Source organism: Perna viridis, chromosome 10 (assembly GCF_037379345.1).
Source record: "Perna viridis isolate PV_CMFRI_1.1 ecotype Kerala chromosome 10, ASM3737934v1, whole genome shotgun sequence".
NCBI classification, from domain to species: Eukaryota; Metazoa; Mollusca; class Bivalvia; order Mytilida; family Mytilidae; genus Perna; species Perna viridis.
Genome location: NC_142454.1, coordinates 41,730,623 through 41,844,689, shown reverse-complemented (window position 1 = coordinate 41,844,689; position 114,067 = coordinate 41,730,623). Strand labels below are relative to the sequence as shown.

Sequence of the window (114,067 nt, the reverse complement as noted above, 5' to 3'; positions counted from 1 at the left end):
AAAGAAAAACTTATTTTTTAATATGGCGGGAATAGCAGAGTAGTTCCGATTGGCCAATTGAGCTGGCACAGAGATTTAGGACAAAACTGAAAAGATTTTTCGATGAAATGAATAACCGAAAATTTCTCAAAATAAATAAAATGAACATCATTAATAAATAGATCAGTTACATATTTTATAATGGTTACAATTAAAGCAATCAACTTGTTATGCCCATACTCAATGAGTTGGCAGTACAGGTATATTGGAATCCGTCCATCCGTAGGAATTTCCTAATAATCTCCCCAATTGATGGATTTATTTCAAATTCGGTCATGTGTGACTTTATGTAGATGGGGCATACATTGTAAATGATTTATGGTGCTTTCCGATATCATCTTTCTCTTTTCTGGGACTTTGCCATTATTTTTACTATATGGAATGATAGAAAAAAATTTTCGTTACAAAATTATCCTCTCTAAATGGATGGATTGATTTCAAATTTGGTTTATTGCTTCATGTAGATGGGTCACACGTTAACAACTCTGCTCCAATATCAACTTCCTGTACGAGTGCCGGGTGTATACATAGAACGTCAACGCGTGCTACTTCATGTTTCTTTTTGTTTTGTTTTGTTTTGGATTTTTTTTTTTTTTTTTTTTTGGGGGGGGGGGTACCCTGACCGAAGGTCATGTGAGCTATTGCCATCACTTGGCGTCTGTCGTCGTCGTTAACATTTTTTTCAAAACTTCCGTCTCCGCCTACACTACTTGACCAGTTGAAACCAAACTTAGTATAAGTGTAGAACTGATGTGGGGATTTTTATCCGTCTGTAATATAGCCGCTGTTACTAAACGTAGAACATGAGGGCCGAACAGTAGTTTTTTCTAGTTTTTCGCATATATCTCCAAAACCTTTGGGTTTAGCCAATTTCTGACACGGTAAAAGTGTTCAGCATGGTGAAATGTATCTGTGGTAAAATTACCATTTTAGTCTGTTAATTGCCCTTTTCCGAGATTTTTTTTTCTGGTATGCAAACTGAGAATTCCTAGTAAATAGGTTGGTTAAAAGTACTCAGTTACACGATGCAAAACTAGAAACCTCCCTCAGAAGGCCTCAATTATATATGGGAAATGAATCATGAAGTTACCCCAGTGTTAACAGCTTTATAGGATAATTTTTAAAATACTTTCGGTATATATTTGTTTCGTTAAAATACATTGTTGAATTAAAAAAGTTTCCCAGACTTGAAAAGCACCATATTTACTTACGTAGGTGGTGACTGACCACGGGGTAGTAAAATGCAGATATTGTGGTTGAGATCTCAATTATATCCTATTTTTTAGGTGAAATGGAAATAGCTTTGTAAGCTTAATTGATGGGGATCTTGGAGCGGCAAGGGTCCCAGAGATGCAGTTTTTATACACACTGGCGTGTTGATATGCCCTAGCACTCATCACATTTGCCCAGCTATAGGACAATTAGCTCCACTGTTTTGTGGGTACCTATTTATGGGAAAGTCTTCGGGGAAGCACAGAGAATAAATTCAGTATGGGACCTGTAAAATTCGCTCTCCTGTGTTTCTAGAAGAGGTTTTAATACCAGCTAAGTGAGAAGTACTGTAACCCGAACAAATCTTAAGTGCTTAAATTGGAGGTTGGCGCACTTACACTAAAACACACGCATTTATACCATTATGAGACTTGGAATATTTAATTTATTCACGGACCTTATCAATTTACAGCACATTTCAGACTTGAAAAATTAACATGTGCATTCATACTTTTCATAACAATTTTCAGTTATATTTTTAAATTGCGATATGTATCGGTTTAAACAAAAATTTAGTTTACCTGAGTGACAGCTAATATTTCGTTCTATTTTAGGAGAAGAAATTGAAGTAAAAGCATTTATAAAGTAATAAAATTAATTTCCTTTGAAGTCCAGATGTCGGCGCATTACATTTGTTCCACAAACCATATTTCTTTTGCGCCAATTACAAGTGAATTTGAAATAATATAGCAAATTACACTTTTTTATATTAATATTTCACTTGTGCCTCTTCTTTTCTCCAGACCCCGAGCAGGTCCGGGTGTCAAAAGAATAGGCTCGCAGCTTGTAAAAGGTGATTAAATAGTGCTGAGAACCCTGGCCGGTGGATTGGGCGCTCTGTCCACAGAACAACTGGGTTATGTGCCCCAGATGATGGAAAGGGGTACCCCTGTCATGTTACATGCAGGGATCGTCAATCCATAATACGGAAAATTGACCACAAACCATAATGGTGCTACTTGTTGTGGAGAAGATACCACGTTTCCTCGCACGTTAAATACCCATCTGTGGTATTCTATCGGATCGAGTAGGAACCACTGGGCTTCGCCACAGGAGACTAAATTACCCGACCCTATCCATCTCTCCCTATTTCCAGTGGCAACCGTAATGTGTTGACCCCAATATTCTTGTGTCCCATCCCATTTTTCATTTCATCATTTCATGTTCATTTTGTCATCCATTTCATGTTCATCGCCTGAATATACCGTAGCTGAAATATTGCTGCTCGTGCGTTAAACCCCAGCAATCAATTAACGAATCAATCTTTTCTCCAGCATTATCAATTACCGCTGCTCATCACGGGTAGTTGAAGGTTGGAATTGAAGCAGTATATGTCATTCCATGTTAAAATGGTTACAACACTTAAATTGACTGTATTCACAGCGGAACAGTCTATTAAGATAACTTTAAATCGCCATAAAGCCTCTACACATACGTAAATGGATACGGTAAATAATCCCATGTAAAAACATGTAGTATAGCATACATATCACATGTTGTTTGATATTTAATTTAAGATTGTGGTGTTTGAAATATTTTATAAAGCTTCAATTTAAGTGTAGAATTTTTCCTTATCATTTTACCGAAGGTTGAATGAGAAATTAACAAAAGCTACAAGAGACTGGTTTGTATGTTAATACAGCGTCTAAATAAATAAAACCTTGCTGTCTAAATAAGACCTTAGGCTAGCTGTCTAAATAAATAATCCAAAAACCTAGCTGTCTAAATAAATAATCCAAAAACCTAGCTGTCAATCTAAAACCTAGCTGTCAATCCAAAAACCTAGCTGTCTAAATAAAACCCAGCTGTCTAAATAAGACCTAGCTGTCTAAATAAATAATCCAAAAACCTAGCTGTCTTAATAAATAATCCAAAAACCTAGCTGTCTAAATAAGTAATCCAAAAACCTAGCTGTCTAAATAAGACACTTTTAAAATCCTTTTAAATGAATTTTGAACTTTGGTAAGCCGATCACTTATTTCAGACGAATTAATGTACAAAGGGGGTTCAGTTTAGACGGGTTCCACTGTTATAGTTGATGCGATGTGTACAATTCGTCCGAGTTGAGCCAAATCGTTCAATACACAATGACAACCTAGCTGTCTAAATAAATAATCCAAAAACCTAGCTGTCTTAATAAATAATCCAAAAACCTAGCTGCCTAAATAAGTAATCCAAAAACCTAGCTGTCTAAATAAGACACTTTTAAAATCCTTTTAAATGAATTTTGAACTTTGGTAAGCCGATCACTTATTTCAGACGAATTAATGTACAAAGGGGGTTCAGTTTAGACGGGTTCCACTGTTATAGTTGATGCGATGTGTACAATTCGTCCGAGTTGAGCCAAATCGTTCAATACACAATGACAACCTAGCTGTCTAAATAAATAATCCAAAAACCTAGCTGTCTAAATAAATAATCCAAAAACCTAGCTGTCTAAATAAATAATCCAAAAACCTAGCTGTCAATCCAAAAACCTAGCTGTCTAAATAAATAATCCAAACACCAAGCTGTCTAAATAAATAATCCAATCACCTAGCTGTCTAAATAAAACCTAGCTGTCTAAATAAGACACTTTTAAAATCCTTTTATCAAATAAATGAATTTTGAACTTTGGTAAGCCGATCACTTATTTCAGACGAATTAATGTACGAAGGGGGTTCAGTTAAAAAAGCTAAAAAATGATAAACACATTTTAATGTACGCACAAATAAAAACGTTATTTTCATAAATTTGACAATTGGATGAGTAAGCCCCCGTGTGCCCCCTTTGATTCCGCCTATGGTCAAAGTTCACCAAAGCGTGGTTGTATGTAATCATACTTTATTCAGTGTAATGTGACAATATCTGACGACCTTGTCATAGATTATTTTTTTACAAGCATGTGTACACATGCACATCTATATAACTTATAGACCGTGTTACTGATTTTGTGCAATTTAAATTTAAAATTCAGCTGCTCGAGATCAAAAGCGAAGTTTGATATTAGGGAAAATGCAACCAGCTGCGTAGGTGTTACCACTAGTGCATGAAAGTGAAAAGAAATGAATGAAAAAAGTGTGCTTTGTAGCCTGTCGATAGAAGAATATATTTTTAACAGTACTTTCGGTACTTTATAAGTAGTACTCAAGCTAAGAATCATGCAAATTTTGTAATATGTGATACACCGCTAAAAAGTTACACTTTTTCTTTTTTTTTTTTTTTTTGTTTTGTTATTAAGTTGCTTTATAATCTATATGATGAAATGTATAATCATTCAAACCAACCTGTCTGATCTTAAGAGACAATTCACAACGAAAATACAATGGTTTCTGCTGTATTTTACTATTATGTACAGAGTCATCTCCCTTTATTTTGAATTCTAAGTACATTCTATGTAATTCATATCTCTCATGAACAGGGTTTATGAAAAACTACATGTCAATTTCTCTTTAAATTACTATAACGATCAAAAATACAAATATTTAGACTTCCAACCATGAATCACATTTTGCATGATTCTTAGCTAGAGTACTAAAACATCTAAGTACATGTGTACATGTATCTACTTTTCCATTCCAGATTTTATGAGGCATGCATTTATGATAAACAAAATTAATTTAAAATTTGTTTATTACGATAATAGGTATGGTGAATATGCCAAAGAGACAACAACCCCACCGGGATGAAAACTGTCAGCCCAAGGCCACCCATTGGTCTTCAACAAGGAGACATGACACAAAAATATAATTTTTAAACGTTTATATTTATAAAAAAAACTATAGTTTGTTCAGATACGAGTATATCAAACGTTTTCTCATCAGGTTAGCGCTAAATAAAAATGATTTATTTGCGTTACCACGTCGACCTAATTAATATGCATTAATGAACACCGGAAGTAACACCAACTTACCATATATGGAAATGCTACGTCATTGGTTCTCAATCTCCATTTGGGTGCATCGAAAATGTATACACGTCACGTGCCCGGAAAAAGCAAATCTTCAAAAATAGCTTGTATGCAGAGTGGGACAATGATCTGTGTATGACCGCGAAAGTAAGTAGACTAAAGTTCTTCTCGTTTTCTGTCAGCTTTTCATTTTCGTTAGGCATACATACCCCTGTGGCGAAAACTCAACTACGTACCGCACTATTTTTAGGACTTGAACAGGAAGGCACTAAAAATAGTAGTGACACTCTGTGTATTGTTCTCTCTTTGCCTCTGGGTTATATCAATTAACATGTGGGCGGCATCTTTTTTCTTTACATGGTTCGGCGCCTCGTGACACAGGTGTCGACGCAGGTGTATGACTTCGATAATTGAAATATTATTGCATTTCTTTCGTCTTACAGCCCCGTGCAGGTCCGTGTGTCAAAAGAATAGGCTTGTAGCAGCGCTAAGCGTGTCGTAAAAGGTGTCTAAATAGTGCTCAGAAACCTAGCCGGAGGCTAGGCGCTCTGCCCACAGAGCAACTGGGATGTGTGCCCCAGGTGGTGGAATGGGGTACCCCTGGCGTGTTACATGCAGGGGTTGTCAGGCTATAATACGGAAAACCTGACTGCAGACCATAGTGGTGCACCGTGTTGGAAAAGATGCCACGTTCCTCGCACGTTAAAGAACCCTGCTGTGGTATTCGATAGGAGTAGGAACCTTTGCGCTCCGCCACAGGAGGCGAAATTGCCCAACCCTACCAACCCCTCCCTTTTATCTTGTGGCAATCAAAATTAGTCGACCCCATTATCCTTGGGTCCCATCCCTTTTTTCATTTCATCATCATCATTTCATGTTCATTATTATCGTCCCTTTCATGTTCATTGCCTGAATATAGCTGAAATGTTGCTGCTCGGGCGTTAAACACCAACAATCCAAATCTTTTGTTTTACGAATTTTTTAAATAAAACAATTTACATGGAGAATTTGACACAATACACAAGTTATAGCGGGCGACCCTAGGTGAGTTTAAGGGAGCTTTTCTGGTAAGATCAATATTTTTTTATAGGTCAGTTAAAATATTTAATTTAACAAAAAAAAACATTTAGAACATGAGGAAGCTTCAGCACGAAACCTTTATGGGTTCTCAAATAAAATCAATAAAAAATAAACATGTTCGTATCATCCTATGCTTGCGGAGTACTGGTACACTTGTCAGGGGTAACGTTCCGTAAAAAAGGGGTGAAATCAATATTTTCTTTGAAGGTCGAGATCGGAGCAGTTTAAATCTTTAAATGTGAATTTAATCTACTTTATGTAAAACGTTAAATCGAGCATGACAGAACGTGATGAAATATTTCCATGTAATCTTCGAAAAGAAGTGGTGTCGTCTCTCTATGGATTCTAGTCTTCTTCATACATGTGATAGTTAAATATTTTTGTCATTGTTTATCATTTTTTTTTCTCGAAGTTGTTTAAAATGATACAACTGTAAGTATATATTCGCTGGCAATCCAAAACTTTCAATATTTTCACTCTCAGTTGTAAAATCATAAAAAAAAATTGCACAAGCCCCTCGCATTTCAACCACTCGATCTATGAAGTGACCAAATGTCTGTTTAAAATTCGTTTGGCTCGGGTCATCGTCAATTTTGAATCAATTCAAAAATGTATCTTCAATTAAATGACGTAAGCGACTACAAGGGGTGTTTTATGATATATATTAGGTGTAATAAATCAGATAAACCAAAAATTGAAAAAAAAAATTGTGTAATGTCTCCTTGAATTGCCAATTAAATTGCAAATATGAAATCATAATTCAAACAAAAAATAAACCTGTGCACTAAACAGAGAAACCTGCCTTAACCGAACCCTGAATAATCTGAAAACCTGTCTAAACTGGACGCTTAAAGTTTAAGTGTAGTATATGTAAATGAACCTTGGTAAATCGAACACTTATTTCACTATATATTAATATTAATGTCCTAAAGGTTAAGACAGGTTTTACTGTAAGTTCATTGAAAGTCAAAGTTCAACCAGTGGTAGTTTTTTCTTATTTGTTCGGAGTATTTAGTCTGACTTAAGTCGGGTTACATTTTTATTGCATGCATGTACTTCTTTTTTTAATCACCACGTCTCTACATTTCGAAAAAAATTCTAATTTTCATTGGAATGGAAGAAATGGACCTTTAGCGAAGTTAACTGCGCCTTCATTGTTTATGTCCAATGCATTTCATTAAAAATATCGAAATGGCAAATCTAGCCTTCATCTATTAAAATTACACCGTCAAAGTGATCGGATTTCGTTGACCATGTCTCATCAACTGCCTGATTCTTAGAGATTGCTACATAATTCTATATAAAAATGCAATTTGTGGTGCGTCATTGCATCAATCAATTAATCACACACTGTTTTTTATCTACCATTCCGCTAGCTAATTAAGTAAACACTACCGCGAGTGAAATACATGTATGAATGTTACATCTAGTACTTAGTATTTCACTCTGAAGTAATGATAAAATACTATCACCTTTTCTAAAGAGTAATCAAGCGAACCATGATTCTAGTGGAAACCAAAAGAATGTAATATAGAGACAAAGACCAGACATGGAAAAACAAACACAAAAAAGAACATAAAATAACTAAAATAATACGTACAAAGTTACAAAAAATAAATGAGTAACTTGGACTCCACCAGAAAATTGGAGCATGGACCAGGTGCAACGATAGGGTAACCGTCCTCTGCTTTTCTAGAAACACCCGCCGAGTTGCGCATAAAAGTCAAGTCCGGGCAGACGAAAGAGGAAAAGAAAACTATGACGCGTTGAATAAATCAGTTTTCATGATGCATATGAATACATCGTAACGATCCACGAGTTCATGATGTACTTCCGTAGTGATGGCTTCAATCTGGTAGCAACATAACCCTGTTGCAGAATCCTTATTGTAAAATGTCAAGGTCTTATTCTAGTTTTAAAATGGCAGACGTATTGCCAACATCTACTTCCAGTTGCATAAGCTCCATATCTTCGAATATGGTTGGTTTTGAGGATAAGTAAGTCCTTTTGAATGCGAATCACTATCATTTATAACAGTAACAATATTTTCGTAATTCTTCATGTTCTTTTTCGATACACTTCGGAGCATCTCCATATTTATTTACTCTACTTATAGAACTTTCGTCTACGTTAAATGTATTAGTGTCAACGCTGTTAGTGATTGTTACCTCAAATAATCCACGTCCGGGTAAAGTATAAAGTGTTATCTGGTATGTTATGTCACTAATTTTAGTACCGTCGGACATATCGGCGTTACGGCCGTCTGCATCTTTAGATTTTTTAAATTGTAATAAGTTTCTTTCTGGTAAAAGCATTTGTGCATGCAATACTTTATCTAACTTCAATTTAGCACATAAGTTTCTATGTGGTTCTGTGAGGTCATTTAAAGCTTTAACAACATGATTTGCCACGGCATTAACTTCCGTGTCTTCCGCGGCTAATATCTGCCAGTTTAGGCATGCGCACCAATGCTTTTCGATTCTTGCATGCTCACATGTTCGAGACTTTGGAATATTTTTGAATAAACTGATCCCTCGTTTCTTAATATCCCCTGACCCAGGCCCACTATAGTTAAGTATATCCTTAAATGTTGAGTATATATCAAATGGTGTCGTTAGTCGGTCTGCATTTGATAATAAATTATCATAAGCATCTCTGTATTTCGATTGAAACCATTTCGGGAAAGCAAATCCGAAGAACGGAAGTCTTTCCTCCTGCTTTCCTTGTAATGTCGATCTTAATTTGCTGAATCTTGCTCCATGATCACTCATTAAAATTACAAGTGTATTTCGTAAGTAATTTCTTTCGTTCAAAAATCGTAATGTATCGTAAAGATCCTCGTCAGCTAATTCTGCTAAACTATTATCCGCATGACTAAGTTCATTATGAAAACCGAATGCAAATTTCGGACTTTTGTCATACATAGTGTAAAAATCGCGTAACCAGTTCATGAATACAGTCGATCTCCTTTTACTTCCAAGGCATAACCTCTTATTCTTTTTCTCGTATTCTCCATGGGATGTAATATGAAAGGTCCTCATATAGTGATCAGTAGGAGTTTCATTGAACCCCACCATACGATAAGTAAAAGTTCCCATTTGTGGACTGTCTTCTGCCCAAGCTGTAACGTAACCTTGCCTTTGAAAATCTTTCCATACAAGTGGATAAACATCAACGAATTCTTTCTTAGTTAACCGTTTTAATGTGGGCGGAAGTTCCAGCTCTGTTTTCCCTGTAAATATTGGAATGAGAGCTTGTGGAGTTCCGTCCCCTACAATGTTGTAGCCGTTTAAAATTGTACCTCCTAAAGTCTTTGTGAAATATTCATAGCTCTTTTTTAATTTTCGAATATATGTCATATGTGAAATTGAGTCGAATCCTAATATCAAAACATCTAAACCTAAACCGGAAGTGAAACTTTGAGGTTTCTCGTGAAACTGTTTAACAAAACGGATACCCGCATGCGTATTATCATACGTTTTACCGTCATTGGCCTTGCATTTAGCTTTGAAAAAATCCCATTTTAACGTCAATGGAATTGAATCAGTCAATTTGACAGTTTCTTTGTCTGTGTTTCTAAAATCATTTATTCGGTCATAATACGTAATATCACATGAAATAATACCATGTCTTTTTATAGCTTCCGGTGTAATATATACTGATCCATTTGAAATAGTTACCCAGTCTGGGTCATCCGCGCATGTTATAGGTTCCACAGAATGAAAGTATTTCAAAAAGTCCTTTTCAAAGGGATTTAGTTTGGGTTGAACACAGCCTTGGGGTTCTTTGTATTTTGTCCCATTTTTTACAGCCCCACGATGTATTCTTAGGTATATTTTCGTCGGATCGTAAGTGTCAAACGACTTGTATATCGAGCTTAGGATATAAAGTCCTGTAAATATCAAACTGCCCACCACCACCACTCGACGCAATGCTCGTGGCGATCTACAAAATATGATGGAATTCAAATTATGTTTGTTACTTTTTATCTGTTTCTTAAGCATCTACCATTTTATTTAGCGAGTGGGGGACTGGTATTTTTCCTATTACTTAATAAAGCAGATTTTCAAATAAAGAATCGATGTATTGATTTCGATTGCTGCTGAAATATAAATAAAAATGTTGCATTACGCGAAAAAAATATTCCGACATCAAATCCGGGCCCCCACCCCAGGTCAAAAATGGTCGGTGCCTTATAATTAATATACAACTAATTAATAATAAAATTTGATTTGTAACAAGACTTTAGATGATTGGTTGTTTTTAATGCAAACTAGATTAGAATTTACTTTGTTGAAGGAAGTAGACCAAGGGTAAGGGACTCTTAAAAATCATTGGAACTTTTGTATGCAGCATTTCACATCAATTTTATGTAAGCATCTAATTAACTTGGATTGATTTTATTCTGCTTTAAACAAAAGCTTGAGGGGTTTTGGTGAAATATGATACAAACATATAACTGATTTCAAGATTTATGTCCCTTGCTCTAGGTATACCTCCTTAATGTTTTTTTTATACTATGAGGGAATGTGTCTTTTCGGTCGACAGAGGACATGAGGAGGAATGTTTTGATTCTAATGAATCATATATATAATTGAGAGCCGCCCCTTGGTGTCTGTTGTCGACCGACAATACTCTCACAAAAGTTCTTTACTTAAACAATAAAAAATGAAAGAAAAAATAAAACTATTATGACTATCCAAGACAACTAGAATTCCGCCTCCTTTCACTGGACAAATTTAATTTTGGAACAACTTAACTTCGTTCACTCAACTTAAAACAACAAGTTTTTAGACGTCCAGTATACAAAGATACATTTACTATATGTAAATTTGTTTAAATATAATAGAAATTCAACTGCTGTTTTTGTGAACAAAATATTGGTCTTTATACAGAATTTCAACTTCCGGTATATAATTAATTGCACGTGCTTCAAAAATAAAACCATTTTTGTATAGGCAGAGTTGTAATTTGAATTGTATAGATCATCCTTACTGAAAATGCTGAGATTTATCTGAAGTGAATGTTTCATACGGATTTAGTGGTCTAATTCGAATATTTATTTATTTAATTACAAGTGTGGACACATGCGCATATTGTCTGAGGATTCATATGGAATAAAACACATATGGTCTGAGAATAACATGTGGACATGGTTCCCGAACCGTGTCTCTTCACGTTCTTATTTGCAGACCTATGAACCATGATACATGCATATTGTGTTAAAATTTCGGAGATCGATTTCTGTATTCAAAATAAGAAAAAAATCTTGTAAATGAAAACGCTATTGATTTTGGTAGAAATTTGTTGGCAGTCGAGATCAAAGTTTTCCAAAAACTTTTTTTTCTGTAAAAATCAAGTTTCTGGGGGATAAGACCTTGCGAGCACAACTACCATCTCAAAATTTTCATTCACTTTTACTCAAATTATTGTCAAAACATCAGAAAAAACACTTGTTTCTGGCCCGTAATTTCTAACTTGTTCAAGCCATAGCCTCAGAAATTGATTCAAGTTTTTCTATGGTGACATAGTACATGTATCTTGCGGTATAATTTTAAAAAGGTCTAATTATACTCTCTGTGCAAGTTTTGTCTGGTCATCAGGAAAATGCTTGTTTTTTTGTCCTTTCTTGCTAAATCGTTCAAGTCTTAACCCCCAAAATCAGTCCTAGCCTTATATATATAATATACTTTATAAGTTTACATCTGCCTGAAACGGAACTTGGATACATGACAGATAAATGAAAACACTATTGATTTTGGTAGAAATTTGTTTGCAGTCAAGGTCACAGTTTTCCAAAAACTTTTTTTCTGTAAAAAGTTATTGGACGATAAGACCTTGCAAGCACAACTAACATCTCGAACTATTTTTCGTTAGAAGAAATGAGGTCGTGAAAAGTTCACATCTGATTAAAAATGTCACAGGGAAATATTTTTTTCTCTAACATGGGTACGCAACTCGGCTTGTGCACCCTGGTGCAGTTCAATTTATTCGAGTTATATTCATATGAAATGCCTATTTACCTTTTTGGCATCTAATTCCACAACGGTCTGGGATAACACCCAACATCTGTACCAACTATGTCTTTGTGGTTTTAAACTTTGTTATAATTTTATAAACTTCAACCAACTAATATTCATGCTACCACACAAAAACAAATGTTTACAGACGACGACATGACTGACGACAACAGGGCCATACCATTAAACCATTAAATTGGTGGCCACATAAAACATCCGTATAATAAATAAAAAGCTTAACGGAGCGCAGCATGATACGACCACAGTGGTCAAAACCTGAGCAGTTGAGGCAAGTGGGAACACAATATTAGTTTTTTACACACTTACATGTAAGCATACCAACTAATATTCATGCTATCACACAAAAAAAACCCAAATGTTTACAGACGACATGACTGACGACAACAGGGTCATACCATTAAATTGTCGACCACATAAACATCTGTATAATAAAAGCTTTGCGGAGCGCAGCACAATACGACCAAAGTGGTCAAAACCTGAACAGTTGAGGCAAGTGGGAACACAATATTAGTTTTTTACGCACTTAAGCATGATGACTTACAATTCATTATGTACACAACTGTTTTGGGCACTATATTGCACAAAATTTTCAAAATCAGACCAACATTTTCTTTTTCCTTCCTTGGGGGTCTCGTTTGACCCCTTATAACTTGAAAACCATGTAAATTGATACAACCTCATTTCTACTTCCTAAACCATTTCTCTACTTATTATGCTTAAGCTCAAAATGTTGATGTTGAAAATCAAAATATTACCATTTCCAATGGAGAAATGTCTTAAACCAACCATTACAGAGGGAAAGTCTTGAGTGATACACATACATGTACATATATATAGAAAAATGAAAAATAATCAACAGGTTTGCCAAGTAACGATTTTTTTCATGTTTTTACATGTATTTAATAAGTGTTTTGATTTCAAAAGCCAGTAAACTCTTCATATACTTTTGTACATATATAAAACATACTTTATTTAACAAAACTAAAACAAGAACTCAGGTACATTGTACTATGTTGTGTAGCTTCGTCTTCTGAGGAATCATGCCTCACGGCTGTTTGTTCCTGGAATTTTAATTAGATACAAAAAAGTCATATGTACCCGGATAAGGTTCATAAAATATTTACACACAATTACATGTACATAAAGTGATAGTTTCTATATTAATCCGAAATTAAACAAAAAATGGTAAGTGAAGTATTATAAAAGATTTTATATGGTAAACATGATGAAAAAGAGTGATGAACTTACATGTACATTGTACTTTAATGTGTACATAACCTCTATATGTATAATGTACAGGGCAACTTCAGACTTCATGTTACAGTAAATGGGCAGCCAATGGGATTATTCCAACTTAAAAGATGTGTTTTGCAACAAATCGTCGAAAGTACCTACAGTTGAAGTTCATATAAATGATATATATGTACGTGTATGGTACATAAAATCCTAATAGACCCTTTTGTGCTAACTGTGCATGGGATAGTCAATGAACATGCGTGGGGCATGCGGAATATACACTTCCGCGAGGAAAATTCTTTTGTTCTACCCAAGCCCTACATCGCGGAAGTGAATATTGAGCATATTCATCAACTTAACACAAAAGGGTCTATCATGACGTATCCAAAGATATGTGAAAAGAAAGTTTTTCTTCCAGCAGAATATGAAGAAATATGGACCATATTAACTTGTGTTCTTAATAAAATGCAATTTGAAGAACCTGCCTACCTCCGGGTCTGCTTTGTGAGCATTTTTCCATTTAGGTACATCATTACCTTTCGACAAATATGGCCTAAATTTCGCTACTAATTTTCCTCTGACTACAGACAAACCTGTGCATCTTATATTAATATTTAAAAATCAATACAAAAGCAGTTTAAGCATTTTGAAACGGGTGAATGCGCGCTTTTTAAACATTTTAATGAAGGATCTCGAGCGATCGTAAATATACTATAAAAAACAACGGATATGGTATATCGCAGCAAATTCACCACGTATTATGTAGGCAACGAACACTTTTTCCTGAGGAAAGTGGGGGTGGGGGACTGGGATTTTTTGTCTGATACATTTTTGTGAGACATTTTTTTTGCTCTAGCGCAAAATCATTATTTATATTTCAGCAGCAACCGAAATCATTTTTTTTTTATTTGAAAATAATATTAAGTAATTGGGAAAATATAGAATCATTTTTTTTCTGTGGATGAGTAAAATACGAAATTTCTCCAAAATTTGAAACCATTATATTTTTTTTTCAAAAAGATCTCAGGCCCCTCACTAAAAAATGACCGGTGCCTTTAATCCAAAACACTCTATACAGTAAGCACCTTCAGAGGTCACCATATGGTCTTCAACAAGTGTAAACACGCAAGGAAATACTTTATACAGGTCTTATTTTCTATATTTGGATTATCTCTATATAAGGAAAATGGATGTTGTGAATATGTCAAAGAGACTGCAACCCCACCGGGATGACAAAAATGTCACCCCAAGGCCACCAATGGGTATTCAGTGAACGATGAGGTAACCATCATGTTCTCACGTAACTGTAAATTGCAAAATGTTAAGGGATTGCACACTTTATTTTAAGAATTAAACAACCATTCAGGGGAGTATCTAGACACTTTGAAAAGGGGTGCCAGCGGGGATTCCTCAGAAAAAAGTGGGGTGTGGTGCCTTGACATTATTTACCATTTTTTGTCAATTTTACACATGAAATGACGAATATTCCAATGAAAAGGAGAATTGCTAACCCCCTGTCCCTGACCCTTGTCTGAATATAGCTGAAATATTGCTGCTCGGACGTTAAACCCCAACAAACAAACAAAACCCCCTGACCCCTCCCCCCCCCCATTTGGTTCCACCACTGTAATTTGATTTATATGGGGATGGCTAACACATCCTTTGTTTTTCGAAAATATATGCCCTGTCTTTTTTCTTCGGCAAATTTTATGTTAATTATATGAACAATGAAGTATTAGGACAGTAAGAGATCTATCCCTTTTATTCCCTACGGTCTGCCCTGCTTTTTTTGTTTTTTGTTAAAAAAATTTGGACCCTGCCTTTTTATTCCAAATTTCATCATAGCCTGCAGGTTCACTAAGTAGGATAATCGATGTTACATGGTACTAACACGTTTTTGCGACTAAAGTATTTTTTTTTATTTTATTTTTGCCAGTGGCGGATCGAAAGCATGTTCACCCCCTAAATCAAATTAGGAAATTATTTTTTTAAGCATGAAATCTTGATTATTAGCATATTCTACTCCCCCCGATCGAATGGAATTTAATTCTATTAACGCCCCTCCTCAACTTGAAATCCGGATCCCTCCTAGCTAGCAACTATTACTTACTATAATAGTACACTTGCAATATCTCTACTTCTGCAATGATACATTAGCACAACTAATGATTACATGTATGTATACGTTTGGGCAACTGGCAAAAAAAAAAAAACAAAGGGCAAGGTACACTAAGGGATGTTTACTCGACTGAGTTTCTTAGCGTGACAATATAATAATCATTACTAATCTGCATTTTTGTTATGGACCGACACTACCATATTCGAATTCATAGTTAGTTCTTGTTGAGTAATTACAAGCCAAATGTAGTAAAAAAACTCAAGTTTTTGCTAAAATAGTTATAATGTGGAACAAATTTGATTATTTTTTTTCTAATTCGTGTTGCCTGCATCAACGTAGATCCATCGAACCTTCATGATCTCTGATGAAATAGACAGCAATGCTTCAGAAAATCAAGATATTACATGGGTCTACATTCAATTTGACGCAGACATTTATAATTCATATAGAATGAATAACTCGCTTCCTGCTTTTGTAAAATTAAGAAAACGAGCTATTTTGACCAATAATTATGACTTAAATATGCAGTACAGATAAGTTATAAATGTAGGCGACCTATCTTTTTTTATAGGAATCATATTTTTTCATTTGCTCAGAAACTGCACATGGAAATACAAGTAAGAATATATTTCATGATACTTATTGTGTATTCATGTCTTGCTGTGATTTATATTTTACCTAATATACCTTTCACAACTGGCATGTACATACAAAAGTGTATGTTATCCCTGCTCTTTTTGTCATTAAGGATACATGCCATTGGAAAACAACAGACAGTAAAAATGGTAGGTGTCAGCAAATTAATATGTTGGATAATTAAGTTAGTAAATAATAAAATTCTAAACCACTTATATAGCAGTTCTTTATTTAATAGTGTTATGTATTGACTAGTAAAGTCAGTCACAAGACATCAATTAAAAAATGTCTATTTGAAATTGTTTTTTTTTGTAAACACCTTGTTCATTTTTTTGTTGTATTTTAAAGCAATAAAAAATATCAAAAGAATAAATTGTCTGGAAAGAATTTTTCCAACCCCTTAGAATCTAGATAATGAATACATGTACATGCCACTGGAGGTATTGTATCTGTCAATTTATGATATTTCAAAGAATTTTTTTTTCATATTTTAGAAAATTATTTGATAATCTCCTTCCACAGTCAGTGTTAAGATGTTGCGAACAAACTTTGGAAATTCCTTGACAGTCCATTTGGTTCCATCTATTTAAGACAGGAAATGTGTTCTTTATATCATATACATGTATATCGTTATAAACACAGTGGTATGTGTGTCTTGGTGTATGCATGCATGTATCTCAATTTACATGTTAGTTTATGTTATTATAATAGAGGATTTATTTACTGGTGGCTGTATTTTTCATATGGATTTTTTTTAAAAAAGGTTCCAGTATTGGACAAAACTAAGAACAATTAGCAATATACAATGTATTTCATGTTATTCAAGACAGCTATGCACTGCATAGTGATGGTTCTACATTACAAGAATATTTTCCTTGTGTATAGTGAGCCAAAGTGTACAAAAAGCTATATTTTATACAGGAAACATTATTTTCTGAAAAAAGAATATTTTTTTAAAAATGCAATGTTGATATTAAAAAAACTTTCAAATTCAATTGACAACAATATTAGAAAATATAAAAAAGAAATTTTATTATAAGAAAATTAATTTACCACAAGAAATTGATTTTTTTTATATATATAAAAATGAATTTCTAATGTCAAAAACTAAAATTTTAAGAAATGAATTCTCAATATTAAAAAAAATAATATCTTTTTCAATATTACAAATTTAGTTTTTATATTCAAGAATCAATATCTAATACGAAAATGAATTCATTGTAATAAAAATGAATTTCTAATTCCATAGACTTGTTTTTAATTACAGGTTAATGCTAATACTCGGCGGGTGTTTCTAGAAAAGCAGAGGACGCTTACCCTACCGGTGCACCTAGTCCATGCTCCCAGTTTTTAGTGGAGTCCGAGTTGCTCATTTACTTTTGTTACTTTGTATGTATGATTTTAGTTACTTTATGTTCTTTGTTGTGTATGTCTGTTTTCCATGTCTGGTCTTTGTCCCTGGATTACATTCTTTTGATTACCGCTATAACCTTGGTTCCCTTGATTACTCTTTCTGATATTAAAAAATAAAAAGTTAATATTAAAATGTATTTTTTGTCCACTTTGGCTTACAAGTAATTCTGGTACAGATGAGTGCAAGACATTGTTTAGACATATTTAATTGAATATATGGGTTGAAACTAACTGTTGGGAACTTCAAAATACTTCCATACCGGGTTACTTCCCTTGCTCGATGCGTAATTTAGAAAAAGATGACAGAATAGCATTTCACACCAGATTATGACTGCAAATTCTGTGAAGTAGTCTCAGATTTCGAATACTTTAGCATGTTGAAATTTCTAAGCTGATCAGAATTGGACAGTGAAGATATCTTATTTTTGCCGGCAACCGACAAAAATTTCTGACAAAGGGGTATGTGACTTGGACAGAATCATTCCTGCTGATTAAGTTCGCTGATTTGAATGGATAAATATGTAGATAAATGATCAAAGATTTGAACGTTTATTTTTTGTACCGATGGTAATGGAAATGGTCACATGAAGCGAGTTTCCATCAGAAATCGTGCCACTAAAACATCGCCATTCTGACCACGATTTGTCACGTGACTCTGGCAAATGAAAACGACGCCATTGTCGACTTTGCTGTTCGGCTTTTAAGTCACATAGTAATATCACAAAGGGAAAGAGTGTATGTAGTAGTGTGAATAGGTGGAATGAACCCGTCCGATAGATTAATAACAATCAACAACCAAAAAAAAAAACATGCAGGTAGAACTCTGAAATGGTAGAGTTTTTTTTTTTTTTTTAACAAAATGCCCATCCAACACTGTGATAAATGCTCACTAAATTGTTACACCCAATTCCCCATTTGATACCATGCACCTTTTGACCTCTAAATTGATTTGGATCAAAAACTAAAATAGGGGGTGCACAATGGGAATATGAAATAAAGATTCTGCGAAAAAATCATTTCCTTTCAGTGGTGTAGGAGGAGTAACGAATAAGAGATGGGCTCCCACTGTGTAACAGAAGGGATACAAACCCACTTTGCAATTGAGGTATAACGGTTCAGATATTGGCACTGTGTTAATTTACATGTACTCATAAGGCCGACCAGTTTAAACACACTAGCATCTTTTTAAGAGCAACTCTGAGAATACTAGAAACGTTATAGAATCACATTCATTTCCGTTGTTCTAATCAAAATTTGCAGATGCAAATAATCATACTGTAACCTAAGAAAAAGAATTTCCCTAGTGTCGAGTAATATATGATGATCGATGTACTGTTTTTTTTTGACACTGAATCGCAGTTAGAACCTACCTTAATCGCATGATTGTAAGGCAATTAGTATACCAAACATACTCAAAAGAATTACATTGCATAAGTAACATTCCCCATGATTTCTCCTAGAAAAATGTTAATTGTATATATCGATCTGCTGCATGTCTGATCAAGGTAGCCTTAGTCATATTCAGCGGAACGGCACAAACTCAGGAATTAATACAATGAATATGTAAATACAGATGGCACATGTATTAGTCTGAAACGTAGTAAGAAATTGTGGAGAGTTAAAAATATTTATCTAGGCCTGGGTTTCATGAAATAATCTTAACTTGAACATTTCCTCAAATCCCTGATTGTTAGGGTATTACAATTGGATTTATAGGGTGTGGAAAAAGGTGGGGGGGGGTGAAATATGACATAAGAAGGCAGGAATGAAATGTTCAAGAAATGTAAATGCAGAACAAGCCATAAGAAAGAATGGAAAGGTAATATCTGTTATTGTCCTAATTATCTTTGCTTATACTGAAAAAAAAAGTAATTCGCAAAATAAAAAAGTCAGGATCTGCATTTTCTCAAAATAAAAAGACAGGATAGAAAATTCGACACTAGCCTTCCCCCATAAAAATCAAATGGTCGCTCCCTACTTCTAGGCACAATTTACACGTGGCTCGATCTCTCTGAAGAACAGTCAGGAAATATCTTCACTGACAGAACCGTTGTTCTGTCTTGATGAAAATCACACAGGAGGTGATTCATACATATCAAAAACTCACAGAATTCAGTTTTATTTCTTGTTTAGAAACAGTTATTGATCACATAACCAGTCTTAGTTTTCTTTTGGTCGTTGGGCTTTTTTGACAAAAATTATATAGATTGTACATGAAGTTGGCACTTTGCAAGAGTTATCGTTCTTGATTTGCTTTTGATTTGGTTGATTTTAGTGGGAGATGAATGTACGTTTTTCTCAAAAGTGCAGATCTGAATGAGGAAATGATTATTGTAATGTAAAAATATAGTATATTTAGACTGAAAAACTGTTGTTTGGGGTTTTTTTTACACCATGAATTAAATTATCATTGGCACTGTCTGAACTTTATGTGGTCTGGTACTTACAGTTAATGACAGGGTCTTACTCACAATGTCAGACAATTCTTCCCAGAATAATGATAGTTCTACCCTTAATTAATAGAAAAATAGCTGATAATAATACATGTCAAGTTTAGAGCAATGATCAGGGTCTGTTAATTTTAAATAGCTAAAACAAACTAATATCATTTTTGCATATAGGCCAAATAAGAAAATAAAATTATAATACATGTAGATTATCATCACCTCTCAACCTGACAATTTTCACCCTCCCTAAAATGTTTTATTTGGATTTTTTGTTGATGAAATTCTTACCAAATGACAGCAATTTTCACTAAAATTGATATTAAAAAAATAATAAATCGCCCACCCAAACTAAAATCTGAATAAAACTGGATGAGAAACTGAAAATGTTTTTATTATGGTCTAAACAGTAACCGGAAATATTTAGCTGGTACAACATATACATGATTTCTTATTTAGATGCTTCTACCTTTTAAATTCATATTTCAATTTGTTTTTCAAAATCACCTTAACAATATCCTAACAAAGTCTATGGATAGAGGGAATAGGGGGAATGGGGGAATCGAGGCAATAGATGGAATGAATTACGTTAATACTAGATTTACTACCAAATCTACAAAAATCATTGACATATCAGAGATTGTTAATACGGAGTTAATTCATTCAACAAAGGCCCGACAAACTAGAACCCATCTTGGCAGGGACTGATACAGAAACCAAACTGGTGCCCCTCCTTTTAAAGCGTCTGGATCCGCTCGTTAGAAGGGCGGGGCTTCCGATCAAGAAATATAAAAAAGGGTTCCAGATTCTAGCGGAAATCAATAGAATTTCTGCTTTTCTAGAAACACCCGCCGAGTTGCTCATAAAAAGTTGAGTCCGGGGTAAACGAAATAGGAAAGGAAAACTATGACACGTTGAATAAATCAGTTTTCATGGTGCAGATGGATACACTGTAACGATCCAGGAGTTTGTGATGACGACCATAACACTTTGTAGTTATGACTTCAATTTTGTAGCAACATAACCCTGTTCCAGCGTTTGAATGAATATTCAAATTGAGAATTATCGTATTTTTCAAGTAGATCATATCTATAACACGGAATAATATTTTCTGTTATCTTGAAAATCTTATAGCACTACACAGGCAAAATTATTTCACATGATTTTCACCTGAGCAAATAAACTAAGTGACAGTTCACGTGAAATTCGGGTGAATGGAGCCTTTATGTGAAATTCACACGAAATGTTCACATAAAATTCTTGTTTAGTGAATTTAACATGAAAATCATGTTAATTTCATGTGAATTTCACATGAATTTCACGTGAAGCTCGATTAACATGAATTTCACGTGAAAAATATTTGCCTGTGTATGTATTTTCATTGAGCAAATGGTGTTAGAAAAGATGTAAAAAAATATTTAAAATGAATTTTTAGCATAAAATTAGACATGGTTGAATTACAAACATTAATTTTTAAGTCTCTTTCATAGGGGGCACAGATGACGGGAAATGCTATAGAAAAATGCAATGGGAACGAATTTTAGTTCTTTAAATATTACAAAAAGGTTTGATGAACCCCAGTTTTCATTTTGAAATATTATAGAATGTTAGACAAGTGTTCTTTATACAAATTATTCCGAAATCATATACACCAGTTATCGGAACACAATCCAGCATAGCCCAAATGATTCAGAACCCTTTCACTCTCGGTCAATTTAACGACTGGATTATTTGAGTTCAGTCGAGCAGTTCATTGTTACAAATGAGTTTTATGCTGTTTTCACGGTTTTAACCTATCCTTATACATGTATTAAAAAATACAAAATCGAAAGAAATGATTTATGCATGACTTTAATACATCATGTGCGGCAAAAACATTCCCCATTTTTAAGCTCCTGGAATAATTTTAAATAATATGTACTTGGGGTCGGGAACCCATCAAACAAACGATGATTTTTTTTTCAGTTTACATATACTATATTTTTCATAACAATAATCATTTTAGCATTCAGATCTGCACTTCAGAGAAAGCCATACACTCATCTCCAGCTAAAATCATCCAAATCAAAGCAAATCAAGAACGATAACTCTTGCAAAGTACCAACTTCATGTACAATCTATATAATTTTTGTAACAAAAGCACAACGACCAAAAGAAAACTAAGACTGGTTGTGTGATTAATAACTGTTTCTGAACAAGAAATAAAACATATTTCGGCGGGTTTTTGATATGCATGAATCACCTCCTGTCTGATTTTTAGAAAGAGTATTACTTAAAAATTGATCTCGTATCGCTCCTGGTGTTCCTTTATGGAAGGGGATATTCGCCATAAATATGTTCATGCGTTTCTTTTAACTTTGTTACTTTGCAAAAGTCACAAGTTAAAAGTCAAAAACTTAATTTCACGGGTTCAAAAATTGTGCCGAAAGCTCTATGGGGGATAAGTTCAAGAAATGTTTCTTTCGAACTACACGAAAGTTAAAGAGAGCATAGTGTTGCATGAAAAAAGCACCACATCTGCGTTTGTTAGCCAACGTTCCGAAACAAACGAAGATACATCGAGCACGGACATTGGATAAGCTCAATTTCTGTATTCTTTCTTGTCATTGATTCAATCACTGGTTAACTGAGCTCAGTTAGCATCCCCTTTCGGAACTCTCTTATCTTAAGTAGTTTAAATGAGGGCGTTCATACCAAAGACTTTCAAATTTACAGTCACTATTTCTTTTCAACAGTTGAACACGTGTCGTATATATATGGAAGGGATTTACCACTACATACAGTACATGCAGAGTCTGAATAATTTGCGACTTCTACAAGTAGTAGTTTAGCACAATATAAATCTGGCACGATACGGCTTGTTCAATTTTTATCAGAACTACTTGCTTGACCAAACGCTCTCATCATTGTAGCCAAATAATGTATTGATTCAACTACCTCCACCGGGTTCTCACCCATTTAAAAGGACATAATCAGTTGTGTATTTTTCAAGGGTAAAGCATTTTGAAGTGTAGCTTTCTATGACAGAATTGGTTTGACATTATATACTTTACAATTCCTTTAAAAATTGAATTTAACATAATCACATACAAACAAATGAAACAAAACTGAATGTCAAATATTTATTGATATCGGTCACGTTGTGGTAAATTAATGTGGTACGGATCCCGGTCAATTTACATATACATGTAATATAAGAAAGACTTGAAAAATGCAAGTTGCCTCTTTCCCTTCTTTAGGAAAGTCCATAGAATATTTTATTTTTTTAGATCGCTGTTTGTAATACAGTATCCCAGTGTTGTCCTATTCCTAAATCCAGGAGTTATACGTTAAAACGACTGGGATTGAGTATCATCTCCTTGTCATGCACATAGAACGCGCACAATGAGGATAGGAATAAACACTGCTCATTAACATGTACTTGGTGTGCACATAAAACACGCCTTACCGGCTACAATGAGGCTACATATAAGCACTGATTTTCATCTCTCTAAGTTGTACATTAATGCGTATCACCGGCTATAAAAAGGATAGGTATATGCACAGTGTATCATCTCTCTAGTTTGCATATAAACTTGTCTCACCTATTACAATGAGGCTAGGTAAAAGCACAGTGTGACATTTCTCTAGTTTGCATATATAAACTTGTCTCACCTATTACAATGAGGCTAGGTAAAAGCACAGTGTGACATCTCTCTAGTTCGCATATAAACTTGTCTCACCGGCTACAATGAGGCTAGGTATAAGCACCGTGTATCATCTTCCTAGTATTCACATCCAAGTGTTTCACCGACTACAATGAGGATATCTATAAGCACAGTGTGTTATCTTTTTAGTATTCACATAAACGTGTCTCACCGGCTACAGTTAGGATATGTATAAGCACAGTGTGTCATCTCCCTAGTTCGCATATAAACTTGTCTCACCGGCTACAATGAGGCTAGGTAAAAGCACAGTGTGACATCTCTCTAGTTCGCATATAAACTTGTCTCACCGTCTACAATGAGGCTAGGTAAAAGCACAGTGTGACATCTCTCTAGTTCGCATATAAACTTGTCTCACCGGCTACAATGAGGCTAGGTATAAACACAGTGTGACATCTCTCTAGTTTGCATATAAACTTGTCTCACCTATTACAATGAGGCTAGGTAAAATCACAGTGTATCATCTCTCTAGTTTGCATATATAAACTTGTCTCACCTATTACAATGAGGCTAGGTAAAACACAGTGTGACATCTCTCTAGTTCGCATATAAACTTGTCTCACCGGCTACAATGAGGCTAGGTATAAACACAGTGTGACATCTCTCTAGTTTGCATATAAACTTGTCTCACCTATTACAATGAGGCTAGGTAAAAGCACAGTGTATCATCTCTCTAGTTTGCATATATAAACTTGTCTCACCTATTACAATGAGGCTAGGTAAAACACAGTGTGACATCTCTCTAGTTCGCATATAAACTTGTCTCACCTATTACAATGAGGCTAGGTAAAAGCACAGTGTGACATCTCTCTAGTTCGCATATAAACTTATCTCACCGGCTACAATGAGGCTAGGTATAAGCACAGTGTGTCTTGTTTATTCCCGTTGGTTGGACATTAGTGATATTAAAATGTAATGGTCATGTCATTTGTATACAAATAGACCCATCCTTTGCTGAAGATCATATTACTGATTTTAATTGTGATTTTGCTTACATTTTTTTTCAGATCATGAATGTTCATAAATCTTTGAAATGGGGAGAATGTAAGGTCTGTTAATTCATGAACTTCTGCATAGCTGCCAAAGGATTATATCAGGATCATTATCCTCACTGTAATGTTAGAATGTTAGGGTCATTATTTAACTGATAATGTTGAAAATCTTGGTAAAGCTTCAGTTAGTCAGGTCATCATACCTTATCCTGGTAACATATCATGTCGTCAGAGCAATGGGGTGATGAGCTAAATTTCCTGGTGTGACCTGCTGAATCTTATGAACTATTGACAAGTCATAATCAATGGTTGCTTACACTTCCAATGGCAATGTAAAAATTGATATATCCTGCTACATAGTTACTTAAAGCTAGAAAAAAAAACATGTTATAATAATTAAGCCACAAAAGCACACCATGTAAATATAACATGTTTTTTTTTCTAGCTCTAAGTAACTATGTAGCAGAATATATCAATTTTTATCATTTGACATTCATTTGACATTCGATTAACATTACATTCAATTTCATTAACGTTCAATTTCGATTTAAAAAAAAGTAATTTCATAGTTCATAGACTTGGCAGTCGGGGCCGGTTTGACATAAAACTAATATTCGCACTGACTGTTTGCCCCCTTAACCCGAAGTGTATCAAACAGCCACTATATAGGGGTTGTAGTACTCGAATAGGGCAACAATTGACATCCAATTAATACTCAATTCCTTTAGATTGAAGTCGCTCACCGGGGCTCAAAGTTGGCGGTCGGGGCGATTTTGACACACAACTTTCATATTTATATTTGCAACGACTTTTACCTCCCTTAACCCAAAGTTTACCAAACAGCCACTATATAGGGGTTGTAGTGCTCGAATGGGGCAACAATCGACAGCCAATCGATACTCGATTTCTAGAGACTGAAGTTTCTCACTTGGGCTCAAAATTGTATTGTTAGACAAAATCAGAAGTGCGGGGACAATTACAAAATCCCCAAAACAGACATACACAACACAAACAACATACAGTAACAAACTTATACCACACAAAAAAAAACTCAAAATATAAATGAGTGACCCAGACTCTACCAAAACCAAGTATGGGCCAGGTGCATTGGTTGGGTAATCATCCTCCGCTTTTCATGAAACGCCAACTGATTCATTCGTGATGTCACATCGGATAATGAACGAAAGAGGAAAACCATGACGAAGTATGTCGAAGGAAACGGGGGTGTCCTCATGGGTGAGATGGTGACGCAATATTTGCCGACAAGTTTGTGATGACGATCATTTGGAGGAATAATCAAAGTCTTGTGCAACATAACCTTGTTTTAACAGCTTCACTCTAAGAAGCTATGCGCAGTAAACAAAGTCCATGTATTTACGACAAACTCTGGAATAGTGTATCAACTGTGAAATGTATAGGCCGTACATAATTGTTTATCTTTACAAATGGAACAAGAACTAATTTAAAATTTGTGAGGGGACATGACTATGAAATAATGCTTTATGTATTATCTCACAAAAATGGCTTAATACTTTATCTCTTTTTCAGAGAGTCGCAATCAAAGTGGTTTGCCAAACGCGGTATCAATTGGCACATAAGTGTGGGAAGTTTTAAAGTGAATGGAGAATTGTCAAGTCACACTATTATCCATCGCTTTGACAATGCTACACAAGATGCCATTACTTCCAATGTCATTCTACTTGATACCTTAAGAAGACTTCAAAAGATAAATCCAAACTTAAAAAAGGCGTACATAAGATCTGGTAATGCCGAATGTTTCCATAGCTATCCATCAATATTTGGAATCAAGGGCATTAATAAAGAAAATCCACTTACAGTTAAAAGAGTTGATTTTGTAGACCCTCAAGGAGGAAAGTCAATTTGTCACTGATGATAAAGTTGTTTCAACACCTCAGGGGCAACCCACCACCTCACCAATGACATTTACGCTTCTTAAGAAAGTTTGGGCTTTGAAGACCAAAAGGGAAATTAAAAGATTCTCAAAAAAACAAAAGCAATTCATGCAACAGAAATTTGACATGGATGAAAGATGTCTCGAATGAAATGAGAACTGTTAGAGATAAAACTGGAGCAAGAATATTCTCAATAGAAGATTTCCTATCCGCTTCACAGATTGCAAGCCATTTTAGCCTTTTTGTGTTTGTTAAAGATAAAACGATGTGTGGAAACAATACCTGAAGAGGCTGCTGAATTTGAACGCCAATTTGATGAAATCAGTATGTTAGCAAAACAAAAACAATAGTTTTAATGTAGTAAGGGCCATTTCAACTGGGTCGGTAGGCAATGCCCAAAACATCTATATTTATTGTTGGCCTGATAAGAAAAATTTTCGTCACACTTTTCTCTGACCCGATCAATTAGAAATTTTGTTTTCCTTTTATCAGCAATGAAGCGCATCCTGGTAGAAAATTAATGATATGGAAAAATGTGTACTAGACGAAATAACACCAACTCCTTTCTTATATTTAAAATTTTAAATTTAGAGTTTCCGTCTGAATTCATAAAATTCATAATGCTCTGAATGCAAGAGTACCCAACTATAAAAGCTAAAGTATAGTACATGGTATAATTTTAGCTTGTATCTTTTACTTCAATAGAAAATCGAAGGATGTGGTTTGAGTGTGTAAGTGATATTCAGCTAGTAAGCTATGAATTAATGTATAATACTGTATCAGGGTAGATCTCAGGTAATAAGTAGCTGTCTTTGTAAGAATCATGCAAAATCTGAAAAATGTGATACACCCCAAAAAAGGCTACATATTTTTATTTTTGTAATTAAGTTATGAAATGTGTAATTATTCATTCAAATCTATCTGCTCTTAAGAGATAATCAACATTAAAAATGCAATAGATTCAATTGTATTTGAGTGTCATTTACAGAGTTATCTCCCTTAAGTTTGAATTCTACAGTGCATACTATACAATTTTTATCTCCTATGAGCACGGATTATACGAAAAACCAAATGTTAATTTCTGTTTACTGAAGCACTTGAAACAAAATACCAAAAATAAAAATATGTAGGCTTTCCAACCATGTATCACATTTTGCATGATTCTTAGCTAGAGTGCTACATAAATATAATCATACTGACGTAGAGCCAAAACAATACAAGACCAGTACAATTTCATTAGATGAAACATTGTAATTCACCCTGGAGACCAAATTCAAGACCAAGATGAAAAGTCAAAAGGTAAGGCCATACCGTACACCACTCAATAATCTCTAATTGTCTATTACAAGTCAAATACCATATTTGACAAGAAAAAAAGAAACTGATACAATGATATCTACATTGCATGGAACCTTATTATTCTTTATTTGGTTAAGTCATCAAAGGTCAATTGTGCTGATAAACATGAGACGACATTAATAGCAGTAGCGGATCTAGAGAGGGTTTTGTGGGTCAAAATGAGCCCCCCCCCTTTTCGTTGGAAAATTTGTATTTTTCTGCAAAAATGGACAAAAATTGGTATGTAACCCCCCTTTAATCATGAACCCTGACAGGATTAGCCCCCTTAATAATTTTTTGGATCCAACTCTGAAGAGTTATTTCAACTTAAAAATGTTAATTCATATATGAAAAATAATCCTGATAAGTCATACAGGACAAAACATTGGAATTTAAAAAAATATTGGTCACGTATCATAAAACGTTATTTGACCTGGAGATCAAAGGTCAAGGTCAAAAAGGAGTTCATGCAACACACGTGTAGTGCATCTTTCTACATACAAAATGCAACTGATATCGTATACCTCATGAGTGGGAAAATGTTGGACTAACAAACATTTTTTGAGGATCAAATTATTGAATATTTTTTTAAATTTTCAAGCGAAAATATGCCATTTTCACGTTGCATTATTTTTAAAATCGAATGAAGCTTACCCATTTTATTTTTTGCAAATCAATCAATGGGACCATACTTATTCATAATACACCTTACCCACAATTAACACCTGTCCGGATATTTCTGTGTGAGAATTTAAAATTGCCCCACTTTGACGACTTTTTTCAATTTACAAAAAACAAGGGGTATTGGAGTTGCCATAGCAACGCTTCAAAGAATTTAAAAAAAATATTTTTCTCAATTCCTTAGAAGAGATATGTTAAAAAGGTGGAACTACAGTTTAAATGACTTTAAGGTCTATCTTGTATGACTGAAAAGATATTTAAAACAGCCTTTTTCAAAGGATTTAAGTAGAATTTTGGCCCGTAGCTACGGAAATGTACTATGTTACCATTGAAATCATCTAAAACAAATAAACTATCAAGCATTTTAGCACGTTAATTGTATACTTTTGTTTAAGATATCACAGTTTAAACAGCATTTATATATATATATATATATATCCAACGCCATTTAAAAAATGGTAATCTAACATAAATTATACGAATTGTGTTTTTTTACGGAAATTTTAGTGGGTATGAGGTACCATTCTTTAGCGTAATTGAAAGATGCGTACAAACTACAAGTTACAGTGCTAAAAAATGCATTTCACGAATTAACATTTAAACAATATTCGATTAACAAAGAAAGAAAATACAGAGAACAAATGAGCAAGTAACAAAGTTAAAAGAAACGCGTGAACATATTTATGGCGGATATCCTCCTTCCATATTCCCTTGCCTATATTTTTTTTGTTTGTTTGTTGTTGTTGTTTTTATTTTCCTGTTTTATTTTTTTTTAATTTATTGTTGCCAGTACCGATGCTTCTACGCTGTGTGCTAAAAATAACGAATCGATGACAGTGCAGTCTGATGAATTAGAAAATGCAAGACATTACACTTCCCTGTATTTTATCGTTTAACAAAGAGGGCTGGGTTAAATTACAAATTTATATGTCACTTATTACATTATAGGCGAATTTTGTATTCCATCCATGGCAATGACAAAAAGAGAGATGTTGAGTATTTTTACATGGAAGCAACCATTAACTTAATAATAATAATAATAATAATAATAATAATAATAATCTTTTGGAAACAGAAATGTTATCATTATCTTAACTCTTATCACTACTTTTATCATAATCTGACGACTAAGCAAAACTAGACTTTTGAACATGAAATATGATATAAATTATAGCTTCTAGTAAACCCATGGATAGACAAAACACAGAATCTCCTTATGACAATTACTCTACCAACCTTTTGCGAAGCATTATAGAACGATTGTATCTGAAAATCTCGTATCGAAGTCCTTTTTAAACCCTGCTGATTCGGTGCATCATCACACATAAGTTAATACATCGGAATTCATTGACACACTGATTGCAAATTGGTGTTTTTTTCTTTCTTTTTTAAATATTCTTTCTCGTTCGAGTTTTATTACTACATTTCAGGTGTTCTCAACCGAGACTGTAATAGTATCATTAAATATGGATTACATGTATAACTAGCGTCACACACACAGTCTGTGCAAATATAGCATGGACTTATAATTATGTGTATTGCGTAGATTTATTTACGAAACAAGAAATACATTAATTACTTATACTTGCTAGTTACGAAAGATCATTAGTAATTTCAGATTATATAAAAAGTCATATGGACATGTATATAAAAATCATATAGTCATGAATGACACTTGTGTAAATCTTCCCAGTTGGGTCTAAAGACTAAAGACAATGGATGTCACTTTGTCATCTGGAGACCCAGTCGGAACTTCTAGTTCAGCCTTTCTCGATATACAGAGGAAAAACCTCGTATTCTTTAAGGTCATAGAATAAGACCGGATTTGTCCGATCCGATTCCATATTTACAGCTTTTAACTGGATGATTTTTTTATTATTTCTTTTTTTCTGAACCCCTCTCTTCAAGCTGAAGTTTTACCATGGGAGGATCAATGTTCTCAATTTTTAGTGATATCTAAGTAAAATTTCTAGCGCCACCAGGGGCGTTGCTAGGCCTAAATGATGTGTACTCAAAACAAATCATTACGACAGGAGTCTCGGGCCAATTACCATTTTCTGGCACTATAATTGCTGTTAGAAAAAAATCTATTTCATGAGACTCGGTTTGAATTTTGACTGATATACGAGTCTATTAATGCTCTGGCTGAATTAAATGTTGTATTGTTGATGCGCACAATTTCAATGACTTTGACTACCTTTATCACCAGGCTCTACTAAGCTTTTTATTTTTATTTTTCATCGATCTCTGCTACTCGGTTCTTTAAGGTTCTTAGGTCGGTTAAATGACCGGACTGAAGATGTTTTCTCGGGGTCGACGGTAATGGCGTCTTTTGATATAATGTGTCCTAGGTACCTAACTCCATGACATGCGAACTGATATTTGCTTGGTTTCAACTTTATGTTGGCATCTATTAGTTTGTCAAACAGGGCTGCCAAGTGTTGCACATGTTCATCAAAGTTCTTGTTGAATATCAGTATGTCGTCTACGTAGCAAAGTACGCTTCGCCAGTTCAGGTCTCGAATGACTTCGTTCATTACCATGTTGAAAGTTGCTGGTGAGTTGGCTAATCCGTATGGTAATCGGTTGAACTCATACTGGCCTCTGTGTGTGATGAACGCTGTCTTCTCTTTACTTGCCTCGTCGATTTCGATTTGCCAGAAACTTTCTTTGATGTCACAAACAGACAGGACTTGGGCTTTTGACGAGCCTAAGGTGTCAAGGACGTCTGATAGATGCGGTAGGGGGAGGGTAAATATTTTTGTCACAGCACTAAGCTTTCTGTAATCGACGACGAATCTTTTCTCTCCATTCGGCTTAGTAAGAAGCAAAACAGGACTACTCCAGGGTGACATACTGTTTCGAATTATCCCACGCTCTTCCATATTGTCTAATATTTTATCCATTTCGCCTTTTGTCTTAGGCGCTGAGCGGTATTTGTATTGACAGATTGGTCTGGCGTCACCGGTATCGATTACGTGTCTGCCTACCTTGGCGCATCCGATCTCGGACAGATCTTTGGCGAAAGCTTGCCTATATTGCCTTAACAAAGTCAACAACTTATCTTTTTGGTTTTCCGATAGATCCGATTTTGAAAGATCTATCCCCATGTCTTTAGCCAAAGATATGTAATGTGTTTGGGTATTTGTGGTTTGGTGATTTAAGATTTTCACGTAATCTGTTTTTCCTTTTAACTCTCCGAAAATGTTTTTTTCTTCTGTGTGCGAAAAATTCGGACAACCTACAACCGCGTTTTGTTTTAATGTGATTTGAGAATTTGTTGGGTTCAATAACTGATTTTTCTTTCACTGCATTAACTAAACAACGTGCACCTATCACATTTTGTTTCCCGATTAACGAAAAGCTTGGTTCTATTACACCCAAGGTGTTTTCAGATAAGTTGTCTATTTTTACTGGTAAAATTATTCTATGCCTCGGTGAAATTGTAATGTCGGAAATAATACGGACGAAACTGTCAGAACTATTCCGATTGATCCCTTGACACAAAGAAACATCTGTGATACCATTTTGCAACGACAAAGTTAGGTTTGGAAAACTTATTTCCGCCTTTCTGATCGTGCATAAAATCCCTACCTAAAATAACGAGCATGTTTAAAGCTTGCAAAATATAAAAATCTTGATACAGTGTCAGTTTGTCTATTTCAATTGGTAATGTGACTTTGCCTAAAACCCTAATGAAATTGTTGTTGACACCGCGTACACCTATAAGGTCGGATTTTTCTATGGGATATTGAACTGCTAAACTCGATGTTTTGAATTCACTTTCTCTCAGAACTGACACGGACGCTCCAGTGTCAATAAGCGAAGGAAGAACTGAAGGTCCTATCCTAATATTAATTTTACAATCTGCACTATAAGTAGCAAATAAGTTTACAATATTTTTAGAATTGAGCACTTGTGCTTTCGAATAGGTGGGCTTATTTGCACTAACTTGATTGCGGAAATATACATTTTACCGTGAATTACTTTGCCTATTACTTGTGACCTTATTAAAAACATTGAGGAGAGGAGGGTTATGGGCGTTCTCAATATGTTCACTGTTCTGCAAGAAAGAACCACACTTACCATTAGGCTGGACTTGGATCGGTATTGGTTGGATTGCAGGCACTTCATGGGTCTCAACTAGGTTCGTCAACTTGATGGTGGACTCTGCTAATTTAGCTGCTTGGGCGGCCTCTTCTACTGAATATGACGATTTGCATTTAGTAGCCGAAAAAAACGGAATCTTGTATTCGGGTCGGATTCCCCTAAATATAAATTGTTCTAAAAAATGTGTCGTTCCTGAAAGAAAACACTGTTTCTCCAAACGCGAAATAAACTCAGATACAGTTTCATTTGATTGTTGACTGGCTTTAGCAGCATCTTGCCAAAGTTCGGCTTTTTCTATTCCTGTTGTACAGAATCGTTCCCGAAACTTTTGTCTTAAGTTTTCCTATCTTCATCGTCTAATAGCATATACCATGCTAACACATCATTGTCTATGAAGGACACAAAACCTGTGGTAGATTGGATTTCGTCCCACTTTGCAAAATCGCACATGTGTTCATATCTTGTAATGCAAGTTTCAGCTTTCGACGTATCACACGCTCTAAAAATATCCAATCTAGGTAACGCCATATTTGGTTGCAAATGGGGAACTAGTTACATGTAGCAGTACTCGCTTGGCATCAGGTGCTGTTGGTAACCGACAGTCGGCGGATATCCACCAATTTTAACCCTTCAAATTGGCGGGTTACACAGTCTATGCATGTGGTCTATTATTGACGGTTTACGGCATGAGATGCAATAATTGCAAAGTCCCAGTACACTATATACAACTTTATTTACATCTGGTGAATATACATGTGTACAGTTCGGAAGTCAGGGACAGACTCCTCGATTCAACTAGACAAAAACCTATTCTATATTTTTACAGATTCTGAGGATCATAAAACACTTAAAACATTCCGAATTTTTGAGGTATTACATTATTTAGCGATAATTGCTACATTGACAAATTTGCTTTGGCGGTTCTCAGCTCGATGACAAACATAAAGATTAACAGGGGATCAAAGAACAATTGGGCGACCAAAGTCAATTAAAAATAAATAAATGTCAATCAATTAATATAGATACGGAGAAAATCTGCAAACGTCCAGCACTTAAAGTTCAAAATTCTGTTTCCACTGAAAACGTCCAACGGGGTCCAGCTGTCCGTTTTCTCTTGGTACAATAGACGTTATTCCAAAATGGGAAATCTAAAATTGTTTCGTAATTTTATCATACAGCACGTCCGGAAAAAAATTGGTACCAAAATACACATATATTCAGATGGCAAGACTTTTGTCTGAAACGTTGTTGATCTTCCAAAAGTATCAACGTAAATTTTCCGTTTGCAGTTAGTAAGAGTATTAGCTTCAAGAATCTATTGTTTACATGAAATACACAAACATTTATTTTCCGGGTGAAAATCTCCCTTAAAACTCTTCGCTGTGTGACCTGCCATATAATCTTAACAGAAAATGAGGAAATCTTTAAATTAATGAGTTTTTCTCATGCAGTTTGAATATCGTCTATGATTGATTGATTGATTGTTGGGGTTTAACGTCCGAGCAGCAATACTTCAGCTATATTCAGACGATGAATATGAAATGGATGATAAAATGAACATGAAACGATGATGAAATGAAAAATGGGATGGGACACAAGGACAGTAGGGTCGACAAATTTTTATTGCCACTAAAAACAGGGAGGGATGGGTAAGGTCGGGCATTTTAGCCTCCTGTGGCGGAGCGCAGTGGTTCCTACTCCTATCGAATACCACAGCAGGGTTCTTTAACGTGCGAGGAACGTGGCATCTTTCCCAACACGGTGAATATCGTCTAAAGATACTGCCGGTGCATTGTAATACAATCGGGACATTTGTTTTCTTTACTCATTTGTTTCTGTCTATTCATTTTGAAAACAAAATATACCAGTCATATTAATATTGAAAGTTTCGATATGCAGTATATGTGTTTCAAGGAGTAACTCGTTTTTAGCAGCATTAGAATCAAATACATAGGGAGGTCTAAATATAAAATATATAATTGTATACAAGAAGTATTCAAAACCTGAAGTATTGAAATAGGAAGTCAAATTCATTACCAAGAGATTCTACACATGTACTATGCCCAGTACAAGGAATGGAGCCTCATAGCATATAATAATGTATTTCAAAAATTGTAATGCTGCAAATTTGAATAAAATAAAACATAATCCAATAAGGAGTCAGACAACTCCGACTACTAGGTTGGTGTATTCCCTGGGAGACTTTTGGTCCACCAGTAGTTGCATCGATGCAGTGGTTATAATCCTACATATTAATGTTGCAAAATTCGATATGAAACGAATAAAAAGAATATAACCGTAGATACGTTTTTTTCTGTAAGACATTTTTTGCAACGTTCGTTAACATCACTGCAAATTCACCACAAAATAAAATTAATATTCGGTAGGTATATATATCATGTGACACCTTAATATCGTATGTTATAATTATTGATTATTACATAACATTGCCCATATCGGCCCCGGTATCATCCCGGGTCCCCCATATCAGGCTGATGGCTTTCAGCCCAAGATCCGATATGGCTCGAGGGATGATACTAGGACCAATATGGATATGCCATGTAACGATCTATTTATTAGTATTTAGGAAAAAGGACCATCTGAAGAGTGCTATTTTCACGTTCAAACACGTTGTTATAGAGCTTACTTTGTGCTCGGTATCAGGACCTCATAAAATCCATATTTGGAAGGCATAATATGGCATGTACATTCATGTTCATATCAAGCATGCAAAATTGTACAAATTACAAATTACAAAATATGTGATAAAGCTTTATTTAAGCCTGTATTTTCCACAATATCCGACTGTAGATTTTTCACTGTAACGATAAAACCGTTTTTGCAAACAAGACGACAATTGATTTAAATGTTCGTCGTACAAGTTAATTTCATTTTTTAGCATAATATTAGATTTTTTAATATTTCTTCAAAGAGAGGGAGTTTCTCATGCTCATCTCGTTGAGCAGCTTTGCCGCGAGACGAGATGAGCATGAGAAACTCCCGCGAGTTGAAAACATATTTGTTAATCTGTTTATCGCTGTTTTGCTGAATTGTAAGATATTAGCTTTCTTTTATTTTCAGTTTTCTTTACCTCAATATGTAAGTTTTATAAGCGCTGCAAAATTTTCTTTCGTGACTATTTTTCAGCGACGTGCTACGTGACGTTATCGCTATTTTGTTTAAAATCCCTTTGATCTTGCTGTACGATAATTTTCAATATCATGCCAGTCGAGTGAGAATGAAAATTATCGCTAGTTTCTATGTCCTCGCGTGACATACAAGCAACAGCGTAGGGATATTTGACGACCCAAATAACCATCTGCTTGTTTACTGCGTACGAAATAATGGCTAATTTGTGGCAATATTTTCTAGTCAACAATGGAAAATGATTAAAGACAATAACTTACCCGATTAGAATGAATAAATCCAAAATTATTTAATAAAGTTTAAACGCGATCGTCATAGATAACCGATTTTTTTTTCAAAAATTGTGTATCACAGCTGCACAACACACGTGACGTCACGTAGCACGTCGCTGAAAAATAGTCCCGAAAGGAAATTTTGCAGTGCTTATAAAACTTATATATATAGGTCAAGAAAACTAATACCTTACAATTCAGCAAAACAGCGATAAACAGATTATTAAATATTTTTTAAACTCGCGGGAGTTTCTCATGCTCACCTCGTCTCGCGGCAAAGCCGTTCGACGAGATTTTGCAATATTTATACCAATTGATATTTTTGATATTTCAAAACCATCAGGCCGATGCCACTGTTGGTAAACCATAGAACAGAGTTTTCGGGCTTAATATGGCATTTTTTTTTGCTGATACACATACCGATATGGAAATTTAAATGTGGTCATAATCATTTATCTGAACTTGTTGTATCTTTACATTCTAGCCCCCTAAAACACTGAGGCATTCTTCCTTGTTTTCGACATGGTTCTACGTTGCTGTAGCTTCTTTGACAAAGGCTGGTAGAATTCGTCGGTGTAGGATTTGGCTTCATACTTCGATATGTTTTAAATTTAATTATTTCTTGTAATTTAATTTTGAACAATTTTAAACTTACTCCATATTTGATTCTGATGCTGCCGATTAGAAGTTACTCCTTGAAACATCTGAACAGCGTACTGGAATTTGCAAAATCAATATAATCGGTATAATTATGATTTTTGCAACTCTTTCTGCCGAGAAGCTCTGGGGTTGATGCCAATACGATATGTGGCGTTGAGTTCTACTTCCAAGACATAATTCTAGCATACTGCGTTCAGTCGCCTTTCGCATGCTATAAAAGACGTCCAGCTGGTCCATATATTGTCATATGATCATCAGCATTATAAACTTCTTAATCAATAAATAGAATCTCTGAATAATATGTCCTTCATTATCACGTATTTCTCGCGTTATATTTCAGATCAAATCAAACCTTGCAACAACTGACAAATTTAAGTTACTATGACCCCCCCCCCCCCCAAAAAAAAAAGTCACAAATGTCATGATTAATTTAATTTCTCTAATTTTGCTTCAATTTTCATACCGCTTGACCGCTTTTTCTGAACTAATACGATATGTACATGTATATTGACACTAAAAACATTCTTTCGTGGCGAGGACAACAAATTTTGTATGTTCGAAAAAGACAGATAATGTTACACTGATATTCATTAGTACAAGTAATTTTGTTAAGTTCTACTCAAGTACGTACTTGCGATGATTCATGTAAAGTTATATTATTTTTCCTTATTTTTGTCTAAAATTTAGTACTTCTTTTAGCCTATTCGTAGGTAGTAAAAAATTTGTTCCAAAATCGCATATCAAAACAAAAAGTAAGGAATGTAATGCATCCATTTAAAGGACAAACTGACTTTCAATATGTATTCTGTATTCAAGAAACGGACGTACCTAATATATAATTGAACCTACAAGTGGGGTCAAACGTAGATAAAAATTTCTCAATAACTATCAATAATGGATCTGTATGTTCATCAAGTAAGTTATAACAACCGTAATTTTAATATGACGTGTTTCAAACCTCTTTATACCACAGCCATGGCAAAAAAGTGATAAGCACACAACAAACATATTTCGTTCAACACATAGGCTGCGTCTATTAAAAAATATGAAGAAACTAGTCCTATTAAAATCGAAATGAATCACAGAAACTCCACTTGATCATTGTTGACTGACCATTCATGTCGTTATTTAACCCCCCGCTATTGCTCGGGGTAAAACAATGCATCATCAATGACCAGCCCGTGGTAAAACAATGTTAGAATGGAGTTCCTGTGATTTATTTCTTAAACAGACCACTTCTATTTCGATAACGGGAAGTGAAGTTTTGTAAAACTAAAGCGAAACATATAGGTATTTAGTCCTTATGTTACGCAAAGAGACCAATAATCTACCGCGTCGTAAAAAAAGAGAGATTTGTTATATTGCTTGCCTTTAAGGGAATTTAGTATGAGAAAATGGGAAAGGAGTTTGAAAGCTGGAGTTTCAATTTATGATATACCATGACATCAGCGTTTTACCATTTGTGACAAATGAAATAGAACAACGAGTCTGCGTGACTCCAAATAAATAAATAAAATAATAGTAATAAAAAAAAATACTACCTCAAATCATGTGTTATTTGGTAAAGCTTGAAACAAATGAAATGTCGCAGCTCAAATTGTTTTCTAAATAATATACGGATTAAATATCTATAAGTTAAAACAGTCATATGAAATTGCCAATACTTTGAAATTTTAGTTTTCAGCCTTTTTGTTACTTGTCATAATATGCCAGTCTTATCTTGTTTATGGTAAGTAGATATTCTTCTTATATTCTACTTATTCATTTCCTGTTAAAGAATTACACCTTTTCTTTTGTCACGAGAATGAGGTAATAAGTTAAAACATTAAAATGTAATCTTCAAGACTTTAAATTGTTGACCAACTTTTCAAAAGGAGAATATCTAATCGTGTGTAGAATGATGTGTTATCAATTTAGTACGTGCCTCTGACATTGTGTGCTCTATGTAATCAATTTAGTACGCGCCTCTGACATTATTATGTGCTCTATGTATTAATTTAAAATACGTGCCTATGTGATTGTGATGACGTCGTAATTAAATAACACTATAACAATGAAGTTGAAAACTAGAGCACTTTTTGTATATCCGTTACACCCTTCCATTTCATGCATTATAAAGCTAGGACATCATTGCTTCTTCGATTGTCTTTGTGGATACAAACCACTAAAATTCCCCAATATATTTCGTAACACAGTGTTAGCCAATCATTTGCATTTGATATGAGTGACGCTGACCATCAGCTGACTGTTCCTATACTTGGTTTAATACTGTTAACAATAAACCTCAAAGAATCTTACAGCTGAAATATAAAAAGGTCACTAAAACGGATTGGAAGATCTCTCAAAATTTGCTGATATGAAATAACTGAAAGACATAATGAGTGCTCTACACATGTGCTTCAGTGTTTTTTATCACCGCAATATGTTTTGTTCTTGCATGTTATTCACTAAAGATGATTTATCTGTCATAGATGACATGAGACAATTGAAACACTGGATCAGAATCAATCAGAAGTACTCGAATGAAATTTAAGTTCGGAACCCTTATTTGTTTCGGAGCTGCTTGTTCCGAACGACCAGTAGTCCAACTTTTTGCATATTCCGTTGTGATGTCATGCTATGATGGGAGTAGGAGAAAATTCATACCATTTTCCTTCATATTTCTCGCCATTCAAGTTACGTGACATCAATTTCCTTAGATTAAAATTTTAATAAATGTTCAAAACTTCATAATAAGGTTTACCAGTTTTCTTTATATTAACATTAAGTCATTAATAACATTCAATATTTCACAAACAATTTACATTTTTGTCCACGTAGGAACCTCAATACGACTTGTTGGAGGCAATGACAATTACGAGGGCAGAGTTGAGGTCTATCATGGCAGTTACGGAACTATTTGTGACGATAGCTTTGGAACTCCAGAAGCTGCAGTTGTTTGTAGAATGCTGAACTTTAGAATTTACAAGTACTTTGAAACCTATCCAATACAAACCCTGAGTTATCCGAAAACTTGTCTATATAAGATACTTTTAAAAGTCCTTTTGTATGTTTTTTTTAACGTTGGTAAAGTAAACGGAACACATTTCCAAACATTCTTTTGATTTTCCGCTAGAATCTTGATCTCTTGATTACTCTTTGAAAAAAACTTATTTATAAATCATTTGGTGGTTCCACAAATTATGTTGTTCTCGGTTACATATCCACAGATTATCTAAAACATCGCAGAAGGATTACGTGTGCTACACAGAAAAGTAGGTTTGTGCTCCGATAGTGTAATATATGTTTTACCAGATTTTTTTTGGGGACTTGACTTGATCGGATCAGTGTTCCGTAATTTTGTTGTTACCCTTATTTCATGCATGAGTAGATAGTTAAATTATTTTATTTTTCTAAAAAAAAAAAAAAAAAAAAAAAAAAAAACAACAACAACAACAACAACAACAACAAAACAACAACAAAAAACAAAAAATACAAAAATCAAAAAACAAAAAAACATAAACAATTACAATCTTGACTTTAACGATGTTTAAGCCAAAATGACCACGCTATGTTCAGACAATAAGAATAACTAGGGCCGGTAGGGTAGCAGGAGATAACAGATGATTTTTTTTTGGTCTAAGGGACTATTTATATATAAAAGATAATTCTAAAACAATGTTCTATTTACATGTTGTAAGAAAATGCACTAATTTAATTTAAAATGATGCTTAATATCCCCTGATATCGAAATTATTTGCCCTGCTATTATCTTTATATTGCTTATATTCTTATTAAGGAGGTAGACCTAGGGTAAGGGACATAACCCATGAAATCAGTGATATGTTTGCATCATACTCAATTGCACCAAAGCCTCTCAAGCTTTCATTTGAAGCAGAATAAAATGAATCCAAGTTAATTAGATGCTTACATAAGATTGATGTAAAATGCTGAATACAAACGCTCCAGTGATTTTTAAGAGTTGTGTCCTTTAGCCTAGGTCTACCGCCTTAAGATGATGTTGCAGTGCTTTTTTATATTTTATGTTTAGTATAAACATATCTCCTTGTGCCCTTTTTTAAAATTAGAACATTGGTTTATCTTTTTTATCTGTTTTCTTCTTTTTTTTTAATTAGCATTCCGAAGGCGTTTAGCAGTGCTCATTTCGGTAAAGGTACTGGATCAATTCTGCTTGATGATGTTGATTGCACTGGACAGGAAACAGACATTGCTCAATGTAAATTTAAAGATCAAAGATGGGGCTCGAACAACTGTGAACATTCAGAAGATGTAGGAGTAAGATGTGGTAAGAATTTCTGGTTTATTTTTTTTCTACTTTTTATGTCTGTTGTAAATCTAGACATTTGTAAGTATCATTTCCACCTGCAATACGTGTATCAAAGTTTTATATCTATCTTAAGATACGATGCGCATTTTTATTTATTTTTCTAAATTCGACATGGGCTCAATACCTTACCTTTCCAGTTTAAAATTTGGTTGGACCAAGACAAAAAAATATTCCTGTTTACGATTATATTGGATAAAAATTATGGTTCATGGGTAGGTAACATCATTTAAAAAATATTTTATATTGATTTGTGACTTTAATAATGCTAAATTAAAAAAAATATGGTTTAGCGCTATTTCATAAAAAGTACAAATAAAATATGCTAAGGTAGACAGAAAAAAAATGGGTATATTGGGTAATCTTGAACAGACATACAATTTTTTCTTGGTCTTATCTCAAGACAAATAAAAAATAGGCTTCGAATCTGAAGGTAATATTTTATTGGTCAAAACATGATTATTTTTTAAACAGAAATGAAAATAATAGCTGAAAATATTGATTTTTTCCTACATGAATTATTTTGGTAATTGCTTCCCAGTATTGAAAATGTAACAGTCAAGTATATGTTTTATTTATTTTTGTTTAAAATCTGACTTTCGTTTAAGGAATGTTTCTAAACATTTTTTGAACAGGCTATACTCTGACTCAATAACCTAGTATTGTAAAGTGCCGCAACTCAGGCTATTGAGTATAACATTCTTTGTAATTTAATTTCTAACGATTGACAGCCAAATTATCAATAATTGATTCGTAATTTGTTTTGTTTGTTTGTTGGGGTTTAACGCCCGAGCAGCAATATTTCAGCTATATTCAGGCGATGAACATGAAATGGATGATAAAATGAACATGAAATGATGATGAAATGGAAAATGGGATGGGACACAAGGATAATGGGGTCGACAAATTTTGATTGCCACTGGAAATAGGGAGAGGTGGGTAGGATCGGGCAATTTAGCCTTCTGTGGCGGAGCCCTATGGTTCCTACTCCGGGAGAATACCACAGTAGGGTTCTTTAACTTACGAGGAACGTGGCATCTTTACCAACACGGTACACCACTATGGTTTGCGGTCAGGTTTTCCGTATTATAGCCCGACAATCCTTGCATGTAACACACAACGGGTACCCCATTCCACCATCTGGGGCACACATCCCAGTTGCTCTGAGGGCAGAGCGCCCTAACCCCCGGCTAAGGTTCTGAGCACTATTTAGTCGCCTTTTACGATAAGTTTAGCGCTGCTGCAGGCCTATTCTTCTGACACCCGGACCTGCACGGGTTAAGTGATTCGTAATAAAAACTACTAAATGTTTTTGAAACGCGGTGTGCGGACCAATCGATGTTCACGACGTCAAAGTACCAAGTCAGGTTGTACAAATTACCTGGTTTGTTCAAAGAGAACCAACCAATCAGAAAGCTGGTTACAAATCAAATTAAATCATTCGTTTATAGATGGAAAATTAAACGGTCTATAATTTGTTTAAACATATGTTTTATGCGAGTATATGCAGTTTATTAGTTTAAATATAGTTTATGTCTAAGAATGCATCAATATATGATATGACAATGTATAATACAACACAAGGATTCGGAAACAAGCTTAAGTTTATGCTAATCCGTCTCCTTATAAAAATCAAAGACTGAAGTCTTCAAAGTCGCTAATCGTCAAATTCACTGTCACTGATTTTGGCATACTTTAAACATCCGAAATGGTACAAATGCGATATGCCCTAAAATCAGGGGACTTCTGCAAAAAATCTTGGTTCCCATGATATGATTGCGTACTCTTTCGGAACCGTTATGACCCGAATGGCTATATATAGATATCGGTGTACTGATAATATTAATGACCGTTATATTATCAATTGTAACGAACGCCTATGTTTGAATCGGAAATTGGGTAATATTACATAAATTAAATGCTAACCGATCATTTTATCTTTTAATGTAAACTTCCCGTTCTCATACAAGCAAAAAACAAGCATAGACATGTGTATGATATGTTTTTAAAAAGGTACGTTGTAGCGATCTTTGGGTCGCTTATGATATTGATAGGGAACCAGTTTATGAACCAGATTGAGCTGCTGGCAATGAATATTCATAAATATCGGGGCATGCTAATGCTTATGACCTATAAAGACTTGTGAATAGCCTCAGTGCCTGAATCGGAAATTGGATAATGTTCAAAACTAACTGATCATTTCATGTAAACTTCCCGTTCTCATACAAGCCAGAAACACACGTAGAACACACGTGTGTGATATTTAAGATGTACATTTTTATCTCGTATGATTCTAGAACTGTAACGCTGTGGCGGTGAACACGGCGAAGATCTGCTGGATTATGTGGCGTATGACTACACATTAATGCAAATCAAATGCGAATATTAAATACAGAAATTACGAGTGCAAGAAGTCGCTAACACTATTAGCAACTTAAAAAAAGCAACAACGAACTATCTAAAGACAATAATAGCATGCTCTTATATATATGTATCTTTGATACAACTATCTATTGGTGATGTAAGGGTTAAATGAAGAATATGTATGGAGAAGTTGAATCTCTGAGTAATTGTAACATTCAAGTAAAAAATGGCTGTTTATTAAACAGCCATTTCTTTTATCTGCACTTTAATGAAAGGAATGTAGTTTGTTAACACTCTCTATTTTTGCAGATCCAGTGAACATTAGATTAGTCGGAGGTAGTATATACGAAGGTCGTCTGGAGGTTAAACGTCCAACATCTGATATTTGGGGTCCCGTATGTGGTAAAACCTTTCGAGACAGTGATGCCAAGGTAGTGTGTAAAATGTTGAGATTACCATACAAGTAAGTTTACGTTTTTCTCCCTTCAATGTTTTCCGGATAATCCTCTCTCACTGCATTTTGCAGTTAAAAGGGTACATCTTTGATGGAAAAAGGCCATTTATATTATTATGATACCTGAGTGTGTTTTTGTAAGAATTAGATGAAACAGTAAAAATCGGTAATATGCATGTCAAAAACCCAGTGGTCTGACAATGCAGTTGCACTCAAAAATGTTTTCTCTAATTAAAAAGACCATTATTTGATCTCTGCATCACTGGATTTGCCCAGAAATTTTCAATGGAAACTCAAAATCAGAAACTTTTTTTGACAGCGTTATCTACCCATTGAAATGTTTGTTTTCAGTGTATTTCAATGGAATTGTGACTTAGTTTACCAAAATAATATGAAAATTCTTGTCTTTTCCTTTTATTCTGATGATGCAAATAGTCAAATTAAACCTTCAAAATGGTGGTTTTTTATACTATGTCTCACCCACTGCCTGATTCTTATAGAGACTTACACTTAAAGGATGCAAAACTAAGGTAAGGAACACAACTCTTAAAAATCATTGAAATGTTTTTATTCACTATTTTACATCAATCTCATATAAGCATCAACGTAACTTGGACTGATATCATTCTGTTTCAAACGAAAGCTTGATATGCTTTGGTGAAAATCGAATATGATACAAACATATCACTGATTTCAAGAGTTATGTCCTTTACCCTAGGTCTACCCCCTTAACTGTTGAGAGTAAGGGTTCCTCTAAGTACACTTACAACTAGTAATATTCCTATATTTACAAATCGTCCAAAACCCAACTGGTACATTGGCTTCGGTGTAGGACCATAAAGCTGGTTTCATGTAATTCAATAGAGCCAGAACACACAACGATATCGAAGTAAGATCTGAACAAGCTGATTGTAGGGACAAGTATCATCAAGGCTTATTTTTTCAGTGGAATACATATACAATAAATATATTAATCCATAAAGTATAATGTAATATTACCTTATGAATATTTTTATCTCAGTAGTGCTTGTTTTTTTAATTACATGTAGGTATGCTCACCAGCTCCCTTCTGGGCGTTTTGGAAGAGGATATGGTCCTATACATAATGTTAACCTGAGTTGTTTTGATAATTCGAAAACATGTTCATACCAACCATTTACAACTGCTTCGTCCGGTTGTTCCCAAACAGATGACGTGGCCATTAAATGCACTATAGGTAATGACAATAATCCAAGACGATCTAACGCTTTGTTTAACTTCATGTGTTTAATTTATTTATATACTACAGTGGAACCTATCTTAACTGAATTTCTTAAGGACTTGGTTAGTTTTAGACAGTTGTCCAAGGTTAAATATACATTTAAACTGATAGAAAGGGACTTTAAAAGTAGGGTTCTGATGCGGAAGGGTTCACTGTAGTATATATCAATTCATATACCTAACCCTGTCCTTAATCTACCGAATTAAAACGAAGATAAATTCAGCCAATAAAATTACTATGGTTACGGTTTTTACAGATATCAATACTAGTCTTAGACTTGTCGGAGGAGCGACACCATTTGAGGGACGGTTAGAAGTTGAACATGAAGGAATATGGGGCAGTGTCTGTGGCTTGAATTTTACTGATAGTGAAGCTCAAGCTGTATGTTCTAATCTGGGTCTGCAGCCCAATGGGTAATTACTTTTGTAAGGTTAAATTTTTTCTTAGGCGCATTTGCATCAATTGATAATGTGTCCGGCAAATTTGCGAATTTACGTATTAGATGTCTAATGCATTAATTTCTTCTTTCTTAAGGTTCAGCTAAAGTCAATATCTAGGTCATTCCTTAATGAAATGTTTTGCTTCGCAATTTTAATAATACATTAAATTAAGCGCTGAAACAATGCTAAATGCAACTTTATATGCATTAACACACAAGCACAAGTCAAACTTAGAAAAAAGTGTGTTGCATTGTTTAACTTATATTTAGCATTAACAGAAAAAGTGTAGAAAACATATTTCAAAATAAATCTACGGCTGTCAAGAACAAGATTTGAAGTAGGAAATTCATACAGTCCTATTTCTAAATGTATTATGCATTAATTTTATTGAAGAAAAAATGTAATATCTTTAAATTCAGATGAATAGAGACAGGCCATGCTAATTACCAACACCAATAAACATAAAATGTTTAAATTTTCATTCAGATCTGGCAATTTGTCACGAATTATTACTAGTTTGTACTGCACTAGATATTCAGTCTACTCCATATTTGCATTTCCGGAAAAAAATCTGTTCTGGTAAATCTGTACATTTGTTTTCAAATTTGATGTTTACACTTCTGTGTTAGCAAAATATGGCAGTAGGAACATGTTTTGTGAAGGAAGGAGATATGCTGTATAATGAGGTATTCATTAACGTTTTCAGGAACATAATAATTGCGTTTTTAAAATCTGGGCTAAAAATATCTTGACAATTAATATCCAGGAGTTTGACTTAAGCAAAGCCTTAAACTTGTAATAAAAACACTATTTGCTGTGAAAAACTTTCACTTGCTAACTTTCATATTCAACGTCATTTATGGTCGACTAAAATACAAAAAGTGATATTATTTATGTTGTAATGTCTATTGAGTGTAAATTGGATAAGAAATCACAAATTAAAACATAAAGTAAATTAGTGAATAAGCACAGATTTCATTTATTATGATTTTTTCATAAAAAGATACAAATGTTATACAATAGAAAAGATAATAATCTTATCATTCTATTATAAGGTTTTTGTAATGTTTTAAATTAAATTGCCATTGCTTAGCTTAGCGTGAGTAACGAAGACATCACATCGACTTGCTCATGGTTTACTCAATATTTGAACCCATTGATCTTTATCCTTAGATCTCGTGTGCTTCATGGAAACAGATCGTTTGGAACCGGTAAGGGACCAGTTTGGATTGAACAACTGAAGTGTACCGGAAATGAACCTGATATAAGTTTGTGCAATATCTCTTATAACCAAGACAAGTGCACACATACTAATGACGTCATCATTCAGTGTGGTATGTACCAGTAACTGGATGTATTTTTATAACCTTAAACTAAATAGACATGATGACTCAAAAGGTAAAAACTTAACATCATAGGTTTATTAATGTATTAAATACTTCTCCGTCTAAGAATGGGGCAACATGTATATAAAGTGTATATAAGTGTTTATAATCAATAACCTCCAGAAATAACCATGAAAGTGTTTGTAAAATTTACCTTGTTAAGATATTGATAGGTCAAATTTATTTGAAATGCACTATGTAAAAATGGAAGGAAAATTGTTTGCACTTTTCCCGTATATAAGCAGTCAAAAATATCTACGTTACAGATGCTTCAGGATTAATTTAAATAGCTTTTCGGTTGTATTTTAGATGTATTGAATATATTTGATTGAGGCAAAAAGACCTAGTTGAGAATTATGATGTGCCACCCATAGCCTGAGTCTTACACAGAATGGTACTTAAATAATTTTTTTTTCTTCAAAATAGATCAGTTATATTGGCCTCTGAAAAAAAACTGTTATTGGTCTGTGTGTTGCCTCGATTAATTACAATCTTCATTTGTCCTGGTATATATTACTATCCAGTTATAAAAAAAAACACACATTTTCTCACATTGAAATATAAATTAATAAAAACAAAGTTTTATTTTGTCATCTGATTAAAGGGCACACACCTGTTAGGCTTGTTGACGGAGCAGGACCGTGGGAAGGAAGGTTGGAAGTTCAATATAAAGGACAGTGGGGTACAGTTTGTCAGGATTACTTTGATCAAGCTGCTGCTAGTGTTGTTTGTAGGGCGCTTGGATTCAAAGACAGGTAAATATGAAATGAAAATCCCGAAACCATTTAATACTACAAAAAAAAAAAAATAAAATAAACGATGGATCTTGTTTTACAAGAGAATATAGTATTCAATAGAACGTTTTCTATTTTAAAGATAAATGCACGACTGTACTCAAAATGTGGTTTAAACTCGTCAATCTTTAGATTAAGTAAACTCAGATGTATATGTAATAGTATAGAGTTATTGAATGGGTATGTTCATATTAACCCTGTATAAAGTCCAAGTACAATTGTTTATGACACTTTAATTAACTTATATGTTCAAATACTGTATAGACCAATAAATCGAAATACTTAAAGAGTAATCAAGGGAACCAAGATTATAGCGGTAATCAAAAGAATGTAATCCAGGGACAAAGACCAGACATGGAAAACAGACATACACAACAAAGAACATAAAAAAAACTAAAACATGCATACAAAGTAACAAAAGCAACTCGGACTCCACTAAAAACTGGGAGCATGGACCAGGTGCACTGGTAGGGTAAGCGTCCTCTGCTTTTCTAGAAACACCCGCCGAGTTGCTCATAAAAAGTCAAGTCCGGGGTAGACCATAAAACTTCTGTAGTGATGACTTCAATCTTGTAGCAACATAACCTTGTTCCAGAAGCCTATTTGTTAGAGTTCTAGTGCGATACAAAAAGTCTGCGTAGTTTCGGCAAGCTCTGGCATAACGTATGAGTTGTGATATGAACACTTCATACACAGGAGCCGAAGGGATGTTGCCACAGATGAAAGGAAAGTTGACAATTCTGAATGAAAAATCATCACGTTTGTCGTAAAGTTTGGTCAATAGTTTTCCTTTACCATCGATTTCTAATTGTAGGTCAAGATATGAGGCTGACTTCACAGTGTCTTTAGTATCCTTTATCTCAAGTTCTTTTGGGTAGATGCGATGTATCAAATCCCCAAAATTAGGATTGTTTAAAGATAATACGTCATCTATATAGCAGAAACTGAGATTGAAGGATCTAGCCAAACGATATTCTTTCTTTCTGATCGAATCAGCTATAAAGTCAGCCTCATAAGAATGAAGAAATAGGTCAGCAAGTCAGTGATATGTTTGTATCAAAATTAATTTCACCAAAGCCTTTCAAGCTTCCTGTGAAACAGAAAACACCCACAAAAAAGACATAAACTAACAAAAATAATACATACAAGTTCAAAAAGTAAATGAGCAACTCGGACCCCACTAAAAACTGGGAGCATGGACCAGGTGCATCGGTAGGTTAAGCGTCATCAGCTTTTCTAGAAACACCCGCCGAATTGCTCATCAAAAATCAAGTTCAGGGTAGACGAAAGAGCAAAGGAAAGCTATGACACGTTGAAAAAAAGCAGATTTCATGGTGGAAATGGATACACCGTAACAATTCATGAGTTTATGATGACGACCATGAAAACTCTGTATTGAAGGCTTCAATCTTGTGACAACATAACCCTGTTTTAGGAGCCTACTTGTATGAAGTCTAGCGCAATACAAAAAGTCGGCAAGCTCTGGCATAACGTGTGAGTTGTGATGCGAAAACTCCATACGCAGGTGCTGAAGGGGTTTTGCCATATAAATCTCAGCATTTTCAGTGAGGATGATCTACTCAATTCAAATCACATCCTGCCAAACCAAAGTACTTTTAAAACAGATTTATTTTTGAAGCACGTGCAATAAATTATATACCAGTAGTAGTTATTATGTATAAAGATCAAGTTGAACTTATTTTAAGCCCTGTGAATTCTGTATAACGACCACTGAAATTCATATTAAGACTAGTGTTTTTTTTTCGCAAAAAGTTGAAAGATGATTCTCTATAAACCTGTCAACTCCTATTGTATTTAAACACATTAGTCAATAATCACAGGTACATTTGGCTTTGACAAAATAAAATAATGCAAGTTATATTTGACGGATTTGTATCATTCGAATACCGCACGTGCAGAGTAATCTTAAATTATTTACATTCAAACATTTGTGTTCTCAGAAAAATGCTAGTTATGTTTTTTTAATTGTTTCGTCCTGGTGATTTTTGTTTTGTTTAAGTAGGTGATTTTCTGGATTAAAACTAGATATCGAATTGAAAGGCAGTAAAATGTATAGATATTACTTTGTTGGTTGTCCAAAAACAACTGTATTTATCACCTTTAAATAGCTATAAGTACACACAAAATACTATTTTAGCTCATCTGGCTGTAGGCCATGTGAGCTTTTGTCAACCCGTCGCGTTAGTCGTCGTCATCTGTCGTCTATAACAATTTTTCAAACATCGTATCCTCTGTAAGTACTGAATGGACATGGATAAAACCTTGCTTGATTGTTCCTTAGGGTATCCTGCACAAATTATGTGCTTTGATTCTTTATCCGTCAAAATAAATTGCTGCTGTTACTAAAGATAGAAGAAAGAGGGCAGACAGCTGTTTTACGCAAAAATCTCCAAAACTGTTTAGTTTAACAAAATTATGACTTTAGGTAAAGTGATCAGCATGATTAGATATATCTGTGGTCAAATGTTGGTGACCAATGTAGGAGTTGTTGCCCTTTTGTTTGTTTGTTTGTTTTTTTTATCTTTGGTTGCTATTTTTGTTGTTTTGAAATCTTCTTCTCAGAAACTATTGTACATAATTCATCGAAATTTGTAATGATTGTTCCTTAATGTGTTCTGCTTAAAATTACTGTTGGGGTTTTTTATCCATGAAAAAAATGGCCGCTTTTAAAAGAAATTAAATGTAGCTTATCAAATTATGTGGGTGATTCAGGCTCTTTAGAACCTCTAGTTATTCAGATCTCAACCTTTGGTAAGCAGAGGAGTAAATTAATTTACAAAAATTATTATAAAAGAAATTTTTGCTCCCAAAATCTACCAGGGATGCTACACCGGAAGTCATGAACAACGCTTACTTTGGTAGCGGAAGAGGAAGTATTCTGTTGGATGACTTACACTGCAATAACAATTCCTTAGACCTCGCTGCATGTATGACTAGGTCCTGGGGAGCCAACAACTGTTCACATAGCAATGACATAGGTGTTCGTTGTGGTAAGAAACAGCTGTTTACTGCGTCGAGTTACCTATCAAAGATTAGATTTCTTCTTTAAACGGACAAAATTGAAGGGTATACTGCGATATAGCTCCTTAGTTTCTGTGTGTGTAGATTTAATTTGATTTTTTCTATTGTTACGTTTATTTCCTATTGAATTTGTTTCTCCATGTTTAGATATTAGTCGACTTTGTTCATCAAAAGTACATATTACCAACCAATATAACATTACACAACATGATTCTCACTTCACTCTATATTATTATGTATCCTTGCTATTTTCATTTCCGTTCGAAAGAAACTGTTCTGACAACATTTGTCTGACATGCTCGAATTCATTCCTCGCACATTTATTTGTTTTAATGAATCTGTAATGGCTGTCTGCGCTGTCTGATTTTGACGATTTAAATTATTTTATTTTTGTTTATATCTCAAGAAATATTTAATTCTTTTATTAATTTTTATATGTAACAAGGGCATGGGTTTTTCCTCGTTTTCGTAGGATGTACGTATTAGTTTTGTGAAAAAAGGTCCTTTTTATAACTCATGTTCGTTAAAGCAACAAGAGACATACGGCTAGTGGGTGGATCGCATCACTTAGAAGGCCGTTTGGAGGTTAAGTTAAACGGAGTTTGGACGACAGTGTGCGATAATAAGTTCGACGACGACGACGCAACATTTGTATGTCGGCAATTGGTTGAATATCCTATTGACAGGTAAATCATATTTCATGACAGAGATGTTTCAAATGTTACTAGAAACAGAATTCAATTATATTTTTAGGAACATCATTTATTAATACATACGCCATCAATCGATCTTGCAGTGCTGCATCCTACAGCATTTACCTATTACAAAATTATGTTTACTCTGCATATACCATTAAAATTTTATATTTTCACTGGATAATGAGTTTTATACATGCTGTTCCTTGCATCGGAAACACATTTCAAGCTTTCCATAAACGTCATTCCATATTTATTGTTACGTTTTTATGTATTTCTAAAAGAAAATGAAAATAACCGAAGATATGTTGAATTTAAAATTTGCTAAAAGAACATACCACCAAGGACATTTGTGGACAAAATAAGAGCCCATAAAATGTTATTTCGCAGTGCATTTCAATGAAATAATGACTCATTTGACCAAGATGATATTTGGCATAATGAAATACTATTTCTTGATTCTGATGATATTACTATAGTTTCAAAGTAGCAGGTTTTTTCCATAACATTTTTCATCATATACTATGTTGTCGAGACTGATACTTAATTCTCTGTTTTTATGATTGTAGAATGGTTCGCGGAAAAGCATTGAAGGCGTCCTATTTTGGAGAGGGTTCGGGGCTCGTTGGTATGACGAATATTCTTTGCTATGGAAACGAATCGACAATACTTGAATGTCAATATGAAGTTCAGCCAGGAAGTAAATGTGACCATTCTATGGATGCAGGTGTTTTGTGTATTGGCGAGTATTTTTAATGCCTCAGAGCATAAATATCCGAAGTCTCTAATCACTACAAGTTCGTACTAATTTTGACGTTTTTTTTTATTCAACAAACTTCGACTGAATTAAGTGGTGACCGATTATTGTTCAAGGTTTGATTAGCTAAGCAAACTTGAATGGTAGATTCTCATCGAATCTTCACAAAAAATATGGATTGGATTGGAGGATTATATTTTATATTTCTTACCTGATATCTGCTAGCCTAATTATAGCTACTTTAAGTATAGAAATGTTCCTTGTCCACAGCCTTGTCAGTTTCAGAGAAGGAAAATTATTTTAATTAACAAAAAAAAAGAAGAAAGATTGTGAGTTATAGTATCTCCATACTAGAAACTGACGCAAAAAAAAATCCTGATTTTGAAATTCCCGCTCTAATTCTTTTACTTTTTTCAATTTTATAGGACAGGAGGGGATATATATATATTAATTAATTTTATTTGTCCTTATATCACTTGAGGACTTTCTTAAACGAATTTTGTGCATGCGCACAGGGTGTTAAACGTATATAGAATATTGACAAGGAGCAAATAAAATAAAACAGGAAATGGTCGTCATCATGTGTATCCATCTGCAACATGACAACCGATTTTTTCAACGTTTCATAGTTTTCCTGTCCTCTTTTGTCTACTTCGGACTTGACTTTTTATGTTCAATTCGGCGACTGTTTCTAGAAAAGCAGAGCGGGGCGTTTACGCTACCGATGCATCTGGTCCATGCTCCGAGATTCCGAGTAGGTCATTAACTTTTGTTGCGTTGTACGTATTATTTTGGTTATTTTATGCATTTTTTATGTGTGTCTGTTTTCCATGTCTAGTATTTGTCCCAGGATTACATTCCTTTACTTTCCACTAGAATCTTGGTTCCCTTGATCACACCTTTACAATATATACTTGTTATATATAATAACATTGGTGTGTCAGTCTGTTGAATTATTGTTATTACTGAATGATTAAAGTTACACGATTCCTGATTGGAAAAAAAAATTGTTCGTCATCTCATAGACCAAATTTTGTTGTGTGACTGTGACGTCATCAAACTGATTGATTGTTGGGGTTAAAATCCCGTGCAGCAATATTTCAGCTATATTCAGGCGAAAAAATGATTTACTCGTTAAATTTTGATACTAAAATTAAAATTATAAGGAATGACACTTGTATTTAGCGGTCTATTTAAAATATTAACCCCAATGCCTGTATGATTTTAGTTACTTTATGTTCTTTGTTGTGTATGTCTGTTTTCCATGTCTGGTCTTTGTCCCTGGATTACATTCCTTTACTTTCCACTAGAATCTTGGTTCCCTTGATCACACCTTTACAATATATACTTGTTATATATAATAACATTGGTGTGTCAGTCTGTTGAATTATTGTTATTACTGAATGATTAAAGTTACACGATTCCTGATTGGAAAAAAAATTGTTCGTCATCTCATAGACCAAATTTTGTTGTGTGACTGTGACGTCATCAAACTGATTGATTGTTGGGGTTAAAATCCCGTGCAACAATATTTCAGCTATATTCAGGCGAAAAAATGATTTACTCGTTAAATTTTGATACTAAAATTAAAATTATAAGGAATGACACTTGTATTTAGCGGTCTATTTAAAATATTAACCCCAATGCCTGTATGATTTTAGTTACTTTATGTTCTTTGTTGTGTATGTTTGTTTTCCATGTCTGGTCTTTGTCCCTGGATTACATTCTGTTGATTACTGCTATAACCTTGGTTCCCTTAATTACTCTTTTTAATAGTCAATAGCACAACTAGTGTGTTCAATAATCGAAATAGAAACGAATCGAACTCTGGTACAGTTGAATATGAGATTGATGGACAACAGTATACCGTATGCTCAGAAGACTGGGACGAACATGATGCTTCTGTCGTGTGTCGGTCGATTGGGTATTGGTAAGCATTGTGGTAAATTTAGAACAAACTTGACGAAATACAAGTTATTAAAGAATGAACTATTATATAGATTTCCTTATAATATCATATGTTCACAATAAAGGAGAAGGGGCAATAAAGGGTCTTATTGGCCTAAAAGAACAGACAATTAATCATAAAGTGTTGAATGATTTATTGCGAATTAGCAGACTTGAATCTATAAGAAATGTTAAAACTAATACTTCTGATAATTCTTGCAATGAAACGACTGAACAAATGCATGACGTTTACCAATTTTTAGATATTCTGACAAATTTTGTACTTTTTGGTCACTTTCTGGTCATGGTCACATTTTTGGAAAGGAAATGGTGTCCACACCCAAGAAACAACTTCATGTTTAATAAATACATTCATTATTACTTAGTTTATCATATGTGGAAATATAAAGTTGTTTTTTGGGAGTGGACATATTTTTCTAAATGTAAATACGTCAGAAAAAAGAACAAAAGTTACAATTCTCAGCAATTTTTGCTAAATGACATAAAATTGTGGCACCATTATGACGTCATTACAATGAACTAATGCACAAAATATTGTTTTATATTCTTATATTTATATATTTTTACTCTGTTATGAATAACATTATAGCAAAGTTGATATTTAAAGGCAGTTTTCATTGCTTAATGCCCATACACAATTGGTTAAATATAGAAATGAGATTCTCGCGCTTACTCCGGCCAAAACTCCGACACAATTTTTCTCTTGTAGATTATACTTTATTTGACTTGTGATTGGGATTTTCATTTAAAAATAACAAAACGTAACTGAGAAAATATTTATAATAAATATGATAATAAAAAATCAATAATCGTGTTTAGAACGCTTAAAGAATAATACATGCACGCAACATATTCCGCGCACTCGCAAAATATTCGCTCTCTTCGGCACTTGGGATCATTAACGACGAAACAATTAAATGCGCTTATGATTTAGTGAATGAGGTAAATCGTTATTATTATAACTACTATTATTATTGAATTAAACACTTTAGGAGTAACTCCCCAGTAGCATATCAAGACTCGTGGTATGGCTCAGGCAAAGGAACGGCCCTAAATATGTCTCCACGCTGCTCAGGGTCAGAGATGGATATAGCATTGTGTGGTCACGGTGTTGAGTGGGGAAGAAAAACGTGTTCACATTCAGCTGATGCCGGAGTTAAATGTTTACATTCGTCACTAGGTATATTCATGTATTTTGATGGACGTTGCAAATATTACTATCAATTTTATGCAACAAAGAAATTTAAGGTGACTTTGAGTGATTAAAAAAAATAAAATATTGCCATATTTTTTTTTCAATTCCCTAGAAAATTAGATTTAAAGCCAAATGCAGCCATGTCGAATATTACAATATTCATGAGGTATTCAACTTGTACCTATATTATTAAAGGACAAGACAACATTCGTCTTGTTGATGGTGGTAGACCTGGAACGGGTAGATTGGAGATTATGTATAACAAGAAATGGAGATCACTCTGTGCGGAAAACTGGACTGACAGGAACACAGAAACCGTTTGTCGAATGATGGATTACAGGTACAATTTATCATCAAACTGTAGGCAAATAATTTAATATCCTATTGTTTAAGTTGTATATATTTTATAATTTGATTACAAATCTAAAATTTTGTCTAAATAATACGTTGCCACAAATATGTCTTAGGTGTCAGTTCCTGTAAGAATCAGGCGGTAGACAAAACATGGTATGAACAAACATCATTTTGAAAGTGTAATTTGACTATCTGCACAATCAGAATCAAGGAAAACAAACAAGATTTACCACATCATGCTGGACCATTGAGTTCATTGAAATGCAGTGCAAATGAACATTTCAAGGGCAGATAACTCTGTCATACACCTCATTTTTCTAAAATTCTATTGAAAAAAATCTAAGCAAATTCAATGATGTAGAGTTAAAAAAATTGTCTTTTCAAATAGAAAAGCATTCTTGAGTGATATTTTATTGTCAGATCGGTTGAGTTTGGCAATCATGTTTCTAAATATTTCTTACTTTGCCTGATTCTTTCAAACGCATGCACTTGAGGTCTATAAAGTCCAAATATCAATGGATACGAATATTGATAATTACGATTGTTCTCAAGTCATGTTGTGACGATATGTATCCGAATATTTGACAAAATAAAATATTATCAAAGTACCAAAGATATAGCTCACAATAAAGACTGGAAATTTAAAATCACACTTCCGTTCTATCATTCACCTATAGATTTTAACGAAATAACACAATTTTTTTACATGTCGTTACGATAAAATAAACCACCATTCACCAACACTTCGAATTTTGAACCGATGGCTCGTGCGAAAAGCATTACTATATAGTAACAATCGTATCAGACAATAAAAAAAAACGCATTTCATTATTGATACAATGTATTAAACAGTCTTGCATAATATTTTTGTTGTATGTTACATATTCTCTTCGTGTTCGTAAAGGCTTGTAATATGTGTTCCTTTTTAATAACTTTTTTCTAGAACATTGAGTGCTCTTCACTTCAAAGTATCGTCACATTCATCACCTATTCTTCCACTTTTGGTGGATTGTGACGGCAGGGAAACCGACATCGGGTTGTGTAATGGAACGTTTACCCCACCGACAGATGGTACTTGTAAAAACGTCGTTGCCGTTGACTGTACAGGTATTCATGAGAACATACATCATATAAGCAACTCGAAGAGTGGTTCTAGGATAGGAAAAATGTCTACCATGCTGGTGCTCATCTTCCGCTCGCTCAATTTTATTGGAGCCTAGATTGACCATTGTATTATCGTTTCTTCGTACTTTTTTCTTTAATTTTAAATTATAGAAGTTTTGTCAGTTTTGGGGGTATAGTCCTTCGTGTACTGATTTTTTTTTATCCACGCCTCCTCTATGAGATAAAACTACATTCTTCTCATTCCAAATTGCCCTATTCCGAATGTCCCATTACCCCAGTGCCGTTAGCCTATTCGCAGTGCCATATAAGTAATGGAGATGGAGTATATGTTTTACGCAATTAATTAATATTTTGTTTTATCAAAGAGTATTCCGTTTTTATTAAAGTCAAAATTTGTTTAACGTCCATGTTTTCCTTGTTAATACCGATCATCCATCTGCCTTAGCCTATGCCCCAACATATTGCGCTATGACCCATTCCCCATCATCCAATATTCCATTAAATGAGAAGTATTCCCCATTCGGGTACTGTAATCGTGGTTGTCTCCTTTGTTTCAAAGCAACATTACTTAGATTTATTTAAAAGAAAAAAAACTTGTATCCATATTTTTTTCCTTTAATGAATTTGAATTTTTATTTGAATATTTTATAACTAATAACAGAAATTGACATGAAAATAATTTGCTGTCCTTTGTATCAAGTAAATACAACACAATGATTTATATTACTTTAAAGCACAAATCAACAAATGACTGGTTTCCCATTAGAATGCTTGCCAAATAGTCAAATATGAAATTATTGGTGAAATTTTTATATTATTCATTTATTGTAGATGGTGTTAAAGTTAAAATGTTGGGATCTGAAGGGTTATTACAGGGGAGAGTTGCTGTTTCATTTCCAAATTCGTCCGTTTTTGGATATGCCAGGGGCGATGTCTTTAGTACAAATGCAATGAAGGCTCTTTGTGCATCCGTAGGATATAAGTAAGAAATATAGAATATTAATTAAGAAATCCTTTTTTTCATATTCTGATATTGCAAAGAAAAAGTAAAATTATATGAAATTTTATCACGAAAGGAAATTCTTACACAATTACATAAGATCACATTAAAAACAGTAAGTTGTCAAAACCTTCTATTTAAAGTGACTTTGAAAAAAAATTAAATACGTTTTTATTTTCTTCAAGCAATTCATTTTGTTTGCACTTGAAATGAAAAACTCCGAAACACATCATTTTATAGAGACACTTCACCACTTGCTGTAAAACAAATCAATCCTCAGCGAGAATACCCATTAACTACATCCTCCACTCGTCAATCTACTGGTGCCTATAACATACTCTGCTCAGGATGGGAAGATCACATCAAACAATGCCAGTACCAGTCCAGTGACATTCAACAAGGAAATAATATTTATAATATTAAATGTTTTAGTAAGTCCATTAATCGTTGAAAGTGCCCATCTTCATGTTTTAACGAGTACTTTCTTTAAAAAAGGTACCCGACGCAGTTAAATGTTGTTCTTTTTACTTATAAATTTCTACATTTCATTCAGGAAAATAACACATGGCATGCAATTTCAATTTTCGATCGAACGCCACTAAATCATCAGTATTTGGCCAATTGGGAAACATAATTGCGATCAGGTGACTTGCGTTTCCATAGAAAAGAAGCGTCTTTAAGGGCAAAGGGTAAAACGCGAAACTATACAACTGCGTCGGAAAAAGTGATCAATTGTAAGGACAATTCGCTGGCATTTGCATAATGCATTCCGGCAAATTAATACTTGAAAATGAACAACAATCAATCTTTATATCTTCTAACAGGATAATTTAAATAAACTTTACTTTGCTTTTATCCAAACAGGATAATTTAAATAAACTTAGTTTGCTTTTATCCAAACAGGATAATTTAAATAAACTTATTTTGCTTTTGTACATTTTTATTGTTTTCCTATTTTAGAACTTAATTTTCTTAAAAATACTATATGAACCAACGATCTGTATTTGATCTGTGCAGATTGTACTCATAAGTTTACATCAACCAATGGAACTGTTACATCAGATAATTATCCAAGTAACTATGGTAACAACTTAGATTGTCTTACTGTAATACAGCCACCTAGAAAAGGAGTATATGTTTTGAAAATAATTGATTTTAACCTACATGATAAAGGTGACATTCTAGAGGTATCCTTTTTTATATCTTATGATTCGTTTTTGTATTGAGTTTCCCCTTTTTGTGGGTTTGACATCAACTTATTCAGGCTTTAAAATTTACATTGATTACATAAATGTAGAAGATGTCTTCGTTTTCCGTAATTTGTCATGATAATATTGCGTCATATGCGTCTAATGCTGCTTATGAAACATATCTATCATATCGAAATTTTATATGTATTTCATTGGTATATTTGTATTTATACAAAATGCTTTTTTGTATATACGAGTGGATATTTCGAAATCATTTAAATCATTTATGTAAGTTAAACAACACAGAACAAAAAAAACATTTGGACGGGTATATGGTGGAACATCTCAACGAGTTTTTTTTTAGATTAGGAATGGTCAGTACGGAAAACAGCTTGGACTCTATTCAGTGTCAGGTTCATTACCACCTATGGTTGGTAATGAATTTTGGGTACGGTTTAAGACTAACGGCAATGGCTCCAGTAGGGGATTCAAGCTAACTTGGAAGCGTACGTAATTTGGATGAACTAAACAAAAGTTGATGTTCAGTGTATATATCACTACAAACTCATTCTAATTATAATGGATCTGATGTTAACCTGTCAGTAATTATTTCCTTAGGGATTAATATGTGTTTGTTAAACTGTATTATTTATTATTAAAAAATAATCTTTATTATTTATCATTTAATAATATTTATTATTATCATTGAATAATGACTCTGATTTAATTAAAATTTTCTGGCAATATGATTGGTTGTTCATCGTTTACTGCCTCCGCGGTAACACTTTTACAAGAGTGTTCACTCGAGGTAAACGTAGTACCTATCGTACACGCACATGGCTGTCATCGCTTCTTCATATGTTTTTCAAATGATTTTAAAACATAAACAGAGAAGTCGACAGTATAAAAAAGATGTACATATTTTTCATTTTTTCTGTGTTGTAATAAAAATGTAAGGTTAAGATCTCCTGTTAGATACTTACATGTATGCGTTCTTAATTAAAATAATACAGATGCATTTAGTTCTAACCTAATTCACTCGATCATTCATAATCTAGCGCTTACCCTTGAAGACACAATGACCGTCAGTTGTGGACCAACTAATTGGAATATGGTGGTTAATATGACAAACCTCAGAGCGATGTACCCTCAAGCAACAGTTGCTGAAATGTACTTGTCCAATAGTAAATGTATGGGAACCGTCTTTAGTGACACATTGGTTTTCAACCAGTCATATACTGATTGTGGTTCTCGTAAGGAGGTATATGATCCATTCCTTAGTAGCTGTTTAGATACTTCTTGTGTTGACATTTTTATCAATTAGTCCTATATTGACTTCGCTAAACATGTCCATTGTATATTGTAAAGGGACTGCCTGTAATGATACATATGTAGTCTACTAATCCTTTATTCACAATAAGAATATTCTGTGCAATAGAAATGCAAATGACGCTTATCCTACCGGAATACCTGGTCCATGTTTCTATTATTGTGTATTAGTGTTTTGAAGTCGAGATAAGTATGCATATTAAGGAAGTAGACCTAGGGTAAGCGACATAACTCTTGAAATCAGTGATATGTTTGTAACATGTTCATTTTCACGAAAGCATATCAAGTTTTTATTTGAAACAGAATGAAATCAATCCAAGTTACTTGATGCTTACATTATGTTGGTGTAAAATACTGAATACAAACTTTCCAATGATTTGTAGGAGTTGTGTCCCTTATCCTAGCTACTCCTTAAGTTCGAATTATGTTGCTGTCTTCTTTCTTTTGTCATCTTTTAAAAGTTTTGATAATTCATATCTATTTTACACCAGAAAAAGCTCCAATAATATTGCAAAAAATTTTTTTTTTAAAATTGGATACCGTCTTTACATGGTGTTAACTCGTTTGTATCGATATTTTTCTATATAGGGTATGTAAGTCGCGTTCTAGTTTCATTTGCTTTACCGGAATGTACGACGTAGAACGTATTGAAAACCGAGGACCGATCTGCATTTTATTGTTTGCTTCGAAATGCTGTAAAACAATGCAAAATCTATTTTATGTTTTTTCGTAATACCTCATCATGTAGAAATAGATGTTTGTTATTTTGTATCGGTATTTTGTACAAAAAAGATGGTTTACCCTCAACGCTCTCTAAATGACAAGTCTCCATGCTTTTGAATGGTAGACTAGGAACCAGTCTCGTGAGATCACGGGGTCACATGACAAGACTTATATACCCTATAGCAGATAATATTGTACAGAGTATAAAGTGAAACAATGTGTTTCCCACACATTTTATGATTTTTTTATGGTTTTGACTCACCATTGTAAATACACATAAACCTGCATGCAGCAAATAAAAAAAAAACTATAAAGTATAATCAGGTTCTTTTATTTAGATTAAGGACAGCATCATCACATTTACCAATCAATTGATATATCCAAAGAAATCTTCAGTGTGGAGCCCAATAATTCATGGGTATCTATGGCGTATGAATATCAGATGTGAACTGCCCCGACAGGAAACAGTTACACAACATTATAAACCAACTGACCCTACTACATTTTCAGCTTTAAATGTCACACAGCATTATCTTGGCAATACGGGCCATTTTAATCTGATTCTACAATTCTTTGGAGATTCAGGATTCTTTAGAGAAATACAGGTTTGATAATCTCCTAAACTTAAAACGGTCTTTGATTCTTTGGAATCAGCTCTTGTGGTTTGTCAATATTATATTTATTATTTCGTTGATTCTTGAATTGAAGGATTTGGTGAGATCATTTAAATATTTTGATTAATATTTAAAATTTTGTTTTGGATTTGGAATTCATGGTACAACCGATCCACTTCAAATACGAAACAAGGTACTCAATGAACGATATTCTTCATTCCAAACCTTACATCTTGCTATATTTACTGCTAATAACTACAGTACTTGTATGGGAAAAACATCTCATTCTATGGTGTATTGGGGGAGGGGGAGATGGAAGATAGAAGTATTTTTAGTATTTATTATTATGACAAATATATCAAACTTATTGAAAACAACATTTTAAATGTTGAAGTATTTAACAATTTAAAATTTAGTTTGAAAAAATGAATATTTGGAAAATGAAAGTGCAATGATGATTCTTGGGGGTGGGGATTTTTCTTTGGGGAATGGGGAATTCTCTATGGAAAAGTGGGAATATGTGAATAGTATATGGTGTAAATGTAAAGTTTATAAATTTCAAGACTGTTCATATAGTAGTTCAACACCACAGACTGGTATTTAGTTTTGTAAACAGTTGAAGTCACAGTTTCGCTTTCTAGGATCGAAGCAGTTTACACTAGTGGAATTATCATATTCATACTTCTGCGGTATAGGTAACTAAACATTGTAATATAAAACAAAAACTTTCTATGCTGTAATTACAATCATGAAGATGGAAAGAATTCCTGTCAATTTTTTAAAAGTATACTTTTTTATTCAGGGTAATCCGGTCGTAGCTCACCTTGGAAACGATATCTATGTCAAGGCATCTGTAAATTCAAATGACCCTAGTGTTCGAATGCGGTTAGATACATGCGTTACCAAACCCAGTACAGACACCGGACCCAGATATACGTACACTTTGATACAAAATGGGTAATTATTTGTATAGAAGCAACTTTAAAATGGGACATATCAGTATTTGCAATGTAATACGGTGTGAAATTTTAATCAAGATGGATAAGCATTGTTAGATTCTCTACAAAAATCGTGTACTGGTTCCTTTCTGATATTTTTTTTTTATATTCTGCACTTAGCTATACTAGGACCAATTTATAATGTATGACTTGATGTAATATTCCTCCAATCATTAATAGGGTTACTTTAATCATCGTGTTGCTGACTTATGACTTCCAAACAATTATTAGTGACGTGATCACCAAGTAACGCTGATCCTACGCTGTCCTGACAACGAAAAACTGATTGACATCTTCACAGCGTTAGTGGACGGCTGATAAAACTATTCTATATTCTGGTTTTTCCTCTCTTTTCATGAAGTGGCGACACATCTCAATTAAGAACATCAGCTAAATATTATTAGCCGCAAAATTACAGAAATGGTTATTGGATTGTTCAATCTTTATTCTCTACTCAAACACTATCATTCAAATATGCACAGCACAAAAATGCATGGTGAATAACCGTATTTAAACTATAGTATTTTGTTAAAAGGTGCACATATATAAGTTAAATCATTACAGGACTAGCGTACAAATGGACATCTGAATTTTAATGTCCGGCCGATATTTTAACTATTTTTGATCAGAATACACACAAATAATGCACTTACAATGCATATATCTAGGTTCAATGTGTTTTTGGTACTATATAGGGGAGGGGGAGGGGGGTGGCCCTTTGACCCGGAAGTGGTTAGTGAGACCTCAGCGGTTTCAGAGGAGGTGGGGAATAAAAGATGCCCCCCTTAATCGACTAATGATATGTATTGCATCAAGATACCGAACATCATGGGGGTATACGATATAAGAGGTGCAAAACGGCATCACGTGATAACAAATTTGTGAAAGTTTGATCAAAATCTATTCCGCCATTTTATAGGCCAAATTCGACCAATGACTTAAAATGCGAACGCCACATCTACTGCCAAACAATGCAAACTTGGTTAAGTTCATTGGGCTATCTTAAGTTGTGAATACCCTCCAGTCCTTCAATGGCGTTTTTGTTTTAATCTCAAAGGACCTACACTACATATTTCCAGCTGGTTGAAAATAAATCCTTCAAAATATAGAAATGATATCGGTGAACAAGCTTTTATGAAAAGCATTTACTGTGTATATTATCATTACTCCTTTTGGAATCATTTGAACCTACTTAGAGAAAAAGCTATCCTATGTATACGTTTGTTTACCAGGAAATTTGTAGTTTTGTCAAATAATTTTATATGACTTGTAGCTGAACATTTGATAAGATAAGTTGGTTAACAACTGGTACAAAACAATAGGTTACAAACTTATCAACCTGAACAAATGAGACTTTCTCTTTTTCTAATTTTTAATACAAATAAGTATGATACACTATTCAAAACAACTCTTAATGCTTTAACAAGACAATGATATTTTAGTAATTAGCTCCAGGTGAACAACACCAGGCAACTTACCCAAACGTCTTATTTAATTCACTTACGTCCAACTTAAATAGTTTGCTTATATTATATCATTTTAAAGGTTCATTGCCAGTCTTGTTTTGTTGAGTACCGTGTTAATATTTGACTAAGTAATACACAAACTCGTAAATCATCGAACTCAACCAATTAAAAAAAATGTAATTTTCTCCTGTTATAAATTACAGTGACATATATTTTCAGCTGTGCTGTTGACCCGGATACAATTGTATTGTCACAAGGAACACATGAAACTCGCTTTAAGTTTAATGTGTTCGAATTTCCAGTTAATGATAATGACGTGTATGTTGCGTGCAATGCAACTTTTTGTGACGCAATGGATACATCACATACATGTAGGCAGGTGTGTCAGAAGGGGAGGGCAGTAACCTTACCATGGTCGACAGGGCATATTCATTCAAAAGGTACGTTTTATTATTATGAATTAATTGAGTATTTTAGAATAAAATCGACTCTGGTTTCAATCATCATTTTATGATTCTTATTATTTTTGCCATTTTTTTCTAACCTAGATTTCAATAATGCAAGAATACAAATTCTGCTCATATGAAGTATATGTACTTCAAAGGTTTTAAGATAACAAAACATTAGTCAAAAGTATTCTGTCTACAAGGATGGACCCTAACTTTTGTAAAGTTTATGAAAGAGGGTAGTGTTCTGATCTTGACATTTATCTTTTTTTTTAAGTTGTGTTCTTTTATATCATTTGCTACAGTAGTTATAATCCGAAATGTGCATACAATTAAAAAATATTCCACCACAAAACGAATGAATGTAGACAAACACTTATGAGTCACTGAGCAACCTAAATTTCATTGAAAACTGGGCGTTTGAACTAGGGAGTGTGAATCGCGTGCATTAATATGAGAATTCTGTGAGCAATGTGTTTCAAGATGTGTTTAACGTGAGGATGGTGATTGCGGTATTGAAAATGTTACACGATTCAGCAGGTGTAGGTTTTGCTTTATTATTGTTTTTCACATGCTTATTTTCTTTTCTGTCTATATGTCTTTGAATGGAATTTTTATGCTTTCATATTAAAAAAAACAAAAAACAAAAAAACAAAAAAAAAAAACAAAATTTTATCAGGAAACAGTGTTCATTTTTCAATCGATTGGTTAGCAGGAATCTCACTTACACAAACACTAGAATTATGTTCGATATTCACATTCTTCTGGCATATATACTGAATATCTAATGTAATATTTGTATTAAATGTCAGTATTATAAAGAATCGGGCAAAATGGGAAAAATAAGAAACATGCATGTCAAAAACCCTTTCAATCTGACAATATAATATCACTCAATGATACTTTCTCTATTTGAAAAGACCATTATTTGTGCTCTGCATCACTGACTTTGCTCTAGTTGTCCGACAATTCTGACTCCATGAAGACTTTGGTAGGACTTAACATAAGGATAATTTCATCAATTGAAAGTTTCATTCTATCCATCATAGTTTTCAAGATATTGGCTGAAAACACGTAACGTTTTGTCTTTCAAGGGTAATAACTATTACATGGAGTCATCTGACAATTTTTATCCCTGGAGACTTTTGTAGGCCTTATAATAAGAATCATTTCAGCAATTTAACATTTCATTCTATCTATCATAGTTTTCAAGGCATTGGATGAAAACTATTAAAAAAGTCATTTTTCACCTCTCTAGGGCAATAACTCTTACATGGTGTCGTCTGACAACTTTGATCCCTGAGAGTCTTTTGTAAGCCTAATAATAAGGATCATATCATCAATGAAAGATATTGGCTAAACCTTACCATTTTGGAGATAAAACTACTCTCTGACTCGTATGTTCAAGTTTTGGCAACAGCAGCCATGTTTTTTTAACAGATCGAAAATCCAAAGACATTTTGTTTAGGATACCCTAAAAACAAAAATACCAACTTCCATTGAATTCTGTATAGCAGTTTCTAAGGAGAAGATTTTTAAAGAAATAACATCAAAAACAGCAAAAAAACGTAAAAAAGGGCAATATCCAACATGGGTCAAGAGATTTTCACCAAAACTTGACCACAGATAGACCTCATTAGTTGAATACGTTTACCCTATGTCAGAATTAAACCTCACGGTTTTTGAGATATATGCAAAATATGCTGTTTGACCCCTATGTTATATTTTAAGTAACGACGGCCATGTTTTTAATAGATCTAAACTCCAAACGGTCATTTTGTTTAGGATACCCTAAAAAACAAAAATTCTAACTTTCATTGAATTCTGTACAGTAGTTTCTAAGGAGAAGATTTTTGAAAGTAATAACATAAAAAAATCAAAAACAGCAAACAAATTTCAAAAAGGGCAATAACTCCAACATGGGTCAACAGATTTTCACCAAAATTTTACTACAAATAGATCTCATTATGCTGAATACTTTTAGAAGAATTTGGTTAAACCTAACCGTTTTAATTGGAGATATATGCAAAAATCTGCTGTCTGATCCGTATGATATATTTTTAGTAACGGCGGCCATGTTTTTTTTCACAGATCAAAAATCCAAACGGTCTTTTTGTTTCGGATACCCTAAAAACAGTAATACCAACTTTAATTGAAATCTGTAGAGCAGTTTTTGAGAAGATTTTTTTAAAGTAATAACATCAAAAACAGCAAAAAACGTTCAAAAAGGGCAATAACTCCAACATGGGTCAACAGAATTTCACCAAAATTTGACCACAAATAGATCTCATTATTCTGAACAATTTTATCCATGTTAGAATTCGGTTAAAATTAACGGTTTTGGGGATATATGCAAAAAACTGCTGTCTGACCCATATGTTCTATTTTTAGTAACGGTGGCCATGTTTTTTAACATATCAAAAATCGGAACAGTCATTTTGTGCAGGATACTAACAAACTCATATTAAGTTTCATCCAAATCCATTTAGTAGTTTCAGAGAAGATACTTGAAAAATTGTTAACGACGGACGCCAAGTGATGGCAAAAGCTCACCGTGAGCTAAAATTAGTTTTTTGACAGAGTTATCTGCCCTTGAAGTGTCTGATTCTTACAGGGACTGACACTTAAATGCCATATGTCTAGAGAAAAGTATATCAGACAATATTCATTTTATGATATAGTTCGTCATGGAGTATACTTGGGGTGCGATATGGGTTTGAAGTACCCTTAGATGATCATTGAATAATAATGAATATCAAAAATATGTATTTTATTATCAAAATATGATATAATCTTAATTATGAATAATATTCTACCATCTTTTCTTTCAGATTAATTTATATGATATTGAAGCTGATTTTTGTTAGGTGGACATATTTTTATTGTAATATCTATTAAAATAAAAATTGATCAAATAATTGGTCATATGAAATAAGGACAATGTTAGCGTCACATCCATTACACAGGAAAAAATTTATATTTTTTTTCTTTTTTTTTTTTTTTAAATATTTTTAAAACACCTAAAACATATGTTGATCATATGTGTGGTTTTCGTGTGAATTTCTAAGTCATATATTTTCTTATACTTTTTTTTAAAAATTCGCAAAAACGAATTTTTCCATACTGGACGTAAACATACATTTCCATGTTTTAAAGCATGTGTTGCATTTGTACTTGTGTACAATGAGTATGTTCATAGTGAATATCATAGTTTATTACTAAGCCTTGATATCAGAAACTCAAAAACGATAGCTTCATTGCGACTATACTGTGTTGTAGGAGCTCGTTTTAAACCTAATGAAACCATACGCCTTTCCACAAGGTCACTATCCTCTTCTGCAACTGATATTATTGCTATTGTGAACATTTTGGCGATTCTTCCTCGGAAAGCTTGAATATGAGAAAATATATGCTGTTCAAAATATTCATTGACAGTTCCATGTACATGCACATTACAGTAAATTTCTCCCGATTGTAGCCGAAAATGACTCTCAAACGTAAGCAAAGTTTTCATTGGTTCATCTCGACATGAAATGATACCCGACCCCGATGCCAACATTCCCGGTATGTTGTTTTTCATTGGTTTAAAGGGTACTAAGTCCACAAAAACACGGTTAATATTAAAAACCTTTGGGTATTGAGTTTTCTTGCTAAACAAATCATGTAAAAGACTTTCAGATATAACCTCAACTCTAGATTCCTTGTTCAGACCATCATATGCAGGTAGCACATTTGAGACGATATTGACACCTTGGTAAAATGCGTGTTTCTGAAATAACAAAAACAACATGAGAGCAATATAAGGCGCAAATCAAGAAACTGAAAACGGCGAAGATGTGCTCCCCCCCCCCCATCAACTGATCAATTTACTTCGCAATCTTGGCGCAATCGCACGAAAAAATAATTATCAGTATTTGAAAAACAAACACTTTTTTTCCTTGAAGAAACGAAATGCTAGTTTCTTAAAACTTAAAATATTTCAAATGTACAATGGTAAAAAATAAAGGTCACTGACTGGCTATCGCCACAAATTTGAACACTGATACATGTACGTGTACTTCATTATTTTTACTGCTTTTAATATAATACCTTTACTTACTAGAGTTGCAATTAAGGAAAATGCAGGCGTCGTTTTTTTTGTTGCAAGAATCATTTCCATATTAACTGAAGAAAAATGCACAGAGCGCTTTAGATATGGGTGCTGCGCTACGATGTGTTGACCTATACTACGGAGAACCCCTTGTCCTCTGAACTCCTTTTTCATCCGCGCAGACCGCATTACACCAGCCTGACCTTCATCTATGATATAGACTCCAGAAAATCCAACCTAAATACATGTACATGAAATTTGAAAAAAATAAATGCCCTGCAAAGAACTTTACAAATGTGCATAGGAAGGAAAGTCTTCACGTAGAGTCCAATCATTCCTTACAAAAGACACATTACAAATCTAAAAAAGAAAAACGACTAACAGCCTTAAGTAGCACTCAAGATAAGAATCATGCAAAATGTGATTCATGGGTGAAAAGCCTACATATTTTTATTTTTGATATTTTGTTTGAAGTGCCATAGTAAAAACATATTCTGTTTTTCATTCAACCCAAGTTCTTAAAAGATAAAAATTACATACAATGCACTGTAGATTTCAAAATTAAAGGTGATAACTCTGTAATTGACACTAAAATACAATAGAATCTTTTGGATTTTCGATGTTGATTATCTTCCGAGAGCAGACAGATTGGAATGAATAATTACACATTTCATAATGAAGACCATCAAACAACTTATTACAAAATAACAAAAACCATGTAGCCTTTTTTGGAGGCAGAAAGGAAAAACAATCATTACTCATTGTTTTAGAAGAAACTAAGTATTTCTCAACCAGGGACTGATTTAAAAAAAAAGAATTTGGTCAGAGAGACCTTTTAAGACGCATTTCCTCATACCCTTGATTCAGGAGTGTTGCGCAGATATTTATGGCGGTCAAGGAAATCAGAGTAGTTAGTACTTCCTCTGGCGTAGCGTTTTGTGAAATATAAAGGCACTATGCAGGAGATGAAGGGATATTGATGCACAGGTAAGGAAACTTTATGATATTACAATTAAAGTCGTCTCTTTTATCATAAATCATACTGCTGAGATGACCACTGTTGTCAAATTCGAGATGTAGGTCCAAAGAAGGTGCAGAACATGTTTCTGTAGTCTCTTACCTTAAGCTCTGAAGGATATATTGACGGCAACCATTATATATCTGTATGTAAAGTTAAATCATTTAAATTTTCTTCCTTTACGAGATTCTGAAGAAATTCAGTCTCGTGTAAATGTAAAAACAAATCGGCTAGGAGAGGAACAAAGTTAGTGCCATCTTCTTGTCGTTCGCCATTACACTTGAATGCCAGTCTCCTCAACAAATCTGGCCATCTTCTGTAGGTCTTCTACAGGTTCATACAGTTTCTCTGTAATGGGGGTTGGTTTATCCCATATCTTCTCTCTCTGTGTCTGTTGTAACTTGCACGTCTGCAGAAAGTGTTCTGTATTCTGCTCTGCTTCTCCACAGGGACACATAGGTGATGATATGACCTTCAAAACTCTGTACATATGTTGGTTGGGTCTATTGTGTCCTGTCCTGAGCCTGAAGATTGTAGTTTGCTCAAATCTTTTTAGTTGATGGTAGCTATCTTGCTTCTGAGGGGTATTGTGCAGAGACTTGATGATGGTCTTCATATCTGTGTAGCAGACAGGATTTTCATCTTGCTGTTGTAGAGCGCCTCCCTTTGCTAGCTTATCTGCTTTCATTTCCATTAATTCCACAATGTGAAGGTATCCACTGTATGGCAGTTTTAAGGCTTTATATTGAATAAACAGCTCTTTCAAGTTGTGTGTAAATCTTTTATCGAAGGTTACACCAATGTATGCTGATCTTCCATTGTGATATGGATGTCATCCATGGTCAGTTTGACAGATTGGATTTTATGTGAGAGTGTAAAGAGTGTTGCTGTTTTTATTTCTTTCTATTGATGGTAACACACCATTCATTGGCCCATTTGACTACCATATATAATGCTGTTTGTATCCTGTACCTTGCAGTAGTTGCATACTCTTCAGAGCACAAGATCATCTGCGTAGAGTGCTAATTGTACACCATTTGGTAGCTCTGTCACACATTCATATAGATTATGAAGATAGTTGGTTGCAATACTCCCTGTGGTACACCCTGTTTTAGAAGTGTTTTTCGGCCATGCTTGCCATCTACGAGTACTCTTGCCCTTCTATTGTATAAATATGAGTTGGTCCATTTGTACATTCTTCCACTTACTTCAAATCTAAGAAGTTTCGTAAAAAGGCCATCTTTCCAAACTTTGTCAAATACTCTCTGAAGATCTACAAAGACAGCTAGCGTTACTTTCTTTGATTGAAATGCGTCCTCGACTACTAGAGATAGATGTGTTGTTTGATCTTCTGTGCTCTTGTACTGTCCAAAACCAGCTTGTTCATGACCAAGAATGTTCTCCGATTCCAAGTATGTCTGTAGGCGCATGTTGATTATACGCTCCATTAATTTGCAGCAACTGCTTGTTAGGCTAATTTTGGCGGTAGCTTGAGGCTTTCGACCTGTCCGTTCCCATCTTCAGTATTGGCATCATTATGGCTTCTTTCCAACATTGAGGGACTTGACCTTGTCTCCAGCTCAGGTTGAGAATCTCTAGCAAAGTTGTTAATGCTAAGGTGCCAAGGTGTTGAAGCATTTCATTGGTGATGTTATCTGGGCCTGGTGCCTTTTTCATTTTCATTTTTCTGATGGCTGCCTTCATATCAAATATGGTGATATCTCTCTGCATAAGTTCATGTGTTGGCACCTTTGATCTTTCTCTCAATTCAGTTCTTACTTCTTTTGTCCGTGATGGTGGTATATTGGTGTTGCTTTCTTTCTTATAGCCTTTCGTTTTGTGGTAATGTAGTGTAAGAGTTGAGAAGTCAAAAGTTTGGAAAGAACTAATTTCCTTATCTTTAGAAATTTTAAGTATCCACATATGATTAATGCCAGTACGCGAATAGGTGGTATTGCAGCAAAGTTATTGTCCATCCTTCACTGCGGACCTTCGTGGAGCAAGATGAAGATCCTGCTATATATCTTACTTTGTATGGATTATTATGAAGTTTGGGAATCAAATACAAATAAGGTATGGAACGCCTAAAATGTCTGATGTGATACATATTTGTTTACGTGTTGTCAATTTTATATTACTTGCTGTGGTTTTATAATTACATGAGGTCATTTTGTATTTACGTTATGTAGGAACATTTTTACATTACGTCGTTTTGTCTTTACGTTCTGCCATTTCGTCTTTACGTTCTGTAATTTTGTCTTTACATTCTGTCGTTTTATGATTACGTTAAGTCAACAAATATTTACGTAATGCGGATTTATCTTTACATGCAGTGGTTTTCTTATAACGTGAGGTCTTTTCATCTATACGTTATGTCGATTTCTAAATACTTTATGTGCATTTCTTTTCTTTACGTGCTATGATTTCTTCCTTACGTGATGTGGACAAAAATTTCATGATGACGTGTGACCCCGGAACTTTCTGATCGTGTAAACTTCAAATCTGTCCGTAAAAGGCAAAATAGACGTCACAATGCCGATTAGAAAAATGCTGAACGAAATACACTTGGGTCGTCTATCCAGTCACCCTAGAGCATTTGTTCTATAGTAAAAAATAGCTTATGTGTTATTTATGTTCAATATTATCACAACTGATACACCTGGGACTCTGTTGATGACTTGTGGCAATTTTCGTAGTCAGAACATATTTTTTTAATTCCAAAAACATGGGAATTTCGACTCCCGCGAAAATTTAAAAAAGGTCGACTCTACAAGTTATTGCGTGACTAAATTTAATTTTCTACATTAATAAACCACCAAAACTAATTTTCAAGAAAGAATTTTCCAAAAAATGTTAAAAATATTACCCCTACCCCTAGAAAACTGGTCTTAGTATTAAACATAATTCTCATTCACAGTGAAACTCATATTTTAGGCATTCATAATTTAAGAGATAATTACATGTATTTACCCAAAATATCTGAACAATTCAAGCGTGTGATTTTTTATAGGGTTACAATTACTATAAAATCGTAAAAAGTGGAATTTACAGAATTGAAACTAAAATAATACGCTCATGAAATGAGCAGTGATGTTGGATATATCAATGATGAAAACAATAGCACCCAGCATGCCTATTGTACATCGTTAATAAACTTAAAACTAACATTTTGGTTCATGTTGAGGTATTAAGAAGTTCTGTAAATACCCCTTTTCTCTTTAAAGAAATTCAAACGCCTGAATTAATCAGATATGTTAAATATGAGTTTCACAGTGTCGGTATGCTATAAATGATACTTAGGTTTGATACTGAGACCAGTTTTCTAGGGGCAGGGGTAATATTTTTAACATTTTTTGAAAATAAAAACATAAAGACGATATGGCAGAACGTAAATACAAAATGACCACATAAAATTATAAAACCAAAGCAAATAATATAAAATTGACAACAGCCATTGCTTTTGTAGGAAAATTTTGCTAATGTCGCGCAAATATTGGGCAAAAATTGGCAAGAGCAAATAATAGCACTGAACCCCTCTTGAATCCCACTTTTTTTTTTAATCCACCCCTGTTTTGATTACATGTAATACATTACATAACATAAAAGTTCAAGAAAAAAATCCCATTAAAACAGTCTAAGTTATCTGACGATACTCCTTCTTGTTTTACCATCTTAATTAAGTACACACATTGAATGAGGAAATATATTATAGTGATAGAGGTGTCTGTACTCCATTCTGTTACGTAGACGGGCATATACCCACCCCCTAAACCACTGAATTGAATTTGATTAAACTTTGCCACAATCTGCAGTACAAAATAAGAATTGCGCGCTCTTATTTTAATTTTGATCCAAAACAATTTGAAGGTCAAAGGTGACATCTTTTGATTTCCGCTAGAATTTTGGTTTCCTTGATTACTCTTCCAAATAGAGACAAAAACCCCTTCGACGAGGAAACCCATACATGAAACTGCGCAGGCGGTAGCTGGTCGAAAAACATTATACACAGGAACAGCGAAATAGTTGCCTCTATATACTCCAGCAACATAAAGTAAATTGAAAGTGACAACGAAACAAGTGTACTGTATTTCAAAAAGTAAAAGCGAGATTCATTTTATGATAAGTTGTTTTCTGAATGTCGATATTTTCACATAGTGACCAAAACAAGACCAAAACCGATGTCTAATAGTTCTACCTACTTACTATTTTTCCTTCAACAATATACACGTAACCATAGTAATTTGGATCTTCCATAAAAGAGATGTATTTATCAGGAAGATAATCCCCCTCGTATTCGCCCTCCTTTAGAATTGATGTGACTTCATCACGGTCGCTGATGGTTGCCTGTCTGATTATGTAGTTTGAAGACATAATGAGACTGCAAAACAGATAAGAGCAAAGCAGTTTTGTTTTTTTTTTGTTTTTTGTTGTTTTTTTTTTTTAACATTATATAATAATTAGCTTATGAAATGAAGGAAGTGTTTTATAAAACTGATGCGGTATCTTCTACGGTATAACTGGAAGACGTCTTGGAATCATGTTTAACAAAGTATGAGGAATTTCTACCAAGTACTACATATCTATATCTAGGGGTTACAGTACCGTACGTTTTGGAGTAACAACAATGTATAAGGTTTTTGAGTCGAAATTTGAACTGAGATGGGAATAGAAGTATAAAAGGTTGAAAAATTCTAGGTTTTAATGCTATTGTATTCTGATAATAATCTTGAATGAAATTTTCGAATTTTTCAGAGTCCACATTGAATTATTACCACTACGGGAGTGACAAGTGTCGTGGTAGGACCTTCCTGTATAGTGTGAGTATATAAATCAAAAGTTTTTAAAGACGATTAGTGGGGCATTTTGCAGATCCAGCTATATAGTGTTGTTTATGTGGATTCTTGTGGAGTCTAAAAGTAAATTTGGTTTTAGGACCTCAGACAGCTCATTCATTGTAAAATAAACATAGAAACTTTTTTTGTATGATTTTCGGATCTAAAGAAAGCCTTCGATTCAGTGTGGAGAACTGGGTAACTATGTTGATTAGCTGGAATTTTGCTATTAACATTTAAACTAAAGGAGTATGACAAGGCGAGTTTAGAAACCCACTCTATTTTATATTTTTATAAATGATTTAGAACAAGTTTAAGCAAATGAAAGTTCAAGACAACGATATCACATGACTCAAAGGTTTGGTCTCTCTTATTTGCAGGTGACCTGATAATAATATCCGCGAATTAAGAAGGTCTCCAAAATAATATAAACAATCCTATTATTTTCTGTGTTAAATGGAAACTTACATTGAATATTAAAATACAGAATATGACTTTTCAGCATAATAGTATTAAGAAGTCAGACTCTTTTATAACGTTATAAAGGTAATTCTTTACAGAGTGTGACAGATATAAATTCCTGGATTTATTGCTAAACAAATAACAATATGTTTCCAAGTTTAGAAGATCTAGCGAATAAAAGCCTCTATAAAAGCCAAAACATTTAGGCTTGGCAACTTTGCAATTTGAGTTGGAAAAAATCTCTTTGAAAAATTAGCACGCCCAATCCTAACTTATACCTCTGAAGTGTCATTTATGGAAGGATTACTGAGAAAATATTGAAATATTGAAATGTTGTTGACTTTTTTCATTAACTGATAAAACACCATAAAGACCTGAACTAAGTAGTTTACATATTGTCGTTTAATTTTGTCACAGTCACTAACCTATCTAGCAAGACTACAATGATAACAGATCTTTTTCTTTCAAAATAAGCTAGTGTATTATCAAAATCTCTTGACAATTTAGGAACTTATTCATATTGCACATATATCAAAAATATAATTCCTAAAGATGAAACCTTAAAAGCACCTCATTAACAATAGAAGAAGAGAGTATTTAGTGAAGCACAGATCTCCGATGGAAAATAAAATTAATAGCTTTGATGAGGGTAGTAAATTACTATTGTACAAAAACATTAAAACAAATGCTGAAACAGAATTTTACTTATTCTGTCATGACTTTAACATTAGAAAGTGTATTTACAAAATGACGTGTAGGTGAACATAAATTAGAAATACTTAAGTAGCACTCCTGATAAGAATTATGCAAAATGTGATAAATGGTTGGAAAGCCTATACACTTGTTTGGATATTTTGTTTAAAATGTTATAGTAAACAGAAATTAACATGTGGCTTTTCATGGAATTCTTACTCTTAGAAAATCAAAAAAAATTATATAGAATGCACTGTAGAATACAATATTGACCTGTACGACAGCTTAAAAATAAAAATATGTAGCCTTTTGTGGGGTGTATCACATATTAAAGAATTTGCATGATTCTTAAATGGAGTGCTACTTAATCCTGTAATGCGATTGAAAATGAAGGGCACTTCCTTCTTAGATGTAAATTACGTATAATGGTTTTGCCTAAAATCAAGACAGGGAGTGATTCATCATATCTAAGTGTAATCAAGGGAACCAAGATTCTAGCGGAAATCAAAAGAATGTAATCCAGGGACAAAGACCAGACATGGAAAACAGAGAAACAAAACAAAAAAAAACATAAAGTAACTAAAATAACACACACAAAGAAACAAAAGTAAATGAACAACTCGAACTCTTCTAAAAACTGGGTGCATGGACCAGGTGCACCGGTAGGGTAAGCGTCCTCTGCTTTTCTAGAAACACCCACCGAATTGCTCATAAAAAGTCAAGTCCGAGGTAGACGAAAGAGGAAAGGAAAACTATAACACGTTGAACAAATCAGGTTACACCGTAACGATCCAAGAGTTCAAGATGACGACCATAAAACTTCTAAAGATAATCAATGAAACAGTAGAAATACATTTTATAGACCCTTAAAGCAATTTTTCCTTTTTCATGTTCTTGGATCTGCTATTCATCGTGAATTTTTTTAGACTGGTCAAAGTGTAAAAATTCTATTGGAAAATGTTCGCCTACTTTTTCTGTAGAAGAACATAACCAAATTCCAAGTTTATCATCTCCAGTGGAATATTATTTGCCCTTATATTTCCTAATATCGTATATATGAGGCCCACAGAAGGATGTGTAACAAAAAATATGTGGGCTTCTGAAATGCATGAATCACCCATTACAAGCTTCTGTCTGGTTTTTAGGCAGAGCTGTACTTAATAAAGAATTAACATGATTAAGACTAAACCTTTCTTGATTAACTTCATTTGAAATTAAAATATCTAAGTCTGTTTGAATAGTGGGATGTTAAATCCCCCCTCTATGGAACGTGAAGTTCATCGACTCCTTTTTTATGCCGTCATTAGAATTGAGGACAGAAGCAGCATACATTTTTATGTTACTATTACCTACATATACATACACACAGACTTTAAACGTTTCCAGGGTTCGGACCACTTCTTTTGATGGAAAACTTTGTTAATTTTGCGTAAAATTTGAGCAAAAAAGAGCAGATCGTGGTCTGGAAACCAACCTTACAGTATATTATTTTACTGAACCCTCCAATTTTGGCTGTTGTATTCTTCTATTAAATAAGACAATGGTTTGTTGGACGCTTTTTTTTTTGTAACGGTAGAAGGCTTCCTTGCATCAGTTGCAATGGTCATGTTCTATTTGATAGAACAAATATCGGAAATGGTGAAACACAATAAATGCACCAACGTATATACAAAATAGCAACTACTTTCCAGAGACCACCAAAATATATTCAATATGTGTAAACATAATATTATCTTTACAAAAGCTCTGAAATGCCCCGACAACAAAAGTAATAAAATCCACTTAGGATGACAATTCTTTAAAACCAAACTAAATAGTAATATAAAGAAACAAAGACAAATTAATAACCAACATCTCCTGACTGTGGACATGCGCATGCAATCTGCGGTCAAACTAGTTTTATATTAGGATTAAACACTGTTTTTTTTCCAGAATTTATGGATGTGTAAAATCGGACCATTCACTCACAAAACACGAAATTGACATTGCAAATGGCGGCATTCAACCGACAACGTGACATGGTTGTCAATTTCAATATTCGCAGTATTTACAAACTTCTGATAACGATAATCTTTCAGAATTGTTTTGAATATACAATACCGAAATATGAATGGAATAAAGCAGATAGTACCGTTTTGAGCCTCTAAACGGCTCTATCTTTTTTTCCAAGCGATGTTAGCCATGTTGTTTCCGATTGTACGTAGAATTTACACTGGTGTAAAAACAGTCATGACCGAGGTCGTAAAATGTGAACAACCAATTATAATGCATGAAAGAGGCATACGCTTTTTACATGAGAACTGTTCGGCCTTAACAGACCCTGTTTGACGTTAGGTCGAACGTTGAAGTAAAGACTCACCCCTATCTGCGTGTCACTGTCCGAGTTCGTTGTGTCCGCACCGGTTTCTCTTACAACAATAACCCCGATCTTTTACGGTCTTACATGTATATCGGTACGCCAGTTGACCTAGAAAAAAATAACGTGAAATTCACATAGTCAACTGACAACATTAAAGATAGTTTGTTATCATGTATTTATTTATCTACACCTAAATGACATGCGATGCATTGCACGGGTGCTCATTATCTGATAAGTCATCGTATTGTTTAGTATTTAATCTCTGTAGCAATTTACTAAGTTAAATAAAAATGGTATATATTGCATACGTTATGGATACTCTGCACAGCAAGGTGACCGACGCAAAAGTATTAATTTAAAAAGCATTTTTCTGCAATTCCAATCATAGGATCAAGGACGTATTTATGTTAAGGAAATTAAAAGGAATAATAACGATGCACTGTCCCCTTTCCAAAAATAAAATAAAATAAAATAAAATAAAAAGAAATGTGATTTTGTTCAAAGTGAAACATAGGAGAACCAATAGGTTTTGACCAATATTCTTTGTTGAAAAATATGAGGTTTGTATCGACATGAAAACTTTAAAGTAGCTTTTTAATATTCAATGCAAGAGGTTGTTCATATAAAAATCAGGCAAATCCTACCATACGGGAGGCACAATATAATATTTCCCAATAAAATTACAAAAAGTATACATGCCAAAGATTTCTTAAAATTGACAATGGATGTCTATAAAAAAATTTCTAACTTCCCTAACAAATTAACAAATTTCAAGAGTTAGCTCCCCTAACTAATGAATTGCAATGCTTTCTATGTATTTTATTTCTCTTTAACCGTTGACAAGTTCTTGAAAGAGTAATCAAGGAAACCAAGGTTATAACGGTAATCAAAAGAATGTAATCCAGGGACAAAGACCAGACATGGAAAACAGACATACACAACAAAGAACATAAAGTAACTAAAATCATACATACAAAGTAACAAAAGTAAATGAGCGACTCGGACTCCACTAAAAACTGGGAGCATGGACCAGTTGTACCGGCAGGGTAAGCGTCCTCTGCTTTTTTAGAAACACCCGCCGAGTTGCTCATAAAAAAAGTCCGGAGAAGACGAAAGAGGAAAGGCAAACTATGACCCGTTGAATAAATCAGTTTTCATGGTGCCGATGGATACATCATAACGATCCACGAGTTCATGATGACGACCATAAAACTTCGGTAGTGATGACTTCAATCTTGTAACAACATAACCCTGTTCCAGAAGCCTATTTGTTAGAGTTCTAGCGCGATACAAAAAGTCTGCGTAATTTCGGCAAGCTCTGGCATAACGTATGAGTTGTGATATGAACACTCCATACGCAAGAGCCGAAGGGATGTCGCCACAGATGAAAGGAAAGTTGTCAATTCTAAATGAAAAGTCATAACGTTTGTCGTAGAGTTTGGTCAATAGTTTTCCTTTACCATCGATTTCTAATTGTAGGTCAAGATATGAGGCTGACCTAACAGTGTCGGCAGTATCTTTAGGTTACAGACCTCTAATTCAACCAATGAGCATTTGGAACGCACGCAAAAATAGTCCTGCGCAGAAATTACCCCTGTTCCTCATAGTGCTGTGAAAAAAGTTGTCATCTTATTTAAAAATTTAAACAGTTTCTGAAAGGAAAAACATTTCTGTACATTTTATAGGTGCATTTTGCTTCTTGTGATGTGAACCATAATGGTTTCTAAATATACCCCTATCTTGTGAAAACACTGGGATTTCCCATGCTATTTATGGACCCTTCACTTCCGGTGACAGGTACTGCACTGCAAGTCTGCTAACCCCACATGCCATTCTGAGGATTGTGAGCTGACATATGTAGAATCATGCTGATATATAGTCCTCTGCAGGTTAAAGTTAAGGTAAAGTCCAGAGAAGCCATTGAATATTGTGAAATTAGCATAGAAGCCTATGGGAAGTGAAATTAGTGGTTTCTAGCCTTTATCTCAAGTTTTTTGGGTAGATGCGATGTATGAAATCCCCGAAATTAGGATTGTTTAAAGATAATACGTCATCTATATAGCGGAAACTAAGATTGAAGGACCCCCGTGCAGGTCCGGGTGTCAAAAGAATAGGCCTGCAGCAGCGCTAAGCTTGTCGTAAAAGGCGACTAAATAGTGCTCAGAAACCTAGCCGGGGGCTAGGCGCTCTGCCCACAGAGCAACTGGGATGTGTGCCCCAGGTGGTGGAATGGGGTACCCCTGGCATGTTACATGCTGGGGTTGTCAAGCTATAATACGGAAAACCTGACCGCAAACCATAGTGGTGCACCGGGTTGGGAAAGATGCCACGTTCCTCGCACGTTAAAGAACCCTGCTGTGGTATTCGATAGGAGTAGGAACCTTTGCGCTCCGCCACAGGAGGCTAAATTGCCCGACCTTATCCATCCCCCCTTTTTCTAGTGGCAATCAAAATTTGTCGACCCTATTGTCCTTGTGACCCATCCTTTTTTTTATCATTTCATTTTCATTTTATCATCCATTTCATGTTCATTGTCTGAATATAGCTGAAATATTGCTGCTCGGACGTTAAACCCCAACAAACAAACAAACAAAGATTGAAGGATCTAGCCAAACGATATTCTTTCTTTCTGATCAAATCAGCTATAAAGTCAGCCTCATAAGAGTGAAGAAATAGGTCAGCAAGAAAAGGAGTACAATTTCTTTCCATTGGAACGCCGACCGTTTGTTGAAAAACACGTCAACCACAATGGACAAATATGTTGTAGATTAAAAATTCCAGCATTTTGTAAACGTCTTCCTCTGTATATTTGGAAGATGATTTGGAATTATTTCTTACAAAGTATGAGGAATCTCTACCAAGAACTATATATTTGTATCTAGGTGTACCATCTTTTTTGGAAAAACAACGATGTATAATGTTTTTAAGTCGGGATTTTAACTGAGTATGGAGAATAGAAGTATACAGTGTTGAAAAATCGTAGGTTTTAATGCTATTATATTCAGATAATAGTCTTGAACTGATTGTCTCCAAAAGATCTTTCGAATTTTTCAGGATCCACATTGAATTAATACCACTACGGGAGTAACAAGTGTTGTGGTAGGACTGCAGACCCTCTTTGACAGTTGTGAGTATAGAAGTTAAAAGTTTTGAAAGAGGTTTGGTGGTACATTTTGCAGATCCAGCTATGAAACGTTGTTTGTATGGATTCTTGTGAAGTTTAGGAATCCAGTACATAGACGGTAAATCACAATCATCATCCTTGGTAGAGAGACCAAAAGAGGATAGCACAGATTTATGGTTTTCCACAATCTCTTCTTTGGAGATAGTAGTAGCAGTATAGGTCTTATCACTGCTATTATTTTCTACGTCTACCTCTAATAATAAACATTGGATATAAAACGTTTTGCAGACAAAAACAATGTTGTTTTGGGCTTTGTCTGTTGGTACGACAACATAAGTGTCATGTATAGTAGACAATGTCTTTGCTACATCGGGGTCTTTGATAACTAATGTAGCCTTGGCACTCATTGACCTACTTAAAACTTTCATTTGAACTTTGAGAAAGAATGTATGTGTGATATGAAATGGATAAAATGATTAAAAAGCAAAATTTAAAACGTGCCATCCACTGCCTAGTGTTGCTCAGACGCCTTTTAATAGCAACAATACAACGAAAGTTCTCAGTATAAAACCTAACCCAATTGTGTATCAACATTTTAAGTTTTACAACAGTAATTAAATCATTTCAAATAACCAACAATCTTAAAATTAAAATGACAAGTCAGAATTCCTAAAAAGTAACAGATTTATCTCTCACACAATTATCAATAGCTTCATACAGTGTAATAAGTACATGTATCACCTAAGCTTAGTTTCACCTTTTAAACTTATAAATATGACTAAATTATTATCTGTCACATACTAGCAAGGCTCAATTAATGTCTCATTAAAATAATGTTACTTAATATGCTAAATATATACTGTAAATTTTCCTAAGATGACCAATACTAAATAACTATTCCTTCCATAAAAATATAATTCATATTACCAACATTTAGTTCAATTCAAACAAACATTTCTTTGAATGATGTCCCTTTCATTATTACCTCCCTTAAACATGATACCTCTTTTAATAAAAGAATATTCCAGTGTAATAACACACAATGAAGTAGAGATAAATGTTTCAGTTACCATAGCCGAGACCATAGGCCAGGACAGTGCCCCTTTTAGGCCGGAACTAGTAGTTGATTAATCACTGCTATGACAGAGTCGGAGCCCTCTTTTGAAAATCTCCAGATCCGCCTCTGGTTAGGATTGCTTATATACTATGCTTCATAATAAAGTGTGAACATGATGAGTACTTACTTAGGAAGGAATAGTAAACTACATATTAATCACTCGATTATTCAGTAAATTATTGACTGTTTATAATACATATCAGTTTGTTCTAGATAATGACCTTAACAAAAACTATGCGTATGTATGGAACGCCATTACTGTCTTTCTGGTCAATTATATTTATATGCGGTGCTGTTTTCTTTATATCCGGTACTTTCTTATTTATATGCGGTTGTATTATCTTTATATATGTATGTAGTGAACCAAACTTGATATTTAATCGAAGATATCCCATGGAAGCCAACAGGCTTTTTTCCCAATGAGGTCCCCAAATGAAAAAAATACTCAGTTCTAGGTTAAAAAAATAAAAATGAGCAACATTTAACCGGCGCAATACGTAGAAAATATAAAAGTATAATACAATAGATTATCTTGAACATTATATACATGTATTTCATTTTATCAAAAAGAAATTATTTTAATTTACTAGATTTAAATTTTGACTTCTTTTATACAAACGATCGCTTGTCGATAAATTGTTATTGGCTGTAAACTGAAAGGTACGTCTACAACATACATATCCGCCATTTACACCAAATCACGCCGAATCTGGTGGAAACTGGTTTACGCTTTTATAATAGATAAAGCTACAGAGGATACCGGATTCGAAGTCTACAGAATCAGTTATAAATATATGGAAATACATGTAAGTCTCCGAATATTAAAATAACCGAAATGCTTCTACTATAGGTACATTGTACCATTTAAAAATTTCGGACAGTATATAATCGAATCAAGTTTCTGTTCCTTGGCTCCCACTGCAATGTCATCCGATTTGACGCCTGCAGACCCCAGTTGACCTCGATGTAAATAAAAAACTTTTCCGGAATGTGAAAGTCATCTACATATATACAAATGGTTGACAACATCAATGAAGTCTGGACATAACTTACATTCAACTTACTGGCAGTTTAAATAAAATTAAAACTACTTTATACACACCCTGTACTGCCGCTACTGCAAACCCGTGAAAAGAGTAATCAATGGAACCAAGACTCTAGCGGAAATCAATAGAATGTAATCCATGCAGGGAAAAGATCAGACATGGAAAACTGACACACACAAGAAAGAACATAACCAAAATAATACGTAAAAAGTAACAAAAATAAATGAGCAACTCGACTTCACTAAATAAATATGGGAGTATGGAACATGTGCACCGGTAGGTTAATCGGTTTCTGCTTTTCACTGAGCTGCTCATAAAAACCAAGTCTATTCGACGAACAATGACGCGTTGGAACAAATCGTTTTTCATTGTGCAGATGGATACACCGTAACGAAATAGTATTTTTGTGCATAACAAAAGGTAGTGTGCGCATAAAAATAGACATTGTATACATATCATGGCATTTGTATGAGGAGAGCACTATACAATAAAAACACCGAATGCAAACACTGAATCAGTATCATATATTTCCAATAGTCCATGGGCAGGGAGGGTTCACCGTGCACACCCCCCCCCCCACCCCATCAACCCCCTACTCATCAACTTCATGGTGATCATGTATTATGGCATTTGTATGAGGAGAGCACTATACATGTGAATAAAAATACCATATACAAACACTGAATCAGTATCATATACATTTGTATTACCAAACTTATGTTTCAGATCTTGTTAATACGGAAGCCCGTTAGTACCATGTGAAGCTCTTTTTTTTTATCTTGTTATAACAACTTAACTAACTTGTTATAACAACTTAACTAACTTGTAATAACAACTTAACAAACTTGTTATATCAGCTTAGCTAACTTGTGATATCTACTTACTAATTTGTTATATCAGCTTAGCTAACTTGTGATATCAACTTACTAATTTGTTATATCAACTTAGCTAACTTGTTATGTCAACTTAGTACATGTATATAAATGATTTAAACGGCCACATCCCAAAATAATTGCATTAAAAATGGACCGAGAAAGGATATGCCGCTTTTATTTTGACCTTGGATTTAGATATTCTGAAATATTAGAGTTTTTAGCACAACACCATCATATTATTATAGGTATGACAACATTGAAGAGAATATTAAGAAAAGATGGCTTATTCAGACGCAAATTTCGAAATGATATTCTCGAAGTAGCAGAATTTATCTAAGAACAACTAGATGGTGGTAGTTAACTAGGATATCGCGCAATGCATTTAAGATGTATTCACAATGGAATATGTGTCTCAAGGGAGGCTGTGAGTATTTTAATGCAAATTTTGGACAAAAGGGCATCGAGTTTCGATTAAAACGTCGCCTCCGTAGACGAAAGTACTTTGTATATGGTCCACACTTTTTGTGGCATGTAGACTCATACGATAAGCGGTATCTGCATAAATGGATGTATTGACGGATTTTCCAGAAACATAATATGGCTATGTGCAAATCAAACCGGCAGTGACCCCAAAGTAGTTGCAGGGTACTTCATGGAATCAGTAAGCAAAAGAGGTGGTTGTCCACATCTTGTAAGAGGAGATATGGGGACTGAAAACGGACATATTGCACAAATGCAAGAATTTCTAACCAATCGCGAAGAGAGTTTTATACATGGTAAAAGGACGGGAAATCAACGTATTGAAATGCTATGGAGTTTTTTTTTCGAAGGCAATATTCACAGTTCTGGATAGATGTTCTTTCAGCCCTTCTCGATAATGGGCAGTTTAGTTGGAACCATGTCGACAAAAATCTGATGCAGTTCTGTTTTCTTCGTTTGGTTCAGGTAACTATAAATTTACTGTTAATACACGGCTTTCACCCTATACTAAGCTATTGTCAAGAGTTTCATAAGTTATTTCGTACATCTTATCTTTTTCATCTACTGAACAGAAATGTGCGAATGATAGTTCCTCGTCATTTTTGGATTTGCTTATCTTTAAAAACCTTAAGCATGCATTGTGGTTACCAACAATGTTTGATGTTGACATTCCGTTCCTCGATTCCTCGACACAATGCAACACTTACTGACCACCATTTTCACGCAGTACAACTGAAATGATTTCACATAATTGGACGGTATCAAAACTCAACATTCAGTTCAAATAGCCTAAAAGCATTAGAAACCCCCTCTTTCACCTTTAAATAACTTTAAAGACGAATTTTATTGTGTAAACCTGCTAAAGCATTGAGGTGCGTTTTTTTTTAATCTGATCATTATATAACTCAAAATCAGAAAAAAAAATCATTAAAACCTACAGTTATATGTAAATGTAAAAGGCATGTGTACAATTTGAAAATAGACAGTAATTATATTGTTATCACACTGTAATCTTGTTTCAGAAAGATATTGACCGCATGGTTATTGAATGGAACTCGCATAATATCAGACCAACTAAAAATCAGAACTGTCCTGATGGTAAACCAAGTGTCATGTATGGACTTCCTCACTTGTATGGTACCAGAAGCTATTTGAACCACGTCCAGCCTGTTTACATCGAAGCCTGTAGAGAAGAATGCACATTTCGGGGACAATTACCATGTGAAGAGGATTTTTATGAACTTTTTGATATATATGGAAGAATTAAATAAAGGATTCCCTCAAACTACAGATGATGCAGTTGAACTGTATATGGATATTCGACATCAACTGTATATTGATTTATAGTTGACACGATATTAAATACAATGATTGAAAGGCCTGGTGTACAGCTTTGTTATCGTTTGTAGAAAAAAATGGGATAAAAAAGAAAAAAAATACGAAACACAAATCAACTACAAATTCCCCGCAAGAAATAAAAAAAAGACTACAATGTTTATTATCTGAGTTTACATATTTTTTTTCTTTTTAAGATATAAATAGGAGATAAGATATGTTTATTGCATGTTACACCTTTAAAAAGTAAAAACAAGTACAAAAATATGAAAATAAAAAAGGTTTCGAACATTTTGAAACTTTACAACATCCAACATCGTGATCTGCGAATCCGGCAAAAATGAGATTTTCCACATGACTTTTGTGTATTTTTTGTCGCCAAAGTCGATTTGTATGTATCGCCTATGCGAAAATATGTATCTAACTATAGCATTTATATAGTTTTATGCAGTTTGCACATCGCTAATGATGGCTGCTTACGGATAAAAAAAAAACTTAACTTGCGCGCTTTTAGTATCCAGGGTTTGGGGAAAAATGGAAGCTTCGGTTTGGTCAGTTTTTGCCTTTGTTAGTCATCATAAAGCTACTGATTTTTTTTACAGTTTGGCATGTTTCTATCGCAAGCAAGTCGTGGTCTTACGTTAGCCAACAGAAAAACTGCAGATTTTGACTTGTTTCATGAGCAAAAAAAACAGAGAAAATACATGATGTATTACGTATCATTGCACATTGCTTTTAATTTTGGAGAAATTTCGTGGATGTTTTTAATTTTGCTAGACTTGTCAATGTGTGTACATAATGTCGAGCACCTATTCGTTAGTAAAGACACAATGACGCTTTTGAACCTAGCATATTTAAACTTATACCGCAGAGCATTTTACAGAGTAATTCTTATACTAGTATTAGAAAGGATATTTGGTAACGACTGTATTTTTTAGTGTGAAAAAAAATATGAAGCTTTCCATAGCTTTATGATGACAAACGAAGGAAAAGACTGGCCGGAACTCAATCACAGCTTTCCGTTTTTTCCAAATACGGAATTCGGACTTGCCAGCGCCTGGCTTTGGTATAGTGATATAATAAAAGCCCAGTACGCCAAGTTAAAAGGCAAAAATCGAAACACATAACATAAGAATTAATGCATTATAATAAAAGAGTGCCTGAGTACTTTCGGAATCTGGTACAGCTACTGTCACTTTCAACAATAGTAGTTAAAATTAAACTTCTGGCTTTTCACAACAGTTTCCAGGCAAAGTGATGAAAGTAAACAAAAGTACAACAAATTTCTGCAATTGCCCATTTTAATTTATATTATGAACAGAGTTCGCAACACCATTTGACTTCTGTGAATATGTGTTTTGTTTGTCCTGGGGCCAACAGCAAGATGGCAGACAGCGCCTAAGGTCTACGTTGAGGGCTGCTTGCTGTCTTCCGTAGAGGATTTCAAGTTGTTGCTGGTTTGTGAAAATTGTGTCACGTAAACTTATTCCATATCTCATTGACATGAGGAAAACGCAGCCTTAAAAGCTCGCGAAGATCTATCAAACGTATAAAACATGAAAAAATGCATAACTTACTTTTAAGGGTCCCTAGCACCTACAAGGTGTCATCACACAATTTTTTACCTTGAAAGGGTCATAACTCTTACAAGGGTTCCTCTGATGACCTCGACTCAATGACACTTTAGTAGAGCTTTTTGAATTGACCATTTCAGCAAGCAACAGCTTCTCTCTATCTGCAATAGTTTTCATTCTAGTGGGCAAAAATATGATTTTTCGCCTTTAAAGGACCATAACCCCTTAAAGGGTTAATCTGATACTTTTGATCCAATGGACATTTTTGTAGAGCCAATTGATCTGAACATTCAAGCAAGCAACAGCTTCTCTCTATCTGCAATAGTTTTCATTCTATAGGGCAAAAACATGGAAAAAATGCTATTTTTGGCCTTAAAAGGGCCAAAACCCCTATAAGGGGTCTTCTGACAACAACAACCCAAGGTTCTTGTAGTAAGGGGCAATAACGCCAATAATGGGTAATCGTACAACTTCCAGCCAAGGTTGGTTGCTTCAGATTTCCTCTATTTCTCTTATAATTTTTGAAATATAAGCAAAAAACTGTAGTATGAACCCCCTGTTCATTTTTTAGCCATGGTGACCATGTTTTTTGACAGATCAAAAATTAAAACACAACTTGTATGCAGGACACCCTACGGATCAACCATACCAAGATTCATTCATTTCTGCTTGCTAGTTTCAGAGAAGAATATTTTTGGAAAATTGTTAACAGATGAAAGTCGCTGACAACCACAGATGACAATGAATGCCACATAATAAGAAGAGCTCACCTGATATACCTTCTTGAGCTACAATCAGGAAACTTCACCCACCTATGTTTGTTGGACTGTTAATTTTTTGCACTAAATGCCCCATACAACCACATAGCCAATAACAATTGTCCGGCCTCAGATCCCTCAATCTCATTAGATTTCAGATTTCACACAATACGTATGCTATGCTGTGGGAGTTTAGAAGGTCCCTGGTAAAAATATTGTCATTTTTTTTATCAGGATATAAAATAATTAAAACTTTGTTGAAATGAACTTTGTTCTTCAAAGCAAGTTTACATGATTACAAAAAACTCTTCGAAAGGCAGCTTTACAATGAAGTGCATACCTCACTGAAAAGAATTCTAAAATTAATTTTCTCATTGAAGACAAAGTTACCATGAATAATGTATCCCTGATTTCTTAACAACTGCAGTTGAACTAAATTAAAATCTAAAGCAATCTTTATTTAAATTTCTAGTACTTGTAGAACTTTCAACTTAATCACGATTAACTTTGCTTCTCCATATTTTTTCCAACAAATTCAGTTTTACCAACTTGAAATTTACTTTCTACCTCATGTTTCTTATCAAAGGCAGTTCAACTAAATTTAAAGCAGTTCAACATGAATTAAAATACAATTAACACTGTTCCTCAGTTTTCATATCTATCAAAGACATTTTAACTAAAGTATCAAGCTGTTCTACTAAATTTAAACAAATCTTTGACCCTATATACCTTAGCTAAGTTGATATAACAAGTTAATTAAGTTGTTATAACAAGATAAAAAAAAGAGCTGCATATGGTACTAACGGGTTTCCGTATGTTAATAACTTAAATTACGATGGACAGATTTTTGATAAATCACTGTCATAGTCATACATAAAACTAAAAAAGAGATGATTCACGTACCAGGTTTTGAAAGGTGGTTCCATATTAAAGGGGTTCAAGGCAAAATTGGGATTCGTAGCAATTATTTACTTTTTCGTACATGTATTTTACAAGAAATCATCAAAACAATTTAACAAAAGGTAGAGGAGTGAGGTTATCATGTTATGTCCTCTGTGTTGAAACAAAACATAAGCTAGCCTAGGCATTGGTGGCAGGAGCATTCCGACGAATGTTTCAAATCATGTACATGTATGTTATTTTTCTTCTTTTTTTACGAAATCCGTTGTATTCTAGTAAATAGTATAAACGTACACAAATGCCAGGACCAGCTATGAAATCAAAAACTTGACAAAACATCAAAGTTGTTAACGTTATTGTGCTAATAATTTTCCTACTGATATTTGGTAGTATGCATGTAGCTACATGTAGGTATTTAGTTTTGTTCTTTTTTATCAGAGCATCAATCCATAAAATAAGCACAAGAAAAAGCAAAAGCTTCAATAGTATGTAGCAATTCATTTTTTTTCTCTTTGCGCATAATCAATATTGCGCGCGCAATAAAAATATTTTGTGAGCACATTTACGCCACAAGATAATTATTTTGTGCGCAAAATACAACTGTTTTGAACCCACAAAATAACTTTTTATATCTTTTTTATTATTGTTATTTTTTTTTGTGTTTGCCACACAATACAATATTTTTCTTTGTATGTCCCTATTTGGGCTCCGTAAAAAAATAGTCTGATTTCGGAATAAAGTAGAATCATATGTTATCACGAATCGATATGATTCATTCAATGAATATTTCAGTCGGGAGTATTTATGGATACTATCACGTCCATTTAGAGATGTACAAAACAGAGTTACAGCGTGTATTTTGTATATATACAAATACATTTATAGGCATTGTCCCTTTGTGCTAAATGTGGGATAATCGATGAGCATGCGTGGAGCATCCTCGATATAGAATTCCACGAGGAAAATGATTTTGTTCTTTCCAAACCTATGAACTTATGACAGCAAATTAAGTGTAAGTGTTTGTAAGAATCATGCAAAAATGGGAATAATCAGAACCACGAATGTCAAAAACCCACCGGTCCGACAATGTAACATCACAAAATGATACTTTTTTTCTATTTGAAAAGACCATTTTTTTTATCTAAGCATCATTTGCCTTGCGAAGAAATTTTTCAATAGAATTTTAGAAAAATGAGGTTTTTGACAGAGTTATCAGACCTTGAAATGTCCATTTTCAGTGCATTGCACCCTGCCACTAACAATCTATTGAAAAAAAATTAAGCTAAGCCAGTGATGCAGAGATCAAATAATGGTCTTTTCAAATAGAGAAAGTATCCTTGAGTGATATTACATTTAGATCAGTGGATTTTTGAGATGCATGTTTCTGATTTTCTCATTTTGCCTGATTCTTACAAAAACTTTCACTTACGATATATCATTTTTTTGGTATTAATACATTAATTCGCTCATGGGGTCTTCTAGTCGTCATTTGTTTACATATTTGTGTATAATCTGTTTCTTTATTTCTGTTTCAACATGGGACTTTGACCTTTGTGAACTGAGTTTTAGGTGTGCTTGGTTATGAATTATATTTTTTCCACGGTTGTCGAATTTAAAAATGGGGATGATTGTGATCCTGCCAAAGTACTTAAACCCTGCCACAATATGTTTGCGCCTGACCCAAGTCAGGAATTTCTTGCCTGTTTTCGTTTTAACTTTCAGTCTACTTTTATGTTGCTGGAGTTTATGGGGTAATTATTTCGCTTTAAAATATGGTTTTGGGGCCAGTTTCAGCATGCCTTGTGGTTTGAGAGTTTACTTACTTGAAGACCCATCAGTTGCCTTGAGCTGAACTTTTTCATTTCAGTGGGGTTGTTGTCTCGTTGACATTTTCACCACATCCACCATCCTGGTTACATGTATATGTAAAACATCAACAAATCTGCATTTTAAACAGAAAATAATTGCTATGATATGTAAATGTATATAAACTAACATGTAATTTTTCTGTCAGATTTTTGAATGTGTGTGCCGTGATGAACATGATAAATACTCTACTGATAATCCATGTGATATTACACTTTAAAGAAGTCATACACATCAATACGCTTCATTTCCTCTACATTTAAAGACACCCTTTTCGATTGAACACGCATATATACAAGTATTTAAAAGAGAGAAAAAATTGCATTGGTAATTAATGTACAAAACTGGTAGAAGTAAATCCTATCAATGATTCGATACACCGCACTACATTTATGAATTAGTGCAAAGTTATCCCTCAAAGCAAATGAGAAGAACGTGGCAGGAAATTCGTTTTTAGCATTTGGAGGTAGAAATGATGCGTTGCAGGTAGGCACGATTATCATAATGCAGATTCCTAAGATAAAAATGTAGACATTAATTTTCTTCTACCCACGTTTCAATGAAAGCTGTCACCCTTAACTTAATGGCATGCAACTCCTTTTTATGTTCAGAAATGAAATTTGATCAGTGTATCGATTTGAATTTGTTTGATTATTGGTTTATGATAACAATGCAAATACATTTTTATCATGACATGATTTAGGTTTACTGTTTTATGAATAAAATTTCACAACGCTTATTCTATTACACAACATTTTCATACTAGTTATTGCTACGAACAAAAGTTAAATAGATCGTAACTATCATCAGGTGAATATAATACATTTTTAAAATACAGGAAAGTGCAGTAATTACATGTGTATTAAATTCAATGTTGTTTTTTTTTTGGTCAGATTTATCCTCATTGTTAGTTGACCTGGCCATAGGCCATGTGAGCTATTGCCATCACTTCGCGTCCGTCGTCGTCGTCATGAACAATTATACAAAACTCTTCTTCTCTGAAACTAGTTGACTGATTAGAACCAAACTTAGTGTAAATGTCCCTTGGAATATTCTGCATAGAATTGACGTGGGAATTTTTGATTCGTCGAGAAACATGACCGCTGTTACTAAGAATAGAACATAGGGGTCAGGCAGTAGTTTTCACATATTTCTCCAAAATGTTTAGGTTTTACCAAATTCTGACTGGGTAAAAGTGTTCAGCATGATAAGATCTATCTCTGGTCAAATTTTGGTTTTAATCCGTTAAGCAATGTTGGCGTTATTGCTCTTTTTCAACGATTTTTGCTATTTTTAATTTTATTTCTTTCCAAAAGTTTCTCCTCTGACATTATTTGATCAATTGGAACCAAACTTGGTACGAATATTCCTTGGTGTATCCTGCATAGAACTGATGTGGGGATTATTGATCCGTCAAAAAAAAAATATGGCAGCCGTTACTAAAAATAGAACATACAGTGTATGGGTCAAACAGTAGTTTTTCGCATATAACTCTAAAACGATTAGGTTTAGCCAAATTCTTTCAATAGCTGAAATGATCCTTATTATGAGGACTACACAATTCTTTAGGGATAAAAGTTGTCAGATGAGGTCTCACTAACCACTTCTAAAGTTTCCATTACTTTACATGTTAAACAAGTAATTTTCAATGTACCACTGTAAATGCCCAGGACAAATGATACCAGAAAGTTGCATACCATTGCGAAGCTAGGAAAATAAGGCTTTCAAAATCATTATTCTAATGGAACAATGACCATAGAAATTCTTCACAAAATTTACTTGAATAAAAAATACTTAAAATCGACATTTTCACCTTTTCTGCTAACTGACAACATGGAGGCAAATTACTCACACATGTAAACAATATTCATACTCGTTTGTAGTAAATTACAAATATGATTTTTAAAGTACACATTCTCAGCTTTATTTTAACTACTTTTGATCAGAATACACACAAATAATGCACTTACAGTGCATATTTCTAGGTTTCAGTGTGTTTTTGGTACTATATAGGGCGTGGCCATTTGATCCAGAAGTGGTTAGTGAGACCTGACTCCTTGTAAGAGTTATTGTCCTTGAAAGGGGAAAAATGACCTTTTTTTTAGTTTTTATTCAATATCTTGAAAACAGTGATAGATTAAGAGAAACTTTCATTTGTTGAAATGATCCTTACGATAAGCCCTACCAAAGACTTCTTGAGCCAAAATTGTTGTACAACTTCTTGTTAAATTTATTGCCTTTGAAAGGCAAAATTCAACCAGGTGGGCGATTCAGGCTCCTGGGAGCCTCTTATTTTATTGTTATTTTTATTGTGTATAACATACATAATTTGTCAGTCATTATATGGCTATGTTGTACCTAGCAAGGAACTTTAACTCGATAAAATTGCATAAAACACCCGTCCGACAAAAACATCCTGTTTTAGTGGAGGATTCAGAAATTTGGAATGGTGGGAGGGGAGATCCAGAAAAAAAGGGGCTGGTCCCAGGCTGTGATCTGCTCTATTTGCTGAAACATTTTTGCACGAAATTATTTTTTTTCTAACAAAAGAGGGGGTCCAAGCCCGGAACCCCCTAGATCGGCCAATATATTTAATAGTATGTGAAGTAAAAAAGAACATGTTTAAGCCGATGTGTACACATGGAACATTTCAACATATGTTTTCACGCGTTGTAAAACATTTTGAAACATAATGATATGTTTGTGACCAGTATGGCAAAAGTATGTTTTTTGTACTTTGGAAAATACCTAAAATCTTACGTTTTCAAAAATCTTATCAAAACCAGACTGTTTTCATGTATGAAAAAACAAGAGAAATAAAATGCATCGCTCAACCATTTTAACAATTTGTTGTCAACTGGAATATCGATTGCCTTAATTGTGTACTATAACATATACAAAATTATTGATTACTTTTGAACAATAATAATGCTAAAACTTTTCCTTTTTGGTCTCTTAGAGATGGCTCCTTTATTCTATTTATCGCTATTTTTCTGCATACACCCGTGTTCTACCAAAACATGTTAATTCATGAAAGAATGTAAAGGGCGGGTTCGAAAATTTTGATAACGGCGAAGGGAGGTTGAGCCGGGCGCTATCCAGAAATGTATATAAAGGGGTTGGTTCCAGACTACCATTTCTCAATTTTGAGCATTTTGCACAAATGCGATTTATAACATTTTCCAACAAGGGATGGTTCCGACTACGAACCCACCCCCCTGGACATACTACTGCATCTCTTTTTTTGTGACATGTGTAGTTGCATAAATGTTTACATAAGTCGAGAAAATATTTTATTTCAAGAGTCGCACTAAGCGTTAGTCGCTCAAATGAATTCGAAAACTCGCGAAATCATGCGCCATGCGTTATCGTTGTTTCAAGCGTTTGTTGAGTACATGTATTGATACGGGTGGAGGACGCTTACCCTACCGGTGCACCTAGTCATAGTTCCCTGTTTTAGTGGAGTCCGAGTTGTTTTTTTACTTTTGTTTCTTTGGACGTGTTATTTTGGTTATTTCATGTTCTGTGTCTGTTTTCCATGTCTATTCTTTATTCGTGGGATGCATTCTTTTGAGTTCCACTGAAATCTTATTTCCCATAATTACATTTTAGACACATCTTTGATTAGAAAATTTGAAAATATGATAAAAAGCTTGCTCAAAGTTAGAATTAATATCGTCAAAACATCCAAATAGAGCACAGGGTCGCAAAATTTACGAATATATACATATAAATATTTAATTCATATTTAAAGAGATTAATTTGGATCGATATTACAGACGATGAGAGCATATCTTTTTTTTTAGGTTTTGACATGTCAGTTAATTGTTAGTAGTCTGTTTGTGCATTTGTGTAACGTATAATCAGTTTCTTTGTTTATGTTTTAACGAGGGACTCAGGATTTTTTTTTTACTGAATTTTAGGTATGTTTAATTGTGTCACATTTTTCCACGCTGGTCAGTTTTAAAAGGGGAGAGGTGTTGTGATCACGCCAAAGTACTTTAACCCCGCCGCATTTTTTGGGGGTCAGAATTTCGGTTCTCTGTTTGTCTTGTTTCGTTTCTACTTTCAATTTACTTGTATGTTGCTGGAATATATAGAGGCAACTATTTCGTTGTACCTTTTATAAAGTTTTGAAGCTACATGTAGCTGAAGCCTGCCAAGTAGTGTACATGTTTCCTCGTCGTTCATTGAAGACTCATGGTTGGCCTTGAACTGACATTTCTCATCCCGGTGTGGTTGTCTCTTTGACATATTCATCATATGCATTCTCATACATATAAATCGTACTGGTTATGAATTTCAAATATGATCTTATGATATGGTATCAAAAGAGATTTGCGTTCACACAATCTGGGTTTAAACAGCTTGTGGTAACAGCAATTATAATTAAGTTCCAAACATATGAAGTTAGGTCTGCTTATTTTTCCATACAGAATGTGTCGAGAAAATCAAACTTCCAGATTGATCTTTACGGTTATGTTTTGTGAAAAACAAGTGTATTTTTTTTCGAAAGTACTGTGAAACCTAATCTAACCGAACTCCATATTGTGCTAAGCGATTGGTTCTGTGAGAAAAGGTACTCAATTTAAATTAATAAATATAGATTAACAATTTTAATTACAGAAAAACCTCTCTTAACCGAACCCCTTTCGGTCGGTTTTGACAGGTGTACAGTGTATCCAGGTTCAAAATACATTCAAACCGGCACAATGAGACTTCAAAAGATGTCTGGTGTTGACAGGTCTTTGGTTAATTCAGGGTTCGGTTTGGACAGGTTTTACTGTATATTAAAACTGTTTTGAGGTGACCTATGCAGATGTCTGGTATTGATAGATGTCTGGTTCCAATTAAGTTCGGATTTCATAGGTTTCACTTTACACTCCTCTTAACATAAACGAGTCATTCGCAAACACTTGCATTAAACTCGTCGATACCGTAATTCTTAAAAACTGGTGGTCATTCGCAGACATTCATATCGATTCGGGAAAGAACAAAAAATCGTAATTGCATAAGGCTGTACGTATGGCTTCAATTTATATAAGTAAATCCAATCCCATTGAAAAAATCATTTATTTACCGTTCGACGTACAAAATGTACATCATTCGTAACTAAACCCCATATACATTTGTTTTCATAAAAAAAAACTCAGGTTATCGTAAACGATTCGTTAACTACATGTAGAAGCTTGGACCAAATCGTAGCAATTCGCATTGAAGTCGCAAGTATTCGTAAACATATCGTATGTTTTCGTAAATTGTTCGTATTTAACCGTAATGGATCGTAAACTGTTATTGTAAACGCTCTCTTTCATTCTTAGCTAATCGTAGTGATAGTTCAAACTTGCCACCTAAAAAGCGTATAAGTACTTCTACGTCAGAACTTCCGTAACGACAGTTTTGTGTGTTGGATTTTTACAAAGAATCTGGTTTGTTTTTATCAACTCATTTAGTATAATCCGTTCAGAGCATAGGCACCCCTTTTTAATGTAAAATTTGTCATTTTATGTGTAAAATTAACAAAAAAAATTATGTTCGAGCACCCCCTTTTTTCTCAGGAATCCTGGCTGGCACCCCTCCTTCTCAGAGTGTTTGGATCTGCCCATGTAGGATATTGCATTCCAACCATTAGCCTGACGCACAGTTAAAATAATATCATAGGACATAAATGTAAATTATGAAAACATGTATGTACATGTATGCACATGCTTCAAAGTTCAAACTTCTCAGTTATTATCATTTTTAACACGACATCCAGCCTTGTCATACATACATGTATTGGTCCGACATTAGAAAACTTATTTATTGGTGCTTAGATATCAGTACGTCCGGTTTGTGCTTGTGATATCACAAGCATAAAATAGACGGGACTCTTGAGAATAAATATGGCAATTTCTTCACTATTGTTTGTTGTATAATAAAATAAATTTGTACGATTGCTATCGGTGTAAACGAATTGATAGAACCCCAATTGTAAAAATTGCCAACTTACACTTTAAGTACCAGTCCATATAAAATTCAGACACTGCCGATGGTAAAGTGATTCATGGTGTAGAAAACCCAACGAACGAACGATGCTTTTTCAGTCTATGTATGCTTTACTTTCACATACAATGTAACGATAGATAATCATTTCTGCATTCAGATCTGCACTTTTCAGAAATCATGCATTAATTTACCACTAAAATCAACCAAATGAAACCAAATCAAGAACGGTAACTCTTGCAAAGTTTATGTACAATCTATATAATTTTTATCTCAAAAGCGCAACAACCAAATGAAAAATTAGACTGGTTATGCGATCAGTAACTGTTTCTGAACAAGAAATAAAACTGAATTCGGTAGGTGTTTTACATGCACGAATCGCCTATAGTCCATGGGCTGGGAGGGTCCACCGTGCACACCCCACTTATCAACTTCATGGTGATTTTTGGATACCTTCATACCTCCCATTACCGAATCAATTTGTTGCCAAAGAATATTCTCGGATTCGTTTTCAGTATAAGCCTATATTTGTACCCCACTGGGTCAAAAAGCCAAGATTTTTGTGACTGAATTGTTTGACCGTCTAAGTCTTCCTGGGATAGCATGTGTGAACAAACTAAACATATTTAGGTATTATCTTCTAGCAAAATGTCTCAGTTTTCCAATGATACCAAAAACAGTTGCGGTAACATTTAGAGTTTAGGGGTAAAATGAAAATAATGCACCCCTACCCCGCCGAAAAATCGCTTAAATTGGCATATTTTTCAATGTCAAAACCCCTAGAGTATTTATGCTTCAGTAAAAATTATTGTTTGGTATGTTCTGTTTAGTATTATCACAGTTAATAATTCTGGGGTTCTTTTGATGAATTTTGGCGATTTTCGTAGTCAGAATTTATCCAAAAATGTAAAAATGGGATTTTCGAATTTTCCGTAAAAGTTATTGCTCAAATGAAACGTATCAAATTTGGTAACATTCAATAGATCATTTTATTTTCTACATAAATAAACCACAAAAAACTAATTTTCAAGAAAGATGTTTCAAAAACTGGTAAAAATATTACCCCTACCCCTAGAAAACTGGTCACAGGATCAAACAGAATTCTTATTTACATCATAGCAAGAGTGTAGAACTCATATTTTAAGAATTCATAATTAAGATAAAGATGTATAAAACATATATGATCAATTCAGGCGCTTAGTTTTTCCTTTTAGAGTAACAATTACTATAAAATCGGAAAAATGGGAAATTTCAGAATTATCTTCTATATCACCCGTTATTGTTTTTTTTTTTTTTTTTTTTAAGAATTCCGTAGTTTAAACAAGCTTTTATGTGATACAGCAAATTGATAAAATGTTTAAGCTTCAAATTGAGCCTAGGCAATAAATATATTTGAACATTTTCATGCCATGTTAGGTGGGAAAATGCCACCCCTACCCATGAAAAAATGCCTCAATATGAACTTAAATGTTATTTTTTTTTTGGCAAATAAAGGGTGTACAATAGACATGTTGGGTTCTTTTATTTTAAATATCGATGTATCTAACATGTCTTCTAATTTCAGGCGCCATTTTTTTTTCAGTTTCAATATGACAATAATGAGTTTTTCATTAAAAAGGGGGAATTTTCAGAGTTTAATATTTTCTTCAATTTCACCAATAATTGTCATTTTTTTCAAATACTGTACTTCAAACAAGCTTTTGTATATTCAAACACAATTATATGGTGTCTTAGCTTTCCATTGAATCCGAGTAATAAATTTTTGAACTTTTCCAAGACCAATTAAATGAAAAATTGTCATTTACATTTTTTGATAAATTCTGACTACGAAAATCGGCAAAATGTATTAAAAGAACCCCAGAAGTATAAATTGGATAATACTAAACAGAAAATACCAAATAAACCGTTTTTTACTAACGTATAAATACTCTTGGGGTTTTGACATTGAAAAATAAGTCAATTTAAGCATTTTTTCGGCGGGGTAGGGGTACATTTTATTCATTTTACCCCAAAACCCTAAGTGTTACTGCAACAGTATTGATACCGTTGTAAAGCTGAGACATTGGGCTACGTGATGATATGTACATATGTAAGTTTACTTCGTTTGAAGAATGAAGAAGTTCGTGGAATCGAATACTCAAAAAATTTATTTTTGCCTCAACGAAGTATAAAAAGTAGCCACAAAATACAACAATGCTTCAGTGGATTTTTTGGCGACAAAAATATTCTGAAATGGGAGGTATAAGGGTACCTAAAAATCATATTTTGGTTGATGAGTGGGGGGTTATCTCGGCCCACGTACTACTACTGCCTAATTTGTATAAAGACTGCTACTTAAATATCATTAATTGTTTTATACAAGGTAAACTTATCTAATATTTATTAAGAGAAATTTATCAAAATTTTCAATGTTAAACTATTTTATTGAAAATATTTCAGTCTTTAAATTCATTGCCTGCAGTCTGTGAAACATGTAAAGATTTTTTCCTTCTGATCGTGTAACTTTACCATTTATATTAACATGGGATAAAAAGGCAGATTTGCTAATATATCGTTTGGTAAACGAGAATTTATGAAATATATTAAAATGAACAATTATTCCTGATCAATGGCAGATACATTTTGTAACTCTAAAAAGTCAGAATTTCTTACATTCAAACTTGAGATTTTTTATGAAAGTAAGGACTGGTTATAACACGGTTTGTTTAAAGAGAAGCAACCAATCAAAATCTTTCTTACATTTCATTTTAAGTCATAAGAATTATAGACAGAAAGCAAAAGATGATTTGTTTTTTTATCATATTTTGTAGATGGCTACGAGTAGTGCGTCGTGTGATGATGGTATGCTTATTATTCACAGGACTTTATAATATCTTGAATTCAATCTATCCGTCGATTACTTACCTTGAAATGACGAAAATGTATCTAGACATAAAAAAAGGTGTTGTAAAAAGTGGGACAAGGCAAAATGAAACCCAAGGGTGTATTCAACCAAAGTTTAACCCCTTTGAGCAAGACTATTTAAGGTTTTTTCATTCTGTGGAACCCGTAAAATGTTCGGATGACCCAGATTGGATCACTGTGTCAAACGAATTAGTGTTTATAACACCGGAAGCTATAAAGAGACATGGTAATATTTCATGTGATATTACTTATTATGACCGAATAAATGACTTCAGAAATACAGATAAAGAAACTGTAAAACTGACTGATTCTAGTCGGTTAAAGTTAAAATGGGACTTTTTAAAAGCTAAATGCAAGGCCAATGACGGTAAAACGTATAGTAATACGCATGCGGGTATTCGTTTTGTAAAACAGTTTCACGAGAAACCTCGAACTCTCATTTCTGGTTTAGGTTTAGATGTTTTGATATTAGGATTCGACTCAATTTCACATATGACATATATTCGAAAATTAAAAAAGAGCTATGAATATTTCACAAAGACTTTAGGAGGTACAGTTTTAAACGGCTACAACATTGTAGGGGACGGAACTCCACAAGCTCTCATTCCAATATTTACAGGGAAAACAGAACTAGAACTTCCGCCAACATTAAAACGTCAGGCCAAGAAAGAATTTGTAGATGTATATCCACTTGTATGGAAAGATTTTCAACAGCAAGGTTACATTACGGCATGGGCAGAAGACAGTCCACACATGGGAACATTTACCTATCGTATGGTGGGGTTCAATGAAACTCCTACTAATCACTATATGAGGCCTTTTCAAATTACAGCCCATTATGAGTTCGAGAAAAAAAACAAAAGGTTATGCCTCGGAAGTAAAAGGAGATCGACTGTTTTTATGAACTGGTTTCGCGATTTTTACACAATGTATGACAAATATCCGAAGTTTGCATTCGGTTTTCATAGCGAACTTAGTCATGTGGATAATAATTTAGTAGAAACAGCTGACGAAGATCTTTACAATTTATTACGCTTTTTAAGCGAGGGAAATTATTTGCGAAACACACTTCTCATTTTAATGAGTGATCATGGGGCAAGATTCAGCAAATTAAGATCGACATTACAAGGAAAGCAGGAGGAAAGACTTCCGTTTTTCGGATTTGCTTTTCCGAAATGGTTTCAATCGAAATACAAGGAAGCGTATGATAATTTAGTATCAAATTCCAATCGACTAACGACTCCATTTGATATATATCCAACCTTTAGGGATATACTTAATTATAGTGGGCCTGGGTTAGGGGATATCAATAGCCGAGGGATAAGTTTATTCAAAAATATTCCAAAATCTCGAACGTGTCAGCACGCGAGAATCGAAACGCACTGGTGTGCATGCCTGAACTGGCAGACATTAGCGGAAAACGACACTATGGTAAATGAATTGGCAAATCATGTTGTTAAAACTTTGAATAACATCACACAACCGTACAGAAACCTATGCGCGACATTAAAGTTAGAAAAAGTTTTACGAGTACAAATGCTTCAGCCACAAAGAAACTTACTAAAATTTAAAAAGTCCAAAGATGCACATGGTCGTATTGTCGATATGTCAGCCAATACCAAAGTTAGTGACATAACTTATCAGATTTCGCTCTATACTTCACCCGGAAGTGGATTATTTGAGGTCACCATCTCTCACAACGTTGACACTAACACATTTCGCGTAGACGAAAGTTCTATAAGTAGAGTCAATAAATATGGAGATGCTCCGAAGTGTATCGAAGAAGAACACGAAGAACTACGAAAATACTGTTATTGTTATAATTGATTTTCATATACATGAATAAAATTCTTGGTGAATTGATCGCTTTATCGCTGTTACTCCATTAAATTTAAGCTTGAGAGCTGAGTCAGACACCAAAGGTGACGTTTAGAATGAAATATGGGAGTTCCACAATCGCACAGATTGCAGACGATAACAGAACGTTGCTGATGACAGCATAAATTTATAAACAACGAAAGAAATGGAAAGGAACATGCTGAAATACAGTGAATGTCATCAATTTTTTTAAGAAAGCGATGAGAGCAGAAGCTAACATAAGAAGAGAATATCCCCGTCACAGAGTTTGACGAAATATCGGCAAGATTTTCATGGAAACAACAAAAGCTGGTGACGTTCTGTTGACATGGTATTCCGATTGATAATGCTGTCTTGGGGTGCTTACAATGTATTTTTATTTTGCACTTGGTATCATGCTTGGTCGCTTCCCTACGTCAGCATGACATACACATCAGATTAAAAAGTTATGCGTAAATTATTGGAACTATGAACGTGGGGATTAAAAAGTCATTTCAATTCGTTCACCAGGAAAATCTTTATTAAAACATATTTCTTGGTACAACAATTATTCACATTTTGTTTGTTGAACTGTAAAAATAGCGTTGTGAAAAATTTCCTGTATGAGGTCATCATTAGACACACCAAAGGCATTCAAATTAAGTTTTTGAACTATGGCTGATAATGCGTGTGATATGAAAAATGCCATGTCAACTTAATTATATATATATATATATATATATATATATATATATATTTAGAAACAGATACAACAGTGTGACGGCACATACTTCATCACATTCTTGTTTCATATTGTTAATCTTTAGCACACCCCTGCTCAACCTTTATCGCACCCTACTCGGAATTCTCTCTCATTTTCGGTTCGGGGTCTCTCGCACTGTTTGTATACTATAATAATTCCCTATTTTATATGATAAAGTGCATATTACATTAAATTAAAAATGAATCACATGTATGCTGTATCATCCCGAAATATATATATATCTCTGCATGAGAGTCTTTGGCACGACGGATGATATTGATCGAGGGTGGTTTTGCAATGTTTTCTCTGTATAATACCAATTTGGTGTGCAGTTGCTTTCAGTTTAGGTCAATACAAATGTTGGACTTTGTTCACTTGACTGAATTCCTGAATTACTCATATCTATTTTTATTGGACCATCATATTTGTCTTAATTATTTTAATGAGTAGTCATGGTGATCGCAATTATATACCGTATGCAAAACAATTAAGCTGTGTGTGTGTGTGTGTGTGTGTGCGCGCGCGCGAACGCGTGCATCAATAAAATCCCGACATTTTACTTTACTAGCTGACCTATTCCTTCATTCTTATGAGGCTGACTTTATAGCTGATCTGATCAGAAAGAAAGAATAATGTTTGGCTAGATCCTTCAATCTCAGTTTCCGCTATATAGATGACGTGTTATCTTTAAACAATCCTAATTTCGGGGATTTGATACATCGCATCTACCCAAAAGAACTTGAGATAAAAGATACTACAGACACTGTGAAGTCAGCCTCATATCTTGACCTACACTTAGAAATCGATGATAAAGGAAAACTATTGACCAAACTTTACGACAAACGTGATGACTTTTCATTCAGAATTGTCGACTTTCCTTTCATCTGTGGCAACATCCCTTCGGCTCCTGCGTATGGAGTGTTCATATCACAACTCATACGTTATGCCAGAGCTTGCCGAAACTACGCAGACTTTTTGTATCGCGCTAGAACTCTAACAAATAGGCTTCTGGAACAGGGTTATGTTGCTAAAAGATTGAAGTCATCACTACAGAAGTTTTATGGTCGTCATCATGAACTCGTGGATCGTTATGGTGTATCCATCAGCACCATGAAAACTGATTTATTCAACGAGTCATAGTTTTCCTTTCCTCTTTTTTCTACCCCGGACTTGACTTTTTATGAGCAACTCGGCGGGTGTTTCTAGAAAAGCAGAGGACGCTTACTCTACGGGGCACCTGGTCCATGCTCCCAGTTCTTAGTGGAGTCCGAGTTGCTCATTTACTTTTGTTCCTTTGTATGTATGATTTTAGTTACTTTATGTTCTTTTTGGTGTATGTCTGTTTTCCATGTCTGGACTTTGTCCCTGGATTACATTCTTTTGATTACGCTATAACCTTGGTTCCCTTGATTACTCTTTGGAATCTATAAAATCCCGGTAAAATTCACTTGTACATCCCAATTTCTCTTGGTCAAATAGTTGAACTAATATGTTTTTAAGCACGGAATGTTGCACAGAAATACCCAGTATTGCTATGTGCCTGCTTAGATGTCGGTTTCCGAGTTAACAGTACTTCAGTTATTTGATATAAGACAAATTTGTAGTAAGCTTGCTATGTGCCTATTATAATACTCTTTTCTATTCAAATGTATTTATTCCAAAATAAAATCGGCTTAAACTTGTATGAGTTTTATCCTAAAGCTGTATTTATCAAATTTCTAAAATGATGGATGTTACATTTTCAGTTATTATTCAGTTATTTGTGCATAGATTAGTGTAGTTACATGTATGATACCGTGCAATTATGCCCAACTGGATTAATACCTCGTAACATCAAGAAATAACCATAAAAGTGTTGGTTAACTTTACCTCTTCAGATATTGATTGGTAAACAGCTACAATGTATCATCCTAACAAGAATACGTTCGGTAGTCAGCAGAAACAACCATAAAAAAAAGTTCCGCAACAAGAAATTTACACCCATTTGGACCAAAAACAAAAAAAAACAAAAACAAAAATCGACAAGAATTAATTTTCATCATTGAAAATATACAGTCGTTTTCAATGCATTCCTTTATTTTTGTCCTGCTTCATGAAATATTCTTAGAAAAGTTCGGGAAAGGTAGCATGCACTGACATGTACTTACGCGTCTCTTCGCTGTTCCACTTGTGTTGAAGAACCAAACCTGTCTTGTAAATAATAGCACAGACGGTATTGTTAAAATCGAAGCATGTTTTTTTTCTAATATAGGGAAGCTAATCATATTTGGAATATCTGTATAGTTGTCAGTTGCGTTTGCGTCAAAGGTTATGTGTAATATATTCCCACCATCCATAGAGAACTGCTTTCATTCCAAACTTTATACCTATTCTTAATTGCACCCGCTTCATTCACAAATAATATAGCCGGAGCTGCTCGTAAAGTTAAATATAAGGGTTCAAAAATAATGAATCTCTTTGTGTTCATTTCTATAGAGTAATCAAGGGAACCAAGGTTATAGCGGTAATCAAAAGAATATAATCCAGAGACAAAGACCAGACATGGAAAACAGACACACACAACCAAGAACATAAAGTAACTAAAATCATACATACAAAGTAACAAAAGTAAATGAGCAACTCGGACTCCACTAAAAACTGGAAGCATGGACCAGGTGCACCGGTAGGGTAAGCGTCCTCTGCTTTTCTAGAAACACCCGCCGAGTTGCTCATAAAAAGTCAAGTCCAATATAGGCAATGTGAATGCCTACACAATATTACTTTAAAGTGTAAGTTCGCGATTTTTACAAGTAGGGTTAAATCGCTTCAGAAAGTCGAAAAAAATATATTAATTGTGCGAAGTATAACATCGCAAAGAAAAGATATCGGCTTTTTTCTATTGTATAGAGTCGTTTCGTCCACCATTGTTTATGTTTATGACATCACAAGCACTGAGACAGGGGAAGATAACTCCTGTAAAAGTCCGACCAATACTATTATACGTCTAAAGAACGAATAATTAGTTGAACAATATTAGACCCATGTTGTCGAAATATACAAGTGTTCCCCTACATACCGTTTTGGAAAGAATGAGTGTTCCGTCCTTTTTGATGGATTTATCAGCACCCTCTCCTTTTCTGTTAATTCCTAAATTTGATATGAGATTTTCTAGGAGCTGCATTTTCGCCTAAGCAAGTGCACCTAAACACAAGTCGGCATCTACTCCTTTTCAGAGTTCGGTGTTATCTTGTTTTTAAGTACCATTCTGTAAAAGAATCAGGCAATGGGTGGCATATCGTTTTCACAATTTAGTCTGTTTTGCCTCAAATACATTCAATACATCTAAAAAACTACAAAAATCTATTTAAATTTATCCTGAAGCATCTTTAACGTAGATATTTTTTGCCTGCTTATATAAGGAAAATATGCCGGGAAATAATTTGTTGGTTATTTCTGGAGGTTATAAGATATAAATACTTGGATTATGCAATAAAATCTGTGGTTTTACTTCCTTCATGTGCCTGCCTTACACACATTTTGCCTTGTTCTTAAACAGAGGAGTTCTTAACATGAAATTATTTTTACTCTATATTGTGTATGTAGAATGTTTCATTTGTTTCTTTGTTTGGCCACGTACCTTTAGTTTCTCTGATTTGCTTTTCTATTTGATATCCCGGTATTTGTTTGCAAAATGAAACTTTCCTTTCGGTATTCGCATTATTGTTTTGTTGAGTTTTGTCTTCTTATGAAATTCAAAACTGAACTACGAGTTCGTGTGTTTGTTTGTATGTTTGTAGGTTTGTTATTCTGACTTTGGTTTCGTAAGAGTTTTCGAAAATAATTGATAGTTATTTTTCACGTTCAATAAACTCTTTGCTAACTTCAATCATTTTTATGGCGGATCCAGGTATTCCACATAGGGGTTGGGCTTTAACTGACCTACGAGAGGGGCCTGCTTTAATAAATCCTATTTATTTTCTATACAATCAATTAAAACTCCCGGCGGTAAGAAGGGGTGTTCTAAGGGGCTTGAATCAGTTAAAATAATTAACGGCATATAAACTGCGAAAATATTTATTGTTTTGAAACTTTCTCTGGACTGAAAGAGATGGGCTGGTTCTGGGTCATACCCAAAAATTCGGAAATCATTGTAAAATATATGCTGAAGTTTACGCATTGTTGCGATGGGTAAGTTATTATATGCTTGTATCAAATACATTTTTTTCTGATGTACTAGATTGTATTGCAAAGATTTCGTATGAGCTGCTTTCAACACCTTCATCATTGTTTTCTGTGGTAGCTTTGACATTCTTTGAAACTCCTTTGGAAAACCAATTTCATTAGCGATTATCCCCCTTATTTGAAGCTTCCGCCATATTCTTTTGAGTCCATTAGTAGCACTTGTACACTTTATAAACTGATTGTACATACTTGTATGCGCTTGGGCAGTGTCATATATAGCATCATTTACACTATCTTCTTTGAAATTATCTAAGTAGTTAGTGTAATTTTGTAAAGTAAACTGCTCCAAAATGTACTTGACGTCACGCTTGAAAGATTCCATTTTGCCAATGTAATCATACTTCACTAAACATGGACGGCAGTGGTCTGTCGCTGGCAAAAAATGGCCATCCCGATGTCTGTTTTGCTCTTCCGTGTAAATGAAAAACTTGATAAATTCTTCGAAAGTAAGGTCGTGTCCGCATGTCTTTTCTTTACTTTTCCTGTTAAATTTAACGGCATTAACGCCAATCAAACTCCAATAGAAAGGATTCGGCGAAAACAATTTGTCAGCGTAACCGGAAACCAGGCGGGAATAAGGATCTCTAACGAATAAAAATTTCTTATTATTTTTTAATATAGATGTGTAATCATCTATTCCAGTTTCATCGAATGACTTGTAATTTTTCATTGCATCTTGAGGTTTGATAGAATACGGACTTTTCACGATTCCTTGATTGAGAAGTTGAATCGTGCGACGCCAAAATGTGGATCCGACCTTTTCAATCCCACAATACAACATTTTATGTTCCGGAACAAACTGCACATGCGCGCGGAAATTCTTCTCGTCTGACATTCCTTTTTCTTCAAAGTTAGCACACTCTCGCTGTTGTGTGAGTTGTCTCCGTTTGAAAATTTCCGAAACAGTTCTGTTCTAAAATAAATGTATAAGAAGAAACTGTTTTTACAATAAAGACAACAATTGTATCAATGAAACTTAATTATGCGTAAATATATATAATGCTTCATTACATGTATTTCCAAACTTTAACGTCTGTACAAAATGTAATATCGAACTCTGATAACACTATACCTGGACGATGAGAGATGAGGCTATGGGTAATCAAGTAGCATAAAATACCCCTATGTGGATACGTCAACGATGTTTCGACCAGCAGGGATATGCGAGATTACCTATAACATTCGCTGTGGGCTTGCGTTTAAAGTTCAAACAATACAATATCATTCCTTACTACAGATGAGATCAGTTCTAATTTCTAACAAAACTGTCCTAGAACTGTCAGAAGAACAGTTCTATGACAAATTTAGAACAGTTCTAAAGACAGCTCTTCTGACCATTCTAGCAGTAGAGCCGGCACTGCTAGAACTGTCAGAAAAAACTGGGTCTAGTAACAGATTTTTCATAAGAGCTGGCTCTAGAACTGTTCTATGCCATTTTTAGAACTGTGCTAGAGCCGGCTCTTCTGACAGTCCTCCTGAGAGGTTAGAACTGATTCTATCTATACATATATGTACGTCATTTCCGGAATACGTGATGATTTTGAGCCCTTCATGTTTCAGGGCATAAACATATATAGAATTTTTAGTACGCCGATGATGTGTATGTACATTTTGTAAACACCAATAAATGTATACATAAGTCACAGGGGTTTGCTCCCCTATCAAATATGCAGCCCCGCTAGTATATGACCTATATACTAGTGGGGTTGCATATTTAATAGAAGGAGCAAGCCATGTCCATAAGTTCGGCCTCTTCAAAGCAAAATCGAATGATAGCATCCTGATAAATTTTCCAAGCCAGGGGCGTAGCCAGCAACTTAAATTTATGTAGATCCAGGATGTAGTTTTCTCATTTTGCCTAAATACATGTATTGCACAATATAAGCAAAATTTTCTAACAAAAAGGGGGTCCTCTTACGGCCTTACCATGATTGTTTAGAACGGTACAAAACGCATGTTGTCACGTACCTCATCTAATTGTTGTCCGTTGTAAAGTAATGACTTGCTTGTATCTCTGTAACCTCCCAATTTGAAATCATACAAAAGTTCTCGCTTTTCATGTTCTGAAATATATTAAACTTATGATAATTATATTCAAACTGCTAGCTTGTACAAAAATACTTCTATTCACATAAAATTGACTTTATATCAATTTCAAATATAAATTAGATAAGGGGATAGAGTCAAAAAGACAGTCAAATAGCCTATGAAAAAAATAATCAAAATTATTTTAGATAAGGGGCTCCCAGGAGCCTGAATCGCTAACCTGGTTAAATGTTTGCCTTTCAAGGGCAATAACTCTAACAAGGCGTTGTCCGACAATATTGATCCCATAAAGACTTTGTTAGGACTTATCATAAGAATCATTTCATCAACTGAAAGTTTCATTCTAAATATTATAGTTTTCAGGATATTGACTGAAAACTGCTAAAAATGTAATTGTTTGCCTTTCAAGCGCGATAACTTTTACATGGAGTCGTCTGACAACTTTGATTCCTGGAAACTTTTGTAGGCCTTTTAATAAGAATCATTTCAGTAATGGAAAGTTTCATTCTATTTGTCATTGTTTTCAAGATATTGGCTGCAAAATGTAAAAAAGTCATTTGTCACCTCTCAAGGGCAATAACTCTTATATGGAGTCGTCTGACAACTGTGATCCCTCGGAGACTTTTGTAGGTCATATAATAAAGGATCACTTCAGCTGCGGCCAGGTAAGCAAAGAAAGATGATTGTTATAAACGTGTTATAAAAAGTAGTCCCAAACAGATATATTTTGAATGATCTAACCAACGCGAGTGTTTATGCATGGTTATTTTATAAATGAAAAGTATCTATTCAAATTTTAATGAATCGAAATTGCCTGCATTTGAGTTGCAAACTGTAAAATTACTTAAGTATGACAAAATTAATATATTTACTGTATCTGAGTAAAATTGGGAGTTATACTATCAATACAGAGATAGTTGAAATAATCCATTTTTAGACTAAATTTTGCAAAATTATGAGTAATTCGATAAATAATCTACTTTTTCTCACTTTAAAAGTCTTGAACATTTTGTACAAGTGGTGGGCTACCTAAATACTTAACTGTAATGTAATTTGTACCATTAAAAGAAGCTATTCTGAATGTTTACAGAATTTTGAATTGAATGTTTCATTTTTTTATGTTTCACCGGCGTGTGAAAGTGTTGACCGTTGCACATTTCAATGACGTGCGATAACTCTTCATGTTCAAAATGTACGACCGGTCAATTACGCTTTTACGTGTCGATGAAGCATCCATTATAATACATTTCATTCTCATAATTACATTTCATATGATTTTCTTATTTTATTTCAGTTTTATTTTTAGACTTACATGAAAAACACGCAATAAGCCCACATAATAGTTGGTGCCGCCTATAAATAAGGGTAACAACAAAATTACCGAACACTAATCCGATTCATAATCATGTCAAGTCCAAAATAAATCTGGCAAAATAAATATGACACCACCGAAGCAGCCGGTACCGCAATGGTCCTGACTTTGTACAAGCATTTCAAATGAAATGGTGTGTTAAATATAGGTTTTACAGCGCTAAACCTCTCTTTTCCTTTGCGTCGTGACTATACCAGTTGTGATTAAAAAGAATTTACATGCTATTGTCATATTCGGTAAATCAGCGGTCACATCAGCACAAAGAACATTTTACAAAAAAAAAAAAAACCAATCATTACTCATTGTTTTAGAACAAACTGAGAATTTTTCAACCAAGGACTGATATCTAAAAAAAATTTGCTAGGGGACCTTTTAAGACGCATTTCCTCATACCCCTGATTCAGGCGTCTGTTACGCAGATATCTATGGCGTTCAAGAAAATCAGAGCAGTTAGTACTTGCTCTAGCGTAGCGAATCATTTGTGAAATATAAACACCATGTGCAGGAGATGAAGGATTATTGCTGCACAGGTAAGAAAAATTTATGATATCAAAATTAAAGTCGTCTCTTTTATCATAGATCATAGTGTTGAGATGATCCCTGTTGTCAAACTCGAGATGTAGGTCCAAAAAAGATGCAGAACAGGGTGTTTCTATAGCCTCCTTTATCTCGAGCTCTGGTGGATATATTGACGATAACAATTTACCAAAAGAAGGGTTGTTGATGGACAATAATACATCATTTGATATTTTTATTGAGTCATGAAAAAATACGTTCAAAGCCGATTATCCAATAAAATTATAGTATTTTAATGATATGCACAGTAAATGTAATTATTTCAGTGTGAAACAAACTACAGACCACACTTTCTGAAAATAATTTATATTATTGGCAATAAAATGAGCCTTAATGACTCTTCACCTTTATTACTATTTAATTTAAATGTACATTTCGGATATAAAAAAAATCTTTATTTTTTAACGAAACTGGTATATCATTATTAGTCACACGACACGTCCATTTAGTCTGTAACTTGCTCCTCTGTCACACATCAATGGACGATGAAACAAAGACAAGTGAACAAATAAACGCCACAACCGGGCTTCAGATGTTATCGTGCAAACTTATTTTTTGCACTTCATAACAAAAACTTAATTAAGGAGGTAGACCTAGGGTGAGGGACATAACTCTTGGAATTAGTGATATGTTTGTATCATATTCAATTTCACCAAAGCCTATAAAGCTTTCATTTGAAACAGAATGAAATCAATCCAAGATACTTTGATGTTTACATGAGATTGATGTTAAATGCTAAATACAAACGTACCGTTGATTTATAAGAGTTGCGTCACTTACCCTAGGTTTACCTCTTTGAATTGACTTACAGGGGTGGATCCAAGGACAGGCATGCTTGGCGTTTACACGCCCCTGAATTGGAAACAAATAATTATTTTCTATGAAATTTTGATTTTTTTTTCACAAATTCTACTTGAAGAAATATTCTTGCCTCGTCGATCGGTATTTGATTCTATTAACACCCCTAACCTGAAATCCTGGATCCGACCCTTTTGGCTTTTTCTACTCACCATAGACCCGGAATACAAATATTATAGTCGAACTTAATAGAAGACATCTCAAAATAAATTTGTTGCTCGCTATTCTTCTCAAACGGAAACGCATTCTTTAATTAGGCTGACCTACAATTGCCTCTCACAATGTCTACCCCAACTATACGCTATTACTACAGCACCTGAGAAAAAATTCAAAACACATTTTTTTACGAAAACACATATCGACCAATTACTTTTTTTTTCTAAAAAAATGAAGCTTATATTTTCTTCAACTTATTATCATGATTAATTGATTTATTATCTTGATTTTCAAGTTGTTTGCTTGAAATTTGCATTTTATTTAAGAGTTTTTTCTACACGACCAATTAACTGTGTAAATACTTTACAGAGAGGAGATGCGTGATTTAAACGTGACCCTGTTACAATGTACATATTCCTACATGTATATTCTGGCCATAAAACAATGATCGTTAATTGCATGGGTTAGACAGAAAAAGAAGTGACAGATTTAACGTACATGGAACAGAGCCGGAGTCACTTTGAAAAGAAGGGATGCCAGGACATTATTTACCATTTTTTGTCAATTTTACAAGTGAAAATGATTTTATTTTTAATAAAGGGGTGTGTTTCAACCACCTACACCCCATCTGGATCCGCCACTGCTGTTACTCAGATGCATTTTCAAATAGAGATATTTATTATTTCCAAAATTAATAACGAGAGGTGATTATTAAAGTATTCCTGATTCGATTTTCATGTTTGTGATCTATAGAAAATTTATATTTGACGAAACTGCCGTTTCTTGAAATTAAAGGAAAATGAAAAGAAAGCAACTCAAGACGTCTTCATATATAAAATTATCAGAAAGTACAAAATACAATTTTGACAGCAAAAAATTATTTTGTCAGTTTCGAACTGTAAAAACACAATAATGAGTAGTAATGTACATTATACAATCAGTACTTACGATTTGCCAAACTTTTTCCAGTACTTCATTAAATCCACATACTTATATCTTTCAAGTTATTAAATCGCTGTTATATTTCATGGATTTTGTTTTTCAACTTTTACAGTGTGAAAATTGATTCATACGTCCTAATTTATTATAATTTAAAAAGCAAACAATAAATATTTTCTAAGTCACTATCAATATTGATATCTTCTTTTTAAAAGGGTTCTTAAAATTCTGGTCGATTTTCCTTTCTTTTTGAATTGTTACAATTAACGTAAACTTCTTCATTATTAACCAGATCTTTCAAACTGTGAAGTTTACAAAGCTTTTATAACAAGACTTTTGGTTGAGTTGCAGTGGCGGATCCAGAAGACACCCCTTTTTATTAGAAAATTTGTCGTTTTCATGTGTAAAATTGACATAAAAAGGGAAATTAATATCATAGCACCACTTTATTTCTAAGGAACCCTGGCTAGCACCCCTCCTTTTCAAAGTGTCTGAAACAGCCCCTTAGTTGTTACGAGTAAACGTTCTATTGTAACTATGGAGGAATCCATTTTATTTTGGAATGGGCTTAGAATAAAAGTTTGTATTATGGAATTTTGGTGCGCGAAAGCTTTACCACAGAATATACGTGGTTGTTATAAAGATATTGCACTTTGTTATGGACTCCATTAACCTTAAGGGCTTTTTATGCATTCTATGTTTTCTACTATATTTCATGGGAATAAAATGATCATCCTTTTAGAAACCTTGGGCGAACTTAAAATCTGCAGTTTACCATCTCGAGTAGAGAAATAATTTACACTTCTTTTACGTGAAAGTAAGGAAAATCTACATAAATATGTTTTAGAGATGTGTAGTTAAGGTTACAGACCACCAATTCAACCAATGAGCATTTGGAACGTACGCAAAAATAGTCCTACGCAGAAATTACCCCTGTTCCTCATAGTGCTGTGAAAAAAGTTCTCATCTTAT

The 114,067-nt window shown here is 34.1% G+C and overlaps 6 protein-coding genes across 10 annotated transcripts; 3 read left to right on the top strand and 3 right to left on the bottom strand.

Moving 5' to 3' along the window:
• Positions 1 to 4,905: 4,905 nt before the first annotated feature.
• LOC148605947 (uncharacterized) lies at positions 4,906 to 30,230 on the bottom strand. 3 transcript variants are annotated; one of them, XR_015916007.1, is made up of 3 exons: positions 30,034 to 30,230; positions 13,289 to 13,382; positions 10,091 to 10,225 (listed from the first exon to the last, which is right to left on the bottom strand). XR_015916007.1 is itself a non-coding variant. In XM_088549425.1 (2 exons), the coding sequence occupies exons 1-2, from the start codon at positions 30,045 to 30,047 to the stop codon at positions 8,305 to 8,307; spliced, it is 1,935 nt and encodes a 644-aa protein (XP_088405551.1). In that variant the 5' UTR covers positions 30,048 to 30,230; the 3' UTR covers positions 4,906 to 8,304. The 3 variants fall into 3 exon arrangements, 2 of the variants coding, with proteins under 2 accessions (XP_088405551.1, XP_088405550.1); XM_088549425.1 differs by lacking the exon at positions 13,289 to 13,382 and having other exon boundaries at positions 4,906 to 10,225; XM_088549424.1 differs by lacking the exons at positions 13,289 to 13,382; positions 30,034 to 30,230 and adding an exon at positions 19,096 to 19,230 and having other exon boundaries at positions 4,906 to 10,225.
• Positions 30,231 to 37,858: 7,628 nt separating this feature from the next.
• On the top strand, positions 37,859 to 52,501 carry LOC148605946 (scavenger receptor cysteine-rich domain superfamily protein-like). The gene is made up of 12 exons (XM_088547622.1): positions 37,859 to 37,901; positions 38,664 to 38,715; positions 39,807 to 39,954; positions 41,102 to 41,271; positions 43,984 to 44,137; positions 45,178 to 45,344; positions 45,646 to 45,802; positions 47,003 to 47,163; positions 47,819 to 47,969; positions 50,850 to 51,019; positions 51,580 to 51,736; positions 52,315 to 52,501. Exons 1-12 carry the CDS (start codon positions 37,881 to 37,883, stop codon positions 52,499 to 52,501), a joined length of 1,695 nt encoding a protein of 564 aa, XP_088403748.1. The 5' UTR covers positions 37,859 to 37,880.
• A 1,455-nt stretch (positions 52,502 to 53,956) lies between these two features.
• On the top strand, positions 53,957 to 67,849 carry LOC148605945 (CUB and zona pellucida-like domain-containing protein 1). 2 transcript variants are annotated; one of them, XM_088547736.1, is made up of 13 exons: positions 53,957 to 54,432; positions 55,463 to 55,650; positions 55,861 to 56,005; positions 56,963 to 57,126; positions 57,976 to 58,126; positions 58,385 to 58,575; positions 59,162 to 59,331; positions 59,699 to 59,840; positions 60,393 to 60,595; positions 61,725 to 61,991; positions 62,803 to 62,957; positions 64,684 to 64,904; positions 67,742 to 67,849. In XM_088547736.1, the coding sequence occupies exons 2-13, from the start codon at positions 55,527 to 55,529 to the stop codon at positions 67,744 to 67,746; spliced, it is 1,938 nt and encodes a 645-aa protein (XP_088403862.1). In that variant the 5' UTR covers positions 53,957 to 54,432; positions 55,463 to 55,526; the 3' UTR covers positions 67,747 to 67,849. The 2 variants fall into 2 exon arrangements, with proteins under 2 accessions (XP_088403862.1, XP_088403861.1); XM_088547735.1 differs by lacking the exon at positions 67,742 to 67,849 and having other exon boundaries at positions 64,684 to 64,989.
• On the bottom strand, positions 67,664 to 82,843 carry LOC148605944 (histidine N-acetyltransferase-like). 2 transcript variants are annotated; one of them, XM_088547737.1, is made up of 5 exons: positions 82,733 to 82,843; positions 78,365 to 78,472; positions 74,222 to 74,396; positions 69,010 to 69,237; positions 67,664 to 68,679 (listed from the first exon to the last, which is right to left on the bottom strand). In XM_088547737.1, the coding sequence occupies exons 3-5, from the start codon at positions 74,387 to 74,389 to the stop codon at positions 68,116 to 68,118; spliced, it is 960 nt and encodes a 319-aa protein (XP_088403863.1). In that variant the 5' UTR covers positions 74,390 to 74,396; positions 78,365 to 78,472; positions 82,733 to 82,843; the 3' UTR covers positions 67,664 to 68,115. The 2 variants fall into 2 exon arrangements, with proteins under 2 accessions (XP_088403863.1, XP_088403864.1); XM_088547738.1 differs by having other exon boundaries at positions 74,222 to 74,366.
• An 8,870-nt stretch (positions 82,844 to 91,713) lies between these two features.
• On the top strand, positions 91,714 to 104,609 carry LOC148605943 (uncharacterized). Its single transcript, XM_088549684.1, has 2 exons — positions 91,714 to 91,925; positions 100,235 to 104,609. Exons 1-2 carry the CDS (start codon positions 91,912 to 91,914, stop codon positions 102,153 to 102,155), a joined length of 1,935 nt encoding a protein of 644 aa, XP_088405810.1. The 5' UTR covers positions 91,714 to 91,911; the 3' UTR covers positions 102,156 to 104,609.
• Positions 104,610 to 106,873: 2,264 nt separating this feature from the next.
• LOC148605942 (uncharacterized) lies at positions 106,874 to 113,231 on the bottom strand. Its single transcript, XM_088547621.1, has 4 exons — positions 113,105 to 113,231; positions 112,153 to 112,316; positions 109,117 to 109,211; positions 106,874 to 108,061 (listed from the first exon to the last, which is right to left on the bottom strand). The coding sequence occupies exons 2-4, from the start codon at positions 112,244 to 112,246 to the stop codon at positions 106,874 to 106,876; spliced, it is 1,377 nt and encodes a 458-aa protein (XP_088403747.1). The 5' UTR covers positions 112,247 to 112,316; positions 113,105 to 113,231.
• Positions 113,232 to 114,067: the final 836 nt, after the last annotated feature.

Excerpts from the sequence above, each read along its gene's own strand:
- LOC148605947 (XM_088549424.1), bottom strand. The coding sequence starts at position 19,166 with ATGTTACTTATGCAATGTAATTCTTTTGAGTATGTTTGGTATACTAAT. Across the intron at positions 10,226-19,095 it reads CTTACAATCATGCGATTAAG|ATCGCCACGAGCATTGCGTC; the intron begins GTAGGTTCTAAC and ends CATATTTTGTAG.
- LOC148605946 (XM_088547622.1), top strand. The coding sequence starts at position 37,881 with ATGGATCTGTATGTTCATCAA. Across the intron at positions 39,955-41,101 it reads CTGAACTTTAGAATTTACAA|CATTCCGAAGGCGTTTAGCA; the intron begins GTACTTTGAAAC and ends TTTTTTAATTAG. Across the intron at positions 51,020-51,579 it reads TGACATAGGTGTTCGTTGTG|CAACAAGAGACATACGGCTA; the intron begins GTAAGAAACAGC and ends TGTTCGTTAAAG.
- LOC148605945 (XM_088547735.1), top strand. The coding sequence starts at position 55,527 with ATGTCTCCACGCTGCTCAGGGTCAGAGATGGATATAGCATTGTGTGGT. Across the intron at positions 58,127-58,384 it reads TGTGCATCCGTAGGATATAA|AGACACTTCACCACTTGCTG; the intron begins GTAAGAAATATA and ends ATCATTTTATAG. Across the intron at positions 58,576-59,161 it reads TTATAATATTAAATGTTTTA|ATTGTACTCATAAGTTTACA; the intron begins GTAAGTCCATTA and ends TGATCTGTGCAG.
- LOC148605944 (XM_088547737.1), bottom strand. The coding sequence starts at position 74,389 with ATGTCTTCAAACTACATAATCAGACAGGCAACCATCAGCGACCGTGAT. Across the intron at positions 69,238-74,221 it reads ATATTGTTGAAGGAAAAATA|GTTGGATTTTCTGGAGTCTA; the intron begins GTAAGTAGGTAG and ends ACATGTATTTAG. Across the intron at positions 68,680-69,009 it reads TTTCCTTAATTGCAACTCTA|AAACACGCATTTTACCAAGG; the intron begins GTAAGTAAAGGT and ends TTGTTATTTCAG.
- LOC148605942 (XM_088547621.1), bottom strand. The coding sequence starts at position 112,246 with ATGCGTTTCCGTTTGAGAAGAATAGCGAGCAACAAATTTATTTTGAGA. Across the intron at positions 109,212-112,152 it reads ATTTGTATTCCGGGTCTATG|AACATGAAAAGCGAGAACTT; the intron begins GTGAGTAGAAAA and ends AATATATTTCAG. Across the intron at positions 108,062-109,116 it reads ACGGACAACAATTAGATGAG|AACAGAACTGTTTCGGAAAT; the intron begins GTACGTGACAAC and ends CATTTATTTTAG.